This window comes from Chelonoidis abingdonii, chromosome 5 (genome assembly GCF_003597395.2).
Source record: "Chelonoidis abingdonii isolate Lonesome George chromosome 5, CheloAbing_2.0, whole genome shotgun sequence".
NCBI lineage: Eukaryota > Metazoa > Chordata > Testudines > Testudinidae > Chelonoidis > Chelonoidis abingdonii.
Window position 1 is genome coordinate 66,372,901 of NC_133773.1, and position 144,179 is coordinate 66,517,079.

Sequence of the window (144,179 nt, forward strand, 5' to 3'; positions counted from 1 at the left end):
GTTTTAAGGCCCTGTCAACACAATGTTTGAAATCATGATACAGCTGTGGCCTACAGGGTTCTAGTACAGTCTCCCTGAACACTATAGTTAGTGGCCTGTGTTGTATTGTACAACTATGTTATAGAATACTGCAGGGAGTTCAGAGGTAGATAGCTCATGGCATGGTTTGCAGAGATTTTTTTTCCTGTTTTTACTGCTTGGTGAAACCATGAGAGAACCCTGCTAGTCACTTTTGTGTAAAAACTTAGCTGTGGTAAGTTAATGTGGGCAGAGTCTTTAGTAAAGATCATAGAATAACAGAAGATTAAGGTTGGAAGAGACCTCAGGAGGTCATCTAGTCCAACCCCCTGCTCAATGCAGGGCCAACCCCAGCTAAATCATCCCAGCCAGGTCTTTGTCAAGCTGGACCTTAAAAACCTCTAAGGTTGGAGATGCCACCACTTCCCTAGGTAACCCATTTCAGTGCTTCACCACCCTCCTGGTGAAATAGTTGTGAGGGGTTGGATCACAGAAACCCCCTGGGAGCCGCCATCTGATGTGCCAAGACTCCTTCTGCTCCTGTTTTCCCTGCCAACTCAAGACTCCAGCACCCTGTCTTGCTGAGCCAGACACTCCCATCTGCTCCAACAAAGACCCAGGGTCTGAATAACTTGCCCCAAAGCTGCAGGTTTACCTGAAAGCAGTTAACAGAAGTGTTCCTATCTTTAGTACTTAAATGCCCAGCTTCCAATGGAGTCTACCCAAATAAATCCGTTTTACCCTATATAAAGCTTATACAGGGTAAACTCATAAATTCTTTGCCCTCTATAACACTGATAGAGAGAGATGCACAGTTGTTTGCTCCCGTAGGTATTTATATATACTCTGAGTTAATTAATGAGTTATCGTAAGCATAATTCCTAATTCTGAACCTTAGAGTCCAAAATGCGGGTGCCTGCATGAAACCTCCAAGCTTAATTACCAGCTTGGATCTGATAGCGCTGCCACCAGCCAAAAATTTCCAGTGTTTGGCTCACTCTGGTCTCCCCAAAACCTTCCCTGGGGGGACCCAAGACTCAGAGCCCGAGTCTTACACAAGGGAAATAACCCCCTCCCCGTTGTCTTCTCTTTACTTCCTCCCAGGCCTTCCCCCGTGGTTTATCCTGGAAGATTATCTATACTTAAACTCCTTGAATTACAAAACAAGGAGGGCAATTTACCCTTCCCTCCTCCTTCTTTTTCCCCTCCCAGTCTTTCCTGAGAAGACCGTAATCCTGGCACAGGTATTTCTATCCCTAGAGCCTCACTTAGAAAGAAATCCAACAGGTTTAAAAAGAAAGCTTTATATAAAAAGAAAGAAAAGACATAAAATGCTCTCGTATCAAGATACAATATACAGGGTCAATTGCTTAAAAGAAAAACGAATAAACAGCCTTATCAAAAGAAATACAATTAAACATTCCAGCAACTACACACATGTAAATACAAAACAATAAAAGCCTATTGTTTTCTACTTTGTACTCACAACTTGAAACTGAAGATTAGAAGCTTGAGATAGAAAGATCTCTCATAGCCGAGAGACAGACAAAAGACACAGACCCAAACATTCCCTCCCTGAGCTTTTAAAAATCTGGTTTCCTGATTGGTCCTCTGGTCAGGTGTTTGGTTCCCTTTATTAACCCTTTACAGGTGAAAGAAACATTAACCCTTAGCTATCTGTTTATGACATGAGTAAAAAATGATTTTATTAAATACAGAAAGTAGGATTTAAGTGGTTCCAAGTAGTAACAGCCAGAACAATGTACGTCACCAAGCAAAATAAAATAAAATGTGCAAATCTACGTCTAATCGAACTGAATACAGTTCCAGAATGCTCCCTTTTACAGACTAATCTCCTTTTAGCCTGAGTCCAGCAATCACTCACACCCCCTGCACGCTGTCTTTTGTTCAAGTTTCTTTCCAGTATCCTGTGGGGTGGAGAGGCTCCCTCTTTAGCCAGCTGAAGACAAAACAGAGGGGGTCTGCCAAGGGTTTAAATAGACTTTCTCTTTTGAGTTAACACCCCTCCTTCCCCCTGTGTAGAATCCAGTCACAAAATGGAGATTCAGAATCACAGGGGCAACTCACATGCCCATACATGACTCGGGACTTGCAGATAGCAACCATTACCCACATGTTACTTTGAACATTCTCAGGCAGACTTCTTATGTGGATTGGAGTCTTCCAAGCTCTTTTATCTGTTAAGTGCTTCCTGACTGAGCACTTAACTTGCACATTCCTTTCCCAAGAAGTGGCCAAATGTTCTAACTAAGGCTACTTAGAAATCAAGCAAGTATACAGCCAATGTTCATAACTTTAAACACAAAAATGGTACCTGCATACAACTAGGATGAATATAACCAGTAGATCATAACCTTTACATAGATGTCTTACCTGGCATATACAGCAAAATCCTATTCCAGTTATATCAGACATACATTTTAAGCCCCTCCCAAAGCCTTATGGGGTATACTGTCACAATAGTTTTTCTTAATATCCACCCTAGACCTCCTCCCATGCAACTTGAGGCCATTTCTCCTTGTTCTGTCACCTGCCACCATGAAGAAGAGCTGAGCTCCATCCTCTTTGGAGCCCCTTTAGGTAGTTGAAGGCTGCTATCAAATCCTCCCTCACTCTTCTCTTCTGCAGACTAAATAAACCCAGTTCCCTCAGCCTCTCCTCATAAGTCATGTGCCCCAGCCCCCTAACCATTTTCATTGCCCTCTACTGGACTTCCTCCAATTTGTCCACATCCTTTCTGTAATGGGGGCCCCAAAACTGGATGCTGTATTCCAGATGTGGCCTCACCAGTGCTGAATAGAGGGGAATAATCACTTCCCTTGATCTGCCGGCAATGCTCCTACAGCCCAGTATGCCGTTAGCCTTCTTGGCAACAAGGGTATGCTGCTGACTCATATCCAGTGTCTTGTCCACTGTAATCCCAGGTCCTTTTCTGCAGAACTACTGCTTAGCCAGTTGGTCCCCAGCCTATAGCGGTGCATGGGATTCTTCCATCCTAAGTGTAGGACTCTGCACTTGTCCTTGTTGAACCTCATCAGATTTTTTTGGCCCAATCCTCCAATTTGTCTAGGTCACTCTGGACCCTATCCCTACCTTCCAGCATATCTACCTCTCCTCCCATCTGCGAACTTGCTGAGGGTGCAATCCATCCCATCCTCCAGATCATTAATGAAGATGATGAAGAAAACCAGCCCCAGGACGGACCCCTGAGGCACTCTGCTTGATACTTGCTGCCAAGTAGACATTGAGCTGTTGATCACTTCCTGTTGAGCCTGACTATCTAGCCAGATTCCTATCCACCTACTAGTTCATTCATCCAATCCATACTACTTTAACTTTCTGGCAAGAATACTGTGGGAGACCATATCAAAAGTGTTACTAAAGTCAAGGTACAACAGGTCTACTGCTTTTCCCATATCCACAGAGCCAGTTATCTCATCATAGAAGTCAATCTGGTTGGTCAGGCATGACTTGCCCTTGGTGAATCCATGTTTACTGTTCCTGATCACCTTCCAAGTGCTTCAAAATTGATTCCTTGAGGACCTGCTCCATGATTTTCCCTGGGACAGAGGTGAGGCTGTAGTTCTCCAGATTCTCCTTCTTCCCTTTTTTAACGATGGGCACTATATTTGCCTTTTTCCAATCGTCCAGGACCTTCCCCGATCATCATGAGTTGTTTTCAAAGATAACGGTCAATGGCTCTGCAATCACATCGGCCAACTTCCTCAACAGCTTTGGATGCATTAGATCTGGAATGGACTTGTGCATGTTCAGCTTTTCTAAAAAGTCCTCAACCTGTTCTTTCACCACTGAGGGCTGCTCACCTCCTCTCCATACTGTGCTGCCCAGTGCAGCAGTCTGGGAGCTGACCTTGTCTGTGAAGACCAAAGCAAAATAAACAAAGAGTACTTCAGCTTTTTCCACATCATCTGTCACTAGGTTGCCTCCCCTATTCAGTAAGGGTCCCACAATTTATCTGACCTCCTTGTTGCTAACTTACCTGTAGAAACCCTTCTTGTTACCCTTCACATCCCTTGCTAGCTGCAACTCCAATTGTGTTTTGGCCTTCCTGATTACATCCCTGCATGCTCAAGCAATATATACTCCTCTCTAGTCATCTGTCCAAGTTTTCACTTCTTGTAAGCTTCATTTTTGTGATTAAGCTCACCGAGGATTTCACTGTTAAGCCAAGCTGGTCACCTGCCATATCTGCTATTGTTTCTGCACATTAGGATGGTTTGTTCCTGTGACCTCAATAAGGCTTCTTTAAAATACAGCCAGCTCTCCTGGACTCCTTTCCCCTTCATATTAGCTTCCGAGGCGATCTTGTCCATCAGTTCCTGAGGAATTTAAAGTCTGCTTTTCTTAAGTCTAGGGTCTGTATTCTGCTGCTCTCCTTTCTTCCTTTTGTCATGACCCTGAACTCGACCATCTCATGGTCACTGCTGCCAAGGTTGCCACCCACTTCTACTTCCCCTACCAATTCTTTCCTGTTTGTGAGCAGCAGGTCAAGAGGAGCATGGCCCCAGTTGTTTCCTCCAGCACTTGCATCAGGAAGTTGCCCCCAACAGTCTCCAAAAACTTCCTGGATTGTCTGTCCATTGCTCTCCAAGCAGATGTCACAGTGATTGAAGTTCCCCATGAGAACCAGGGCCTATGATCTGGAAACTTCTGTTAGTTGTCTGAAGAAAGCCTCATCTACTGCATCTTCCTGGTCTTTATCTGTTTATCCATTTGTGTCCTAAAATGAGGAAAATGCACTGTAATCTATCGGTTTCAGAGTAGCAGCTGTCTTAGTCTGTATGAACAGACACACTACTGAGCAGACTTTGCAGAGTCTCCCATCATGTGGCTTCACTCATTGTGTGTTTTATGGCATGTCCATTGTTCTAGTGTTAGGGTAACTGCACCTGTATTCCCCATGGTCCAGTCCAGGAGTGCCCAGGCAGGTCTCTGTCATCACCTGTCTTGGGGTGGGACCCTTGTCCCACTTCCTTTTGCTGGGGTTAAAGGGCTGCACAGCCTCCTGCCATACACTATGAGCAAGCCAGTCCATCTAATAACCAGAGTCTGTATTTTACTTTCTCTCTGAGGACAGTAACAGTGTTTTTTATCAGTGATGATCCATTCTCCTGAAGTAAGCATGTTTATTCTTAGTACAAAAGCACTTCCCAAGAAACAAAGAAATCACACATTTTCCATGTGGGGAAATCTGATAGGCCAACATGTACCAAGAGTAGGTCATGCTGGACTAACCTGATTTCTTTGAGAATAACTCGGTTTTTTTTTAGATAAGGGAAGTGCAGTAGATTTAATATACTGGGACTTTGGTAAAGCATTTGACATGGTACCTCATGGGAAATTATTATTAGTGAAATTAGGGAATATGGGGAGATCATATTGTAAAGTGGATAAGGAACTGGCTAAAGGTGGAAAAGCAATGGGTTGTGCTGAAAGGTAAATTATTGGACTGGAGAGAGATTACTAGTGGAGCTCTTCAAGCATCTGTCCTGGGACCAGTCTTAGGAGTGTGCTAATGAAATTTGCTGATGATATGAAGTTGAGAGGCATCATCAACACAGAGAAGGATCCGAATATTATATAGGAAGCTCTAGATGACCTCAAATCCTGGAGTGATAGAAAAGGGATGAAGTTCAATAGTATAAAGTGCAAGATCATGCACAAAAGATCTAATAATAAGAAATTCTGTTACAAACTGAGGGCTCATCAGTTGGAAACAACAGAGGAGGAGAGAGCCCTAAATGTGTGGATTGATCAGAGAAATACTATGATCCCCCACTGTGATGTGATGTGGCTGTGAAAAAAAGGCAAATACAATCCTAGGATGAGGCATTTCCAGTAGGGAAATGGAAGTATTAATGCCACTGTACAAAGCACCGAAGAGTCTTCTAGGAGCACCAAACCCTGCTGTGACCATTCCCTGCTCACCAGAGCTGTGTTCCTCTGACCACTTCAGCACAGTGCCATCTTTTAAAGAAAAAGACTACTGGAAATCACAGCCCTGACATTTCATCTAGTTATTGCATCAAAAATAGTCTCTCTCTTTCTCCCTAAGTGCTACAGAGGTAGGTACACAAGAAAATAGAAAATAGACTTCACTTGCTACTGCCAGGGAAAACTTTTCACTAGTGAAAGGCACTTAAAATATATCAGTTTTGGTTTTTGCTTCATTTTGTAATTAAAGGAATACAAAATGCAATATACTCTTTGCCTGCATATTTATATAGAAGGCCACAGGCAACATTTTACAATGCTAAGACTACTCCTGAGCCCATGCTGCAAAAGTCTGTTGATGTTTGATTGGGGATGGGGCAGAAAACAACTCCAGGGTCTTCTGATTTCCATAGAAATTAACTTTTGTTGCTGATTTACAAATCTGCTTGCAAGATGCATACAACCTTGAAATTATGTATTCAGAGCCACTTCCTGATAAAGTTATGTTGGGACTCGAATAGCTAGCTTTTATACTGCAGGCTGGCAAAATAGATCAGTATCTAAGCACTTGCATTCACTCAGATGAATAAAACTAATTTAACTTTAACAAGACAAAACTGCCTAAACTGCAGACATTACTGACAGATGAAAAGGGTTTAAACTGGCTTCTATCCCACCTTCCTCCAGATCAGTTTTCATTCACATCCAATAGTTTGCCTGTAACATCTTGAACAAAAACAAGCATTGAATGATATTGAAGTTTTGCAGAGTATGATGTAGCTGAACACAGGCTTCAGTTATAGAAATTAGATACAGCAGTAAATTGAGTTGCACCTGCTTTACTCCGGGACTGAATTTGGCCAACTCTGACTTTGCTACAGAGCTGGTACATTACTCTACAATAAATTGTAAACTATATGCAGGGCTAACTTTTTAAACTTTACAATTATGTTAAGATAGGGTAAACTCCATGGGCCATCCCAGACTGTAGCAAGTGCCCGTTGTAGCTGAATGGTGCATATTTTGACTAAAATTGCTATCTGTTCAAATATATTTTACCTCCATCGGCACAGCATGATATAGCTGAGATGAGAAATGCAGTGCGTCTAGCAAATAAAACTGATGCGAGAGTCACTAAAACAAAAATCACAATCAGTGTAATCAATTCAGATCTAAAAAACCTTCTGCTCTTAAATAAAATTGTAAGAAATATGAATTTAATCTTTAATTATAAGAATATATGAAAAAGCTGGAGGAACTCACTTCCAAATTCATATATATGTGTATATTCCTTAAGGGCCAGATTTTACCACTTGAGTAAATACCTTCCCCCAGGACTAGCCCCATTGATTTTCATGGGACAACTTGCAAAGTTAGTTACTACTCAAACTCTAGCTGTATATAGCCCCGAGTGTCTTTTGTTTCAAAAAATATTTTAAACTTACTGGACCCAGAAATTGGGGAGATTGTAGTTCAAAGATTCACCTCTTTAACCAAATGCATGATATACTGTATAACCCATGCAAACTTTATCCAAACAAAAATAGGTTTGCAAGCTGATTCTTATTTACAAGATCTGCAAGTAAATAAATCCATTCCAAAATTATGTGATCTCAGTTTTGAATACTCCTCTGATAAGCAGTCCATTTCTGCAAACACCTGTTATCATAATTTGGATGATCTGAGCAACAAGAAGGATCATGGCAAGAAAAATGAGACTGAAAACAATTTAAAAAATCTTTGTGTTTGATTTTTCTCTGAGCACAGACTGAGAAGATACCTATGTTAGCTCAGAGGATTCTGGTGGGAATTACAGGAAACCGTTAGGCGATTTTAAGCTATATTTCCTGCAATTTATTATGCAGTAACATTTCATGTAATAGGAACAGAAAAGCAGACTTTTGTCTTTGGGATTTTTACAGTTTTCCTTGGGAAGTTTTGCAAAAGTCACTGCCAGCCTGCGTAAGGGAAGAGCCAAATCCCACTCCCACTGAAGTTTATGGGAGTTTTGCCATCATTTTAATGAAAGCAATATTCTTCTCCACCAACAAATCACATTATTAGAAAATTTAAATATCTCTGACAGAAATTAACATACCTTGGGATTATAATCCTTACAAAATCTTTATTACACATAAGCAATGTATAAAATTTACCACATACATTCAACAGCATATTTTGATCACACAACAAAACAAAGAGGCCAAAGATATGTTGTAGGTATGGTTTAAATTGGATGAAAGTCTACATGGAACTGGCTAGATCCAAAGATGTTCATTGCCAGACTTTCTGTCTTTTGAGATTTTTTCGGAGATGTAAGTTTTTGTAAAGGAAGTGGAATATTGGTTTTGGGTGTGAATAGCTTCTCTGAAACACAGAGGCAGCCTTAAGATCTTTGTTTGTGAATGTATTACTTCTTGAGAATTCATATCTTTCCCAGGAAATGTCTGACTGGTTTAGGTCTTGTTTCCTCTCCTTGTTCATTCACAAAAGGGCAGAAAACAAGGGTTTTAAAGATTTTTCTTTTAAGAAATTAATTTTTCTACCAAACCATTTAAAAAAAAATCTTTCTGCAGGTTTTATTGGTTAACTGCTGTGTAAAGGCTTAAATTGTTGTGTAATTCACCTCATTGCAAGGCCCCTCTATTCCTCTTAAATGGTTTACCCACAATTCTGGGTACCATTTCTGAATCCTCCCACTAAGATATGGAGCAGCTATGGAGAGGGTTACTGCAATCCTGAGGCTGCAGAAGCCTCCAGGGCTATAATATGTCATGGAGGAAGGACAGAGTGATCCAAATAGCAGATTTTTTCCTCCCAATAGGAAGGAATGTTGCAGATTTTTGGGGCCCAGTTTCACAGCAAGCTGCCCTGACATTGAGGAAGTAAGTCAGCCACTAGAGAATGCCCTGAAATCAGTTATTGCTGCAGCTCTTGCGATACCGTCTTCGAATGTAAGGAGCCATGTCTGGGGAAAAGGAGGCATGGTCAGCATGTCTCTAGTTTGAGGCAATTTTTGGCTGTTGGCAGGGTCGGCTCCAGGCACCATTTTAGCAAGCAGGTGCTTGGGGCGGCCACTCTGGAGAGGGGCAGCACGTCCAGGTATTCGGTGGCAATTTGGCGGAGGGTCCCTTGCTCCCACTCGGAGTGAAGGACTTCCCACTGAATTGCTGCAGATGGCAATCGTGGCTTTTTTTTTTTTTTTTGCACTGCTTGGGACGGCAAAATCCCTGGAGCCAGCCCTGGTTACTGGAATAGTTCCTTCGAGATGATAACAACAGTGTAGTTTAGAGCAGCCTGGAGGCCCTCTCCTCAGCTGCATCTACTACTCGGGGCACAGCTGAGAATCTGTGAAATAACTGATCTGCTTGAACATACTGGGTCAAATCCTGACTGCACTGGCAAAACTCCACTTGACATCAGTGGGGCCAGGATATCATGCACTGTGGATACAGTACTTTGTTAGTTGTGTATCTGAATAAGATGTCCTGGAAAAGCACAGCTAAAGACTGCATGTAAAATGTAAGCATATTTAACACTTGTGTGAAAGACTTTCATAAGAATATAGCAAAGCTAGTGGACAGCATTTCAAAAATCAAAGTGAATGCAATTTGGGCTCATTTTATTTGTTTGTTCAATGCTTAGATATGAAATGCAGTTTGAGAACAAATTGATATTGTGTCATTTTTGCTTAATAAAACTAAATTCAAACAAATGGCTCTCCAGCTGAGTCCAGCCTGGCATGTTGATTAATCCAATTCCAAAAGAAATTAGTGATCCAAATTTGTTTGAGAAAATTGTTATCCAGACCATGAAGCCTCTTCAGACTCTTGTTCAGCTGAACACTAACACAGGCAGTGTTTCTTTAAAGGAACCCATCAGAGCACTGAAGTGTAAATTAGTTTATTTTCCAGGCCCTCTGGAGGAATATATATCCACTTTTGGCATTGATTCAGCCCTGAAACATAATTTGATCATACTTGTAAATGACATTCTGACAAAAAAACATATTAACTCAGACAGGGCCACATCAACTTGGGTATTAAGAGAGCTGTACTGGAGAAGTTTAACAAACTACAATCTGTCCTAGGGGATTCAGACATTGACACACAAAGTCAAGTGCCTTTTGCTAATCCTGGCAGTGTAAAGAACACCACAGCCACACCTATGTTGAAGTCTGATTCCAGATATCCAAACATCTACGAGCAATTAGTCATTCTCCTACTTCACAGCTGATATCCTGTCGGCCACAGCCTGCTCTAATTCATAGACTCTAGGACTGGAAGGGACCTCAAGAGGTCATTGAGTCCAGTCCCCTCCCCTCATGGGACTGGACTCATCAGAGGAAGAGGGTAAAAGACACACCTGGCAATATCTAAGGAAATACATGCCAGACTGTGTTTTCCTTTGTAGGTTAGGATTGTATCTGAGTAACTAAAAGGTAAGGATTTCAATAAAAATACATTTACTAATGATTTGGAGGAGGAAGTGGACCGAAAATTGGTGAATCTTGCCAATAACCAAAATAATTTTGAGTCACCAAAAACTATGGAGGAATGAATAGCAGGTTAACATATATAAACATGGGAAAATGGACACAATTAAATGTTTCCGTTTACCTTTTTACTTGTGTATAAGGTGTTACTGGTTCTAGTGAATACCCTGTTATATGCAGAGGGAATACTCGCTCAAACTGATACTGTACCAAGATGCAAAAAGATGCAGTGCACGTTGACAAAAATAATTGAAACTTGCCTCTGGCCTGAAGGTATTTTAACTTTAAGGATTCTAAGGGGGGTGGGGAAATGTAGAGGTAAACATGGATTCAATCCTGGAGTTCAGTAATGAGGTCTTCACAGAGTGAAGGAGCAATTAAAGGAAATACAGTTCTTGGAAGTAGTAAAAATAATATAGAACTATGGAAAATGTTATTCTATGAGACAATGGCACATGCTTAGTAGACCCGTGCCCAATACTGACTGGATTGTCTCACCTATAAAATGATCAAGGGGAAATGGGAAAGGCCCTACAGAAGATTGAACAGTCATTAGATGTGAGGCATACGAGGAGAGAGTGCAGAGACTAGGATTCTTTAGCCTGAACAAGAGAAGTTAGTTTAGAGAGGACAAGAGTAAGGTATTGGAAGTTAAGAACATACTGAAAAATGATCAATCCCTACTGGTGAGAACATAGAAGGAGTAGCTAAATGCAGAAGCTGCAAATTTATTTAACATAAACAGTAACTGGAGTGAACAGTGCCCTGCAACTAACCGATGGGGCCATCCCAGTGCCAGTTTTCATCTGGAAACAATGGTCTCAATGTGGAAAAAAGGAGGTGGGACTCAACTGTCCCTCCATCTCCTTACATCCAGTTAAAGGACTTAGCCTAGATCTGCAAGTCCCAATCTCCATCACAGGCCATAGCAGGAGAATTGAGATGAATGGAGCTTCAAGTTGCACCAGGCATGGACTTGCCATGCCATGCCATTTTTTGTTTGTTTTTCACAGTTGTTACAATGCAAAGATTTATTTTTTATCCTGCTCTTCTGGTGACATCTCAAATGATGCCATGTTCTCAGGTGCTCTACATGTCAGCAAGGATAGAATCAAGGTTCATCTATATCAGATACATCCTTTTTAAAAATCTTTTTCTCCCCTTCTCCTTTTCAGAAATAATCATTATAGCTGGTTGAATAGCATCTGTTGTTAAATACATTATTCATTATTATACATTATAAATACAAATACAAATTAATTACCATTATTCATCGGATAATTTATTCAGTGAATATTTTTGTTGTATTTGTGCAGGCTTATAGCTGGTCTCTAATGCTGCTTGCTGATTTATTCCATCAAAGATGGCACTGAAAGTCAGATTGTCACCCCTATTGACATTGTGTAGTATAGTACCTTACTCTTTCACATTCATAGAAATCAAAGAATGTGAACTGTGACTAAGGGAGGCAGAAGAGGGCACTGAATAATTTACTCAATTATTATTTTTTGCTGCTAGTACACCAGCTCTACCAACAATTGGCCTTGAGGTTGCTACTGGCTTCAAAAGTACATACAAATCTTACTTATTACACAGTGCAGTTACATCCAGTGGGGATTTAATCTTTCAGGGTATGGAGTAACCTGAACTGCCATAGTGGGCTAGAAAGGCAGCAGTCAGATTGAGATGAGAAGGCAGCAGGTGGGCTGTGTCCTACACTGACCTTCTGTATGTCGCTGGACAAGTCACTTCACCTTGCTGTGCTTCTAATTCCCCCTCTGTAAAATAGGGCTAGTTACACTTGCCTTTCTTAGTTAAAGGCATTTGAGATCCTCTGATGAACGATGCTTTATGATAGGATGTACATTTTCTGATGACTACTTCTTTCAGCTTGACACCATTTTCTATCAAACTTAATTAATTTCCAAAATGCTCAAAAGATTAAAATAACAAATTTTAGTCACAGTTATGCAGATTTTGTGCCTCTCTAACTCCTCTGGAGTTGACCAAAATAAGTCTGAGTAGAATATTTTACATTAGGAAAAGTGAGTAAGCATGGAGGTTGACCCTTTCCACACCTCATAGATGGTTAAATGTCTTTTCTTAAATTTTCCAAAGCTTTGTGTTGAGGACAAGAATGGAAAATTTCAGACCAATAATTTTTTTTTTAAATAGAGCAAATGACAACAAAATGGATGAAGGGAAGGAATTATAATGGAAAAGATTTTGCAAGCTTGATTATTCAGACTACTACATAATAACATATGTATGTTTCTGAGGTATCAGATTTTCGCCACATAGACACATACCCTAACTATAGAATACCTTAAGACACAAAATGGCTGCTGGGACTTTTAGTCTTTTTCTGTGTATTTTGAAAGTCACTGCTACACTTCAGGTGTTTCAGAGGCTGAGAATAGTGATCAATTTTTAAAATGAAAAATGAGATGCATTGATATTAAATGCTATTACTGATGATATGAAGCTAATGAATTGTGACCTATGTTATTACAGTGAAATATTTACAATGGTTGGAAATCTCAGTTAGATTACAGGTGTTTTACCTGATGGATTCTATGGAAAAATGAAATCAGGATGGGTATGAGGAAATCTTAATTTGTGGGAGTACTGCTAAAGATACTCTGGAGGGCAGTCATAAATCAGCTGAGTTTATGGTCAGACTTCTAGGGAATACTCTGCCGATAGCTTAGCAGAACTGTCATTGTGAGATGTCTGTGCTTTTACAGATCAATTCTGCAGAGCTGAAGGAGATTTACAGGAAATGATTTCCCAGCTAAATAGGGACCAACAGAGAGTTTATAATAAGAAATGTAGTAGTGTCATGCATGATCTGCAACATGACAATAGCAATTGTTCTTGTTATGATTACAATCTGTTCATGCAGCATGTGAATGGCCCAGTAGGAATAGGGGGAAGGGTTTTCTGAATTTTGATTCTCTGAGATTTGAGCATGTTGTTCAATTTCTTTCTTTTCTTCCTGCCCTGACCGACATACAAGTCCCTAACACAGAATATGTTCATGTTAATGCTGCTAGTTGAATATGGGAAGACAAAAAGTTCTATGCAGCCAAAGCAGTTGTTAATGTGAGGTGTGACCTTAATATGACCTGGTGTGACCTGGTAGTTACAGGTGATGTCATTATAATAATTCACCTACAGTACATTTTCAGAAGATTTTCAGCAGAACTGGGCAAATGGTTCACAAAACTTACAGGGAGGAGGGAAAGATGAATGAAAATAGTGAATTAAGACTTTCCGAGTCAGATAATATGAAGAAATATTTGGATTTGGATTGATGGGGTAACCTGAAGAGAGAGTTCATCTCAGTTTAGACTTCTCTGTCTCCCATTCCCAGCTTTTGGCAAACAGAGGCTGGGGACACCATCCTGCCCATCCTGGCTAGTTGCCATTGATCGACCTATCCTCCATGAATTGATCTAGTTCTTTTTTGAACCTTCGTCTTCTCGCAGGTGGCTAGTATTCAGATAGCTTCTTCCTCACAGGTGTCCTGCAGCTTCTGCTCTCCTCCAGGTCCCAAACTCACTAGAAGTTCAGCCTATTGGCTGTTGGCCTTATATACTGTGTGCTCACTCAGGGTCAGCTCATTAACATAATTTATTAGCCTGGCTCAGAAAATCAGGTTCCAGATATTAGCATATGCCAATTTTAGGAGTGCTTAGTCCCACCCGGTCATTTGTACCTCCATGTTCCTGGTAGCTCCTCCCACTCACATACATCTCTATGTGACTGCCAACTGTCAATCAAAGTTAGGGCTTTTTTGTTGAGTCATTACCTACAGAAAATGGAATTTCCTACTATGTGACAGGAAATGGAATTTCCTACTACATCTCAGAGATGAAATCTTCTACTACCCTCTTCCTATAGCCACCATTTTGGTCAGCCATACTGGATTTTCTAAACTTCAACTATCATTAATTTCTACTTAATTAAAGCCTTTATCTTAAAACTAATTACTATTTTATGCAGCCCAAAGGGTCCTGATACTGTTACCACTCTATTTCAATTGGGGGAAGTGAATTTTATGTCAATTTTAAATCCCTGCTGAGGTTTTTCTGAAAGCCTTCATTTAAAGTGCTATAAGGTATTTCAGAGGATGAGTCAAAGATTCTGATGAAACTCATCCATAGTCTGAATGGAAGAGTCCAGGGGTGGGACCTCCAGTCATTAGGAAAACGTAGGTGTTAGCAATGGAAGATTTGATCATTAGAAACATTGATTGCTGAGTCTGAGATGACTGAGAGAACCGGATGATGACTTGCCTGCCTGGTGCTAAAGTTGAAGATCTCTTGAGGCATCTCGATAGACTTATGTGTAGTGCTGAGGAGGAGCCGGTGTAGGTACCAATGACATAGGGAAGGGTGGGAGAGATGTCCTGGAGGCCAAATTTAGGCTGCTAGGAAAGACACTGAAAACCAGTTCCATGCACAGGGCCAGGTAGGCAGGCAGACCTTCAGAGTCTCAATGTGTGAATGAGATGATGGTGTAGGGAGGAGGGGTTTAGATTTATTAGGAACTGGGGAAACTTTTGGGATGGGGGACCCTATACAGGAAAGATGGCTCCGCCTAAAGCAAACTGGATCCAGACTGCTGGCACTTAACATTAAAAAGTTATAGAGCAGTTTTTAAGCTAAGAGATGGGGGAAAGCCAATTACTGCAGAGGAGCACGTGGATTGGACAGAGACTTCTCTTAGAGGAGACTCTATTGATAGAGATTCTCTAGGTTTTAGTCAGGAGGAGAAGATAGAAGAGGATAAAGTATGGGCCAGATCAGACGAGAAATATTCACATAAAAAAGAATCTGACACATCAGAAAAGGGAAGACAAATAAACAGTGACAAGTTTTTAAAGTTCTTGCACACAAATGCTAGAAGTCTAAATAATAAAACAGGTGAACTAGAGTGCCTCGTGTTAAAGGAGGATACTGATAAAATAGATGTCACAGAAACCTGATGGAGTGAGGACAATCAGTGGGACACAATCATTCCAGGGTACAAAATATATCGGAAGGACAGAACAGATTGTGCGGGGGGTGGTGGTGGTGGTGGTGGTGGGAGAGGGGAGTGGCACTATATGTGAAAGAAAATGTAGAATCAAATGAATTAAAAATCTTATCTTCATGTTCCATAGAATCTCTATGGATAGTAATTCTATGCTCTAATAAGAATATAACAGTAGGGATCTATTATCGACCATCTGACCAGGACAGCGATAGTGACTATGAAATGCTAAGGTAGATTAGAGAGGCTATCAAAATAAAGAACTCAATAATAGTGGGGGATTTCAATTATCCCCATATTGATTGGGTACATGTGCCCTCAGGACAAAATGCAGAAACAAAATTTCTTGATACTTTAAATGACTGCTTCTTGGAGCAGCAGGTACAGGAACCCAGAAGGGGCAGGGGCAGCTCCAGGCACCAGCACTCCAAGCATGTGCCTGGGGTGGCAAGCCACGAGGGGTGGCCTGCTGGTCCCACGGTTTCAGCGGGAATTCAGCGGTCGGTACACCGAAGGCGCAGAACCGTGGAACCTCCCTCAGGAATGCTGCCGAATCTGCATTACCAGTGGACCTCCTGCTGGCGCGCTGCTGAAAGCCGCCTGACTGCCATGCTTAGGGCGGCAAAATACATAGAGCCACTCCTGACAAGGGGAGAGGAAATTCTCTGTTTAGTCCTGAGTGGAGCGTAGGATCTGGTCCAAGAGGTAACTATAACAAGACTGCTTGGAAATAGTGACCATAATATAATAACTTTTTTAACATTCCTGTGGTGGGAAGAACACCTCAGCAGCCCAACACTATAGCATTTAATTTCAGAAAGAGGAACTATGCAAAAATGAGAAGGTTAGTTAAACAGAAATTGAAAGATACTGTGACTAGAGTGAAAGTCCTGCAAGCTGCATGGACACTTTTCAAAGACACCATAATAAAGGCCCAACTTAAATGTATACCTCAAATTAAAAAACACAGTAAAAGACCTGAAAAAAGAGCCACCATGGCTTAACAACCATGTAAAAGAAGCAGTGAGAGATAAAAAGGCACCTTTTAAAAAGTCTAACGTCAGTACCGGGCAAATTAGTTGAAACAATAGTAAAGAATAAAATTGTCAGACACATAGAAGAACCTAAATTTTGAGATAAAAGTCAACATGGTTTCTGTAAAGGGAAATCATGTCTTACTAATCTATTAAAGTTCTCTGTTGGGGTCAACAATCATGTGGACAAGGGGGATCCAGTGGACATGGTGTACTTAGATTTCCAGAAAGCCTTTGACAAGATCCCTCACCAAAGGCTCTTACGTAAATGAAGTTGTTTTGGGATAAGAGGGAAGATCCTTTCATGGGCTGAGAATTGGTTAAAAGACAGGGAACAAAGGGTAGGAATAAATGGTAAATTTTCAGAATGGAGAGGGGTAAACTATTGGTGTTCCCCCAGGGCTGCCCGGGGAGTAGGGGGCAAGTGGGGCAATTTGACCAGGCCCTGCAGGGGCCGCCATGAGAATATAGTATTCTATAGTATTACAACTTTTTTTTATGGAAGCGGTCCCCGAAATTGCTTTGCCCAAGGCCACCTGAATCCAATGAGCAGCCCTGTGTTCCCCAAGGGTCAGTCTTAGGACCAATCCTATTCAACTTATTCATAAATGATCTGGAGAAAGGGGTAAACAGTGAGGTGGCAAAGTTTGCAGATGATACTAAACTGCTCAAGATAGTTAAGACCAAAGCAGACTGTGAAGAACTTCAAAAAGATCTCACAAAACTAAGTGATTGGGCAACAAAATGGCAAATGAAATTTAATGTGGATAAATGTAAAGTAATGCACATTGAAGTAATGCACATTGCAAAAAATTAACACCAACTATACCTATACAATAATGTTTGGGGCATAATTTAGCTAACAGCTATCAGGAAAGAGCTCTGCAGTCATCATGGATAGTGCTCTGGAAGATTGTCCACGCAGTATGCAGCAGCGTCATAAAAAGCAAACAGGATGGTTAGGATAATCATTAAAAGGGGATAGAAGAATAAGATGGAGAAATATATTAATTAGGCCTATCATAAAATTATGGTTACACCCACATCTTCAATACTGCGGACAGATGCCGGTCTTCTTCATATCAGAAAAGATATATCATGGGACATTAGAAAAGGTTCAGAGAAAGGGCCAGACGAACCTAAACTTTGTATTTAGGGGTTTGGCAGACTGTGCCCCCTTATGATGGTGAAAGATTAATAGAGGCTCAAGGACTTTTCAGCTTTGTGAAAAGAGGAGTACTAAGGGACGGAAATATGATAGAGCGTAGATCAAGATTCAGGGAGTGATTGTGCCGATGAAAGGTAGAATAAAAGGCAAAAGTTATTATTTTATTCCCATAATGCATAGAAATATTTACTTGTTCCCATAATATAAGAACTAGGGGCCACCAAATGAAATTAATGTGCAGCAGATTTAAAACAAATACAAGGAAGTTCTTCACACAGCTCACAGTCAACCTGTGGAACTCCTTGCCTCAGGAGGTTATGAAGGCTAGGACCATAACTGGGTTTAAAAGAGAACTAGATAAATTCATGGAAGTTAAGTTCATTAATGGCTATTAGCCAGGATGGGTAAGGAATGGTGTCCCTAGCCTCTGTTTGTCAGAGGGTGGAGATGGATGGCAGGAGAGAGATTGCTTGATCATTACCTGTTAGGTTCACTCCCTCTGGGGCACCTGGCATTGACCACTGTTGGTAGACAGGATACTAGGGTGGACGGACCTTTCGTCTGACCCAGTACGGCCGTTCTTATGAATGGTGAAGGTGCATGTGCAAGACACATGCAGAAACTTTATATATTTTGATCTTACAGATGTCCACAAGGTCAAAGTGTCACTTTCAACATGAAAAACACATCAGTTATGGATTCCTTTGTACGTTCCACAAGTGCAGAATACAAATTCAAAAGAGCTTGTCAGTATAAGTCATTCCTATGGAGTCTTCCTCTTCAAGTGAGTTTCTCATGTTGGAATGCATTTTTCACAAACATAAATTCTGCAGTCAGCCTAATCCTCCTGTTGATGCTGCTGGGCAATGGTAAAAGCTAGATCCCTGGGCATTACTCCCTTCCAGTATATAAAGTTTAGCATGTTGACATGTAATCAGTTAAGCATTGACACTCCAAGTAGACTGACATTGGAGCACAAAGCATTCCACCACCAATCGGTTTACACACTCTGGACTGGAAAATTTATGACCTGATTCAACAAAACACTTAATATGTACTCAGCTTTAAACATGTGCCAAAGTCTCATTGACCTCAATGGGATTCAAGCATGTGTTTAAGTGTGTTGCTGAATCAGGGCCCTAGAGAAGAATAGACAGGAAATATAGAGCTTTCTTTGGCCTTGTACACAGCTCTTTCTGACCACCACTTCTGAAGACAGATGACCAATATGTCATTGTCAAGCAGCACACACCTTGAATTTTAAATGATATTACAAATATAGGGCCTAATTCTTCTCTTATTTATACTCACAACCTGAAAGCCTCTGACTTATTTTAAAAATCAGATATGGAGTGATGGAATTGTAATTCTTCATTGGATTTTCTATTGTTCTCCACAAAGGAGAAAAATAACATGTTCAGTGATTGTTAATCATTGGTGTGTTTGTTGTAACTTATAAGTGATATACTGTAAATTATATTGTTGTTATATGAAATATAGTCTGTAATTTAGATTAACTAAAAATGTGAGTTCTACATATTTAAAATATTTCCATTGGGTACACCTTTTGGGGAAAAGAATTTCCCAGAAATCTACATAAAAGAAGACCCATCTGAAATTAATCTGGTATTCAAGCTATTACAGAGAGACTGTAAATGAGTCGGTGGAACAGGAAGAAGGGACTGTGCCTGGGGCATGATCTGTTTAAAGCTTGGGAAAGGGAAATAGGGAATCAGAGATGTGTTGGAAGGAAAGTCAAGGAGAAGGAAAATGGAAGGACAGGTTTAAGAGACAGGAGTATGGTCTATTTATTTTGTAGGGAAAAAAAGTCTGAAAGATGTGGGATAAATTAGGAAGTAAAACTTCCAAAGATTTTTATATATTTGGATAAGCTCTTATGCCTTTTGAAATTTAAGTGACCCAAATATCTGAGTCTTTTGAGGCTTACTTACCAGTAGTATTTGAAGTAGTTGAAAGCATGTTGGTATGGGTGAATAACGAGGGACACTTCTGTAGCTTAAAAATATACCAAGAAACTACCTAATTAGTAGGTATATTCTTAGGTTTCCATCTATCAGCTCAAGAGTAATGATTCGGCCAGATGACATCTTCACTTTACTTTCTGTTTTTTACCTTCACCACTTGGTTCAGTTTTTAACCTTTTTGTTCTATGTCATTCTTCACCATGTCTATCAAACATTCTCAATGTTCTTCCATGTCTAGTTCCTTTGCATTCTGGTATGTATCACCATTTTCTGTGTTCCTTCTTGACATGTGTCCAAGCCACAGCAATCAAATTTCTTGACTCCTGTGTAACAGACTTATTTCTTGTCCTAGCTAATTTCTTAACACTTCACTTTTTTATTTTCTGCAGTCTTGAAAATCTATTATTCCCCTCAGCCCATTCATTTCTGTGGTCAATATCTTTCATTCATTGGCTTTCCTCATCCTCCAACAATCGAATCTGTTCAGCAGTATTGGCTTGACAATTGTCTCATATACACTGACTTACATTTTTATTAGCAGAGATATAGGATATATTAATCTTCTAAATGGTATAGAGAAAAAAGTGAAATGGATCACTCAATGTAGAACAAATAAAGAAAAGCAAGTTCACTGACTCTAATTGAGCAGTATCAATAGTCAATGGCACTATTTGCGCAGAAAGATACTATGAACAGTAATACTATGAAGGAAATTAATTCTATACGCAAGGAGATGGATTTAGTTAATAGTCTTTTCCAGTCCATTATCAATGATCTATAATCTATATGAAATGAGTTATTGTGTTTGATATGGTTATTTTACAGTAAAAAAAACAAAAAACACCCTCCTGTAATCTCTTAGCATCCTATTCATGACCCAGGATCCCATTATGCTAGAGGCTGTACATGCCCAGTACAAAAAATAAAACAGCCCCTGCCCCGAAGAGCTGACCTAAGACCAGGTGATTGATTGTTTCCTTGTACTACTCCATCAGACAATATTAGTCAGCATGCTAGGCAGTGGTCTTGATACACCAATGGCCCAACTGTTGTCATGTTTTTCTGTAGTCAGCTTGGAAAAGGGGAATTTTGAAGGAAGATAATGAGGTAGCTTTGTGATCGTTATGAGGAGAGAGAGTGTGAGGGTCAGAGAAAATAGGAAAAAACACAAAGAAGCTTGTATGAAAATTTAGCAAGTGGGTGATGGAGGCTGTACTCATGGGCATATTGGTGGTGATGGTGGCGAGGTCAACATCTTGATAGTGGATGAGAGATGATAGGTTGTGAAGGGCTTTGAAAGTGAAGACAAGTAGCCTCGTTTGATGCAACAGAGAAAGGGGACCAGGAGAAGGGATGAAAAAAGAAAGGTGATATGGTCAAAGCATCAGGCTAGAAAAATATCTTTTCAGCTACAGTCTGAATGGATATGAATTGAGCAAGTTTGCATTTGTTAGGGCTGGAGAAAAAGATGCTGCAGTAACTGAGATATGAGATGAGAGCCTGGATAAGATTTTTAGCTGTAGTGGGTAGGAAAGGCCATATATATTAGAGATATCATGGAGAAAGAATTTATAAGATTTAGGCATAGCCCTGCATGTGAGGACCTAGACAGAAGTCTGAGGTGAATATGACACTCAGTTATATGGTCTGAATGAGAAGCAGGATGGTGTTGTTGTCCACAGTAATCGAGCAAGGAGGTAGCAGGAAGGAGATAGAGCTCTATTTTATTCATGCTGATCTTGAGCTGATAGTTAAACATCCACAATAAGATGTCAGAGACACAGGCTGAGATTTTAGTTTAAGTAGAAGGAGACAGGTATGGAGATAGATCTGAGAATCATTAGCATAGAGATGGAAGCTGATTTTGTGAGAAGGGAGGAGATTACTCATAAATAAGGGGTAGAAGGAGACAAGAAGGGAACAGGGACAGATCCCTGTGAAGACCCCACAGAAAGTTAAAGGGAGGAGCAGGAGGATCCTCTGAAGGACATGATAGAATCAGGGGAGATCAGAGTTACAGAAGCCAAGAGAGGACAAGTGTTCAAGGAGAAGAGCATGGTTGAGGTTCCTGAAGGCACAGGTTAAAGTTGAGGAGGAAGGAGTATTGGTTCTGAGATTGAGCTAAGAAGAGGTCATTAGAGCCTTTGAGAAGTATTTCCATAGAATTCAAGGGGAGGAGGCTGGATTGGAGAGGGTATAGGATGGAACTGGAGGAGAGGAACTCCAGACAGAGATTATGAACAGTGCCTTTAATGAGCTTAAAGATAAAAGGAAGAAGAAAGATGGGGTGGCACTTGGGTAGAAAGTGGAGTCAGGGGTGTATTTTTGTTTTTTGATATGGAGGAGACTAAAGTATGCTTGTATTAAGAGGGGAGAGAGCTAGAGGAGAGTAGGGAGTTAAGAAGAAGGGAGAGAATGACAATGAGTGTGAAGGAGATCAGGAGAGGAGACGGAATAGGGTCATTGAGGCAAGTGGAAGGATTTGAGTAGGAGAACAGATGAGAAACTTTTTTGTGACAGGGAAAGGGGTAAGGAAGGTGAACTGAGGGGAAGTGAAAGGTAACAGTATTTTGTCAATTTTCTCTTGGAAGAAGTTAGCAAGATTCTGTACAGAAAGACTAGTGAAGGCAGGAGGAGAGGGTTTGAGGAGTATGCCTTTCCATCACTTTTTACAGTTGGATCAGGGATGCTGGAACAATTTTTATAGTGAGGGTGCTGACCATGGAAACCATGTAATAACAAACACCAAATACTACTTCAAGTCAGGGGGTGCAACAGCACCCCCAGCATTTCTAGTTCCAGCATCACTAGTTGGATTGCAGGTGTGAGGCTCAATTGAGTTGGAGAAGTTTAACTAGGAAGATGGCAGAACTGAAGGAGAAGAAAATTAAATTGTAGTGGAGGAAGTCATCCTGGTCATGGGATTTCTGCCAGACGTGCTCTGCAGCATGAGAACAGAAACAGAGGAAGCAAATGTTGGGGATGTACTGGGATGGGAATTGGCAGGGTGGATCTTGTGATGGGACAGAGGGGCAAAAGAGTCAAGGGTCAAAGACAGTGACACATGAAGAAAGTCAACAATTGTCTTTCCTAATATGAACACAATGCATACTTCACTTCAATAAATTCTGCAATTTTCAATGTGTATTTCTGATGCAATTTAAGTGTTAAATAAACTTGGTCAAATAAACATTCAGTTCCTTTCTAATGAATTATAATTTTTTTTATTATTTTAAAATGCATATTAAATGCAGTTATTGTTTCCAGACAATGTGCATCTTGAATTATTTTTGTATCTGTGCTGAAAACAATAAAAAGAAGATCTCTGTGTAGCTCAATAGCTTGTCTCTCACCAACACCAGTTGGTCCAATAAAAGATAATACCGTGCCCAGTTTATCTTTCAGAAGGCAATTAATCATAGAATCAATCATAGAACTGGAAGGGATTTTGAGAGGTCACCGACCCCTGCACTCAGGGTAGGACTAAGTATTATCTAGACCAGGGGTTGGCAACCTCTGGCTTGCGGCTCGCCAGGGTAAGCACCCTGGTGGGCTGGGCCAGTTTGTTTACCTGCCGCGTTCGGCTGATCACGGCTCCCAGTGGCCACGGTTCGCTGTCCCAGGCCAATGGGGGCAGTGGGAAGTGGCGTAGACGAGAGATGTCTGGCCGTGGCTTCTCGCCAACCCCATTGGCCTGGGACAGTGAACTGTGGCCAGTGGGAGCCGTGGTCGGCTGAACTTTCCAAAACGGCAGGTAAACAAATTGGCCCAGCCAGCCAGGGTGCTTACTCTGGTGAGCTGCGTGCCAGAGGTTGCCGACCCCTGATCTAGACAATTCCTGAGAGGTGTTTGTCCAACCTGCTCTTAAAAATCCTCAATGATGGAGATTCCACAACCTCCCTAGGCAATTTATTCTAGTGCTGCTTAACCACTCTGAGAGTTAGGAAGTTTTTCCCAATGTCCAACCTAAACTGACCTTGCTGCAATTTAAGCCCATTGCTTCTTGTCCAATTCTCAGAGGTTAAGAACAATATTTTTTCTCCTTCCTCCTTGTAACGACCTTTTATGTACTTGAAAACTATTATCAAGTCCCCTCTCACTCTTCTCTTCTCCAGACTAAACAAACCCATTTTTTTCAATCTTTCCTCATAGGTCACGTTTTCTAGACCATTAATCATTTTTGTTGCTCTTCTCTGGACTTCCTCCAGTTTGTCCACATCTTTCCTGAAATGTGGTGCCCAGAACTGGACACAATACATCAGCTGAGGCCTAATCAGTGTGGAGTAGAGCGGAAGAATTACTTCTCGTGTCTTGCTTGCAACACTCCTGCTAATACATTCCAGAATGATGTTTGCTTTTTTGCAACAGCATTACACTATTGACTCAACACTTGGTATTTGTTTGCATCAACTGCCAAACCCATACTTTAATGATTTGAAATAATTATCCAAGGTAATGGTCTGCACATGTATCTTGGGGCCCAATTCTTCAAATCCTTACTCATTCTAAAGTTCTTATTCATGCAAGTAGTTGTGGTGATTCCTTTGGAACTTCTCAACTGAGTAAGGTAGGATCACGTCCCTTCACAATACTGTGTAGGCTCAGAATAAAAATGTCATTGAAATATACTGGTTTACAAAGTCAGATGAACAAATAAAATTTTATACAGAAATACTAGAGTGATACTGAGATAGCAACTAGCTTTGTCTGAAGATTGAGTTTAGAAAATTGGAAGGTTGGGTATAGAATAGGTATTAGCTTAGACATTAGTAACATTTATGCTGCTTTAATGAAATACCTTTCTCATTTTATCTTTTTTCTCTTCTAAGTTTCTGAAGGCAGCCAAAAAATGGGACAAGCTTTGAGGATGTCTTGTAATGGTTGTAGAAATTAATATGGAAGTGTTCTGAACAGCAACTTGAGCTTCTGCTTGTTTAAGCAGACTTCCTAATATCCCTGTAAGGTCCAGTTTTCAACAAATTTTTAAATTGACCTCTATTTGCATGCATGCAACTTTGCACACTGTCACTTGCTCGCAAACAACAGAAGTAGCATTAGTAGAACCCATTTGTGCTCATATGAAAATGTATTTTGAGTGAAAATTTTATTATTTGCATGAATCAGTGATAATGGGGAAAATAAAATAATAATTGTACATCCCAAAGATTGCAAAGTGCATGTTTTACCTAGACTAGTGGTACTTATCCTAGCATTCCCAGGGATTTATGTGGCCTTAAGCAAGTCACTTCACCTCTGTAAGCATCAGTTCCCCATCTATAAAATTGAAATAATTCTCCCTAAGGACGGTTGAGAAGCAAGTCAGTAAAGTATGTAAGGTGAGTAGATACTATTGTGATGAGAACCACAAGGACTCAGACAGAAATGGTAACCCTAAAATCAGCTAGGTTTCATCCCTGTCTTCCAGAGAGAAGAAAAGGACAGTTGGGGCCATATAGTTCCTCTTCCATTAAGAACTGATTTTCCACCGTGAGTTTTAGTGAACACCAAAATCTTTGGTGATGTCAGCAGAGCTCCTGGAATAAAGTTCATTTCTTAATTTGCACAATATAGTATAGGTCCTACCTAAACAGGTTTTTTTTTTCAGTAACAAATTGTCACTATGAAGAATCAATTTTAGGATCTACAGGACATTTCCTACTAGGCTGTCAAAATTTGAATTTAATTTCAAACAGGGGGATCAAAAGACTTGTGTTGCTTTAAATGTATTACTAAAATCTTCTGACTTCACTTCTGTCTTGGTTTAGTTTAAAGAAAACTTAAGATGTTATTTTTCCCCCTACTTCTTCACTTGACTTTTATTTAAAGAAGAGGAAGTATTTTTATTATCCAAAGGCAACAATTTTAAAGATGCTATGAGTCACAACCCTGCATGTTTCCCTGCTTAGAGTCTGCAGATATAGTCTGTAGACTGGTAGCTGGCTTATCTCTTATTCAAAGATAAGCACCAGGATAAGAATCACCTTAATCAGATAAAGTACAAGGGCTATTTCTTTAGGAAAATTGCTTTCTTCTTCGTCATAGTCACTTTAATCACAAGACACCCTGTTTTCCCATAACGATTGATATTGAGCATCATATAGTATTCTGGCAAGGAACCGAGATAACATTTAATTGACCATCTGGTAAATGTAGATAGCATTTGTTATAACACTTCTTTCAATAATTGTCCCATCAAAGCAACCATGTTGAAAATACTCATGCCTTATATCCAAGCTTTCATATACTATGTGGCATTTTAGATGTTAAATTATTCACACAGATCCCAGGGTATCCTACGTAGCTGTAGTAAAATATACAGCAAAGTGGGAATTATGCAGCAAAACAGAATAATTTAAGAACCTTAAATTTCACTTAAATAGTATTAAAAATGCACCACAAAGAGTAAATATAGATAATCCATATGTATTTATTTTGTAGTAAAGGAGTCACATTCTGGTTGAACTCTAGTGGAAGTGGAATCTTTTGGGCCTACATGGTGAGCCAGGGATCAGGAACTTGAGAAGCAGAAGAGGCTAAAATGTCTTGGGAAAGAAAGGTAGACAGTGACTGATTCTCATTGAATGAATCCCATTGAATTTCTTTCATATGGGGTTGCCATAAAGGCAAAATGACAGGAGGACAAGTTGAGAAAATAGAAGATGGCAGGAAAGTGGGGAATGATGCAGTGTAAACAGATTTATTCTGTATCTTTGGAAAAAGGAAACTATATTGCAATATTTGAATTATAAACAGAGTCCCAATTACAAGAGAGTATACATTTAGGAAGATCTTGTACATCTGTCACATATTTTTCTGATAGTTTAAACAAATTATTGTTGGTCACTAAACATTTGTGTGTGTGGGGTGTGTGTGAACAAGCATATACTAAACAGAGAGAATGAATTTCACATTGTGTTTTTATTAGTCCATTGCACCATTTTTAAAATGTGTCATTTTGAGATTTTTAATTATATGTTCTCATGTATTGATATAAGCAGCAAGAACAGCAACAGCAGTATTAGCAAGAGAAGCAAAAGTTGCGTCATGGTTCCCCAAAGAGGTAACTTCCCATTACTAAATTAAAGGTTAAAGATAGGGGGAAACAATTGCACAACCCTACGTACGTCACTGTGAATACACATGACAAATGGCAGTGCACATTTCACTTTTGTCCCTCTCTCAGACTAGACTAACTTCTATAAAGTCTTGATTCATTTCTCCAATAATCCACTTAGACTGCTATCCTGTGGCTGACAGTAATAACCAGTACCACATGCTTTAGGGGAAGGTGAGCCTCATAATGGACAACTATTAAATAATTTTTCCATACGTCTAATAATTTTTGTCCCTCTTCTTTGGCTGCCTCCTATTTCTGCTATATCTTTTTTGAGCTGGGGGGACCAGAACTGAAAAAATTCAATGGGAAGGACATACACTCAATTTACATAATAGCATTGTTATATTTTTCAGCTTTCTTTTGTATCCCACGCTTATTACAATCTAACATCTTGTTTGCTTTTTTGACGGCACCTGCATGGAGCAGAGGTTTTAATTGAGCTGTCGTCAATGATAGCCAGGTCTTTTCTTAAATAGCTACAGTTATTTAGGAATCCAGCAAAGTATTCAAATTATTCCTTCCTTAACAAGCATTTATGACTAAGGAATTTCAATGTTCAATGAAATTCAAAGGAGATGCTAACAAAACTTCCCAAGTAAGGTATTTAACTCTCAAAACTTAAAATAATTTGGCAAAGATGCTTTTACAAAAACGTATTTTCTCCCTTTAAATCTCGATGTGTTAATTCAGAATTCCTAGGGTCTAAAACATTGGGAAGGGCACAAGTATAATGTGCAGGCTCCTGAAATGCTGTACAAGTTCCCTTCTGTCTTATAGTTCTGCTAGCAAGTGGTAGTGCACTTGAATTATGATCTACAGTGACTATGCTATTTCAGACCAGACACATTCTAGCTATCTTGAGTGATTTCATATGCATGAAAGGGAAGTTGGTAGAACTATATGAAAGACTCTCTGACATACAATATATCAAGTACAGTATTTGGTGAATGTTGAAAGGGTCCTGCAAACTTTGACAAAAGGCACTGATTAATGAATATTGTCATATGGTCTATAGGAAATCACTTAATTGACAATGAAGAGACAATAGTTAAGTTTAGATGTATTTTCTCTGGTTGTCTTTACCATCCAGTCATAGGCTCAGTAACAAACATTGGTGGATATCACACATCATTGAAGAGCACCATCAGGCAAAGCCATAGCATTTCCAGTGCTTGTTGGCTTGACAGTAATAAAAAAAACATGTGTGCGCTTCAGTGGCCAAAGAAACCACTTGTTCATATTGCTGTAGCATTTCTTTGTCTTATGGCTCCTTGCTGGGTTTATTACAATCTCTTATGAAGTCATAGACTCATGGGTCAGAAGGGACCATTATGTTCATCTAGTCTGACCTCCTGCACAATGCAGGCCCTACAATCTTACCCATCCACCTCTATAACAAACCCCTAATCTATATAATAATTGGAGATATACCTATCTCCTAGAACTGGAAAGGACCTTGAGTCCAGTCCCCTGCCTTCAGTAGCAGGACCAACTACTGATTCTTGCCCCAGCCCCTAAGTGGTTCCCCTCAAGAATTGAACTCACAACCCTGGGTTTAGCAGGCCAATGCTCAAACCACTGAGCTATTCCTCCCCTCTTCATGACTCTATGAAACAGTCCTTTATTACAGTGAGTAGTCCCAATGAAGTCAATAGAACTTCTTAGAGTATTAAACTCTGTGGGCAGTAGTGTTTGGGGGATTGGGTCCTGAGACTGCAAGATTTTCAGGGCAGGGACTTTTGTTTGTTAAGTGCAATGCACATTTATGGTGCTAAAAATACAGATAAATACACTTATCTGAGTGTTTACTATTTAAGGGCAAGATTGTTGCTTCCCCTCTGTACTCCCAGGACACTGCAGGGGAAAAAGCAACCTCCATGAAGTCTGTACCTTCTGCACAGGTAGGTGGGCAGGGAAGGAGTGGGGAAATCTAACCCTGAGTGTTTTGTAAATTAACTCTGCAAACTACAGCATGAAATAGTAAAACATATAATGATGCTATCTCAATATCTGTGTGTGTTTTTCTGTAGCCCTTTCTTGAAGCACTGGTAGAAATAAACAAGACAGGTTTTGATTTGTAGATGTGATAGAATTTGTAAATAATTCAAATGCTCAGGAGGTGGCACTGTTGTTTGTACAGCATGTAAAATTACTACCGTATATACTCATTCATAAGCTGAATATTTTTGGTAAAAAAGCGATGAATCAAAGAGCGGGGGCTGGTTTATAAATGGGTCTACACCAAAATGTGATGATTTTAAACTCTGTGGCAGGGGTCGGCAATCTATGGCATGCATGCCGATTTACTGTGGCATGCTGCTGCCAGCCCTGCTCATCCTGCTGCTGGCCTGGATGGATGGAACCCCAGGCCAGCAGTGGGCTGAGTGGGGCTGGCAGCCAAGACCCGGGATGAGCGGGTCCAGAGGCCGACCAGCTGCAGGTTGAGCAGCTCAGCCCGCTGCCAACCGGAGTCCCGGCTGCTAGCCCCGCTCAGCCTGCTGCCAGCCTGGATGGATGGAACTCCATACCGGCAGCGGGCTGAGCCGCTCAGCCTGCTGACAGCCTGGGGTCCCAGCTGCTGGTCCGCTCAGCCTGCTGCCAGTCTGGGGTTCCATCCGCCAGCCCCTGTAAATGTAAAATGTATTACTGGTGCATGAAAACCTTAAATTACCGGGAATAAATGAAGACTTGGCACACAACTTCTGACAGGTTGCTGATCCCTGCTCTATGGAATCATTGAATTGAATATCTAATACATTGTTGTTTTGTTTACCTGGAGTGTCTGCAGGCATGGAGTCCCTCAGCTTTCTGTGGCCATAATTCGCCATTCCCAACCCATGGGAGCTGTGAGAAGAGGTGCGTACAGATGCTCCAAGTAAACAAAATGTCCCAACCTACCAGTGGCTTACCCTGACAGGCCGGGAGCCAAAGTTTTCCAACCCTTGAAATACAGGTCGGCTTATGAAAGAGTCATACAGTTTTTGCTATTTTACCTATCCATTTTGGGAGGTTGGCTTATAAACAAATGGGCTAATGAACGAGTATATGTGGTATATTATCTTTCTTTAGTTTGCAACCATGTTGCTGGATGAAGTGGTACTATTTTCTTTTGCAGCTAAAATTAAGGTTAGCATGTAAAAATGTCCATTTTAATTATGACTAAATGGTTATAGTAAAGAAAAATAAAAAAATCCTGGATTATAGTACATAAACAATTTTCAGATTTATTGCAAATTACCTCCATCCTTAAGAGATACCTTAAACTATGAGTACTACATCTTCCCTCCCCTGAGATAATTCATTTTGGAGCAGTCATTCTATTCTACTGTATATAGGTTTCTTACCAGATCCATCAATGTACACTCCAAGCACCATACAAAAAAGAATAAAAAATCAGGATGAATCATCACTGGTGGTATTCTTACTCCGTCTTCCCCATCACTCCCCACATTGGTGCTAGCTTTGGATTACAACACTACTGTGCGATTGTTCATCAGTTACAAAACCTGAGTCCATCCTGCTATCCTATTTGATTTCCACTATTCAAAATGCTTTCCCTTTAAAATAAAACAGAAATTGGATATAACTAGATTAAACTTGATGACTCATGATATCTTCAGCTTGATTTGAAAACTTTTAAAAAGTGACTTTATTTTGTTTGCAGTAGTAGCCGTATTGATCCCAGGATCTGAGGTGAGATGGGTGGGTAATTATTGGATCAACTTCTGCTGATGAAAGAGACAAGCTTTCAAGCTCCACAGGGCTTTTCTTCAGGCCTGGAAAAGGTAATCAGAGTGTAATTTCTGTTATTTAAAAAAAAAAAAGGTGTGATCCAGTGCTGCACCTCTAAGATGCACAGAACTCACAGCCCAGGGGAGTTGGGGCTAAGCTATCTTTAAGCCAACTTTGCGACCTTCTGATCCTGGGCTGCTTTGGGGTGGAAGCAGCCCCTAAACACTTCTTAAAGGTTATCTAAGTTACGGCGGTCTCCCCACCGGCCAGTGGGTAGAAGTGCTTCCCAGAATCTTCACAACCCTACTCCAGTACACCTCTCCCACTCCCAGTCCATCCCTTACACCAGGACTTATGAGGGGGCTGTCCCGCTCCATGCCTGCACCAGGCGAATATTCCCCCAGTTCTACAACTGGGTCTTCTTGAGCCTCTTCACACTATTCCCGCCCTTTTATTTGGGGAGAAGGTGATAGAGGACGGGGAGAATCATCCTGGGAATTTAAAACATTTTCTCTTGATCTCTACACTCTCTTTCAGCTACTGGCCAGACATGACCTGCAGTTGCTGTACATACAAGCATTTTGGAATATGTCTGCACTGGAGCTGAAAGGTATAATTTTGAGGTTGAGTAGATATACTCACTCTAGCTCTAATCAAACTATTCACTAAATTTAGAAATGATGTGGGCAGCAGGAGGGACTAGCCGCCCTGAGTACGATCCTGTCTGAAGTTCTAGGTATGCACTGGGGGTGGCTACCCTGTCCAGCTGCTTGGGCTCCGACAGCAGCACTTCTATTTTTAGTGTGCTAGCTTGATCAAAGGTACCATGGGTAAATATACTCGAGATGGAATTTACACCTTCCAGAGCAGACATAATATTACTGAAGTCAGGATTAGAACCCGAAACCTCATACTTTGTAAGCAGTATCTTATCCAGGTGAACTAAAAATAAGTTTGCCTTATACTGTGCCACTAGATGCTGTGTTAACTAAAGTGGATTGAACATTTTCTGTTAAATACTTTTCAGTGGAAAATGGCTTTTTGCTGAAACAAAAATTTCCCTGGGAATGTTAGTTTTCAATTATTTTTTCAAGTTTTTATTAAAACAAACAACCCCCTTTCATCCCATCCCTCTGCTTACATATCTCAAAATCTGTGTTTTTCAGCAACCTAAAACTGGATAAAATTGAACATTTTGTGGGTTTAGTTTTTTGTTTCACAAAACTCTAAAACATTTTGATAGATAGGAAAGCAAAACTATGCTTTCATCTACATTTTATGTGGTGGCCAAAAAAAAAAAAAAGTTTCCCAACTAACTCTAGTGGAAACTTTTCATTTGGGAGTTACTCTTTGTATCTTTCCAATATATCGGATATTCATTATTTAAAGACTAAGAAATCAACTGACATTGAATGTTTCTTTCATAGAGTCCTTTTTGGAGAAAAAAGCAAGAACTCAAAAACTGTTTCAACTTTTCAAGTCATCTCTGTGACAGCTGTACTTTCAGAGTTCAGAAATCAATAACAAAGTTAGATGAGATTAGTATATTATAATTTAAAAAAAAACCATTCAAGGAGCCAAAACTAATTAGTGCAAACTTTAAAAAACAAACAAACAAATTATTAACAAAGGGTCTGGATTTAGAATAAATCTCTCTGCTCTTCCCCAGAAGCAAAATAGAAAATTTCATTCACTTTACTGTGTTAGGATTATCAGGAGTACATTGCAGTGCTGGTTGATGGTGCAGCAGCAATAACTCTCAGTGCAAAGGTCAGCAATTATTGCCAGCATCCAACTATGAAAAGCTCAGCAGACAGAACTGCCTACTTCACTAGTTATTTCCTTTGCACATGATTTGTTAGTTCAGTGCTGTAAAGCAATTTTACTTTTGCTCACAAAAAGTTTGTGTGTTATATCCAATGTAATGGGAATCCCAGCCATAATAACAAACTCATCATCACATCCCAAAACAAAACAGTGATCAGAATCAAGTGGAAAAGTAAGCCTTACTTCCTGACAGGCACAAAACGTGTATAGATTCCTGGGCACACAAATGGTCTGACTACTATCTGTTGTTGTTTTTTTTAAAAAAGGTCAGAAATTCTAAATTCTTCAGGAACTAAATATGCATTTTCATCAAATCTCTAGTGCCTTGACAAATTCTGTTGTTTTAAATATGTTTACAAAGTTATGCCTCAATCAAGTGATTGATTTCAATAGTACACTTGTATACTTAAAATTAATCACACGTGTTTTTTCAGGTTTAAGGTCTTAGACCAACTCTTCACCCTTAGTAATTACTGTCTGTTGTATAATCCGAATATAAGGTAAAATTTCCTTTTCAAATCTGCTTGATAGATTACAGTTTGCTACTTAATTTGTTTTGCCTAAATGTCTACCATCTGCACTTTATTTAGCCTTCAGAAAATATTTAAGACTATTTTAAAAAGTGTATTTTGTGAGGTTTGCTCATGGAAGCGAGGGATTCATGACACTAGGTAGCACCCTAGTAAGCTACTCCACATATCTTTCCCTATAGATCTTTGTTCTACCCCACAATACTCCTTGTAACTCCAGTCTTGGGCCTCACTGAGCAGGGAAGCTAATGTACAGTAATTTCACTTCGCACTTTATATAGACCTTTTCATTCAAGAATGTCAAAGCTTTAAAGAGATTAGGTTTACAACACCCCTGTGAGGCAGAGTAGTATCATCCCTCATTTATTGTTGGGGAAACTGAAGCACTGAGACACCAAATTACTTGCTGAAGGTCAAACAGGAAGTTCATATTAGAACTAAGATTACAATCTCGACTACCCGACTCAAGTGTTATCCCGAAGAGAGCATGCTTCTCGATCTGTGACTGGCAACAAGGGTTGTCATTCATGTAAAATCTTGTGGTAGATTTGTGATGTGACAAAATGATTCACAGGTCCCTTATAGATAATGTCAAGACTATTATCATCCCCAAAAGACTATTTTAAAATAATGACAAACGTTTGGTTTAACCAACAGAAGCCAGGAGATTCAAAGTTTAAATCCATTGAGTGGGATTTTCAAAAGTTCCTAAGTGATTTAGGAGCTCAAGTCCCATTAAAAAAGAAATTAGTACTGGCGCAAAGGGACTTGAGCTCTTAAAATTACTTTCACACTTTTTGAAAATCTCACCTGCTGTAACTTGGTAGCTGAAATGTTCATCTATAAAAGGGGACCTTAAATCAGTGGTTGATCTTACACACTATAGATGTAGTTAATCAGAAAATACTTGCAGTTTTTTGTATGTGGGAAAATCTTGGCTCTGTGGTGGGTTAATTAATTTCACAGATGGGCAAGCTGGCTGACTAGAAGCTGCCATTTTGCTTTCCAGATTCACAGATATAGATTGGTTTAATCTAGAGGAGGAAGATAGCTCATGTTAATAAGCTCTTTGCTTGAAGTAGCTAGACATTCACTGTGACATATAGTCATGCACCAAATACTGTAGCTCAAAGCGAAAGTAACTTCTCTGTGTGATCACAGATACAGCTCAATAGCCTTTCCTCTAATCTAAAGGAACCACATTTTTAAAATCTGGCAATTTTATAAATGTTTAAATCTAGCACCAAAAGTGACCAAAATTATCATAATTTGATAGCTGTTCAGCAGCATTGGTTAAACAAGATGGTTCTTTGTTCCAGTTCTTAATGGAGCTATCTTCATACTATTATAGCAATCTGGTTTGTAGTCTCAGCAGAGGCGCTTCATGGATGCGGAATGTGAACTCCTATCTTATCCCTAGAGGTGATTTTTAGATCAGGATTCAGACACATTAGTGGGGAAGTTTGCATTTTCCTTGTATTTGCTTTATGGGAAAAAATAGTTGCCCATCTGGCACCTTTCACCAGCACTAATTTTCACTTTTAACAACACCTTACTCTCCCAAAACATGCACCACTTTGAAATCTTTGGCCTTAGTGTGTTACAAAAGAGATGTAATCTTTTCTATTCATTTGTGTACAATAACAATGTCTTTTAAAGTTTTGAGCTTTTGGAGTTCGTTATAGTTAAAACTGGACAAATAATGTGTTTTGAATTATGAAATGAATTTGCTTCAAACTGGTTTGTTTCTCTGACATTTCAATGATCAAAAATGTTCCCAGAACCAAAATTCAAGGCTGCACATGACAGTATTAGAGGAACTGGAATTTTAGAAATTCAGAAACTCAAATATTCATGCTGGAAATGCTCATAGGCTCATCTAAGTCAGAGAAGAGGAAAAACATCCTGTGATTTATCTGACCAATCACAACTAAAAATAGCTTGAATTTTGAATATATTAAACAATAGAAATACAACACTGAAAAAATTATTTAATAAATCTGAGTAATGAATTTAAAGGAATTGTGATCTGCTTGCTGTTATGCCACGGGCACAAAGATGCTAAAATCAATACCTTGGAATAAACTATTCCTTATGAATTATTTGCTTAGCTCCAGTTACAACATATAGTGGTGCCCAGAGCTTCCAGAATTTAAATTCCTCACAAAGTAGCCTGCCATTTTGAGCTAGCATTCCTCTGAATTGGTCCAGAAGCATGTGTTTGTTAGACCAATGCAGTTATCTGCAGATCCCAGAGAATCATTGCTTTGAAGGTATGATATCCCTGTTTTCTAGTTCTTGCCATATATTTTGAAGGCTTCAGAGGAGCTCCACAGAAGGGTTTGTGAAACGCCTGAAGCAGCATTTCTTTAATTTACTGTGGGATTCTAATGGAACATTTGACAGCCTCAGAATTTTTGCAACTCTGAGAGCTCCTTGCTTCCTGTTTCAGTTGGAGCTCTTTCAATATGTCTACTACCTTTGTGGCAATTAGGAACTACAATTGGAAAGGATTCAACAAACTGCAGATTGTGACTGGGTTCTGTGCCAAACAAGCCAAGTTCTGTTGAAGCTTTGACAGCTGTGCCTTGTCACTGAGGAAATCCTCCAAAGAAAATGACAGATTATCTCAATAATATGTTACTGTCAAATGTCTAGTTTTATTTTTACCTCAGTTTAAACAGGATGGACATTATTTCCTCAATTCCACCAAACAACTGCCTTGAAGAAGTTTATTTTTCTTTACAAAGCTATTATGATGCCTGATTTTGCATTTCTTTTTTTTAGACAAAAAACTCCCATTGAAGCAAATAGGAGATTTGTCTGAGTAAGAAATGCAAGATCAGGCCCATTTTGAAGAGAAGTTTTACAGGAGTATGCTTCAATGAGTACCAGTCACATTTCAATGTCAGCTTTAGTTCACTTTCACTCCAATGCTGTATGGGAGCTATATGTTTTGATAACTGTCTGAGACAGTAGGTTCTTGGAGCTAGCACCTTGGTCAAGTTAAGTAGCATTCACCTCTGTAAAATGTCCCAGGTCGTTTTTGCTTAACCAAGTAGTGTCATGAGCTATAGGCCAAGGTTAGCTGGAGTGATTTTTCAAGAGCCTTAGAAATTAGGTCAATATGGATAATCAAATTTAATTTATGTTATCTCCCTGATGCCCTGCAGGGTCCTGGAGGAGATATTGCTCACCACAGGCACCACCCAGTGGTCAGGAAGGGCTTGGCGGGTCCTCTTCTCTCCAGGAGCTCCTGTTGACAGCCACTCTGGTCCTGCAGAGATTCAGCCCTTCTATAATTCAGACCTCTGGCCAGATCATGTGTTTCAAGTCTGCCTCTCTACAGTCATAAAAAGAGTCCAACAACGGGGTAACCCTCTGGGTTAATTGTGGGTTTTTCCAGGATCAAGGTCTCAGGGTCTTACTCTTCAGGGCCTTCTCTCTCCCCCTGTATCAGGGGTCTGCTTCTGCCTTGGGTACCACTTAGGGATTGGGAGGGGAACCCAGGCCAACCCTCTCCCCTGGGTCCAGGGTCCAGTGTAAGAAGTTACATTCTGCCCCACCAAAGTACTATATTGCTGCCTCCTTGGATCACTTCCTACCAATCCCATCTTTCCCAATAGATAAAGTAAAGATATCAAAAACAGGAAATCAAAGGTAAAGTCTCATACCTCCTACAAATCCCATTTCTTTTCTCTTTGGGTTTGGCCACACTGCTGGAAGGCATCAGGCACTCAGACTTTAGGTCAGCTCATCTTCACTGGCTGCTGCCTCACTGACTCTGCTGCCCTTGTGAGCTCCTCCTCCAAGCCATGTATTGTTTGCAGGTGGGCTGTCTGGGCCCAGAGCAGCTGCCTAACCTGTCCCTTACTAGTGTGAGGTTTGTATACTCTGTCATAAAGTGACATACATTTAGCAACATCCTTAATAGCAGATCTTGGGTGATTCCTAGCAGAAAGTTTGCTGTAATTGTAACGAGCATTAACATGCATTGATAGCTAGGTAATGCTAAAACTGAGATGCATCATCACTGTAAAATTGTCATGTTGTCTGTGTATTAGCATTACTCCTTGTGATCTAAGCAATTAGTCTATTTTTTGGGTCTTGTGGGTTGTTTTGATTGGAAGAACATAAGAACGGCTGTACCGGGTCAGACCAAAGGTCCATCTAGCCCACTATCTGTCTACCGACAGTGGCCAATGCCAGGTGCCCCAGAGGCAGTGAACCTGACAGGCAATGATCAAGTGATCTCTCTCCTGCCATCCATCTCCATCCTCTGACAAACAGAGACTAAGGACACCATTCCTTACCCATCCTGGCTAATAGCCATTTATGGACTTAGCCACCATGAATTTATCCAGTTCCCGTTTAAACATTGTTATAGTCCCTGCCTTCACAACCTCCTCAGGTAAGGAGTTCCACAAGTTGACTGTGTGCTGTGTGAAGAAGGAGAAATTGATGATGGAGCTGGGTATTTCTGTTGCAACCCTATTTACGGACAAAGAATGTACACAAAGGCCTGTTCCCCTGAACATAGTAGGAATCAAGTAGCAGGAGACAGTTTCTTTGCTTACAGTTCCAAGCCTTTTTTCAGCCAGCACTTTACCGAAAATCTGTCTCTTAGCTTTTGTCAGGGTCACACTGGGGTTTCTTTGATGCCTTGGCTTCCTTGCTGCCTTCACTGGTGTTTTTGCTGCTTCTCTCCCACATACACAGACATGCAACTGACAACTGCAGCTGAAGTCAAGGGAAAATGTAAAAACCTACAATCAAATCAGTCCCCTCCCCCTGTGTTTGTTATGAGACTCTTGGGAGACCCTTTGGACTGCATGGACCAACCACTGCCCAAGCTTGCATGTGGTCTAGTCCTTTGGTGGTGGTTTTTCATTGTTTCAGCTATCCCTAAACATAGGAGCATTTCATTGCTCCCTCATTTAGCCAGAGTGGAAGGCAGTTGTCATATCCAGCAGCTTTAATGAGGTAGCATGGTTGCCCAATTCCCAGCTTAACAGTAATAAAGACATTTAGCTCTTCTATAGCTTTGTTTTTTTTATTTTTTATGTAATAAATATGCAAAAAAAAACCTAACCCAAACCTAAACAAACATAAAAACTGTTATAAGAACATTGAGGTTGTAAAAAATATTAAGGTTATAGAAGTTAGGCACAGAAAATGCCAGAATTAAGGTTGTTCATACAACCTTAATTCAGTCCCCTTGTATGTATGGATTATAATAGTCTTAATTACATGATCACATACAGTTTTTTGCCAAAGGACTCCTGTCACATTTAGTCTATGCAATGGGTGTTACTCCCTAAATGGGTAGCTATTCAATATGCCTTTTTATCCTCCTCATTAAATGTGTGGCCCCATTCAATATTTACTACATATCATCCAGACCTTGCACTGAGTTCAGCATTTTTAATTTCCTCATGGGCTTTTCTATGGGTTTTCATGCTAGTATATTACTGCTTTACAAACATTAATTAATTGGTCTTCCAACAGCCTGCGGAGATGAGGTGAAGATATTCTCCCATTTTACACATGGCAACTGAGGCATGAGATTAAGGCCAAAATTGCCAAAAGAGTCAGCTCATCTTGGTGCTCAATTGAGATGCTGCAGGGCCTACGTTTTCAAAATACTCAGCATTGTATACCACTTTATATGTTCTGACACATCCATCATCATTACCATCAATCAAATAGATTCTGTAGGTTCAAATTAGGTCTTCCCCTGCTACAATAACCACTGTCCTCAAATTATTTCTGTTACACTGTCTTGTATCCCCACTGTTCTAATGTGGTTGTGCAGTTGTAACTAATTGCTTTCAGTGGGGTTGCATAGGTGTTACTGTAAGGGGGCAGAAGTTGGCCCTGCAGTTTGAATGTAGGCCTTGGTAGCAAAGCACTTAAGCACACAACTTTAAGCACGTGCGTAAGTTCATCCTAATGTAGCAAAGCGCTCCTGCTCCTTGAACTACTAAAAATAAATAAATAAAAAAGTAGGTCAAATACAAACAGTTTTCCATTTGGTATTTAAAAAAGGAAATTATATTTTAAAATATGAGAAACTTTTAAATTGTCTGTTGTACATGAACAGGAATTCACAAATGTCACCAATAACTCATCATAAGGAATGAGTCCATCGTGATCACAGTAGGACCAACTGGACCGAGGACTGGGTATATCAATCAGGTATCTTAACCATGTTTTAAATTATTATATGAATAATAACTGTTCAGCTGACAGACAGAAAACTGGTATAGTCAATGGAAGTTTCCTGTACAATACACTTGCATTAAAGCTTAAAATAACTCTGAGTACATCTCTTAGAAAACACTATTGCGATGAAAGATTTATTAAGACTGAAGGAAGTGAATGCATATGTCTCATAAATTGATGCACCAGAACTGGAGCTGTTGCATTAATAAAAGTGAGATTATCATAGAGATAAATCATACAGCCATACATTTCAAAGTAGATATTCGGAACAAATGCATATTGTCTAATATTTCTTTGTCTCCCACTCTCAGCCTCGTGATATTACATTATATTTTGAAATTTGAAACATTGGTAGATTTTGATATTGGCTCATACAAGAAGCAGTTTTCAAAGGTAGAAACTGTGAAATTATTTTAATTGCCATTGTTAGAAAACTATCATGATTCTCTTGAAGATATCAGTGGAAAAAATACAACTAACATAAATATTTGTCACTAAAACTGATATGTGAAGTATTATGTCTGAGCCCTGTTTGACAAAGACAACATTCTCTGTCATTTTCACATGAAAACTTTATTATTAAAAATATGATTTTCTTCATAGTTAAAGTGGTCATTATATGGTTAATTTTTCAATTCATTTCTCAGTGGTCTCTCTTTTTAAATTTTTTAAGGGTTGACTTTTCCATAAAGCTTGTGATAAAGCATGGCCAGAGGGCAACAGGAGAGTGTTAGCAGGGAGCCTTATTCCCTGCAAGGGGAGGAAGGTTTGCTATAGATTAACTAGAGCACCTGTAGCCAATTAGAGCACCTGTAGCCAATTAGAGCACCTGAAACCAATTAGAGCACCTGAAGTCAGTCATGTGATAAAAACCCCTGCTTCAGTCAGACAGTGTAGGAGTTGGAGCAGGAAGGTTTGGTTGGAGCAGATAAAAGGAAAGTTTGAGGAGTGCTGCGGTGGGCTGATGAAGACAAAAGAAAACCCTAAGGAGTGGCGCACCTGGCTGTGTAGAGAGAGGCAAGAAGCCCCTTCACAACTGAAGGAAAGAGAGGGAAGTATCAAGTGGTTCACCACAAACCTCAGGGCCCCTGGGTTGGGACCTGGAGAAGAGGGCGGGCCCAGGTCCCTCCCTCTCCACTCCCCTCCTCAAGGACACTAGTGGGGTAATTAAAATACTAGTTCAGAGGCAAGCAATGGCATCCTGAACCTTCCCCAAAGAAGAGAAAGCGCGAGACCCAGCATAACAGGACCGGCAATTTGCCACAAGCTGAATTAATAGTTTGTTAGAGATGCCCAAAATGCCACCTTAAAATATTGCGGAGTGTATAAACTAAGCCCTATAAATTATAGAATTATCTGACAGCAGTATGACAGAAACATGCACAGGGTGATTGTAGACAACCATGGTGGTATTTAGGGAGAGAACATTAGTATCTGGATGGTTAAGGCTGCAGTCAGGTCCTGCTATAAATCCTCTGTGCTTTAAAAAGTCGCAGATTTAATTTTAAAAGCCACCCCATAAAATTCTATAGTAGGGACGCAATTTTGTATTCAATTCTGTACATTCTTAGAAAAAAATCCATAGAACCCTATTATATTTCTACACAACCCTACTGGTCTCATCACTACTAAATTCTATAGGGCTTTTCTGTCAAGGCTAAACTTCTCTCTCAAAAGCGTCCCCCTTCTGCAGGGACATGGAGCTGTGGAGTGCCTGTCAGGGAGTCTATGGGAGGGGTCGGGTAAGTGGTGCATAGTTGGCTGGGCCATCTGCCATGTGGAGTGAGTAAGATTCATGCTTAGAGAATCTAGTACATGGATCTCAGGAGGACAATTTTGGCCAAAGTTATTGGTTTACTTAGTGGAATGCAAATGAAAAGAATCTGAGGCTACCGAATACTGTGATTTGCTTCTCTATTTTTAAAATAAAGCCAAACTGATTTATATGAAATTAAAAAACAAAAGAACCCAGCACATTTAAGCTGAGATATGTTAAGCTGTAAATGAAAATGACACGTCTTTCAGAAACAGGTTTATGATGGAATTTGTCACTGGACCCACAAAAAAAAGTGCTCTTGGATGCTGCTTTAATTTAGGAAGTCACTAGTTTCTTTCATTTTTTTGTTCTTTTCTTGTCATGTAAGTGGTACCTAGTGAAAAATTAAGACATCATTAATGGGAACATATTTAGCTAAATGTAATTCAGTTGAAATACACTGTTTTATTGAACCCCAAACCATTTGTGGAGCTGTGTTGATTTTCAACCAAGTGTTCGATGGGAAGGTTTCTGAGGTCCAGGTCTCTCTGTTCACATCTGACCAGAGAGATACACCCAAACTGAAAACCTGACTTTTCAACCTAACAGTGCTTGTTTTGACACACTTCTATTTTATAAAAATATTAAAAGGTTTAGTTTTCATTTCAGTGTAGAACGAAAACAAATGCTGAAACCTTGAAAATTGTTCCAAAATGGAATTATCCTCCAGCCAGCTATAGATATCACTTTAAAATGTGACAGGATTATGCATTCTGACATTCTTATTGACCCAGTATATAATAAGTGGGTCATTGTTTTCTTCTCCTCCCAGCTGAGAAATCAGCAACAGTTGGTAAGGGGGGACTGATTCAGCTTAACTCTTCTGCTAGTCTAATATTTATCTGTGGGGTAGCTGCTTTATTGTTTTCTTTTCTCTTTTACATGAGAAACCCATCCACCCAGGGTATGTTATTCTGTGTATGAACTGAAGTAACTACCTGGTCTTGACTTTTCTTTCCTCTCTAGCATTTCCAAGGATACCAAATGCAAATAGCAAGTTGTAACAAATTTTGTTACTGATAGAGACAGCTCAAGACTAGGTCAATAGAAAATCCCTTTGAATTTCAGGGTGAATATAGGTATGTTAGCATTAAAATGCTTTGACCAGAACCAGCTTCTATGATTTTTTTTTCCAAGTCCAATCTAAAATTTGAAAGAGCCTCCATTCAATGTTCAGTTGATTGTTCTTGCAAGCTTTCAGACCAAGATGTTAGAAATCTTACGAGTTAAACTCACAAGATTCTAGCACCATTAGGACTAGGGTTCTAACTTAGCCTCAAACCCAAAATGTAAAGTCTAACTTAAATGAAATCTTGATCGCAACATTATCTTTTCAGCCCATCACTGGGTATTGCATATTAAACTGACTGTACTACTAATGAATTAACATTGTAGTATTTTTTGTCAATCATCAATTTATTCTCTTTCACTCTTTCTTTACTAGTACCGAGAGAAATAAATAATACATATCATAATTTGTTTAACATTTAGTAACATTCCAAAATTATTTGTACTATATTGGATCTGTGCTATGTCTGATAACTGGTGGCCAGACACTGGTGCAGACATAACCAATTAGCAGTCTTCCATCTGGTGACCATCTTTGCTGTTTATGCATCCTGCATTGTATTACAGCTGAGACACAAATGGGTCCCTCCTGGGTTGTGGAAGGGAATGGCTTTATCAGATAAGGCCAAAAAGGAGTCTTCCATTTGCTATGAAAGCAGAAGCTCTGTGAAGATTGTCTCAGCTGGAGGATGCGCTTTAATTTGAACATTGTTGAACTGATTAGAGATTTTCACTCAAAACTCTCGCTCTTTGTTAATTTCTTAACTAAAGTCCTGTGCCTTCGGCTATCCTACAGTTTCACTGCAGTGAGGATGCCTGTGATGGGCCTTTCCAATGTTACAGATAATTTGGAAAAAATAGTGAACAGCAATATTTGGTTTTCCATCACGGAATATTCTTGTTGTGGTTTCCTGATAGGTTCATTGAATTTACTACAGGCAAGAAGCGACGCAGCAGAAGGCCTTTGATGATTTGACAGGAGATCCTGACAAACACAAAAAAATCCTTATATTCCCTTTTAATGTTTACATTATGTGTATATTTTACAATCTGTTTATTTTTAGCATTTTAATATGAGGGAATAAGATAGGTTAATATGAGATACTTTTCTCTCATCGTTATAATGGCAGCAGTTGATGTACATAAAAATGTTGATGTACATAAAAATGTGGATGTACAAAAACCAGCTGAAGAGTTTGAGACTGGCTTAAAGGTTGCAATGTTTTATATCCATAATGACCTGAAAATCAAACAAAAGAAATCAGTAAAGAGACAACATATTAAAGATTTCCCCCACACTATACTTTTCGTTATACATTGACATGTGATAGCAGAGCTCTAGGATTCTGACCAGAGCAGATATGCTGTCAGAATAATATGTTTGAAATTCCCATTAGCCACTTTATCTTACTCCCTGAATCAGAAACATGTAACGTTTCGTGCGCTACAAAAATATGTATGTTAAATTGAGGTTTTGACATGTTTAGTTTTTCTTGCATTGCATATGGTTTCTATTTTGTTATCTTTTATAATTAAGGTAAGATTTTGTCATGGTTATTTTTAGTAAAAATCACAGACAGGTTAGGAGCAATAAATAAAAATTCATGGGAGCTGTGACATTTCTGTGATGTCTGCCAAAATAATGATGAGGGAGAGAGGCTGGGTGGGGGTGGAGGGGGAGGATAGCCCAGCCCCACTGCCACAGCTGGGCACAGCCCTGTCTCCAGCATCCACCATGGGGGGATTGGGAGGGGTGCACAGCCCCAGTGAAGCTGCAGGGTGGAAGCACACAGCCCTGGCTGAAGCTGCAGTGGTCAGGTGGACCCACAGCCCTGGCTGAAGTCACAGGTCAGGGGCACACAGTTCCAATTCTAGCCCCAGCTGAAGCCGTGGGGAGGGAAGGTGCACAGCTCCTGCTGCAGCTGCAAGGGGGGTGCAGAATCCCGGCTTCGGCCAAACTCATGGGTCTCGGATGCACAACCCCGACTCCGCCCCAACACTGACAGCTGAAGCTGAAGTCATGGAGGTCCAGTAAAGTCACAGAATCTGTGACTTCTGTGACCTCCATGACTAAATCATATTCTTACTTATAATATATATAGAATAAGTATGAATAGAATCTTACGCTATCTGCATAAATGTGTAACATTCCCATTGTTCAGTGAAGCTGGGATTTTCAAAGGAGCCTATGCAAGTTATGGGCCCAGTTTCAATGGAAGTTGGCCACCCTACTCCCTTAGGCTCCTCTGAAATTCCCAGTTTGGTTTTGATACCTTTTCTCACTAAAGTATTTTACTCAACAAATAGACAGGGTCAAGTCAATGGAACTCCTCGAGGCATAAAACGGTGCTGAGCATAAGGATGTTGAAGTCTGATTCTGCATAAGGTGAACAGAGTGAGAAATAGTTAAAATGCTCAACCCACCTTTCATTCTCTACTCAAACAAGTAAATGTAAATCTAGATTTCAGGAAAGATTTGGATTTCTATGAATTATGTCACAGTATCCAGATCATTTTTATTAATATATTTCTGTATTTTGGCAATGAAGTAAGATGAGTTAAGATTTGCTTGTAAAATAGATCTGGATAGAATGATGATAAAACTGCCATTGTGCAAATAACACAATGATGATGACATAATATACCTTAAAAATGATGTATTGTTTTCACAAATCAAAAGACAGGCAATAGTTTATCTGCAGATTTTAGTACCTTCCACCAGGGTTTAAATTATCCTGTTTTACAGAATGCAAGTGATGGTGATACCATTGATGACACCTTAGGGAAAGAACACCTAGAGAAAATTAAATTATGAGAACTCCAAGCTGTCTACATTTTGTAATGTTGATATAGTGGAAAATATTCTAAACACAACACAGTAATGAGCTGGCATAAACATTAGTAGTATGTATAAATAAATGTCAGGAGTAAGCTTGCTTGTAAATTTACCTTAAGAACTAGGTTAGGATTGATGACCCTAAGGCCTATAAATACAGAATATCTGACAAAGGCCCAGCAAAGAAGAAATTTATCAGAACACAAGCAGTAGAAGAGCACACACAAAATTCAATGCAGGTCTTTGTTGAATAATTTTTTCTGCTGAGTAGAGATAAGACTGATTGGTGCAACCAACGTATCTGTTCCCTCTGGCAACAGGGGGATGATGGCAGTTGTAGGAAGGGGAGTTTCTGAGGAAAATGAGAAAAGATGAGTAAAGAAACTCGGGGGAAGGTAAAGAGCAGATGCTGCATAAGGTAAATCAGTAACTGCTGTTACTATATCACATCACCTATGATTAACTCATTGACTTGACTACCATAATCAGAGACTGAAGATGTCTTTATTCAAGCAAGAGTTTCATTTTTTAACCTAATAGGATACATCAGGAAGCTAGAGGTTACAGTTACGTGCTGGTTTCGGAGTTGCTGCAACCCATAAAATAACTCCTGAACATGAATTTCCCTTCTCTTTACTTCTACCTGAGAAGCTTCAGTGTGGTGACATTTATGAAATGATTATGCAGTATAAAACAATAAGGAATCCTTTTAGCCATTAAATGAGAGATTGGTGCACTGTGATTTTCTGATTGAGCGATGACAAGGAATGTTAGGAAGACAGATTTGAAAACAACCTGGTAAACAGAAAGATATCTATTATTACTAGTCATTGTTCCATTACACCAAATGTTTATCTATAAACTCAAGTTTTCTATTATTTTAAACGTTTTGATAAATTTAACCAAATATATTTTCCTGTTATAGTTATTGTATTAAGCAGAGAATAAGATATGCTTTTAAATTGCAGTTTTGTCAGTAAACCAAGATGAGCATAAAAATGCATGTTTTTAATCCATAATTTCATTTTCAAAGATATTAAAGAGGTCTGTAAAATAAATGCTCAGGCCTCTTCTGCAATGTGACATATTTTAGGTGAGGTTAGAAACAAAAAGATCATATAGTGAGGCCAGTTATTCTCTGTAAGGTGAATTAGCATATGGAGATCTGGTATTTCTGAAAGATGACTGGTTTTGAGGCTGTGGAATCAAAATTTTGTTTGACCATCTTTATATTTATTTATTGGAGGTGTTTTTTCCACTATTATATTACTCTATTAGGTTTGCAGTCAACCTCTTGGAGAAAATTATAACGCTGTATTTGTTTGAAATTGCACATGCTGGGTAAAATTATGCTCCAGTTTAAATCCAGAGTAATCTCATTTCCATCACTGGTAGTCTATGGAGCACTGGTGGGTCACATGGTGCTGGCTTGCCAACTTATTTCTACCTGCTAAATTGCATTAATAGGCAACTTAAATATAAATAATTTCCTAAAAGTTTTCCATCTTAGCAATTGATGTAGTTGCCACAGACTGTCATGTGATTTCCATGGATGAGGAAGTTGGTCTGCAGAATTGAGAATGAGAGGGGAGATGGTTCATGAAACATCCTATTAAGGATGTAGTCAATGGAAAAGCTAGGATGATAAAGTGTAGATAGTCCATGCGAGCCAGTGAGTTATATGGGAAGTTTCAACCTCACCAGGTGAGCAATATTGTCCTGGGATGACCTGGGTTTTGTGAACTACAATAAAAGATGGCTCATAAAAGGAAGATTAAAACCAATAATAACAAAGATTATTAAAAGCATCATTCAAACTTAAAAGGGATTTTTGCAAAAATCATGTTTTTCAATTGAAATATTGGAGTATTAGTGTACTCCAGGTATCTTTTAATTTGCTCTAAAGAAATAAAATGTACTTCTGTAACCTAAGAAATGTATTTGGCCTATAGCCACTGGTAGACTGACTGAATAAAAATGCAAATCCTGTGGTACCCTGCATACTGTCCTAATTTCACTGCTGGATATTGCCAAGAAGAGACCAAACTTATTTGAAAGAATCTCTAATAGATATCTGGATTTCTGTGAATGTGTGTATCTAATTCTGTTACTATAATTACTTGCTATGTCTGATTTTTAATATTATTATTGTGCTTTCTTGTATATGGGCCAGGTTCTATTGTCTTTCCAGGGCTGAGAAAGGTGCAAGGGGCCTTTGGGCAAGGTGAACTGCTTTGTTTTGTGTAATTTCATGAGTTTTTGTGTGTTTTGAGTAATAAACTATGCCCTGAGGAAAGGGCCTGAAGCAGACTCTGTCATGGTACTGATTCCTTCCTGGGCTGGTGAGGGAGCTCACCAGCTTACATGTGTTGCAGAACACATGCAGGTGCCACAGCCCAAAAGATAGAAATGGACCTAAGACTGCAATTGAAAAGTCTGGGAGAGCAAAAGTAACAACTACCATTGCAATAACAGCAACAGTAGTTCCAGCAGACACAACAGCAAAGCCAGCAACAATTTCTGCTCCGGAATGGTGTGATGTGGGATATACCCCACATAGGCAGTGAAAGGCTTAACAGGGGCCTGAGTGAACTAGGCCACTGGATGGGACTGGAGGAGTGTTAGGCATAACTGGTGGTCAAACACAGCTGGGGGATGTGCTGGGCCTTCATAAAGGAAGGAGCACAGTATTGGAAAGAGTGCTGGTGAGGAGACCCAGGTGAGATGTAGCTGGGACTTCTGGTTGTTGACCCCCTAAGGTTCACATTTACCAGCTTTTCTCTGCTACAAGGAGGGCTAGAAATAAGTTTAAAAATGCAAGTTGAGAATCTCATGTAATTACATAATTCCAGAAGCTGGGGCTTTAAGAAAACATCAAATATCGTGAGATTCACAATAATACAATGAGAACTGGCTACACTGAGTATGTATGGGAGTCATAACACCTCCCGCTCTTGGTGTGTGGGGGTGGATGGGGGGGACTTTGGGAAAGCATTCAGAGTGGGGAAAAGAGGAATTTACAAATTATAGCAGAACCAGGCTTGGAGATGGGCTCTGTGATTCCTGATCTTGGAGACCTGGGCTGGTAAGGGTATATCTCAAAAGGCCTCTCTCAAAGAGAGTGAGTGAGTTCCCTTGACATAACCAGGAACATTAGGGCTTGTCCTGCCAGGGGGTCTTATGGGAGATGTAACATTGATAACATTAATGGAGCTTTGTTCATTGCCCCTCTCTCCTCCCCTGGTGTTTGGGCTTCTCATTCCACTTCCTTTAGAAGATGCTGGAATTTGAGATTATTGGCCCCATCAGATTGTCAGCAAATAATATTTTGAATATCATACACCAAAACATAAAACTGAAGTATAAGTACAAACTGAAGTTAAATTAGGCACTTGTTAGACTAATATCGGCACCAAAGGGATAGTATTATTGATGTTTTAATGATTTTTATATAGCATATGTGTTCATCGGACAATATATGCTCACCTACCAATAACATTTCTTAAAGGGATGCTGTCAAGTTAAAAACAAACACTGAATTCACTTTTTTTGTTGTTTTTCTTTATCTATTGTTGCCACAGATACACCTAAGATTCTTGCAACTGAAAGAAAAAAATCCAATTTGTTCTAGTTTAACTGTGCTATTGATGGCACAAAATAGTTTCATAGCCAGTGAATCTTTCATATAGCAACAGAAGAGAGAAACTTTTTTTAAAAATGTGATTATAAAATCAGAAAAATTCGCAGGGGCAGGCATACAACCTAAAACTATTTCTTTAAACTAATTTTAAAAAAAGATTATTTCAAGTTGGCAGTGTCCCTTTAAATGGGTTGCTGAGAGTATGTTGGCTGATGAATGCATACCCTGTAGTGTGTTACTGAGCATAGAAAATGGTTTATTGAACAAAATAAACAATTCTTGCAGTCTCTGTCTGACAATTCTATGTTTATCTGCAGTCTCATAGTTGACAGATATGTCCATACCCTTTGCGTGTGAGGGCTGCTTGTGCTAGTACAGTAACTTTCTTTGTGTTTCATCTAATTTAACCCCTACGTACCTATCCCACAAAGCATCCTCTGGAAATTGTCTGAAGTAGGAATATTCAGCCATCTTTGTTAGTTCTGCTGAAAGCTGTACTACTAACTCACTGTATTTTTGTATCTAATGAAATTTGAGCAACTAAAAGTGACTATTGGTATAGATGTTCTTTACTAATGTACATATTTTTATAATTTTTTGTTGATTGGAATATTCTGAAATACTTATTTTTCAATCAGACTGTTTTCCCTCCTCAGAGTCTTTCACTATGTTTTCTTGTCATTTGGGTGAAAAAAAAATGGATTCACTTTTCCCAAATCCAGTTCTTTGGTATAAGCTGTTAGCATAAAAGATATCATTTTCACTTCCTGGTATCACAAGTATCAAATTCATATCTCACTGGCTTTTTTTCCCTTTACTTTTCTGCTGCACGGTATAAAATCAGCCATAATGTGCTTTTGGATTATTCCTTTTCAAAGAACTGGAACTCAGGCAATTCCTGATGGTAAACAGACACTAGTTGTGCACATTTACTTCTGTACAGTTAGCTTGCTGATTTTCCAAGTGAACAGGAAGCAGTCTCAGCACTACAAATTCTCAGCCTTCCTTGAAGTTTTAATCCTTTTTAAAAAATGTATCATCATCATGATAGCATGATGTGCTCTATTGCTATTCCATCCCTGTCATCAATTTTTGTGGTTTTGCCTTATCCAAAAGGCAGAGGGAGGCAGAGTGGAGACAGTTCAATAGTTATAGCTTTGTTCAGTATGGCCAATGTATTTTTAAAATGTAGAAAAGTCTTGTTTTTCAGTAGAGTATCTATCGTAGGACAGTACACCGCATTGTTAGAGATTCTTTCCAGCATCCTTAGTCAGTACTAAATTACTTGAAAATAACAGGAGTTGAATTTATGTCTTCTCCATGGTAGAATAAGATTAAAAAGCAATTTGGAATTTGAACAAAATAGATAATAGACTGATCAAACACAAATGAGTGTTATAAAGTTACAATTTCTGAATAAGTTTTGTTAATACTTGTACGGAAAATTCATGTTAATAATGATAAAAAGTTAAACATAATTAACAATTGATGCTCAATCTTGCAAAGTGCTGAGCAGCTACTGAAAGCACTGAGTACATTCAGCTTCTCCCAGATTCACAGAAGATATTCAGTATCTCCAGGAGTCACTCAGCACCTTGAAAGTTCATGCCCTTATAATGTTTGTTTTTTAATCTGTAGATCTCAAATGCTTACCAAAAGGGGGAAATTCTATTATCTCAATTTTACAGAAGAGCATTCATGACGATTACATTTTCCTGTTCGGGCATGTAACCTCTGCTGAGAGGCTTCTGAAAAGGTCACTGACAAAAAACTAAAACCAAATGCATATTTTGAAGAGGAGCCTCATGTGGAATTTGAGACCAAGTGATATGTTTTCTGTCTTATCTTTGGAGTGGCTGTGTAATAATTTCTTTGGTAAGTATTAAATCTAATAAGAGAAAAGTGCCAGTAGGCTACTAGTCAGCTGTTCTATTTATTTTCTCAAATTATATTAGGATAAGAAAAGGCTTCCTTCTACAAGAAACCGGGAAAGAGATACTATGTTTTCTGCATTGTGTGCTTTTCTTCTTTTGAGATATTCAGTGTTCTTAATTTACATTCCACAGCCTCCCACCTCCCAAAGCACCTTTTTGTGTCAGGGTACAAGTCTGCTTCTCTAATAAAACTATTAATTTATAACTTATGAACTGCTAAAGCCTGGATCAATATAATTTTTCTGAACCCACATCTCAATAGACTTGTTAAAATAAGCAACCTGATTTTTTTAAAAAAATCTTTATATTTAAATTCAGTAGTAAGATGCCTCAGTCTAGTGCTATATTTTGAGGATTTGAAGGCTCCTGTGAAGGACTTAAATGGACTCAAGCATGCCTAAGGCAACATTTATGGCTTTCAATCAAACAATTCAGCATGGAGAATGAGATCATTTTCATTTACACTAGTCTGTAGGAGAAAAAATAATCATTTGAGTGCCACACAATTCTGGCATCCCACAGTCAGATCATTTAGAGCCAGGTTAGGCCACACTGATTTCACTGGGGTTACTCACAGAGACAGGTAGTCCCCTACTCACAAGAGTAATGGTGGCAGAGGCAGGCCTTCTATGGAGAAGAGTATGATAATGAATGACTTGATGTTCTCATTGCATCATTCACTGTATGGAGAATAACGTCTAAAAATGTTTATAAAGATATTGATTCTCCTGTTTGAGCTGCAGGCTCTTAAATATGTATTGAGTTGATTCTCAATACATTTAGTAATTTTGTTTTGCAGACTTAAAGGCACAGTCCACATCTTGTGCAGAGTACTTTATCTACACACTTCACTTCTTAAAATCTCCAAAACTTTCTAGAGATTAAATTTAACTGGTTTGTGTCTTTTTTAAACAGGATCCGTTTCCACTTAGCTGGGTAGTTCTTCCTTCTCCTGTGTGTTACTTGAATGCAGCTCAAGATTTGTAAGTTAAATGGGAGATCTCTGTGACAGGGCTCTTTCATTTATGTGCCATTAAGTGACTAGATGTGCAGGTCTAAATGAGATCAGAGAGAGGTGCCTAAATATTCAAGGAAAATCCAGTGCGTATCTTTCCTATATCTAATTATTTCTGATCATGATCTATTGTTTTAATGCATTTTAATATTTTCCCTAAAAGAATATATAATTTAATTAGAAGCTATCATTTATATGATGAAAATGTTTTAAAATGAAATGTGTTTTTTTTTCTTTTCTCTGCTTGTTTCTGATGGTCACTGAAAGAAATTCTACCTTTACTATTAGAATGTTGGCAAGGAGCATTTGAAACCAGTAGCCTGGCAAGGACAAAGGCCTCATATGTGAATCCCAGATTGTGCCCCAGCTGTTAGAGCTTTCCTGAATTCTAGAATAGCTCCCACATCTCTTTTAGTATTAGTTGATGCCAATAATGTAGCTGGAGAAATGTTGACTAATGCAAATTTATGGATCAGTCAACAGGACAAGTAGCAGCCCAGAGACTCAGTGATGTGTGCAAACTGTGCTATTTCATGGCCTATAAATTGCAAGCAGGTATCTAGATTGAAGTCATCTTGTGTGTTTACTTGGAAACACTAAGGGCGCAGTGAGAGACTGTCACAGAAATGAAAGGGGTTTCCAGTGACATAGAAAGTGTGGAAGGTGGCATCTGGGGTTTTTATGATCAATCCTTCACAGTTATTGGAGTTATATGCCCACCAACCAAACCAAATACTGTTTTTCCTGGCTTGGGGTTTCCGAGTGTGTGCTGTCTTCTGTTTGTCTATCCTTTAGAATGAAAGCTCATTGCAGTAGGGGTGGTGTCTATTGTGCATTGTACAGCACTGAGAACATTGTTGGTGCTAAAGAAATGAATCCACTTTATAAATTCTGAGACAAAAAACTGTGCTAAGATGGAGTTGAAGTTGAGAGTAAATATCATTAAGTTAGGGTAAAATATAGTACAGATATTTTGAAATTGTCTAATGAATGAGCATCATGAATTGAGGGAATTGAGAATTAAGATTAAATTCAAAAGCCATCCAAACATGTTAGGGTATGGAAATGAACAGTGAGAGAACCTCAGACAACCTTAGGTCTGCCATACAGTGATACCATGCAATAACCACGATTTTGATTCATGCATTTTAGCATTTGTATTCACAGATTAGATTACATTGACTATTAAAGGCACATTGGATTTTGTCCCCCCACACTTTTCATGTGGAATTTTCTTTCTTTCTTTTTTTTTAAATTAAGAATTTTTTATAGAAACATAAAACAAGAAATCCAAGGAGAATGCTACTACATAATATTTCTGATTATCTGTAGATAAGAAATATCTCTGGAATATTTTTAATATTGTTATTGTCAGATGAACTGGAATGCAAAGCAGCCAGAATGTACTGCCCAGTCACGCTGGATTTGTTCTTTCTTTGCATCATTGGAACATACAAAGTAGTCAGAGATATACTCTAGTTTCCCCTTCCCTTTTGTATTCCTTCCTACATTCCCCTGCACACATATACACCCCTAGTTTCCACCTCTCAGTTGAGTCGATCTGGTGCAAATAATAGTTTTTGAAAATAAATATTTGTTTAATTATATTTTTTGCCATTCTTCCTAACTGAAAGATTATCTGCCAATAGAAACTGAAGCATAAAATTTTCTCAGTATGAGAAACTCATGAATTGCCTTCTTACAAAATTCCATCATCTCTTATTATTCTCAATGGGAGTCAGTCAAACTGCTCTCAGGAAAGAAGATAGCACACTATGGCCTGGTCTACACTAAGCGTTTAAACCGATTTTAGCAGCATTAAACCGATTTAACGCTGTACCTGTCCACACTACGAGGCTCTTTATATTGATATAAAGGGCTCTTTAAATCGGTTTCTGTACTCCTCCCCAACGAGAGGAGTAGCGCTAAAATCGGTATTACCATATCGGATTACGTTTAGTGTGGCCGCAAATGCACTGGATCTCAACCCAGATTCCAAGAGGCGGGGAGAATTGCATGAACAGCTGTGGAGATAGCTACGGAATAGCCTACCCACAGTGCAACGCTCTGGAAATCGATGCTAGCCTCGACCATGGAACGCACACCACCCGAATTAATGTGCTTACTGTGGCCGTGTGCTCTCGACTTTATACAATCTGTTTTACAAGACTGGTTATATGTAAAATCGGAACAATCCGTAATGTAGGCCGTACCCTATGTTTCCAGGATTCAGAGAGGAGGAAAATGAAAGGACTAGCCTATTTTTGCCAAGTGCAGCTTGTGGCCTCAGCCTCTCTGAGTAAAAATAGTGGCAGCCATCTTGAAACAGGCAATTTTTTTGTGGGATCTCTGAAGTAGAATATTATTAATCAAACTGCTGTTGAAAGAAGAAACTTTTGGCTTGTGTTGGATGGAGTTTTCTCTGAAAATCTCTGGCTGTCTTTTTACCTGTCTTATCTGATAATGTCCAGAGTTAATGAATGAAACTAATTTTCTATGAATGCATGTAGTTAGCCAATGTTTGTCAAATAAAATTTTGCCATGATATCCAGAAGGTACCAAACGTATTTTGTGTTCCCCTAATTTGTGCTCCCCTATTTTGTGCTCCCCGACGGTGGCAAGTGGGAAGTTCTGATCTGGAACTGAACATTCCTGAAGTTCCAATGGTGGTAGGTTCTGGCTTCTTTTTAAGGTGTTTCTATGTTAGACTTTCTAGAATAAACATACTGTGTGTTATATATGAAACAAGTAACTTTGTCAAAATCTTTATATGAACAGTTGTTTTTTTCTTAAAGGAAAAAAGTACAAAGCCTTGTCCAAAGAATCTTTGATACTGATGCTTTATAGATTGTGCTGATGAGACTACTTCTGAAATTGAGGCATTAGAAAGTGTGGCAAATTGTCGGTACTGTTCTCTGGGTCTCGCACTTTCTTCTTCTCTGGGGTAGGTTCAGGCAATATTGCTTGCCTCTGAACCAGTTCTTAATCACTCCCCTAGTGTCCTTGGAGGAGGGAGTGGAGAGGGAGGGACCTGGCCGCGCCTCTACTCCAGGTCCCAACCCAGAGGCCCTGGGTTGTGGTGAACCACTTGACTAGCGGTTCTTCCCCTGGGTTACTTCCCTCTCATACCTGTCAGCTTGTGAAGGGCTTCTCGCCTTCTTCTATACAAGCTGGTGCCCTTACCTAGGGTTTCTGTTGGGCTTCCCAATCCACCACAGCACTCCTCCAAACCTTCTATTTCTCTCTGGACAAACTCTTCTCTTCTGCAATCTGCACTCTGCTCCAATCCAACCTTTCTCCTTCAACTACCACCCCTGTCTGACTGAAGCAGGGGTTTCTATCCCATGACTGGAGTCAGGTGCTCTAACTGGAGTCAGGTGAGTCAGTGCTTCTAACTGGAGTCAGGTGCTGAAAGTCAGGTGCTCTGTGCTATAAATTGGCAGTCAGGGTGCTCTATTGGCCAAAGCTGTTTAGTTAATCTTAAAGCAAACCTTCTCCCTGCAGGGAATAAGGCCGCGCCTGCTAACACTCTATGCGCCCCTCTGCATGCTGTATCACAAAAGAACCAAACAGCTTCTATGGGCATTTTCTCTGTGCATCTTATTTATATAGGCTTTGGATGAATTGAGCTTTTAAAAATTAATGCTTCAATTCTGTTTCTCTCTCCCAGCTGTACTTTTAAAGGGCTGGCATAACTAAGGTCAAGATTACCCGGAAAAAGAGCTATACGGCTAGCCTGTGAGATTATGATGTAATGAGATAAGAACTGCGAGAATGAGCAGTACAGAAGTTATTTAAATGGGTTTTGATACACTTATACTCACATATTACATCTAGGTACAATCATCATTTTGTTTTAAAGACAGATTTCTGGATTATGTATATCACAATATGTATCTATTATTTTCATATTTAGATATGCTTCTGCTGTGAAATTAGGTGTAGTTCGTGGCTTCCTTTTTTGTTAATTTTTGCAAAGCAATCTATCCTATCAAACATTACATTAACAAACATATCCCTGACATTTTATTTACCACTCGTAGACCTATAGGCCAATATCTCAGGCGTAGAATAATACAAATGTGAGATCCTGCATATTCAAAATTAATGCCTTTATTAGCGCAGTGTTCCATCTAAGTTTTTTGCATGGTACTATAGTGTCAATTGATAAATTCTTTGGCAACTAAGTCCATACACTTAAAATTTTAGTACACTCAGACTTCCTTTTTGCTTGCAAACAAGCAAAACGAAACATGGTAACAGTCAAGTATGATGCTATTTATAAGGAATGAAAAATATATGAATGTGAGAATGTTTAGAGAGATATATACGTATGTCTTTAATTCCAAAGCAATATGAGATGAAATACTGTGGAATATATCCTATGAATTTAACACAAAAGCAATGAGATTATGCTATGCCAATATATACCAAATACAAGAAGAGGAAGCCAACTCATGAGTATTTACGACCTATCTGTGATCTCTTTAATTATATAGTCAAAGAACTGGCACCCATGTTTGATGAAAGCCAGCCCATGCCATTTTCACAGTGGAGTTTACTGTATATATTGACGAGCAAAATAAAAAGAATCATATCTGAGAGAATCATAATGAGCCACTGAGCCATTGGCACCCAGTAGGGAACTGCCATCCTCCAGTAAACATACAATGACTTAGATCAATTATACACATTATATTAACTTGTAATTCCAGCTAGATAGAAGTTCTCTCCGTCTATCCAGTACACTAGAAAGTGACACACACATATGTTATACTCTTACGAGACTCTCCATTGTATATCATGCTGTACAATGACATGTCATAGCAGATATTTAAAATTTTTCTGAGCTACTATAAAAACAGCAAATGATTCAAGGATTAAGGAATTTATTTCTCAGGGAGGTCAATAAAGGTTTTAATTATTATTGCTATTTTTTTCCATATTAAAAAAATAGAATGACAAGTCTTTACAGAGCATTGTGGTATGAAGAGTTTTTCAATTTTTGATATGATATGACCGTTATGTAGTGGGCAGCAGCACCACTATAGTTAAGGTTGTGCCATGACTTCTGTTTAAAGCCTGAGTATTTAATTCTTAAATAGACTTCCGTAGTCCAATGCCTTTGAAATTTGGTGTGCCTCAGCCAGGTGCGGTTAGGATTAGGAATCCATTTTCAGGTCATTGAGCTTGGGGTTGTGGAGATATATAGCCCTGAAAAAAAAACATTTTCAAAAAATTTCTAGCTGGGTTTTTGTGCAGAGCTAGAGATCTACTACTGATGTGATGTGGGTCAAAATGGTCTCAGTCTGCTGAGTTTTACGAAAGGTAGTGCGTTGCATCCACTAAATCTTTAGGGAACTCAAACTGATGATGGTTTTAAGAGTATGTAATTTTTTATAATGCACATGTGCAATACAGAAAATTGGCTAGAGGGTTTCCATTCCTGCCTTTCTATGTGCTTAAAGCTACACTCTTATAAGTGTTCCAAAATCCAAATGGTTAATTGGATTGCTTTGAAACTTGGTGTGCCTCATAGAGTGGTTAGCCATATGACCCAAATTTGGATCATAGAGGGTTTTCCAATTAAAATAATTTTCCTCTGCTGCTTATTTCATTAAATTTAGAGTATTAATGACTGGATGAATAATTTGTAATAATTGGAGATATACCTGTCTCCTAGAAATGGAAGTGATCTTGAAAGGTCATTGAGTCCAGCCCACTGCCTTCACTAGCAGGACCAAATACTGATTTTTTGCCCCAGATCCCTAAGTGGCCTCCTTAAGGATTGAACTCACAACCTGGGTTTAGCAGGCTAATGTTCAAACCACTGAGATATCCTTTCCCAATGAATCCCAGATCTCATTGAGATTGATTACTGTGAATTAATGGATTAAGACTAAATTAATCACAAATTTCCACCTAAGAAAAAGGAATTTTGGACTGAGGCTGGATGTTTTTTACATTTGTAAGTCATGGCTGGCAATAATAGTTTTGGGGGAATGTAATCTAAGCATTTGGGGGAGAAAAAATTAGACATGTGAATACTTCCAGGGAGACTTAAACTTAGAATTTTCTGTGCTTTGTGGATGCACTGGTGCCAAATATAGAGGCAAAATAAACCTCTCTATCTCCTACTTGAGCTTCCGCTGTTCATGCATCCAGAGATCACATAGCCTTTTTTGGCACAGTGTCACACTGGGAGCTCAGATCAGGTGATTTTTCACCATGACTCCAAATCTTTTTCAGCCACAATTTTCCAGGATAGAGTCTCCCATCCTGTTAAAATGGCCTAGGTTCTTTGTTCCGCATATATACATTTAATTTAGCCATATTAAAATACATATTGTTTGTTTGCACACAGATTTACCAAGTGATTTCAGATTGCCTGTGTCAGTGACCTATCCCTTCATTGCATAGCATTCCCTCAATTTTTGTGTATCTGCAAATTATTGTCAGTAATATTTGCAGATAACAAAAAGAAGGTTTGGCAGAGTAAAGGTATGTATATTAACTGGGTATATGGGGCCTTGTCGAAGAGGGCGGAGTTAAGATTGCATAGGCAACCGTAACTGCTTTCCTGGTTTTGAGACATTTGAGTTTGCTCAACTCAATGTTTTGCAAGGGATGACATACCACCAACCTTCTCTCTGAGTTAATGTTTTTTGTCATTGAATTTATTTATATGTGTCCGTGGGCAGATGTGATTGGGTGCTCACCTCACGCTAGCCCTGAAGGGCTAAGGGGATGTGGATAGGGCCAATTAGCCTATTGGGTTGCAGCTGGTTGAGAGTCTGGCTTGACTGAAAATGACTAATAGCAGCTAAAGCCCGCTGGGGGAGAAGCTGGCTAAGATATAAGCCAGGAAGTTTGCAGCAGAAAAGGGGTGCAGTGTGAAAGCCAGTAGTTGCTCTCGTACCTTGCAGAAGGAGAAGGAGGAAACTCAGGGAAAGAGAGAAGCTCTGGGATCCTGGCTCTGACGGAAGGCTTTACCCGGAATGGTGGAGGGGAAAGCCTGTGGGAGGCAGACTAGGAAGCATCAGGGAAGGAGCAGTGAGGTTAGAGATTGTGCAGATTTTGGTTGCTGATTGTTGGATCCATGGGCTGGAATCCAAATAGTGGTAGGCCTGGTTCTCTTACCAGTCACTGGGAAGTGGCACAGGATTTGTAGGAGAGTCCAACCAGACAGCTGGTCCAGAGGAATTTTGGTAACCCTGGAAGGGGACTATATAGTGACTTAGTTGAGGGCTGAGTCCTGAAGAGAGAGAGCACTCCATGATACAGGAAGATAGGCAGACTATGGGGTGACAAATGGTAAGGTGGAACAAACCAGAGGAGGGCTTGCTTCCACAAGTAGCCATGAGGGAGCAGCCCAGTGGTGAGCAGAGACAATCCAAGACAGCAAGTATTTAGTTTTCGTGTTTTAGTTCTCCTATCAGTACAATGAGGATAATAGTACTTCCCTACCTCACAGAGGTGTTGCAAGGGTAAATGCATTAAAGTTTGTGAAGTATTAAGGTAATGGAGGCCATATAAGTTACCATCTAAGATAGACACATCTAAAAAAGTGCATAGTAATACATACTCTGTTAAGTTAGGAAAGTATTGCAGATAAATGTTTGTAAAGTGTTTGAAGATGTACAACAGTATATAAAGGTGACTTCTATTACATTATTCTTTTGTATGGGTAAGAGAGAATGAATTAGGATTTTTTCCCATAATGTGAAACATGAAATAATAAAGGTTCTCGGCACTGTGATTTTGGTCTGTGATTAAAGAAGTGCCGAACAGTTCAGCAGTTCTAGGTGAGAATGTCTCGCACTACTGTTCAGCTCATTTCTATGTGAAATATTCTGGAACTGAGTGTGGAAGCAGCATTAGGTAGTCAGAACCACACTATAGAATAAAATCAGTTGTTTGAAGTTAATTACTTGGAAGTGCTTTCAAAGCAAAACTGCTAAAGAAGGTAATTTTCCACTGACCCATTAAAATATAGAGTTCTATATTCATTAAAGTATAAGTGATTGATGCTCCATTCATTTTCAAATGACATAAAGAAACATGAAACAATTGTAATTGCAGACGATACATAATTCTCAAGACAGTTAAGTTCAAAGCAGACTGCAAAGAGTTACAAAGGGAACTCACTAAACTGGGTGACAGGGCAAGAAAATGGCAGATGAAATTCTATGTTGTTAAATGCAAAAGTAATGCACATTAGAAAACATAACCCAACTACACATACAAAATGAGGGTTTTAAATTAGCTGTTACCACTCAAAGAAGTGATCTTGGAATCAGCGTGGCTAGTTGTATAAGTAGATGGTAAGGGTTAAATTTCTTTACCTGTAAAGGGGGACCCAAACACTGACCAGAGGACCAATCAGAGAACTGGATTTTTTAAAAGTCAGGGCGGGAATTGGGGACTCTGAGTCTTTTGTTTCTCCGGCTATGGAGTGAAACAGCTCTTCTTCTAACTCAATCTTTTTCTAACTTTCGTCTACCAAAGTGTGAGTACAAAGGTAGCAAGGCAACAGGCTGTTATATGCTTTGTTTGTATTTACCATGTGTGTTGTTTTGCTGGACTGGTTTAAATTGGCTATTTTTAAATCAGGCTGTTTATTCCTATTTTTTATAAGCCATATCCCTGTATTGATCTCTTATGCAGTGTTTAGTTTATATGTATGTTTTTCTTTTTATATAAAGTTTTCTTTTAAGACTTGCTTGAGGTCTTTTCTCTAGTTACAGCTACGGAAGAAGGGAGGGGGATCTCTTGTGTTAGCTGACTAGGTTTGAATGCATAGCCCAGGGGAGGTAAATTATCCTCGCTGGTTGTATCAAGGAGCATAATACCGGCATCATCCGGCTAACCCAGGGAAAGGGAGGGAAGCTGGGGGATAAGATAGGGAGACCCAGGGGCTCTGGGTCTTGGGGGTCTCTCCAGGGAAAGTCTGGGGACCCAGAGCGAGGCAGGCGCTGTATTCCTGTCTGGTGGGCAGCGAGATAAGATCCAAGTGGTAGAAAGCTTGGGGAGTCCATATAGAAGCACCAGATTTTGGACGCCAAGGTCAGAATTTGGACAGATGTTACCACACTAGTTCTCTGAAAACATCTACTTTGCTGCAGTGGCAGCCAAAAAAGCTACACAGAAGGTTGGAATCCTTAGGAAAGGATAAATATAAGACAGAAAAATAATACCACTATATAAATCCATGGTATGCCCTACCTTGAATACTGGGTCAGTTCTAGTGTAATGCAGTGGTGTGTAGACCAAGTTTCACCAGAGGAAATCATTTTATTTGTGGTTGCAATCAGATGTCAAATTTAGTCTCTACAAGTGAAACTGTAAACTCGGTGAATTACCCAGCTGCTCTGCCTGATTCCATAGTGGTGGTGATCATTTCATTGTTGTGTCGACAAATACTCTCTGTTCCAAAAATTAAGGAGCACTGATTGAAACATGGTGTCGGTCCTCAGAATACTGCAAGGTCCCACTCTAATTGGCCACAGCTGTTCTAGTTAATCTAAAGCAAACCTTCCTCCCTTGGCAGGGAATAAGGCCCCCTGCTAACACTCTTATGCTGCCCTCTGGCCATGCTGTATCACAAAAGGAACCACAGCTTCTATGGGATTTTCTCTGTGCATTTATTTATATAGTGCTTTGGATGATGAGCTTTTAAAAATTAATCTTCAATTCTGTTTCTCCCAGCTGTACTTTTCAAGGGGCTGCAAACTAAGGGTCAGAATTACCCAGGAAAAAGAGCTATACGGTAGGATGATAAAAACATCTAGGAGCCAGTTTGGGTTTTGATCACTTACTACAACACTTTTTATTATTTTGTTTTTCTTGGTATAATTTTGGCATTTCACATTTCATTTCAATTTTTTCAACTTGTTTGCTCCTTGGATTTAATGTAGGTTTGTGCAATATATAGGTGTGTTGTTAAGTCTTTTGGTATATAATTGGACTAAGCCAAAACCAAAATTTAATTATGCTGCTTTGGAATACAGCACAAACTGAAAGTCAAATCATATAAGTTTGGACATTGATCTCAGTTAAACTATTACAAGCTGGAGTCTGTGGAGTTATTTACATTGATCTAAATCTCGAGTGAGGCCAGTATCTGGTCCTCTTTAGTCCCCGCCCTTGAGAGTCACACTACTTGTTTTCTGTACTGAACAGCTGGCCCTGATTTTGTTCTTAACAACATATATTTTCATTATAAACTGCTAGATATTTGTATTACTCTTTCTGAGCAGTTTACATATTCCATTGTATATCATGCTGTACAATGACATGGTCTAGCAGATATTTAAAATTTTTCTGAGCTACTATAAAATAACAGCAAATGATTCAAGGATTAAGGAATTTATTTCTCAGGGAGGTCAATAAAGGTTTTAATTATTATTGCTATTTTTTTCCATATTAAAAAAAATAGAATGACAAGTCTTTACAGAGCATCTTGTGGTATGAAGAGTTTTTCAATTTTTGATATGATATGACCGTTATTGTAGTGGGGCAGCAGCACCACTATAGTTAAGGTTGTGCCATGACTTCTGTTTAAAGTCTGAGTATTTTAATTCCTCTAAAATAGACTTCCGTAGTCCAATGCCTTTGAAATTTGGTGTGCCTCAGCCAGGTGCTGGTTAGGATTAGGAATCCAATTTTCAGGTCATTTGAGCTTGGGGTTGTGGAGATATAAGCCCTGAAAAAAAAACATTTTCAAAAAATTTCTAGCTGGGTTTTTTGTGCAGAGCTAGAGATCTAACTACTGATGTGATGTGGGTCAAAATGGTCTCAGTCTGCTGAGTTTTACGAAAGGTAGTGCGTTGCATCCACTAAATCTTTAGGGAACTCAAACTGATGATGGTTTTAAGAGTATGTAATTTTTTTATAATGCACATGTGCCAATACAGAAAATTGGCTAGAGGGTTTCCATTCCTGCCTTTCTATGTGCTTAAAGCTACACTCTTATAAGTGTTCCAAAATCCAAATGGTTAATTGGATTGCTTTGAAACTTGGTGTGCCTCATAGAGTGGTTAGCCATATGACCCCAAATTTGGATCATAGAGGGTTTTCCAAGTTAAAATAATTTTCCTCTGCTGCCTTATTTCATTAAATTTAGAGGTATTAATGACTGGATGAATAAATTTGTAATAATTGGAGATATACCTGTCTCCTAGAAATGGAAGTGATCTTGAAAGGTCATTGAGTCCAGCCCACTGCCTTCACTAGCAGGACCAAATACTGATTTTTTGCCCCAGATCCCTAAGTGGCCTCCTTAAGGATTGAACTCACAACCCTGGGTTTAGCAGGCTAATGTTCAAACCACTGAGATATCCTTTCCCCAATGAATCCCAGATCTCATTGAGATTGATTACTGTGAATTATGGGAATTAAGACTAAATTAATCACAAATTTCCACCTAAGAAAAAGGAATTTTGGACTGAGGCTGGATGTTTTTACAATTTGTAAGTCATGGCTGGCAATAATAGTTTTGGGGGAATGTAATCTAAGCATTTGTGGGGAGAAAAAATTAGACATGTGAATACTTCCAGGGAGACTTAAACTTAGAATTTTCTGTGCTTTGTGGATGCACTGGTGCCAAATATAGAGGCAAAATAACCTCTCTATTCCTACTTGAGCTTCCGCTGTTCATGCATCCAGAGATCACATTAGCCTTTTTTGGCCACAGTGTCACACTGGGAGCTCATAGTCAGGTGATTTTTCACCATGACCTCCAAATCTTTTTCAGCCACAATTTTCCAGGATAGAGTCTCCCATCCTGTTAAAATGGCCTAGGTTCTTTGTTCCTGCATATATACATTTATATTTAGCCATATTAAAATACATATTGTTTGTTTGCACACAGATTTACCAAGTGATTCAGATTGCTCTGTGTCAGTGACCTATCCCCTTCATTGCATAGCATTCCCTCAATTTTTGTGTTATCTGCAAATTATTGTCAGTAATATTTGCAGATAATACAAAAAGAAGGTTTGGCAGAGTAAAGGTATGTATATTAACTGGGTATATTGGGGCCTTGCTGAAAGAGGGCGGAGTTAAGATTGCATAGGCAACCGTAACTGCTTTTCCTGGTTTTGAGACATTTGAGTTTTGCTCAACTCAATGTTTTGCAAGGGGATGACATACCACCAACCTTCTCTCTGAGTTAATGTTTTTTGTCATTGAATTTATTTATATGTGTCCGTGGGCAAGTGTGATTGGGTGCTCACCTCACGCTAGCCCTGAAGGGGCTAAGGGGATGTGGATAGGGCCAATTAGCCTATTGGGTTGCAGCTGGTTGAGAGTCTGGCTTGACTGAAAATGACTAATAGCAGCTAAAGCCCAGCTGGGGGAGAAGCTGGCTAAGATATAAAGCCAGGAAGTTTGCAGCAGAAAAGGGGTGCAGTGTGAAAGCCAGTAGTTGCTCTCTGACCTTGCAGAAGGAGAAGGAGGAAACTCAGGGAAAGAGAGAAGCTCTGGGATCCTGGCTCTGACGGAAGGCTTTACCCGGAATGGTGGAGGGGAAAGCCTGTGGGAGGCAGACTAGGAAGCAGCTCAGGGAAGGAGCAGTGAGGTTAGAGATTGTGCAGATTTTGGTTGCTGATTGTTGGATCCATGGGCTGGAATCCAAAGTAGTGGGTAGGCCTGGGTTCTCTTACCAGTCACTGGGAAGTGGCACAGGATTGTAGGAGATGCCAACCAGACAGCTGGTCCAGAGGAATTTTGGTAACCCTGGAAGGGGACTATATAGTGACTTAGTTGGAGGGCTGAGTCCTGAAGAGAGAGAGCACTCCATGATACAGAGAGATAGGCAGACTATGGGGTGAGCAAATGGTGTAAGGTGGCAACAGACCAGAGGAGTGCTTGCTTCCACAAGGTAGCCATGAGGGAGCAGCCCAGTGGTGAGCAGAGAATCCCAAGACAGCAAGTAATTTAGTTTCTGTGTTTTAGTTCTCTATCAGTACAATGAGGATAATAGTACTTCCCTACCTCACAGAGGTGTTGCAAGGGTAAATGCATTAAAGATTGTGAAGTATTAAGGTAATGGAGGCCATATAAGTTACCATCTAAGATAGACACATCTAAAAAGTGCATAGTAATACATACTCTGTTAAGTTAGGAAAGTATTGCAGATAAATGTTTTGTAAAGTGTTTGAAGATGTACAACAGTATATAAAGGTGACTTTCTATTACATTATTCTTTTTGTATGGGTAAGAGAGAATGAATTAGGATTTTTTCCCATAATGTGAAACATGAAATAAATAAAGGTTTCTGGCACTGTGATTTTGGTCTGTGATTAAAGAAGTGCCGAACAGTTCAGCAGTTCTAGGTGAGCATGTCTCGCACTACTGTTCAGCTCATTTCTATGTGAAATATTCTGGAAACTGAGTGTGGAAGCAGCATTAGGTAGTCAGAACCACACTAATAGAATAAAATCAGTTGTTTGAAGTTAATTACTTGGGAAGTGCTTTCCAAAGCAAAACTGCTAAAGAAGGTAATTTTTTCCACTGACCCATTAAAATATGAGAGTTCTATATTCATTAAAGTATAAGTGATTGATGCTCCATTTCATTTTCAAATGACATAAAGAACATGAAACAATTGTAATTGCAGACGATACATAATTCCTCAAGACAGTTAAGTTCAAAGCAGACTGCAAAGAGTTACAAAGGGAACTCACTAAACTGGGTGACAGGGCAAGAAAATGGCAGATGAAATTCTATGTTGTTAAATGCAAAGTAATGCACATTAGAAAACATAATCCCAACTACACATACAAAATGATGGGGTTTAAATTAGCTGTTACCACTCAAGAAAGTGATCTTGGAATCAGCGTGGCTAGTTGTCATAAGTAGATAGGTAAGGGTTAAATTTTCTTTACCTGTAAAGGGGGACCCAAACACCTGACCAGAGGACCAATCAGAGAACTGGAATTTTAAAAGTCAGGGCGGAATTGGGGACTCTGAGTCTTTTGTTTCCCCGGCTATGGAGTGAAACAGCTTCTTTCTAACTCAATCTTTTTCTAACTTTCGTCTACCAAAGTGTGAGTACAAAGGTAGCGCAACAGGCTGTTATATGCTTTGTTTGTATTTACATGTGTGTTGTTTTGCGGGACTGGTTTAAATTGGCTATCTTTTAAATCAGGCTGTTTTTCCTATTTTTTATAAGCCATATCCCTGTATTGATCTCTTAATGCAGTGTTTAGTTTAATATGTATGTTTTTCTTTTTATATAAAGTTTTCTTTTAAGACTTGCTTGAGGCTTTTTCTCTAGTTACAGCTACGGAAGAAGGGAGGGGGAATCTCTTGTTTAGCTGATAGGTTTGAATGCAATAGCCCAGGGGGAGGTAAATTATCCTCGCTGGCTTGTATTCAAGGAGCATAATATGGCATCACTCCGGCTAACCCAGGGAAAGGGAGGGAAGCTGGGGGATGAGATAGGGAGACCCAGGGGCTCTGGGTCTTGGGGGGTCTCTCCAGGGAAAGTCTGGGGGGACCAGAGCGAGGCAGGCGCTGTATTCCTGTCTGGTGGCAGCGAGATAAGATCCAAGCTGGTAGAAAGCTTGGGGGAGTCCATAGTAAGCACCCAGATTTTGGACGCCAAGGTCCAGATTTGGGACAGATGTTTACCACACTAGTTCTCTGAAAACATCTACTTTGCTGCAGTGGCAGCCAAAAAAGCTAACAGAAGGTTTGGAATCCTTAGGAAAGGGATAAATAATAAGACAGAAAATATAATACCACTATATAAATCCATGGTATGCCCATACCTTGAATACTGGGTGCAGTTCTAGTGTAATGCAGTGGTGTGTAGACCAGTTTTCACCAGAGGAAATCATTTTTATTTGTGGTTGCAATCAGATGTCAAATTTAGTCTCTACAAGTGAAACTGTAAACTCGGTGAATTACCCAGCTGCTCTGCCTGATTCCATAGTGGTGGTGATCATTTCATTGTTGTGTCGACAAATACTCTCTGTTCCAAAATTAAGGAGCACTGAATTGAAACATGGTGTCGGTTCCTCAGAATACTGCAAGGTCCAGAACCTCCTCGGCTTTTCTCATTCCTGATACTGAACTCAGATATCTCAGTCTAAGAACATATGTTTTGGCTTCTGAAGTAAGGCTGTCATATGATTTTATAGGAGTATTTCTTCCCACTTGCAATGTTGTGGAAATCACCACAGGGACCAAAATTGCTGCAGTGGTCAGCAAGAAAAGCTATATCCCTGTCATAAGTCTCTAAATCAAGTCTGAAATAAATGTCATACAGCAAATCAGAAAATGAATTTTATTTTAAATCAAAACAGAGATCAGCAGAGAGAGCCTGGGATTTGGGGATGATTAAGTATAAAATTCAGTTAGTTTTACCTCTCAATAAAATGCAAGGCAAACATTTCTATAACTAACCTATAGATCTTTACAGCATTCAGCATAATAAAATAGCTGATCGGATCAAGTATTGATGTCATGGATCACAAACAGTTTTTGCATAGACATGAGTCCATAGATCCTGCTTCAGTTTTTCTTTTTTTGTTTAAACTGTGGTTTAGCTTAATTTCCCCCCCTCAAATTCGAAGTGACAGCGTGGGCTGCCAGAAACAGTAAATGAAAAATATAAAGGGCTGTATTCCTTTCTCACTGTTCCTCTTTATGTTTGCTAGTGTTAATGGGAGTTTTACCTGTGCAGATCAGAGTACCCCCAGAAGTCCAGGAGTATTCCAGATATTTATTTCCTGTCATGTAAAATTGCATTCATGCAAGAAATTGACAGTCAGAAGCAAATTTATTGTATAGAATATGTAAATCCAAACTCCTAATGGATGCAATTAGAAAAATAAATAGAGTATCTAATCTATATCTATGTATATGCTGACAGTTTTAGTCCTCTCAGAGATATCTGGAATGCCTAAATGCTTCTTTCACATCCTTCCTGTATCCTTTCTCCCAATGACACCTCCCCTGATGGATCATTAGGCCAGGTATTAATCAGTCTTTCCTTTCATTCTTCCTGACTCTTCAGTGCTTTGATTTGTGCCTTCCTCCTCCTCTTATTTGTGCTGTATCTTATTGTTCACATTGCTTCTCCAAATATAAAAACATACTGGGCTGCATGTAACATTACTGTCCCTCGACCAGTTGCATAAATAACACTTGCAAGCATTAAAACTGTAGCTTTTTCCCCCCTGTTACATTAAGGTAACAATTGCCATGAAGGGCTTTAATTAGCTTTTCAGTCACTTGCACTGTGCTCGGACGCTGTGGTGATGACTGCCAGCAGAAAACCACAAAATAGATTGATAGAGGCTAAAATGGGTCATGCAGAAGCATGAATCTCCAAAGGCATTCTGGTCAAATCTAGGTGAGTATATGCTGGAATGGGACCATTGTCACATGTTTCTGGGGTGCAGGATGTATGTGCTACTTTCTGTGCTGTGAAGGTCCTACTCTTTCTTTCTAATCTGTCCCATGTGGGAGTCTAGCAGTTCATGTGGTCCTTGTTCAGACTAGTGGGTTTGTGGCTGGCCCCTGCACAGACACAAAGCAGTGAGGAGACAAAATGAAGTTCCCTGCACCCCTTCTCACCAGCCTTGGGCATAGAATACTAGATTGAAAAACCAGGAGGCTTGCCCCATGAATGGAGGAAAAAGGGAAGGTCATAGTGCATGGTTATGAAGGGGTATCAGAGTGAATGGGAATATTTTGACAGGTAGGGAGATGGGAGACACAAGTGCAGTCCTCCCTTTTATACTATGATTTTATATTCTCTTTCTGCATTTCTACACTTCCTCCTCTGTTTCCATCCTTCAGTCTCTTGCACCTATTTTTCCTCTTGTGATGAGTTCCTGTGATGGGAACTTGTAATTTTATCAGGTTCTTCATCATTCTTTGCCACCCTAGGCATACTGAAGGGAAAGATCTTGGCATCAGCATCACCTGGAATTTTGGAAGTAAAATCTTTCCAGTTTTGGCATCTTCTTGTGAATCAGAGCAGGGAATATTGCTTTGATATGACATTATCTCCACTAAGCTTTGCCTGATGTAAGAGTACCACTGAAGCAGTGATCTGACTCTGCAACAAACCTGCTAAAACCAGAATGCTCCCTGAGAGCACGGTGCATGAACTGGCAGCTTTGTTAAAACTAGCTTTAATTCATCATTAGTCTTCCTATAAATCTCTTGGGGGGTATTCACCTTTCTGTGGCCTATTACTAATGCACCAACACTGACCAATTATGTAAGAATCTAAAACACAGAGATATAAATAAGCGAAATTGGTTTGTTGAAAGATTTCTCTGATATACGTGAGGATGTATGGTCCCTATCACACAATAGCTAGTGCCATCTCTAATAAGAGTGAATAATGCTGTCAGAGGTATTCAGAGCTATTCTCCAGAAAGAATTTGTTCAACAGACCAAAAAAAAAAGACAGAGAGAGATGAGGGCCATCCAATACAACTAATATGGTAAATCTGGAGAAAAGTAAACCAAAACATTGATATTTATTCAGGCATTATTTTGAAAAGTACTGTTATTAAAGCTGAAATAGACTGATGGGTCAGGTATGCAATCCCTATATGAAAGCAGCTGCCACTGAAGTTAATAGGAATTGCTGATATGCATATGTAGAATCATATGGGTAAGAGGAAATATTAGTAGGGCTAAACATGAGTAGCTTGGATAAGACATGACTGAGAGCAGGAAAGTACATGATAGTGCCTTTCAGAGGTTGAAGGGATAAACCTGCAAGGTGCCAATGCTGCCAATACTTATACACAAGTTGCAGCCTAAGAAGAAGGAAGAATTATTTCAGGTGGTACAAAAAGGTAAAATTTGGAGATAAGCTGTAGTTTGGATTTTAGAAATTCTGATAATTTGGCAATTCCTATGTTCATAAGCTTTTGTGAAATAAAAAAAGAAATTGAGATGTATTACATGTATTATTATATCAGTTAGACATAAGCCTGTTTCTCCTTTCATTCACACTTGTATAGATTGAGTAACTCCATTGACATCAATGGAATTGCACAAGTACAGCACAGGTGAGGGATCAGAATCAAGCCCAGATAGTTTGCATATATTTGAAATAAAGACTTACTGAAAATGCAGTAAGGTGACATATGCATGGGAGAAAAAGGCAAAAGGAAAATTATAAAGTGCTGCAAAATTTGACCTCAAATGAAATTCTGTCCCTTTTCAAAAACTAATAAAAGTAGGAATAATAGAATGAAATTAAGAGAGGGAGAATTTAGTCTGAACCTCAGGAGGAAAAACTGACAGTGAGATATTTTAAGCTATGGAATAAGAAGTGCTCTGTGTAGTTCAAAAGTTTGTCTCTTTCATCAACAGAAGTTAGTTCAATGAAAGGTATTAACTCACCCACCTTGCCTCTCTAATTTCCTGGAAGCAACATGGCTAAAACTACAATGCAAACATGATTTCTCAAAGGAAGTCATGAAAGCTCCATCTCTTGAGATTTTATTCTGGACTGGACTAGGCATTAGAAAATGTACGATAAGGAATATGGCTGCATTGATGAGGGGATGGCACTGATAAGGTGTGTTCTGTAGATAGTTTCAATTATTCTATAAACAACCATCTACACCTCAGCTGTCAAAATGTGTTCTCATTACTAGGAGTTAGATTGTTCTGTACAGAAAGCAGGTAAATTTCATTTCTGGTTTCACCTTTAACTCCCTTCTCCCTTCTCTCTCTCTTTTTTTTGGCTGGTATTACTGCCATCATTTTTTAAACGGTAATTCTGATATTTTCTTTTCTCAGCCTCACTGACTCAATCCTCAGTTGCTAGCCATCAGCACCTGTGTTTTGTGCAGTGAACCGAATGACCTTTTCTACCTAGTTGGGACAAATCTATTTTTCCTGAGCTGAGACGGGCACTTTCTTTATCAAGAATGAAAGTGTCAATTTAAAACTAAGTGGAGAAAACTCTGAACTCTGGCATGCTTGTTCCTGGAGGCAGTCTTAATTTATGTGCTACCAAGTTGCACAGATTTATAACACTCTTTTATTCAGTACAAAAATGAGTAGTTACCATAGTTACTGCAAAATCACAAGAAACAACGCAACCTTAGTTACAAAGAGCATTATGTTTAAATTAAACATTTGCCAGTGAATAAAGAACATCCCCCTCCCCCCCCATAGAACGTTATAATCAATAGAGTGATGTGACATGCCAGTTCACTCAGGGACCAGTTCTTGTAATACAGCATGGTAAATTTAAAAGAACAGTAAACCATACGAGGGGAAGTCATGCAGTCATTTAGCTTCTTTGGACCTATTTCAGCCACACATAAGGTGCTGAATTGGTTATACAAAGAAATACACTGTAGTAAATAATGCATTTGCCTTTTAACTCATTTCCCAACAAACTCCCCTTTTTCTTTTTTTCTTATTTTTAATGTAATTAAAATAGAGGTCAATATTTTTAAACTTGTTTTGGGTACCTAAGATCTGGCATCTAAATCCATATTCACCAAAAAGTAGTAGTCTGTTTTTTCAGAAATCCTGAGCATTGAAATCAATGAAACCTGCAAGTGCACAGTTCCTTTGGTAACCTAAGTGTTTCCGTTCTGTGGCTGGGTATGCCCGAGGGCACTGCATGCCATGTGAGATATGGATTTAAGTAGTTGGGACTGTAAGGGACTATAAACCCCCCCATCCTTTAGGACGAAGCTTTGTAATCCTCCATATAGAGCCTGATCTTTCCACTGCCTATAAGAATTGCTGTCACTGTCATGGATGCGGCATCAGGGTTCTGATTGAAAATAGTATGCAAACAGTACCTTGGTGCTGGTCCCTGCCATTGATATGGGCATCTGTAATCCTAACATAATATTGTAACAAGAATGCTTTTAGCTTTATTAGTTTATAGGTCCATATATTCAGGCCCTAAACTTTAGCTAAACTTAATATAAGACAAATAATTGTTAATAAAAGCCATGGTTTTAGTTCTCAAATAGACTTGCTTAGCAACATATCAGGCACTGGGTGTGGAGAAACTAAATATAAGGAAATGGGGTATGAAACACTGACAAAAGAGGAACTAGGAGGAGGACAAGGGGTCCCCTCGAGTGCCAGCTTTGCCTTATGCAGTATATATAATATAATAGACAATGCTTGCTTAAGGGAAACTCCAAGGAGGGGCTATCAAAATAACCAGCTCAATCACTGCCAGAACACATGCAATATGTTCAACTAGCTTGCTGATATGCAATATTTTAATGACTTTTGCAATATGTATTTGCAATCAAGGGGTCATAAGACAGTCAATATAATTGCAAAAGAAACAATAACTGGAAATATCCCAAACTGAACTTACAGTAAATAACCTGCTGATTTGCAAAATTGTATTACCAAAAATGGCAAATAACTTGTGTAGTCTTTATGACTTTTGCGGTTTTAACCTTTATAAGCTTGGTAAAATTTGTAAGGGACGGAGCGGCTTATCTCTTGCATGAGATTACGCTGTCTCTCCCTGTGTGCATACTTGTAATCTTGTTATAACAATAAAGGTGCCTCAGGCCGTCTGATCCAAAATCAACTGGGTGGTGGTCTTTTCCACAACAGGACCAAGCAGAGAGACTGCCATAGTGCTTGCAAGGTTGGGGATGGAGGGCAGAGGGGGACCGTGGTGGTGGAGCTCAAGGAATGAATTGGCAAGATTATTTTGGAAGGTTAATAGGAGAGGAGACAGTAGTAGATCCATTGCACAGTGACAGGGAAGAGGCAGGAGGCTTTGTTGAATAAAAATGTTCAACCTAAACAAAGAACAATTTAAGGGTCACCTAACTGCAGTGATGGCTTTAGTGTGTGTTCATAGGTTCAATTTCAGCAAGAGAAATCATGAAACCAGGGGTGCCAAACCTGAGTGCACAGTGATCCTTACTAAAATTTGGCCTGACCGCCCCTCTGTCCTGATGGCCAAGCCTGAGTGGTGCTGCGACCCTGTGCACCAGGTGACAACTTCTGGAGTGGGGATCTGGGCCTAGCCCTGTGGGACTCCTATGTGGTGAATGTGAGGCAGGTTCACACTCTAGTGCCTCCCCTCCCCTCTCCCCCCGGGCTTCCCCTCTGCACTGGGTGAGAATTAGGGTTGTAGTACCAGGGCCAAGGATACTAATGCAGGTGGTCAGTGCATCCCCTGACTACTGACTAGTTCTCCCATTGAATCAGGAGTCTGCCTCTACCCAGACTAACTGATTCCCTTCTGGGGGCTCAAACCCACCTGTGAAACATGCATTAGGGAGTGGAAAGACTGAGAGTTTAAATAGCTAATATTTTTTCCTCCCTTTGAAATGACTTTCTTTGTGTTCATTGTAATAGAAATCAGCTCTTCGCATACAATCCAGCTACATCTATGCTCCTGATGGGGTCATAAGAGGTCAGTCTTCTTTTGAAATACACCATTGTAAAACAGAGGCCATGACAGTTCTTTAGAAAAGAAATACTGAAGATAATCAATATAGCAAAGAAAAAAAGGGGTAGGTAGCACCCTTTTCCGGATCAAAATAAAAGCACCAAGGAACAATGATGGTGGTTAAGATATTTGTATGTATTTATTTTGGAATAATAGAAAACAGTCTATTAGTGAAAAAATAAAGTGCACTCTGAGTAGAACTGTCTGATTAACATTCTGTAAAACTAGAAAAAATATCTAAACCAGAAGCTCTTATGTTAAAATTAATTTTGTATTTTCAAAACTATAAGTTAAAACTTAATATCAATTTGGAGGGGAGGAGTTTGCAGTAAATCATAAACATAAACTCTACAGTAAAACATAAGCTCGGGAGAAAAAGAGTAACCTGGCAGCATTATTATTTCTTGTTTCTATGCAGAGATATTCCTTTAACAGGAAAAGAAAAGGCTACCTGGCAAAATACTCATAGAAGAGGAAAAGAATTCAAGTAAAAATCAGAGGAACATTATAAAGACATGAGATTCTCTGGAAGTTTCTTTAAAGTCTAATTATTCATATTTATTCTCTAAACCCCTCTATTTTTAAAGCAATTGATGCAATTAATATTTCCCTTATTGTGATAAAAATTATGTGCACAAAAAGCTGCACTTTTTTAAACTAAATATGCATATGTCAAAAACCACGTGAATTTTTATATAGATCAATGCCAACTATTATTAAAAGTTGGCAGAGGTGAGAGCAGAACTCAAGACTTTCCTTCATCCCTCAGTCTATATTAAGTCAATTAGACCATGTGATCCTTTCAGGATGTTGGGGGAAAGTAGACAAGAGCAGCAGCTCCTCTTCTTCAAAAGCTTGTTCAGAAGGTTCAACAGAAGGGGACTTTGCATCCTTCACTACAAAAAAATATTAAGGCTTTTGAAATTTTGCTAAAAACTTAAATTACTGTGGTGGAGAAATCAAGTTAAACAATTAGCAAGATGTGTAGCCTAATTATGAGTATCACCAAATTAATCCAGCCTTGACTGAGCCCCTTTTGGTCAAAGAGGATGCTATTGTTTTAGAATTGGACAGATAGCTGATTGCTTATGGGTTAATTACTCATTATTATGTATTTCTATTATGGTAGTTCCTATAAATCTCAATAAAGAAGGTAGAAGCAGCAAAGAGTCCTGTGGCACCTTATAGACTAACAGATGTATTGTAGCATGAGCTTTTGTTGGTGAATACCCACTTTGTTGGATGCATAAATGAATAAAGAAGGTAAGCACTGTACAAGTAATGAAGAAGACATACCCTGCCCTAAGTAGTTTATGATTATTTCTGCTCATGCTATCACAATCTCAGCATTGTGGTTTTGACACCTTGTGTCGTCTACAGTAGAAGGCATGAAGATGTATAGATATCATTCATTTCTAATTGTTCATTTTAAAAATTTTTATATTTAGCTATTTAACTCATCTCATAGTGAAGACTTGTGTATCTTCATTATCACGCAATTTGTTTAGGTCTCTGAAATTAGATTTATAGGCATCTTTTGGCAGAAAGATACTCCAGACTGTGGCGTCTGCATGATAGTTTTATTTATCACATGTTCATTTTGGATTTGCTCCTTTAAAAAGAAGGAAAAATAGCTCTCTTTAACATCTAGATTTTCTTTGTACATGGTAGAAACACAAATACCATCTGGTATTCCATATCTGAAAAACCGAAAGACTAATGAAACTAAGCAACTCTACAAACAATTCCATAAAGGTTACTGGAGATTCTAATGTCACAGAGACCTCTTCAATCCTCTCTTTTCACCAAGGGTGGAATCCTGGCTCTACTGAAGTCCATGGTAAACTTCCCTGTTTCCTGAATCCCACTGCCCTATTACATGCTACTGTGAGGTTGCCAGCTCATCACTATCTAGACTTCAGCACCTCTTGCCAGCCACACACCTTTATGATATCACTGCCCCATCTGCTAATCATCACAATTATAGAAGTAGTAGTCTGTGATGGCATGGATAGAAACAATCCCTTCTTGCTAGTCCTTTTGGGGGGAAAAGGGGAAAGCGAACTGCCTCCTCCTTCTCATTACTATCACTGTCTCAGATTCTCACAAAGCTCCTGTCATGGTATCTAGGTGCTGCGATCCTCAAAGAGGATTTTCAGAATGCAGCCAGGGATAGCCTGTTTCACGTTGAGGCCCTTTGCATTTATTCCCCCAAATAACATGAGTCAGTGAATGGGGAAGAACTGGCTACTTTATACATCATGTTAGGGTAGTTGGGTTTGAGGGGCAGGAAGCCCAGAAAGGTACATCAAGTAATTTCTCTACATCATTCCAAATGTCATATGTTCAAAAAGAGGAAGAACTTAACAATATTTACTTAAAATACTTACCTTGAAGTCACTGATAATACTCATCTGCTTGAAATTAAACACGTGTGCATAAATCTTGGCAAAGTTGAGGCTGCATGTTTTTTGGGGTGGGCACTGTCTTTATTTTCTTATACTTGTCTACAGGGTCTAGCACAATAGCGTCATGATCCCGGATTGTTCCTTCTAGCTGCTATTGCAGTACAAATATAGTAATAAAATAATAGTAATAATGCAGTAGGAAAGGACTCCATGCAATTAAGAGCAGTCTTATAGGTGTACTTGGATTCACCAACCTCATAACGTGGGTCATAAGTTATATAAGGAAAAGACAGTGCGGTGTGGTTTAGCGGTGTGACTTATTCATGAATGGAGGACTCTGTCCCACTCTAGCTCTATTGGCTGCAGAATTGGGCAACAGAGATCCATATAAGGCTTGCATATTTAAATTCAATTGAGCCTGAACACATGTTGCCTTAGGCATGCTTGGATCAGTTTAAATCTCTTACAGGAGCCTTCAAATCCTCATAATAGAAGAACTCCAGCCGATGATATTTTCCTTAAGCTGACCTCCTTATATTGGAGTTACATTAATGCAGTGAGACAAACAGAAATAATGCCATGCCACTTATTTGACCATTGATAAATAGGCATCACCACATGAATTTTGAATATGGACTATTCACGGTAAAATGTTCAGGACCAATCAATCCTGAAAAAAAAATACTTCTAGAAAAAGACTGTTGAATAAATGTGAAGAACTGATACTGTGAGCTGATATTCTGGAAGCAAAGGAACCTAAATGTGTCAAATAATTCATTGTGAATTATTTGCTCAACTATATAAATTTTATTAGTAAAAACGTTCAAGCCAAATATTTCACCCATCTTTACCTGCACCATCAGAAGAAAGGATTTGCAAAATGGCTAGATATCCTTCTGGTCACTACTTTGTAAAACAGTGTAAACACTAAAATTACATTGCAAACTAAAACTTAATATCCTGAAAGGCGCAGTATTAATCTTCTGCCGAGAGCATTCTCAGTTAAGATAATCTATTTGAAAAAGTAATTGCTATAAGAAGGCTACCTTAGTAGAGTCAGTTGGGGCTTGCAGATGCTACTGTAATACAATCATAATAATTCTAATCCCTTGACATTTTGCTGCCTTTTCCTTTATCTGGTTGCCACCCTTACCTGTACATGCAAATGAAGCAGCAGAGAATCCTGTGGCACCTTATAGACTAACAGACGTTTTGGAGCGTGAGCTTTCGTGGGTGAATACCCACTACCTGCGTCTGACGAAGTGGGTATTCACCCACGAAAGCTCACGCTCCAAAACGTCTGTTAGTCTATAAGGTGCCACAGGATTCTCTGCTGCTTTTACAGATCCAGACTAACACGGCTACCCCTCTGATGCAAATGAAGATTATTCTTTTCCCCTAGTAAAGTGTTTGTTCCTTCTTGTGACTGGTTTGTCCTTGCTTCCTCTTAACTATAGAAGTTGTTAATGTTCCAGAGAATATAGGTGCTATATACTCATGTATGGGGGCACTGTACATTTAAAACCTAGTGCAGCTCTATTGGCTAGCAACCTAAGGGCTGAGATCTAGCATTAATACAAGGAGCACAAAGAACCCTTTGGACCTAGGGTGGGCCTCAGAGTGAGTTAGAGGAACATGTGGATGCTACCCTCTAGTACTATGGGTGCTACAGAAGAAAGATACTGATAAAGAGCTGCATGAATGTGATATGCATGTAAAAAGACCAGTTAAGTTTCAATCTGTATATTTGCTGATCAACTGATCTTTGATGATAGTGAACTCAGGAAAGTTTTATAGTACAACGAGTACACTTAAAATTCCAGTTTTAGAGAGATTCCTGTTTCAGAGTGATTCCCTATACTTAAAGGGGGGATACTACAATATCTGGTAATCTCTCTCAAGCTGGCATTGGTTTTTCAAGTACTCCCACTGAATTTGGCTGAGCTGATAAAATGCTGCTATTCATTTATTCCTAAGACACTACTTACCACTGAAACTTCTACTTTCGATTGCTTAATCCTAAAGAAATTTCTTGCTGAAGGAAATCTAATATCTTATTGTGATTTTTTTCCTCGCTTTGTCAACCTCTCCATTTCCAGCTGTTATGCTGATTGGGGCATGCTGCTTTCTAAGAGTCATCAGATGTTCCCTGGCTTTCTCCATATAGGAGCAATCTGAATTAGTGACATACAAATAACTTTTATATGGGAACTACTATCCTGAAAAATATTCTATTATAAAATAGTCATTCTTGGCATGCAAATATGTACTGGATAATGTCAAGCATCACAACAGGGTTTTTAAAAATGTATTTTTTTTTTGTCTCAACACAAGTATATGTATATTTCTGCATATCATATATATTAGGCACTTTTTATAGTATTACATACATGACTTTTCCAAATATCTATTCCAGACTCTTTTGGTGTTATGTTAACTAATAGATTACTTTGATAACGCTCTTATCTTGGCTGCAGATTCTCTTATTTGTATAGAGAAGCCTAATAATTTACATGCCTTGGACCAGTTTGTCATTTTTAAGATATTTGACAAATAGTTCTTGAGTTGCACAAATTTTTGGAAGTTTTTTTCTTTTCTCATTTATAGCTTCTCCCAGACTAAGATACCTAACCAAGTCTTTCCCTTCAAAATCTGCTTAATCACTTCATCATCCAAAGAAGCCTATTTCCATGGTTTAACTTTATGAATAACCAAGTGCACAAATTCTTTTTCTGTACTTGGACCAACTGTAATTTATAGTATACAAATACAGCAAGTCACACTTCTGTGATGTCTGGCAGGACTGATATCACTGTGTGTCAGCACATTTCAATGAAAATTTGAGAGGATTTTAAAAGATCTTAATTTTGAAAATTTGGCTCTTTACGATTACTTGGATATTTCTGCATGACTATTGAATGTGTGCAAATATCTAACTTGAGCATGCGTGGGTCTAAGTTTGAAAATTTGGTCCTATGTAGCTGATAAATTGGAAGTTAGACTGTAACTCTAATTCACACAACAATTCACTGATGTGCTATGGTTGCATAGGTTACAAAGCTTCCAACTTGTCAAACACATCGTGTCCTACAAAGTTTTGCCAGCCATGTCTCATTGGTGACATTTTGTCATGGTGTTTATATAAGGGACATTAGATCCTCATTACTACATGTGGTTTTAAGAGACAGAAGCTATAAATGCTAACCCCAGTTACATATAACAATGGAAATTAAATGTTATGCTATCAGAGTCATGCAGTGAGATGTAACTTGGCCAGATGTCACCTATAAAATGTTGAGCGATGGTAAATCCTCAATAAAATGACGTGGACTCCTGTTTGGCTCATGTCTTATATGGGGTTTTATAAGGCAAAATAAATAGGCCTGATTTTTGTATGCCTTGGGACAACTTTGCAAGTCTAAAGCTGGCAGAGCAAAGCTGCCCTGAAGCTAACTTAGCTAGTCATCAGAGACTTTTCCTACCGTAGAGGTGGTATAAAGCCACTGTAGTAGCTTCTATGCCACCCCCCACTGCTCCTGGCTATTGGCATAGGGGATATGGCTGGGGAAAAAGCCAGGGAACCCCTTTATGGCAAGCTTATTGCCAGTTGCTGAAATGGCCCCTTTGAGCTGATGGCAGCTGGTGTACATTAGAGCAGCCTCTAGCCTGCTCTAATGTACACCAGAGCCTGGCCAGTGTAGAGTGACTCTGAGATCAGGGGAATGTAAAGGTGGCCTTTCAAGTCAACTTTTGCAGTTCTTCTCTTGATCTGTGCTGATTGCTCCTTGGCTGCAGGTCAGGTTCTGGCCCAGTAAGTCTAATCCAAGTGATTATTGATTTTACAGATAGATAAAACCAGGAAATCCACCAATATGGAAGTGTGGGTCCACACACTCTTCAAAGGTCTTGTGTTTGTGTTTGTTGTGTTTAGAATATAAGCAAGCTGGTCTCTCATTTCGGTGGCTCCGATTCCACTAACCAACCGACTATGGGCTTAATTATTTGCCGCCATACAATACTGAAAAAAATATTTTTATTTTATCTTATATTTAAACCTCTTATTCTGACAGCAAGTATTCTTATAGCAATGCATCCTTTTTAAAAACAAACAAGAAGTGAAGGCTTCATTGAACCCAAAACCTACACAAGTTTCCTGTATTGTGAGAGTCAGAGAGGCAGAAAAAATGCCAATGATATTTCAGAAGCCCATGGTTGAAAGCACCTACCAAATTTTGCACACGCGATTTAAACATTTGAATTTCTGTGGTGTGCAGGATTACAATATAATTCAGTCCATTAAGCATGATCATGATTGTATGACATGAAGGGTGCATGAAATTGTCTTCTCAAATGTGTAATATAAAATGATTCATTCTGAAGTGTAAGACATGCATGAGCAAGCCAGTATTCTGACTCCATTTGCTGAGCTATGCTTCTCCCAGATTCTTGCCTCTGGCTTTAGCTACTTTGCCTTGCTCCAATACCCAACTGTCTGGATATTTTTTTATTTTTATTTTTTTGCATAAGAGGAACCCCCAGCTGACCCCAAATCCACAGTGAAAAACTTACCTGAGATGAGATGGTGAGCTAAGAGGAGCACTCTATGCCATTCTTACAGCTTGTGCAGAGTATGCACCCCATATGCGCATGGAGCAGCACCTGCCTGACCCACAGCCTCTTCAGTACTTCTCCTAGAAGTGTGTGGCTCTGAACTGCCACCTTCCCAGAACTGTAACATATAAGCAACATTCTAGTCCTAAAAATAAACAAAACAAGGAAGAAATGAAATGGAGGAAGGAGAGGGCAAGGGGATACAAGAGTATGTGGCAAGTTGTCTTCGCTGTGCATCTCATAAAGGTCTGCGTGTTTTAATAGGTAGACCTATATTAGTGTGTGGATGTAATTAGGAGGATGACCCCCCGCAGACACCAGAGTGGGCAGCGCCAGAGAGGTCTGAGCCCCCCCCGCCCCCGAGGGTCAGGCAGGACAGGAAGTAGAAAAGTCTGGGCCCAGAGCTCACTCAGCGTACAGCTGCTGGAGAGGCCAGATGCCTCCGACCTAGCTCCTGGTTGGGAGACCCTGGCACCTGGCGGTGCAGCCGAAGACTGGCCCACCCAACCAACGCCTGGTGCTGACCAGAGTCCGGAGGAACTGTCAAGTCTGCCCCTCACCAGTTACCCAGAGGATCTGCCAAGCTTACTGCTTGCCGGGGATCTTCAGAACCCCATGGTGCTTGACCCCCCCATGACATTATTGACATGAACTGTGACCATACAGATCATCGTTGCAACCAAGGTCATATAGTTGCACCAAATCTTGTACAAAAGAGGTCAAGTAAGGTGTCTATGAAAAAGGTTGTAATTTGCTGGTTATGATTATGCTGTCTGTATATGTGTATCATTTTTGTATTTTAAGTCATGAATATTGGCTATATACTTGTATCTCAATGTATTTGATTCTAAGTAGCATCGGTGAAGCATTTGGTCAGCTCCTTGAGAAAGGACTATTCTGAATAAGTGCCAAATCAAGAAACAGTTAACCGACAATGGACCTTCGGAGACTCCAATCCACATCTAAGGAGCCTTCCGGGGAATGTTCAAGGTAGCATGTGAGCAACAGCTGCTGCCTGCAAACTGAGTCATGCATGAACATGTGACTTGACCATGTGACTCCAAACTCCATCTTGCTGCTGTGATTTTTCACAGTAAGAACAAAGGGGTCGTTTCACATGGCAGAGGATATAAAAGGCCCTGGAAACCCCTCCATTTTGTCTTCAATCTGCTTCAGACCTCTGGAGGAACTGTGCTTGAAGCTGAAGCTCTGAACAAAGGACTGAACAACCCATCCAAGGTGGGATGGTTGTACTCCAGAGACTTGATTGGTTTAAATCAGCAATAATCCCATCAAGTCTGAAACAAGCCTGAACTAAGAACTTTGCAATTGTTGTATATATTTGATTCCATTAAACAATTTTAACTCTTATCTATATTTCCTTCTTTTTATGAATAAACCTTTAGATTTTAGATTCTAAAGGATTGGGAACAGAATGATTTGTGGATAATGGGAGAACATTTTTTTTTTTCTGGGGTATTGGTTTTCATAATGATTCATCCTCATAATGAGTGGTGCTAGTGGTGATACTGGGAAATCAGAGTGTCTGAGGGAATTGCTTGTATGACTTCTGATTAGCCAGTGGGGTATCCTCATATGTCAGGTTTTCTAAACCTTTTCATTTTTTTAAATCTCTCCTCTGGACTGTCTCCAATTTGTCCACACCTTTTTTTAAAGTGTGGCACCCAAAACTGGACCTTTCACTTCAACTTAAGCAGAATACAGTGGAACAATTACCTCTTGAATTTTACATACGGTGGTACTATTAAAAACCCCAATGATATTAAGCCTTTTTGCAATTGCATCACAGTGTTAGCTCATATTTAATTTGTGATCCATTATAACCCCCAGATCCATTTCAGCCAATCATTCTCCATTCTGTAGCTGTACATTTGTTTTTTTTCTTCCTTTGCACTTGTCTTTATTGAATTTAATCCTGTTGATTTAAGAGCAATTGTCCAGTTTGTCAATGCCATTTTGAATTTCAATCCTGTACTCCAGATTCCTTCAAAATCCTTTCAGTTTGGTGTCATCTGCTAATTTTATAAGCATGCTCTCCACTTCATTATCCAACTAATTAATGAAAGTATTGACTAGTACCAGACCCAGATTCCTGTGCTATCACACTAGATTTGTCCTCCCAGTTTGACAGTAAATCATTGATAACTACTCCTTGAATATGTTTTTTTGATTTGGTATGCACCCACCTTTTAGTAATATCATCTAGACCAGTGCTTCTCAAAGTCAGGCCACTGCTTGTTCAGGGAAAGCCTCTGGCAGTCTGGGCCGGTTTGTTTACCTGCCGTGTCCAAAGGTTCGGCCGATCGCAGCTCCCACTGGCCACGGTTTGCCGTCCAGGCCAATGGGGGCTGCAGGAAGTGGTGCAGGCCAAGGGATGTTCTGGCCACCCTTCCCGCAGCCCCCATTGGCCTGGAGCGGTGAACCACGGACAGTGGGAGCTGCGATTGACTGAACCTGCGGATGTGGCAAGTAAACAAACCAACCCGGGCTGCCAGGGGCTTTCCCTGAACAAGCAGTGGATCGGCTTTGAGAACCACTGATCTAGACCACATTTCCCTAGTTTGCTTATGAGAATGTCATATGGCACTTTGTCAAAAGCCTTACTAAAATAAAGATATATCATCACTAAAGCTCCCCCTCTATCCACTAAGCCAGTAGGTTGGTTTGGCATGATTTGTTCTTGACAAATCCATGTTGGCTATTATGTATTACCCTATTATCCTCTAGAAACATATCCGTTTGCTCATGCTTTTGATAAATTCATAAAAGCACAATAGACTGGTTCCTTTGTCAAAAATTCAGTGTGGGGAAAAAACCCATTTAGAGGTAAATGTAAATACACTGAATAGCCTTTGGAACCATATTTTAATTACTTGATTAAAATCTGATTACCATTACATCAGTACAGTAATTTACACTGTACCCTGTTTTGTTATTGCTGTTTTTTATTGGCTTACATAAATATCTAATGTTGGGGTTGCTTTCAGGTATATTATTTATTTTGGGCCAGATTCTGAAATTCTTACTTCATGTTCGAGTATCATCTTGTTCCATGAATATTTCCATTTACTTCAATGGGACCACTTAAGAAATAAGGTGTTATTCACCGTCAGTGAGGATATCAGAGTCTGGCCCTCTTATAGTACGTAGAATGCTCTGCATGGTGTGTATATATACTGTAAAGAAGGATTTGTGCCTATAAAACACACACACATGATTCAGCAGGGGATTTTCAAGTAGAAAAGCACTGGAAACACTGTCTTTCATGTACTTACTTTATTATTAGCCACTATTCAGCAGACATCAGGTGGCCTGTGATGAACTCTGTTGAGTTTACAGTCTATCTGCCAGAAGCTAAACCAAAGCTTTCAAAACGTGCTATTTTATTTTTATGAAGTAGATCTCAAAGGAACTCATGTACTGTTCTGAACTCAACTCATGTAGTATCAGACATTACTAGAAAAAGATAAAAAAATCATTTAAATATACAGTATTTTTTTTTCTAATTCATTCATATGGTAATATTCTGTCAAGCTTCAATGTGTATCCGAGAGCTTTAGAGGTATTTTATCTGCTGATGCTTTATTCATTCACCTCAAAACATGCTTAAATAAGAGGAATCTAGTTCCAATTTGTGCTATTTCTGTAAGTGTATTTTTAAAATTCTAAATTTTTTTTATAACTTAATGTACCATGGTTGTTTAGTAAATATTTTATTAATTCTCTTTCTATGGTGGTTATGAAGTACATCAGTTAGATATAATATATGTCAGCTTACAGGGTATAACTATTAGATGTTAAATAATATGTATTCAGCTTTTAGTCACACATTTGGCATTTAACTGACCTCTCCAGACAGGAATAGCATATGTCTGACTGCATTTGAATTCTTTTTTTTTTAAATAAAAATTTTGTTCAGCCTTGCTTGAATTGATACATGTTAATTAGAGATGTATGGTAAGTAAAGTTTTCTTTGTAGGTCTTTTTGTTGATTAGTGGAACGTTTAAAATTCTTTCATTATTTTAAATGACTAGAAGAGAGCTTTTACGTGCCTTTCCAGTTGCAAACTAAGATTCCACTTCGGCAAGTTGCTCCAGCCAGGTAGCATCCTCTGTCCATGTCGAGCCTCATTGACTGCAGTGGGGTTCTGGACAGGCTCAGGGGTCTGTCTGCATACAGCAGATTCCAAAAGAGACTTTCTGGATGAATACTGCAGAGATAGTTTGGCATACTGTGTATCTGCTTCAGGGAGTCAATTACTGCCCAAAATATAGTTCCACAAATTTACCAGGTTAACAAGTCAGTCTGTAATCTTTCTGTTTTCCTTGTGGTAAATTTGTATCATCTGTACCAGAGGCGGCTCCAGGCACCAGCATGCCAAGCGTGTGCCTGGAGCGGCAAGCCATGGAGGCAAGGGTGGCAGCAGGTTGCCTTTGGCAGCATGCCTGAGGAGGGTCCACTGGTCCCGCGGCTTCGGTGGACCTCCCACAGGCGTGCCGCCGAATCCGCGGGACCGGGGACCTTTCACAGGCAAGCTGCCAAAGGCAGCCTGCCTGCCGTGCTTGGGGCGGCAAAATACCTAGAGCCGCCCCTGATCTGTAGAGTGGAGGTTATTATCTTGCTTACTTACATTTTCTCCTTTTTGAAGAATTGGGTGAAGATGATGACTCCTTGTTTATTATATCCACAATTGAAATCTTCCCATTGACCTCAATAGGCTTTGAGCCAGGCCTAAGTGATTAGCTCAAGGTCACATGGGAATTCTGTTCCAGAGGTGGGAATTTAACCCACGTCTCCTGAGTCCTAGTCTAGTTCCTAGATCCATAACTATTTGTCTTCCCACATTCTTTTATAGTCACACATTCTGCCCAAAGTATTATTCCAAATAAAGGTGTTAAATCTCTAATCACTAGCTATAAAAATACTGTAGGTAATTACCTTTAAGCCTCTTTTGCTCCAGAAGCCATTCTTTCTTTCCTCCAGTATCCCACTTTCTTTATTTGCCTGACTGCAGCACAAACCATTGAAATTGAGGCAATTGTGTGAAATGTACCACATTTGACGAATACAACATGTGTTGAAAAACAAAAATCTTGAACTTTACTGTTGCTGATTGAAGAAAACACATCATGAGAAGATGGGCATGACCTTGTTGAACTACTTTCTGTGTTTGTTGATCTTCTAGCAGTCTCAACTAGCATTTTCTCTGTCTTTTCCTGTTGGTTGGGAGGGACTGTGAAAGAATTTTAGGAAAGCATATTTAGAACTTAATGACATTGTTATATTTTGCAAAATCCATTTCGTTACCTGATCAGCCCTCAGATTAGTCAAACTGAAACATTAAAAATCTAATTTGCTCGTCTCCGCCAGTGCTGTTTATTCCCCCCCCCATTTTTTACACTACATTTATTTTGGACAATGAATAACTCTCCAGTCAATTTCACTTTGCTTCTAATAATCTTCTAGTCTGTGTCACTTTCTGGGTCTCAAGCTAGCCTAAGGCTGCAGTGTCTGGAGTGCCAACAATGCAGGAGAATGTTTACATGCAAAAAAAAAAATCATGAAAACACTTCTATCATGTTTTAGAAAAAAATAAATTTAGGGATAAAACTGGCCAGATGACGTGTCATCTTAATAGAGTAGCAAATTATCCAAACTGATTATACAGATAATTATACATCATCATTATAATTATGGTATTCCTGGACAAGTATCTTGAGGCTAGGGTAGTCTATGTTAGAATTATTTATTTATTGTTTTGTTATATACTAGTAATTTGCATGGTCATCCGGTGTGTATACTGCACCCCACTCAAGACCAAAATTGTAGCTTTCCAGAAGGAAACAGCTGGGGACAAATACTCAGTATAACTACCAACACTAGCTCCTAGTTTTTGACCTATTAGGCTGAGGTCCAGGACACCCACCCATGTCCAACTCTGATCATATTTGCCACTACAGCCCTAATACAGAGGGGCTTTGCTTTTCAAAAGAGTCATCTCATCTTATTCTTTATAGTTTGTAAGCTCTTTGGACTGGAACCAGGTCTTTTTGTGCCTAGCACAATGGGGTCTGATCCAGATTGAGGCCTTTGGGTGTTGTTGCAATACAAATAATACATAATAGTAATAACTTCTGCAGGCCTAAGGGAGAGCAATATACATCTGTCTGATTGTGCCTGCAAATTAGTTAGATATGTAAGTGCTATGACTCGCACCTGCCCATAATTAACCTGTAAAGACAGAAGCTGCTGCTTCATATCAGACCCAATGAGCCAAATTCATCTCTAATATACTCTAACACTATGACTATAATGGCATAGCATCAGGGATAAATTTGGCTTGGTATTATGAGATAAAAAACAATGATATTTTGGAATGAAACACCTGGATGAAGTATTATTGTTTTTAACTGTTATTTATTGTTTTATTATTGTGAGGCAACTTGCTTCTAAGTAATCATTGACTTGTCTACTATTCTCATGAATTGCACAGGTAAAACCAGGTACACTTAGAGGGGTGAATTACATGCTCACTATATTCTACTGTTGTGACATGAGGAAGTTTTGTCATGAAATCTAGGGTAAAATTTTCAAAAGCTCTAAAGTTCCACTTTTAAAAGTGAGTTGGGCATTTAAGAGCTTAAGTCCCATTGACTTTCAGTGAGATTAGGCTCCTAAGGGACAAATTTGTAATGGTATTTAGGTGTCTAAATTGCATTAAAATCACTGGGAGTTAGGTACCTTCATATTTGTAAAAAATCTAGCACCTAAGAGGATTTTCAAAATGTGCCTAAACATGTTAGAAGCCTATCTCCAATGCATGTCACTTTTGAAAAAGGGACTTTGGGATCCTAAGTTATTTAGACACTTCTGAAAATTCTACTTTGAGTAAAAAGAAATGGAGGGTATCTTGAGCCATTATTATCATTGGGAAAAATGGCAGCTACTGAATATATCCTTTTAGATCTGATAATTACATTATGTAGACTTAGCCCTGGTCTACACTACAAGTTTAGGTCAAATTTAGCAGCGTTAGATTGATTTAACCCTGCACCCATCAACCGATGAAGCCATTTTTGTCGACTTAAAGGGCTCTTAAAATTGATTTCTGTACTCCTCCCCAACGAGGGTATTAGCACTGAAACCAACATTGCTGGGTCGAATTTGGGTAGTGTGGACGCAATTTGATGGTATTGGCCTCCAGGAGCTATTTCAGAGTGCTCCATTGTGGCAGCTCTGGACAGCACTTTGAACTAAGATGCACTAGCCAGGGACACAGGAAAAGCCCTGGAAACTTCTGAATTTCATTTCTTGCTTCGCCAGCATGACAAACACAGCAGCACTCAGCAGCACAGGTGACCATGCAGTCGCCCCAGAATGTTTCTATGCTTCCCCTATCATCTCCGTCCCTGAGGTTATTACAGATCAGAAGGCGAAAAAAACGCATTTGCGATGACATGTTTTCCGAGCTCATGTAGTCCTCCCACACTGATAGGGCACAGCATAACGCATGGAGGCATTCCGTGGCAGAAGCCAGGAAAGAATTGCTGTGTTTGCTTAACGGCAAAAGTGTCATGCCTCACTAGTGATCCTGCCCGAGCCAGGTTGCTGTGTCACATGCACTCTGTGCTGTGTCAGCCTTGGGTGAGGGCATGACCGCTTTGTGAGCAGGAAGGCCATAGATTGCATTAGGTAGCTTCTATAGCTACAGAAAACATTCCTGTGCATTTGGCAAAATCTGTGGCAAAAAAAGAAGTCCTGTAGTGTAGTGGTTATCACATTCACCTAACACACAAAACATCCCAGGTTCGAAACAGGTCACTGTTCCTTTTTCTGACTCCCCTCCTGCATTTTTTGTCTTAGAATAGACCATGCTGTGACATTTTACTTTGAATTATATCAGTTATGAGTTAAATAATATGGATGCTCTCTCTAAGTTATAGTCCCGGGTTCCTTACTCATTCAGTTGCTCTGATAAATTAACATTTTTGTTAGGGGTGGGGGGAAATTTTCATGAAGCCCTTTATAGGGACTAAATGCTCTCTAGGACTCTGAAATAATCTTAATGTGGCCCATAGAGTGCAATCCTTTGTTCTGGATTTGTCATTCCACAAGTTGAACTGCTCCTTACTACTGTCCAGGCTTTATGAGCCATGGGAGCAAGGGGCAGGCTGGGGTAGGTGCAACTGCATGGTAATGCCGGCTGGGAGAGCAGCCTGAGGCAGAAGCCTCTTGCTCACATGATATTCCAGGCAGGACTGAATCTCCATGAGATGAAACTTAAAGAAGAGAATGACCTGGAGTCACTCCCATTTGGTGCTCTAAGAGGAGGATAGCCATGTCTGTCCAGGCACCCTGATCAACCTCATGGAGGTCTGCCAGCTGAGCGGGACCCCAGCTGGCAGAAGTTGGTGGACGGAACCTCAGATCAGCAGTGGGCTGAGCCAGGCTCTGTCCATCAGCCCCGCTCAGTTTGCTGCCTGCCTGGGGTTCTGATCATCCAGGCAGGCAGCAGGCTGAGCAGGTCTGACAGAAGGGACCCCCCCAAAAAAGACGCAAAATGATTGTCTGCCATTGCTTTCACAGAAGGAGAGAAGGAGGGGGCCCTGACGACATGTACCCAAAACCACCTGCAACAAAGTTTTTGCCCCATCAGGCTTTGAAAGCTTAACCCAGAATTCCAATGGGCAGCAGAGACTGCGGGAACTATGGGTTCACTACCCACAGTGCAATGCTCTGTAAGTCAATGCTAGCCATGGTAGTGAGGACACTTTTCACTGACTTAATGCGCTTAGTGTGGACATATGGAATAGATTGTATAAAATCGACCTAATTTCATAGTGTAGACATACCCTTAATCTTGCCACTAATGTAAGTTAAGTGCTACATTATATACCTTTCAAATGTCATTCTTACGCAGACAAATATCTCATAGATTTCCAATTGTATCTGCTACATTTTTGGAGAAATAGTTTCCACAGAAAACTGGAAACATGGAGTCCTCTACAGTATTCTTAGACACATTTTTTTGTGACTAGAGGCAAGAAAAATGTCAGCATGCAATCTATGCATGTTCATGGACTTGGTGCGTATAGGGAACATAGGGACACTGATAATATGCAATCAAAATTATATGTAAACAATAGCTTGGTTCACTTTTGTAAGTGAAATAGAGTGGTTTTTCCTATTGGTTTATTTTAAAACTACATATGTTGGGGATATGAAATGTATTTTATGTGTGAGGATGGGTTGAATTTTTCATTTCTATAAATTACACTATAAATCTAAGGAATACAGGTATCTGTATGAGAGAGAATAATACACTGTCTTGTTTGTGGGCATTATACAGATTTCATCTTGATTTTACTGCCTGCATTTGAAAATTATGCTGACTTTTAAAAACAGATAAAGTCTGATAAAGCCTATTCATTCAGGTTTATTTGATAATGTGTCTCTGTCTCCTTTTAGGGTTGGAATTCAAGGCCAAAATCATCATACTCCACTGGTCTGCAGTGTCTTCTGGCAAGCTACATGATGATTGTACGATGTGAAGATAAGATCTGCTTTTCCTGAAACTTTCATAATAGATATAATACTATGTAAGGGAAAATTCTAACTTGGCATAAAGGTTGATAATATAGGAAACTGATTGTTTTGTAAACTATTCTAGAAGTCATATATTCCAGGAGTCATTAATATGATTCTATATCATCTATAAAATCTCAACAAAATGGCAAGCCTATATCTTGTAATACACATGCAATGGGCTTTTTAAAATGCTTCCAGCAAGTAGTTGTGATTGTAATTCTGACAAATCTCTTGGGGAAAGGGAAAGAATATTTTTAAAAACTTTCTTATCACATTCTTCTTCTAAAGTTGTGCCATGAGAATCTTCTTTACACTAAATCAAAGAGGTGGGAGAAAAATCTTGATGGGATTATAAACTCCCATATAAGGTTGTAAAAACAATTCAAGTCAATATTATTCATCTTTCAATTTTGTTTGCTCTGTAAATGAAAATTTCAAAACATACTACAGCTTATATCATGATATATTATTTACATTTACAATTGCCTTTCACTCACTTTGCAAGATATAAACATTTGGGTACCAGTTAAATTCAGCCTTTTCTAGAGTGGAGAGTGATACCTGCACAACAAAGGCACTATGGGGTATTGAGAGAACATTGGGGCAAACCCTTTCTCTTAAGAAAAATGGTCTAGCATCTTTAAAGTTTATGTACAGCAGGCAAAATCTCAGCTGCAGAATATACTCTATGATACCCAATTTATTCTGAAAGGACGCATTGATCCAGCCTAATTCTCAACCTCTGGCTACAGCGAGTCTAGGTGCTTGTAATCCAATTCTAAGCCACTCCTCCGTTTTTCAGAGGATTAATCTTAAATGGCAAAGATGGAATATATAGAATTCAACACACAATCTAGGAGTCATTCTGTATTGATTGCCTGCAAATTTCTGTCCTTCAATTCAAACCTTGTCAGTTTATGGTCAATTTAAAAATATCCATGTCATGTGTCCTGATTCCTTGGGTATATCCATGCCATCCTGTTAACTAAAATATTCATCTTGTCATGCAAATAGTTAGAAACCACCTAAGATAAAATTGTTTTGTGACTGAAAGACGTTTTTAAGACTGGTCTGGCTTCATGGTCCACAATGCTACAATCCCCCTTTATGCATTGCACAGGGAACTGTGGAGTCTTCCTGCTTGACTTCTCTGCATGCCAGCCAGCCACCCATTGCAGTGAAACCACAGAGCAAACGAAACCAGAATTTTGCCCAGGTATTCTTTTGCATTTTTTAAGTAAGTAGTATTAGGTAGATTTACAAAGATGCTAGGTATGAGTTGTGTGAAATTGTGCTACGTAATTTTGATGTGGTCTTCACCCCACAGCAGCCCTGAAAGAGTAAGGAAGCTGAGAAAGGGCCAAATAGTGTAATAGGCCATGCATGAAGGGCTTAGGCTGGAGAAGCAGCCCCTAATTGGAAGATGAAACTCAGCTAAGCAGGTGTGTGTTAGGCTAGTGCAGAGCCAGGAAGCTGGTAAGAAATAGGCAGTGAGGAAGTCTGCAGCCACCTTCTGTGCATTAGAGAGGAATGGAGGGAACTCAGGGAAAGAGTGGGAGCCTGAGAGACTGGTCCTGACGGAAATCTATGCCTGAAGAGAGAAGGGTGGAGAAGTGAGCCTGTGGGAGGATAATAGGAAGCAGCTCAGGGAGTGAGTAGCCAGGTTGAGGACTGAACAGACCTTAGCTGCATGTTGTAGGGTCCCTGAGCTGGAATCCAGAGATGTGAGCAGGCCTGGGTTCCCCCATCAGCCACTGACAGAATGGCATTGACTGGACAGCAGGTCAAGTGAGACTCTGTATCCTGGAAGAGGACACCACATAGTGACCTGGTCAGAGGGCCGAGTCATGAAAAGGAAGTTGTAGCTCCTGAAGTGAGAGAGGGGCTGCAAAGTGAGATCGAGGACAACACGTGGAGAGTCTGTAAGGGGAGGCATTAGATCTGGAAAAGAGCTAATCTCCAGAACAGCTGGGAGGAGGCACCATCTGCGGTAAATGAGCACCTCAGGACACTAACATATGTGTGAAATTTTTTCAACTGCACCTGTGAGTTGGGTGGCCATATGTGTGCTCATAACTTCACACATGAGGTGGTGTGGATTATAGAAGAAGGGATGCCATGCTGCCTGGATGGAACTGGAAATCCGGGAGGTGAAAGCTGTTCCTGCTAGGCAGATCTTAGTAACTATACAAGTTCAGTTGTTTGCTTTATTTACTTGTAGGCAAATATATTGTCTGAGTATCCTCAAAGTCAGCAGATTGACATATTCAGAGGACAGGTTGGCCTGGTACAGAAGTAGACTTACTAAATAACAAGAGAAAAGCAGCTCCCTGGTCAAAACGTATAGCACATCATGGGAAGTTATACAAGCTTACTAGAATCCTGCCCTTTAAGTATATTTCTTAATAGACCAGCTGCCTAGTAACATTCACTCTCCATTGTAGGTGCTGCACCAAGCTCCTGGCTCAGGTAACTACTCTTAGCCAGGTTCCATGCTGTGCCATGTTTCCATTTGCAATGTGAGTGACTTTTTACATGATGACAATTGCAGTTCTGCAGGTCTGTTGCAGTGCAACATTTGGCTTTGTCTGCAGCCTTCCATTTGATGTTTGCATTGTCATCTTATGGGCAAAAACTAAACCAGACTCCCATGAAGCTCTCTCTTCTAGTAAACTATACTTCATCTGAGATGAACCCAAGATGTTTTACTGTGCTCATTATTTGGATTCTCCATCTAGTGTCTCCTGGCGGTCTGGTGGCTGTCCAGACAGTGGGGCTAAATCTTCAGGCACATTGGGAATTGACATACCCCTTTGTCTTGAGTGGATATGGGTCTTAAGGCCATAAGGGCCCTAACAGAAATATTAGTAATAATATTAGAGATAAAAATGCCTTCATTTGCATTGTCAGGAGCATTGGTGGTGTATTGCATTTTAAAATGACAGTTCGACATTTTATAGCTGTTCATTGCAGCCAGGCTGAATTGCAAATGCTTTGTAACTATGGGGAGATTTTGAAATAGTTGTTGATTCTGTCTAGAAGTCAGTCTGGTTTGTCTATAACACTGAATAAATTCATTATTTACTGTTAAAAACCATCCAGACTGAAGGTTATTCCTATCCAAGCAGATTAAATCTAAGGAAGTGAATGTTACCCTCACCATCTGGCTTTTAGAATATTGAAGAGGAAAAAAAAGTTAGCAATAAAATAAGTACCCTGGAGGCATAGCCCTGGAGCTATTTAATGGCTCAGGGGATGGGGAGGTATATAGTACAAGAGAGGAATTAAGGCCTGAAGGCTTACAATGTACTTGACAGTGCCTTTGTGACAGAAGCCTAGGGGCAAAGAGAAAGGGTAATCTGTCAAAAGGTCCAAATAGAAATTATGGCGTATTCCTACCATTTGTGCATGTGGGATTTCAAATTTTAATCCTTCAGTAAAGGTCTTTTTCCTAATACAGCCTTACAGAAACATCGTAGTTAAAACAGTATTTTCCTGATTTTACAAGTGGGTGTAAACACGCACACAAATAACATATAAACACGATTTGGTTTATTCTTTACTTTGCCCAAATTAACTAGGAGAGAATGGAATCTGCCACACACTTTTCCTTTGAAAATGAGGAATCTGTTACTTTTCATTGTAGCTGCTCTCATGTTTGTGTGATGAAACATGGGTTACAGCATCCAGGTTTAAATCTCTATCTCTGCTGACCTGCCTGTAGCCAATGATTGCGTTACTCAGTAGTTGGGAGAAATTGGGGCATGGCTGAGCTTAAGTTCATGTAAAATAGAGGTGGTGGTGGTTGGCTGAAAGAAGCAGAAGAGACAGTGGAAGCAATTTCTTCCCCCTTGAGTGAAGGTGTATGTGTCTGCCTTTTGTTCAGGTTTGCATCTAGTGAGACTCTTACATGATATTAGAAAAGTAGGTACCAGCTAAAACCGAGGCCAGGTCTACACTGTGACTTTAAATCGGTTTAATGGCCGATATACCGATTTAACGCTGTATCCGTTCACATGACGTCGTCATTAATATCGAGTTAAACGGCTCCTTAAATCGATTTCGGAACTCCTCCCAAACGAGAGGAGTAGCGCTAAATTCGATAGTGATAACTCGGATTAGGGTTCATGTGGACGGAAATCGACGTTATTGGCCTCCGGGCGGTATCCCAGAGTGCAGCACTGACCGCTCTGGACAGCAATCTGAACTCGGATGCAGCGGGCAGGTAAACAGGAAAAGCCCCGCGAACTTTTGAATTACATTTCCTGCTTGCCCAGCGTGGAGCTCTGATCAGCACGGCTGGCAATGCAGTTTGAAATCGAAAAAGAGCTCCAGCATAGACCGTACGGGAGATACTAGGTCTGATCGCTGTATGGGGAGACAAATCTGTTGTATCCAGCTCCGTTACAGAACACGAAATGCCAAAGCGTTTGAATAAAAAACTCCAGGATACACAGCGCTGCGTGACAAGCGTAACGGGAAGCCAGAGACTCAAATGGACGCTCATGAAGGGAGGGAGGGGGTACTGAGGACTCCAGCTATCCCACAGTCCACAGCAGTCTCTGAAAATTATTTGCATTCTTGGCTGAGCTCCCAATGTCTGTAGGTTCAAACACAGTGTCTGGCGTGGTTCAGGGAACAGCTCCTCAGTTTATTTCCCCCCACCACCACGTGAAAAAAAAAAAGGGAAAGATTGCTGTGCTATGGCGTTTGCTCAATGCACTCCGCGAAAAAGGCGCCAAAGGGTTGTCTGCTGCCTTCACAAAGGGAGGGGTGAGGCTGTACCCAGCACCACCCGGGGCAGTGTTTTCTGCCCCATCAGGCACTGTGCTCTCAACACGGAAGTGGGAACTATGGGATAGCTGAGGAACAGCTACCCACAGTGCACCGCTCCTGAAATCGATGGTAGCTTTGGACCATGGACGCAAACAATCGATTTCAGGATCCCACTGTGGACGCGCTAAACCGATTTTATTAGATCTGTTTTGTAATATCGGTTTAAGCTAATTTGAAATAATCGTGCAGTGTAGACGTACCCCGAGTCAGCTTTTTTTCCCCTCTGGGGATAGCTAGGAGACTGCTACCACTTTCTCTTAGACCTTGCAGCTATCAGCTGTGCCTCTGTCACCTCAAGACTAGACTATTCAATGTACTGTACATTAAATCAACATAAATCATCTGGAAACTGCAGCTGGTGCAGAATTTGGTCTGTTAAGTGTATTCTTTTCGTGTTCAAATTAAATCTGCGCTCTGTGATCTACACAAGTTTTCAGACTGATTTTATGATTTTTCTTTGATTATGGCAGGATGGAAAATTGGAATTTTTCCTATGGGAATTTTCATAGGAAAAATCCTGGTTCAAAATTGTCCAGTCAGCAAATTATGATTTTCTCTCAGGAAAATTTGAAAACGAAGGAAATATGGAAAAACCTACTTTTCCCCATTTTCTTACTGCTTTCTAACTTTTTGTCAAATGTTGCCGAGCAACTCTATTAAGTGGCCTTAATAGTATAGACCTGGGGTAAAACATGGGCTCATATTTGATGTAGAGAAATGGTCACTTCATACATCCTGTAATAAGCTCTTTTTAAACTCTCTCACTGCACTATCATCCTCTTTAAGATCCATTGGACTTTATGGAATTTAAAATCATGCTACTTGGATACATTTGAATATCAGCCTCCCAAATGTGAGTATGAATATCAAAAGGACCCAGATACCTGTCCTCCATCTTCTTGCCGTTTCTTTCATCCACCTTCACCAGTGGCAGTATTGCAACACACTTCCTGTTATATATTTTTTTGCAAGGCTTTAGACTACGGATATTTTGGGTGAGGGAATTTTGACAGGCCATGTCAGCACCTTTCAAGGATTTGGAGTGAATTAAATATAGATTTTCAACCATCTAGCTCACCAGGACTTGCAAGAATGAGGTTTAGTTTTTCTTGAGGAATAATCAAAAATTATGGGCATTAAAACCTTTTTCCAAAACCTTTTTGCCAAAATACACCTGGCTACTCTAATTGTTAAATCAAGTTGGTAGATTTCTTTATTTCACCAGAACATCTTTTAAATAAGCCCTCAAAAGATGCATTTGAAACTATTAATGTAAGTTGCAAGAAGATTTATGGACTAGCTTAAAATGTTCTTTCATGATAAGAAGCTATTAAGTATCTTCTTTAGAACTGAAGGGGAGTGATTATTTAGCCAGAAGTAATCTGTGTAAATGGCAAAGAGAAGTGCACCTGAATAATGGTGAAGGAGAAAGTAGGTCATGCTGTAAACTCCAGTCCCTTCTCCAACAGGAGTGTTCTGTGCCTCATTAAATGTGAGTGAATTTGGCTGTCTGCTGCTATTTCTAATTACAGTTGATGACTAACAACCTGCTATACGCTTATAAAACTTTGAAATAGAAAGACAGATGAAGGAAAACTGGTTATTGCTGAAGGAAAATGAAAACAGATGATAGAAGAAGAAAATAAACAAAAGAAACTGAAAGAGAAATGGAAAAACAAAATGCAGATACAATTACTAGAAGCAAATACTTTAGATAATTTGACTATAGTGTCCTATATCATCTGACAATTATATGAAAGTAAATTAATTAGGTTAGTAACCACATTCTATAATTTTTCATGGCATAGCTCTCTTGAAGGAACTCAGTCTAAGTTTGTTACTTATTTTGATATCTTGTAACATGTTGAATTATGAATCTGTGTTCTGAATTTGTGTTATAAATATGCAAAAGTTCACTCTATTTCTACTCAATGCCAAATATTCACAATGCAGGGTGAGCAGGATTTTGGATAAGAAATCAACGAGTAACAAGAAAAAAAATGAACCTTGGTCTATACTGTATTGGGAACTAGTACAGTTGAAATATCTACATACAGGCAGTTGATTCTCGTAGTTAATTTCAATAGGCCAAGTTCTGAAGTCCTTATTCGAGTAAAACTTGAAGACAATGGGCTGGATCCCAATATTGAAAGCGTTAATACAAATAGTATTTAACCATAGTTAGCTGAATGTCTTACTCCCCTGAAGTGAATGTGTGCCATTTTTGCAGTAACTCAAATCCCTCTGCTGCACAATAATCACGCTACAGGATAGCAAGTTGTGACACAATCAGGTGACAAAGATTGTTGGTGCAAGAGCAGAAGAAAGAAAGAATGAGAGGCCACGTCTACACTACGGGATAATATTGAATTAGCTAAAATCGGTTTTATAAAACTGATATTATAAATTCGATTTCATGCGGCCACACTAGGCACAGTAATTCAGCGTTGTGCATCCATGGTCCGAGGCTAACGTCGATTTCTGAAGCGTTGCATTGTGGGTAGCTCTTCCGTAGCTATACATAGTATCAAAAGCAGTCTACCCGCTTGAATTCTGGGTTGAATATTATTTGTCGTGGCTGGTTTGGTAAAATGTCGTCAGTGGTCTTCCTGCTCCGGGAAACATAGCTGACAATCCTTGTGCGCCGTTTTTTCCTGGATTGCCCTGGAGAAGCCATGATGGCAACATGGAGCCCGTTTTCTGATTTTTTTTTATTCAGCCAGGTATGTGTAAGGATGCCGGGAAGAAAGGGAATCAGCGTAAAGCAGCATTCACTTGCTTTTGCATGAATAGAAGGAGATGTTACCAATCGTCTGTACCGTCACTCCCGGAGAAAAGGCAATGAGAAATGAGGTTATTTCTCCTCTGTACTAGTGTGTATCATGAGTGCCCCAAATGGTGAAATCGGCCGGGGGCGAATGCAAAGGCAAAATTGGGAATGATCCGAGTAATCTCTTATAGTTGTCAAAATAGAGTCAGTCTGCTAGAATTGGGCGTGATAGAGGACAGTGTAACGAGGAAATAGCTGCGCCGTGTAGTAATTCCAGGGGTGCCTGCAAACACGTATGCTTTCTCTGCAACTCTGGGCTATACGTGAGTGTTGCCATTTGTGTATGAAAGTAAAAAGATAAAAAACTCGATTGCGATAAAATGAGGGGAGGCGCCTAAGGGCTATGAAGTCAGGCAGGACAATAATGGTGTGGGAGAGAATGGGGCAGCATGCCGCTGTAATGACGTCAAGGCAGGCAAGAAATTTTTTTTACGCAGGAAGGAGGGGGCGGATGAAGTCAGCCCATGTATGCTATGATAAAGATGGTTAACCATTCTGTACACTACTTGGAGAGTAAAATGGAGTCCATTCCATTTTTTACAACAGGCACCCAGCACAGCTACTGAGGAAGCATGGAGCACTCCGGCTATGGAGATGACGGATATAGTATATTGGGACCGTCTACACGGGGGGGGAGAGGCGGATACTGCTTTTCACTGCATGCACTGGTCTAACCAGCAGCATTCAGTAACATGGGTGAACTTGAAAGAAGTCAAGAAATGATTTTCTTTCCTTTTCTTCAAGTGTGGTGGTGGTTTGTTTTAGGGAAACTGAGGAGGCATTCATGAACCACGCCAGGATACTGTGTTTTGAACACAGAATGGGAGACATCAGCCAAGAATGCAAATACTTATTCAGAGGACTGCTGTGGACTGTGGGACTAGCTGGATTCTCAGATACACCCTCCACCCATAAGGTCATTTGAGTCTTGGCTTCCCGTCGAGAGAACTCACCCGACAGCGCTGTGTAAAGTTGAGATTTTATTTCAAACCTGGCATTTCTAGTCGTAAGGTAGCTCTTTGATAGAACAGAATTTGTCTCCCCATACAGCGACATCAGTATCTCCGAGGCCCATGCTGATTTTTTGGATTTGAGACTGCATCGCCACCCGTGCTGATCAGAGCTCCACGCTGGGCAAACAGGAAATGTAATTCAAAAGTTCGCGGGGCTTTTCCTGTTTATCTGGCCATTGCATCCGAGTTCAGATTGCTGTCCAGAGCAGTCAGTGGTGTACTGTGGGATACCACCCGAAGGCCAATAACGTCGATTTCCATCCATACTAACCATAATCCGATATGTTAATATTGAATTTAGCGCTACTCCTCTCATCAGGGAGGAGTACAGAAATCTATTTAAAGAGCCCTTTATATCGATATAAAGGGCATTGTAGTGTGGACGGGTACAGCGTTAAATCGATTTAACGCTCTTTAAATCAATTTAAACGCATAGTGTAGACCAGGCCAGAGTCAGGTGAGAGGAGATCACCAAGAGGTGGCATGTTCTGCCCCAGGCTGGGTTGTATAGCAATGGTCGCTGTGAAATTTTACATTTTAACTGAAAACCATTTTGTTTTGTCATTTTTTGTTCTGAGTTTGAGAAAAGGAAGGAATGAGAAAGTGTCATATGAATATCAGATGTGTTTATGCCTCAGATTCTTAGGGTTTCAGCTGTATTCAGGCCAATTCCAGAACAAAGAACAGAATTGCATCTATAAAGTCGACAATTATTGTCATGATTTGTGTTATTCACTGGGCCCCATCTGTGTGCTCAGCACTGTTCAGAATATACCAGTAAATGTCGTCCCTAAGACAATGTATATAAAATGCATAGCCTGACTCAGATTTTTAAATATGAAGTATATAGTTATTGAGCACATATTCATATCTGTGAGTGGAGGCACTGATGGCAATAGAAGTTTTACTTTATTGAGGACTAGAAGATTTGACCTTCCGACTTTTATTAAGAGGAAGAGATCCCCACAGCTATTGTGCCTGTTTATTTTCCTTTCCTGCCTACTGTGGCCCTGATATACCACAAAGTGTCAATTTTGTTTTCAACTCTAAAATGTCGAATTTTCTTGGAGTTTTGATTTTTAAATATTTTTAAATATTTTTAAATATTCTCCTGTGAGAACCACATCTCAATCACTACAGTGTTGTGTTTGTTTACTTTTGTAAAGTAACTAGCTTTTAAACAGAAGTGAAAACAGTGTTGCCAACTCTTATGATTTTGTCATGAGCCTCATGATAATTGTTTTCCTTAAAGCCCCAGCTCCTGGAGTCAAGTGGATATGTGATGATTTCAGCCTTCATTCTTAAAGAAAAATGAAGTTTCTAGCCCTTGTGGTTGTGGAGAAAGCTTCAAAATGTGATCCAAGTGCACCCTAAAGGCTCAAAAAGCAGAAGGTAAATAAAAAGAACATAAAATCTATTATTTTTACATAATCTCATGATTTTAAAGCCAACCTCATGATTTTTTGTGAACCTGATTCATGATTTTTGAATATTTGGGTTGACAATACTGTGAAAGTGACTTAAAAGCATCACTTTCCCTCCTGTTTAAAGTCAATTTCTAGTCCATTATTTGTAGTGGGGTAAAACCAATAGAGCCCCAGGCAGGTGTAGTATGAAGTCACGGGGCCTTGCCTTAGTAGGATGTTTCCAAAAGTGAAATGATCTATTCCAAGCTTGGTGAGCTGCAAAAAGAATGATAGAGAGTAATCTAAATTTTTTCTACAATTGTTTTAATTGTTGTATTCAACAAAGTAGTAACAAAGTAGGACTATACATTAAAATTTTAAATTTAACCAGTGTCCCTTCAGTAACTTGACACAAGATGTCAGAGCATGTTAGTATTAGAGCTGAGTGGGTCTAATATTTATTTAATTTTCTTTCTTTATGTAGGAATTAGATGCAACAAATGTAAGAAACTTTTCAACTTGGAATTTGGAATGTATGTACCTTCATGGACAACTCAAACAGCAACCGACCAGAGCGATGTATAGCCATTATTGCTTGTGAATTGAGTCAGTTTAACATCAATATTGCTGCTTTGTCTGAAACTAGAAGAGCTGATGAAGGGCAGGTGAGGGAGGAGAAAGGAGGATACACCTACAGGAAGGGAAAATCTATAGATGAACCCCTTTATATGGCTTTTCTATAAAGAACAAGCTCATAAGGTGCCTCTTAGAGGTACCAGTTGGCATCAATGAGTGGTTTATGACATTCCGATTGAGACTCACCAAAAATCAACAGGCAACTATTGTGAGCACCTATGGACCAACACTGGATGCCGATGAGAATGTAAAGGAAGATTTTTATTCTCAGTTGGAAACCATTTTTTTGGAGACCCTACAGAAGACAAGATCATCCTTTTGGGGGATTTCAATGCACATGTTGGGTGCAACTCAGACCTGTGGAAAGGAACAATCAGGAAAGAAGGAGTTCGCAAATTCAATTCAAATGGAATTCTGCTCCTGACCAAGTGTGCTGAACATGAAGTACTTATTACAAACACTCTTTTCTGACAAAAGGAAAAGTTCAAAACATCTTGGAGACATCCACGGTCAAAGCACTGGCATCTCCTCGACTGCATTATAGTTTGCGCCCAAGATTGTAGTGATGTACTTCTCACAAAAGCAATGACAAGTGCTGATGACTGTTGGACTGATCACCGCCTTATTCGATCTACAATGAAAATTAAGAACACTCTCAAAATGGAGACTGCAAAGAAAGCAGGTCAGGCACAAGTTGAAGGTTCAAGCTTTGAAGGATCCTATTAAGCATGTCCACTTCCAAGCAGTCTTAGAAGAAAAGCTCCCATCAGAGTTTCCAGAAGAAATAGAGGAACATTGGAGCCAGTTGAAAGCAGTAATCATCAATGCCTGTGAGGAAACCATAGGCTACCAAACCAGAAAACATCAGGACTGGCTTGATTCTGAAATTGAGCAACACATCAGTGAGAAGATAATGGCATTTCGTGCTTGGGAGAACAACAATAATTGTAATAGAAAGAGAAAAGCCCATGCCAAGGCGAGGGTGGAAGTCCAATGTAAAGCCAGATAACTTAAGAACAAATGCACTGAGAAAGCACAAGAACTCCAACATCCAGCAGACATCCACAATACATGTGGTTTCTTTAGTGCCACCAAGGTTGTTTATGGACCAATTTATTGTGGTATGAATCCTCTTTGCTCTAAGGATCGAACCACACTTCTGAAGTACACTGAAGCCATCAATTCTCACTGGAAAGAATATTTTGAAGATCTCCTTAACCTTAATTCTATGGTTACAGATGAAGTCCTTGAGCAAATCTCTCAATGACCATTTAGGAATGAGCTCAGAGCCCCTCCCAATTTGTATGAGGTACACAATGCCACCAGGCAGATGAAGAACAACAAGGCAGCAGGTCTAGATGGGTTCCCCACTGAAATCTTTAAAGATGATGGACCAGAGCTCATTCGGCTGCTTTACCAGCTTATCCTTAAAATCTGGATAAAGGATAAGATACCCAGTGAAATGAGGGATACCCTGATTGTCACCATCTTCAAGAAAGGGGATAAAGTGGATTGTGAAAATTATCATGGTATCTACCCCCTAGCCATTGCAGGCAAAGTTCTGGAGCAGATCTCTGCAACCTGCCTTCTGCTCGTGTCAGAAGAAATTTTACTGGAGTCACAGAGTGGTTTCTGACCATGTCGTGGAACTCTGGATATGATCTTCACAGCATGACAGCTGCAAGAAAAGTGTCAGGAGCAAAACCAACCACTGTACATGGCTTTTATTGATATAACTAAAGCCTTTGATTCAGTGAATTGCCGTGTCCTCTGGATTGTACTTTCCAAGATTGGAAGTCCTGATAAATACATCAATGTCCTAGAATTGCTTCATGCTAACATGGAAGTGACTGTTCTGAGCAGCACTGGCTCCCAGAGTGAACCTTTCAAAGTACAAACAGGAGTCAAACAGGGCTGTATCGTTGCTCCAACCATGTTTGTGGTTTTTATTGCCGTCATTCTTTACCTAGTTGCTGGGAAGTTTACAGCTGGTGTTGAAATCATTTACAGAATGGATGGAAAGCTGTTCAGGCTTAGCAGGCTGAAAGCCAAGAGTAAGATTTCCACATCTATTGTGGAAATTCAGTATGCTGATGACAATGCAAACTTTGCCCAGTCTGAGAAAGATCTTCAAACTATCTTGAATGTGTTTGCTGATGCTTACGCATGTCATGGTTTCACTTTTAATATTAAGAAGACTAAAGTGATCTATCAGCTAATTTCTAAGTTATCTGGAAAACAAACAAACAAAAACCTAGAGTTTTCAAGTGCCTAAGTAGCCCCTTGGAACTATGTTTAAAATTTCCTCCACCCAACAAAATCTGAAAATAGCACCAATAGCTCTTCTCTGCTTCTCCTTCTGTCTGAGGCAGCCTTTTCTTTTCTTTTCTTTTCTTTTCTTTTCTTTTCTTTTCTTTTCTTTTCTTTGATTCTCTGTAACAGCAGCCTCTGGAATCAGTGGATGCTGACCTCTGTCATGGGACAGGGGTATTATTAAACTTTTGTAACTTGACCTGTGTCATGGGACAGGGGGCCAGAAAATAAATAAAATTATGCAGGAGCAAGACTTGAAAATGTGAACTAATCAGTAATACGTGTATGTCAAGATGATTCTACCATTTAACAAAACATACAGCCTCTCTCTTGTCTTGAATGAGGAATGGTTTCTTGATGGTAATACCGGTGACAAAACAGCATGGGGGGGATCTCCGAGTCACAAGTGGGACCTTTGACATTGTAAAACCAACCCTGATATTGTCAAGCATACATTTCAAAATGCTATAGACTAGTTTTAGTATACAGATATAGTTTCCATCTGCTGTATTGAACAGTAAATGTCTATGGTGGGAGCTCCCTTTTTGGTAGGTTGTTTAAAATTCTTACAACCTTTGGAGAGTCCGGAATTGACCCAAAAATCACTCCGATTTATCCCAATTCCTTTATTAGTACAGGCAAACTCCAATTTCACTGGAGGAAAACAACAAGATGTCAGTGGTGATATGAAATTAATGCCTAATGATGCCTAAAAGGAACTCTTCCACCATCAGTTACTGTCTCATCTGTCCCTTCAGCCATGGTTCCTTTCCTCCTAACTAAGTCAATTCCTTTCCTTTGGGTAGTGGTCAGTTCTTACGTGCAGGGTCAGAGGCACCACACAAACATGGGTTGCCCCTTAGGCCAGTCCCAGACTTGAACTCAGGCTCTGTTTGGGCCTCCTGTATCTCTGCAGCAGCAGCAGCACATGTCCTCTCCTAGTAACGGTAGAGAGCTGGCAGCAGAAAATAGGGTTGAGATTTCCTGCTCACTCTTCGGGCTCTGGGAAGTGGAGAGGGTAGCATTTCCTCTTTGCCCATGCCCAGCCAGGCAGGGATGGGGTTCAGGGAAAGCTTTCACAGCATTGCTGTTCATCTGAGTAGTGGAGGCTTCACACATCAAATTGTTCAGCAGTTCAAAGAATGTACTTGGATGCTGACCTGAGGATTATTCCTTCTTAGCTGAACTTTTTGAATTCTTTCTCCTTTCCTTTCCTTTGTGATGCATGCTGCTTTCTTTCTTCTTCTCTCTCAAACAAATCTGTCTCTCTTCTCTGAAAGCCATTCTTTATAAGTTCTGACTTCATCATTTTCCTCTTAGTACAGTCCAGTCATTGTCGTCTTCTCCTTGTCTTTTCGTCCCGCAATGTTCTGTCCGCATCATGACCCCAACATCATTATTTCCATCGGGGTCAAGATGGAAGTCAGACAGACTTTCAGCAGTAGGGCTGCCTGGCTGTCAGGTCTGAATTATTTGCTTTAATACCATCGTGCATGATCTCTGGGTTCCCTGGCTAGTGGAAGCCCCACCATTTATTACATGCCTCCGAACTGGGGAAACTCAGGAACTCTCAAGACTTGAATAGTACAAGCCCAGAAAAGTCTAACAAATTAACTTAGAATGTAATGGTAAACCCAAGATGGACAAGTGAAGACTCTGAACCATTAAAATAGTTTTGGTTTAGTTTAGGTAGAAGGGCTGAGGATTTGGTCCAATGTTAGGCTATTACTATTGTTAACTTTTATTACAGTATCACACAGAAGCCCCAGATGAGATCAGAGCCCCATTGTGCTGGGCATTGTTTGCTCATACTGAACAGGACAGTCCCTGCTGTGAAGGACTAACCATTTAAATAGGCAAAACTGACAGAGTGGCAGAGGAAATGGAAGCCTGGAGAGATGAAGTGACTTACTCCAGGTCACAAAGAAGGTCAATAATAGAGCCAGGAAAAGAACCAAGGTACCCTGAGTCTCCATCTAATGCCCTATCTTCTGGACTACAATGCCTGTCCTTATGGTAACAGAGAATAGTATTTTATATCACTATTATAACTAATTATTACTTCTCGTGGAAAGCACCAACATTACTGTGTGCTGTGTTACGGTCCCGTGATATATCTCCCACTTTTTCTTGCACTAAATAGAACTGTCCCAATACAAGCTGGCCCGCTTTGTGCAAAATATTAGTTTGATTGTTGCCTCAGTATCTGAACTATGTGATTGGATGTGAGTGCTTCTCAATACTGTTTTTCACCCCAAAGCAGAATGAGTGTGATTTCCTATTCTCCCAGCACTGCAGTCTTAACTCATAAATGATATTGGGACACTTTTCACAACCTGATTATGTTTTCTCACACCTTCCCCATTTCTTTCAATAGATGTTTCAACTTCCTCTAATTTTTGTTTGTACTACTGGTTCTTGAACTTTCTCATGCTTAGAACTTAAGAATTAGGTTTGACCTCTAATGACTCATTGCAGATCAAGGCATGCTGCAGATAAAAGTGATAAAAGATCATATAGAGTGCTTTTTACAAGGAGATTTGGGGCAAAAAAATGTTCCTTTTCACTTATCTGGAAAAGGCCATCCTCATCTCATCTCAACTACCAAAATATAGTTTAGTTTATTTAGGAAAATTCTTAAGTATGGTTGTCAAGTTTAGAATTTTTTTTCCAACTGGAAAAGTAAAAGAGGGAAGCTTTAGAATTTTTCCAAAGAAATCTTATGAACATGATATTAACAATTAGGCTCTCAGGCTTAGAAAAGAAAATATTTCTGCTTTAAAAAGAACTTGTTCATGAGATGGAAGAGACTTCTTCCGAACAGTGGAATTTGCTAATTAGTGATAAGAGGCAGAGATATACCTCAAGAAAATGGGTGACACTGTGAAGCTTTGTACAGGTATAACTATTTTGGTAACCCCCCTCCCCAAATCTAACCAAAATAGCTTACATCGGTACAATTCTGTGTGTCCACCAGGCCTGAAGGTGCTACAGAGCCACTGTAGCCTCTCTTTGTGTGGGATTCACAAGTCATACTTAGGTATTTATTTTCCACTTTAGGTGCCAGAGTCCAAAATTAGATCCTACAAACCCCTGCTTAGCTGCTGCCTTAAATTCCTTAGGTGACTAAATTTCCACTGGTAAAGTTCCTTGCATGCCTAAATTTCTGGTGGTGAGCATGGACAAAGCTGCCTCATTCTGACACCAACAAGCAGCTTGGCACTTGAGCAAGCCCCAGTAGGATTCACCACTAGCTGTTCTCTTGTCTGCAGAACCCAAAGTATACATATGCTCAGAGGCCATCTTAGAGCACATCTTCTGGATTGGGCCACATGCACAACACAGTTGGAACGGTGGTTCTGGGATCTCTCCTTATATTCACAGGGAATATAGGAGACCGAGGTTCAAATCTCCAGTCTGCCTGATGCAGAGCAGGGACTTGAACTCAGGTCTCCCACATGAGTGCCCTAACCACTGGGCTATGAGCGTTGGTTTCTCTTAATCTCTCTTGTTGAAGCTGTTCCACTTTGTATAAAATACTTAAATAGTCATTGTAGTTGAATTTGGTCTCTCACATGGTAGGTGAGTGTCCTAACCACTGCACTATAGCGTCAATCTTTTGTTCTTTCTGGTAGAAAGAGAGCAATCCCTGGTATGGATATCCATTATCAGTGAAAGCCTGGTTCCACTGAAGTCTCTGAGTTTTTGCCATTGACTTCAGTGGCGTCAGGATTTCACCTACATCTCCAGGATAAACTGAGGGACGCTCATTTTATTGTCCTGTTATGTTTCTTAACTCTTCCTTATACTGTGTTCCTTCGTAGCTGATTTCCAAATATCATTGAACTTTTTCATTTAATCATTCACAAAGCAGTATTTTTTCCATTTCCAGTATGGACATTATATTCTTTAGCCATATTTTGAGCCTTTAGTGGTCCATTTTCACAGCACCATTGTTCATTTAGCCATGGGAGTTAGATTCATTGTACAGTCATTTAAGGAAATTACCTTAGATTATACTAGTGAGGATTCAAGAATTCATGTCTCTGGTACTGTATAGTTATTATAAACTCAGTAATACCTCTGATGCATAACTTCATCTCAAATTCAAGACTTCAGTAAAGCACCTCTGTGTTCTCAATTCTCCCAGCAAATACCCCATCCATTTGGTGTGAATTTTTCAGTTTTATCTGCTGTTAGGTACAGCTGAAATTGGATTTTGTATTGAATCTCTTATGAGATTACAAGAAGTAGCACATTATTGTATATCAGTGAGATTTTTGTTACATGGCATCATTAATTGGATATCCAATATTAGTTGGATTAGAGTGGTTGCTTGGTAACATACTCAGTAATTCTTTGTACTTTTTTCCAGATATATTTTTAAACACATTTCCATCAAACAAGGATATTCTTATTGGGAAGAATTTTCTTTTACTAGCACTCAGATTAGTTTTCCCCTTCTATATAACATAGTTCTTTATGTGTAGATACGTAAAATACTATTTCAGGAATGAAACGTTTCCTCTTGAAAAATTCAAAAGTAGTGAAAGAAGACGTGGGGGAGATTCCCAAACCTGAGCCATTCTTTTTATGTGCTAAATCTGAGGAACTGTCCCAGATTCGGATGTCATTAGAGATGGTTTTGGAACAAATTGATAAATTAAACAGTAATAAGTCACCAGGACAAGATGGTATTCACCCAAGAGTTCTGAAGGAACTCAAATATGAAACTGCAGAACTACTAATTGTAGTTTGTAATGTATCATTTAAATCAACTTTTGTTCGAAACGACTGGAAGGTAGCTAATGTGATGCCAATTTTTAAAAGGTGCTCCAGAGGTGATCCTGGCAATTAAAGGCCAGTAAGCCTGACTTCGATACCAGGCAAACTAGTTGAAACTATAATAAAGAACAAAATTGTCAGACACGTAAATGAATATAATTTTTTGGGGAAGACTCAACATGTTTTTTGTAAAGGGAAATCATGCCTCACCAATCTACTAGAATTATTTGAGGGGGTCAACAAGGATGTGGTCAAGGGGGATCCAGTGGATATAGTATACTTAGATTTTCAGAAATCCTTTGACAGAGTCCTGCACCAAAGGCTTTTAAGCAAAGTAAGCTGTTATGGGATAAGAGGGAAGGTCCTCTCATGGATTGGTAGCTGGTTAAAAGATAGGAAACAAAGTGTAGGAATAAATGGTCAGTTTTCAGAATAGAGAGAGGTAAATAGTGGTGTACCCTAGGGGTCTGCACTGGGACCAATATTATTCAACATATTCATAAATGATCTGGAAAAAGGAGTAAACAATGAGATGGCAAGATTTGAAGATTATACAAAACTATTCAAGATATTTAAGTTAAGCAGATTGCAAAGAGCACAAAAAGATCTCACAAAACTGGGTGACTGGGCAACAAAATGGCAGATTAAATTCAATGTTGATAAATGCAAGGGAATACACACGGAAAACATAAAATGATGGGGTCTAAATTAGCTGTTTTCACTCAAGAAAGAGATCTTGGAGTCATGGATAGTTCTCTGAAAATATCCACTTAATGTGCAGTGGCAGTCAAAAAAGGAAACACAATGTTGGGAATCATTAAGAAAGTGATAAGTAAGACAGAAAATATCATATTGCCTCTATATAAATCCATAGTATGACCACATCTTGAATATGCATGCAGATGTGTTCACCTCATCTCAAAAAAGAAGTATTGGAATCAGAAAAGCTTCAGAAAAGGGCAACAAAAATGATTAGGGGTATGGAATGGCTGCTATATGAGTTGAGATGAATAAGCCTGGGATTTTTCAGCTTGGAAAAGAGACAACTAAGGAGAGATATGATAGAAATCTATAAAATCATTACTTATGTGGAGAAAGTACATAAGGAAGTGTTATTTACTCCTTCTCATAACATAAGAACTAGGGGTCACCAAATGAAATTAATAGGCAACAGGTTTAAAACAAACAAAAGGAAGCATTTTTTCACAGAACGCATAGTCAACCTGTGGAACTCCTTGCCAGAGGATGTTGTGAAGGCCAAGACTATAGCAGCGTTCAAAAAAAAAACTAGCAAAGTTCATGGAGGATAGGTCCATCAATGGCTATTAGCCAGGATGGGCAGGCATGGTGTCCCTAGCATCTGTTTGTCAGAAGCTGGGAATGGGCAATAGGGAATGGATCACTTGATGATTACCTGTTGTGTTCATTCCCTCTGGGACACCTGCCATTGGCCACTGTTGGAAGACAAGATACTGGGCTAGATGGACCTTTAGTCTGACCCAGTATGGCCGTTCTTATGTAAGAATTAGATAAACTGAGAAAAGAATAATAAATCATTCATTTTTAGTGTGTGGACCAAATTTTTATTAGTTGCACTATAAAACTGATATCCTACAGAGGGGTAGTTTATTTTTGAGATATATTTGAGATTATTTTATCTTTAATACCAGCTCTGAACTGGACAGATCTCCAAATCCTCAGAGTACTTTTTAACTTAATCATGTCTGCACTTTATAGAATAATTTCTGAAGCTATGAGGCTACACCATGAAGAAAACAGAAGTCTTTCCATTGACTTTAAAGGGAGTTCTTTTGGGGGACACATTTTTGGACTAAATGCACCTAAATGCCCCTCCTCTATTTACCCTGAGGCAATGGATTTGGGTTTTTCCATCTAATAAACTAAGGCATGAGGCTGGGTAGCTTGATAAAGCAACTAAAAGTTAGGGAATCTCAACTCAACAAGTTTTTAAAGCATATTCCTGAGTTTATCTTCCCAAACACACAGAAAATAAATAATGTAGCATTTTAAAAATGGAAATAATTGTGGATAGCATAAAAATAAGTTATATAGTCTGGGGATGGTTAGCTAATTTTAATTGTGTTAATATGGCCTAGCATTGTGAAGAACATCTGCCTTGGTGCTTAAACTTTTTACAAGGATACAGAGAAAGTTTTGTGTGAAGAGATAAGATATGTTAGGAATTTCCAAGTATTTGTGTCCCAAAAGGCTACATCAAAATGGAAAACAGAAATTTTGTCGTTTAGTTGTTTGGAGAATGCTAATAGCATAGCTTCAGATTTGCTGTAATTAATTTTATAACCATAGAATTATCCAGATCTGTCTGGAGAATTAATTAATGCACGGAATAAAGGAGCTGGGAGATAAGAGAAATAATATATCATTGGTATATACAGCAATTTTTTTGTGCTGTTAATGATCTCATCACTCTTGATTGTCAGTTAGTCTGTTATACCCGCTGCTAGAGGTTCAATAACCATTGCAAAAAGCAAGAGAACAAACTTGCCATATCTCTAATATAAAAGGGCAGTCAATGAATGTACCTTGTTTATGGTCTAGTGTCTATTGTTTTTCAGCTTCTGATCCTACAGCCTGAGCAAAACTCCCATTGACTTCTATGGTACAGAATCAGGAGGTCCTTTGTTCTCTGTATTTTAGGCACCAAAGCTAAACTTTGCCATATCTGAAAATAAAAAGCTGAGCTTTAAAAAGTATATTGGATAATAAGATCCAAACGTCTCTGCTGGTATGCAAGGTTTTGAGAGCTATATCTGTAGCTGTATCCTACTGGGATGAAGACAATTAATGATTGAGAGAGACATCTGGTCAAGCTAATTAGTAGTGTAAGAGATGATGTGTTATGGTATTGTTCCTGGTCCCATTTGGTCTGGATACTTTTATCTGGAGGGAGCCGCTTAGAGTCTGAGTAATGGTAGCATGAGCTGATTCTACTAGGGTCAAGAGCCAGTTTAAATTCTGGTGAAATTCAAGTTGAAGTCAGTTGTGTTACTCAGGTTGGCTCATAATATGTAATTCCAGCTGGGATTTTCCAAGTTCTAAGGGAATCAGGCACCTAAATCTTATAGAATATCAGTGGAAAATCCCAACCTAAATTGTCTGTAAATAGTCCTCAAAAGTTAATTGAGTGGGTAGGAATCCACAGAATATAACTGTGAATAAAATTTTAAGAATGCAGTCCTAATATATGAAAGATGAATGTGCAGCTTTTCTCTATTTAAGTACAATAATTAGTTCCATCATGCGTCTTAATTTCATAAGCTAAAAGCTAAAATTTTATTGATTATATTATTATACAGTGTAGCTGTGCTGGCCCCAGGATACTAGAGAGACAAGGTGGGTGAGGTAATATCTTTTATTGGACCAGCTTCTGTTGGTGAGAGAGAAAAGCTTTTGAGCTTACACAGAGCTCTTCCTGATTTTCTTGTAAACTAATACATTTAATTACGAATGTGTTAAATTTCAACAAGAGAAAAATAACTTTACCTCTGAATCAGTTAAACTAGTTGTATGGAAGGGTCAAAGCTTATTGTTGTCCAATAGAGCTATATCCTATATCCTAGTTAGCTAATTTTTATTGCTTTTCTGTTGTTTTGGCCTCCCAGAGCGGAAAATCTGGTTTCAATCGAGAATTATTTAATTACTTCCCATATTGTCAAGATGACATGTATAATGTTTAGAGCATATATACATTAAATGATTCTTCATTCTTTACTCATATATTAACACTTTCTCACACGAGTATTTCCATGGACTTGAATGAGGCCACTCACATGAGTAACTGCTATTTAATATGAGTCAGTGTTGAAGAATTGGATGCTAAATAACTCCTCAAACTCAGTACGATTTAATTATAAATGTCAATGGAAAACTAATTGGATCATGGGATAAGTTACATATGAAACATCACCATAGTCAAATACAGTAATGCTATGTAGCATTTATCACAATTACTTTCATTTTCAGTCTGAGAAATATCAGTTTAAAGAAAAAGCAAGTCTGGAGTATGAAGAATGTCTGTGGGAATAAAATCTAAAATCAGTTCCAAGGGTACATAATCGCTTCCAAATATCAATTAATTTGAATGTCAGTATCAGTTAATTTAAGTGTTTCTTTCTCTATGTTAAAAGGAGTACTGAGACAATGCAGGACAGATAATGATTTATACTGGGTTGACTTCAGTGAAGTTATTCTTGATTTACTCTAGTGTAAGTGAGTTCAGAATCAGGCCTTACATCTTGAGTAGGAAGGGGCAGTTAAAGACCCAGTCATCATGATTTTTAGAAACCTAGTTAATTTTTTTTGAAGATTTGTGATTTGAAGCACAGTATTTATACTGAAAACAGTTACAAGATTCTTATTAATAGAGCTTTATATTAGAACAAAGCACCATTCTTTTAGTCTCTTACCATGGTAAAACCTTTAATTTTTAATAAGAATTAATGGATCCCCTCCTTTTTTTTCCTCCAGAAGAAAAGGATGAATGCACAAGCTTGCATACTTTTTTCATTAGCTTAGGAGAAATACTAGTAGCATTAAGGAAAAGGGGGAAAATGCAGCAATCAATCAATGTAACAATCCAATAATAAATACAAATGAAGTAAAGCACCTAGCCACTAGAGATGTGCAGGAAATAGTTTTCCAAGGTGTGAAACTTTTTGAGATTTCATTTTTTCCCCTGTTTCCTATTGGGAGGAAACCAAGATATTTTGAAAATTTCTGTGAAAAATGAGAGAGCCAGCCAGCACCCCTGCCAATAGACTCACATATAGGTCATTTACCTGGGATGTGAGATATCTTTGGTATTGACCAGAAAAGCCATCCTGGACCCGAGAAACCTCCAATGTTTAGCCACTCTCACTGTTAAAAATGTATGCATAATTTCTTATTTAAATTTGTCTGCCTTTAACTTTCAATCATCTGTTCTTGTTATGCCCTTCGGTGCCCAGTATTTTCTTCCCATGAAGATACTTATACATTGTAATGAAGTCACCTTTCAGTCTTCCTTTTGATAAGGTAAATAAACTGAGCCCTTCAAATTTCTCACTATAAGGCATTTTCTCTAGCCTTTGAATAATCTTTGTGGATCTTTCTGCATTATTTCCAGTCATTCAACATCCTTTTAAAAATATGAACACCAGAACTGTACATAATTGTGGAGAACATGGGGATATCTGTTTGATGGGCTGTCAACCCTGGGGTGAGTTTGGGAGTTGCGGGAACCGTTGTGCCCTTTTAACCTCCCAGCTGGGCTGGCCTTTCCTACATTTCTCTGTTGATGACTCACAGCCTCTTCAGGCCCTATGTTCACCCAGCATGACAGCAGGTGGTGCCACACACTCAAGTTGGTGAGCCTTATTCAAAGACAGGCAGGAGACAACAGCCAATTTCCCAGATTCTCCACCCTGCACCTTTGATGAAGTATATACCCAGAATTGTACTATCTTGCACCGCCAGGGACCTGTACAATGTAAGCTCATAAAGTTGCCCTCCCTTTGATGTGGGAAGATATGCACAATATGCTTGTGTTAACCAAGCTGAGATTTCCCCCCAGATACTTCACTCAAAGGTACACTGGTTTAGATAATGCAAAAACAAGTTTATTAACTACAAAAAGATAGCTTTTAAGTGATTATAAGTGACAGCAAACAGATCAAAGCAGATTACCTAATAAATAAACAAAACTGAAAACTAAGCCTAAAATATTAGAAAAGACTGGATATGAATTAGCAATTTCTCACCCTGAGTGATGATACAAGTAAGCTTGCAAATTCTCAAGACACAAGCTGTATTTGCTTTGCAGCTTGAGTTTCCCACCCCCATTCCAAGTCCTTTTATTTCAGAGCTTCTCTCAGGTGTTGAGTTGTGGGGAAGTGAAGAACAACAGATGAGGTCACTCCCTGCCTTATATAGCTTTTCCATATGGTGGGAATGCTTGGTTTCCAACTTAGTTGCCAGACCACTTTGTGGAAAAATACAGCTACCCAAACTGGAGTTCAGAGTCATGGGGTCTGGTCACATGCCCTTGAAGAGTCACAGCAGTCATTACTTACAGGCTAGTCAAAATGTTTACAGGAAGGCTTAGCTATTCCACAGACTATTATCTTTGTTGATGAGCCATTAGCTACTGTCTGGCTTTTTCCTTGTTGTACCTGAAAGGCTATCTGTGGGTGTTTTCCAGAGTAAGTGCATTTGAAATACATATCCATAGTCAATATTTATAACTTCAGATACAAAAATGATACATGCATATAGGATAATCATGTTCAGCAAATCATAACTTTTCCAATTACACCTTACATGACCCATCTTGTACAAAATGCATCATAATTATGCCATAATCATATCATATATAATAATATTACTATGATGAATATGGGGTGTAGTGTCACAATCTGTATTATTTTTTATGACTATTATCTGTGCCTCAGTTTACCTTATTGATATTGTTCTGTCTTACTACCTAAAGAGGATGTTAAGAACAGCAAGCAGGAAATACAAGAACGGTCAAAGACATCTGTGCATAAACAGTTTCATGGCATTTAAGTTAACAATAACTGGGCCACTACAAGGGAAGATGTTGCTTCCAGGCAAAGTTACGCACCTGGTTTGCAAAGACTGAGGGCCTGAGATCAAAAGGGCACTCACAGGTTTAAAAACTTTTTCTTTTTTTTCTTTTTTTAAAGAGAGGAAAGGGTGTTCAGTTGTCAGGTGCTGTTCGTGGAAGGTGGTCAGGCATAAACAGGGCCTGATGGGATGGGTCTGTGGTAGCTAGGTTTGCCCAAACTTTGAGAGAAATATAAGCTGTAGCTAAGACTCAGGTGTTTAGATCTTTTGTGGCTTTAACCTTTCCGCTGCTTGTTATATACTCTTGGGTGAACAGAGAATATGTTTAGAAGGAGTTGTTTTGAGTCACTTTAATCAGCTGCTGATCATAGGCTTCTGGAGAGAAGTTTCTTGTAGATGCCAAATTCAATGTTAATTGAAAATGGGGGCTGCCACCCTGGCATCCAGTCAAAGATTGGTAGAACTGCAGGATTCCACCTGAGGGATGGCCCCATTAGGAACTGCAAAGAGATCCAAGGTACAGTTTCCCTGTAATCATGATAGAATGATTGGTGAAACAGAGAATTTGGTAGCCTGGTGATCCAGTCTAAATGAGGGTGAAGTCCAGGTAGAGATCTGTCACTTGGAGAGAGTATCCATGGAAGATTGGAGGAGAAATCACAGGTGGAACTTGCCCCTGAACTGTGACAGCATTATACTATTAGTCTCATCAATGCTGGCTATGTAGATAAAATCACCTCCCTACTCCTGCTCATTTATCCTTGTTTATGGACCCAAGGATTGCATTAGCTTTTTTCACCACAGCATCACAGTGGGAGCTCATGTTGAGTTGCTTATCTGCCCTGACCTCTAAATCCTTTTTAGAGTCACTGCTTTCCAGGATACAATTTTGTAGAGATGGTCTGAGTTCCTTGTTCCTAGATGTATAACTTGGTATTTGGTTTTATTAAAATATGTTTTGTTTCAGTGGGCCCAGATTACCAAGTGATCCAGATTGCTCTTTTTGACTGTCCTGTCCTCCTCACTGTTTACCACTCTGCCAATCCTTGTGACATTTGCAAATTTTATCTGCAGTTTTATATTTTCTTCCAGATGATTGATGAAAATATTGGATAATGTTGGGCCTAACTCTTTGATGAGGATTCCTTATTGACATGACCTTAAGATCTGTCACTAAGCCAGCTCTTAATCCATTTGGTATGTATTTTATTGATATTGTTTAGTGCCAATTTTTAAAATCAGAATGTTGTGTGGTTCTAAGTCAAATGCTTTACAAAAGTCTAAGTATATTATATCGGTGCAGTTACCTTTCTCAACCAAAGTTATGATTTCGTCAAAGAATGAAATTCATTTATTTTGCTGTGTCTGAGCACACAAAAATATTGGCGTTTTCATGGAGCTATGGGAATTTACAGCAGCTGATGATCTGCCTCCTGGTGTTGTTTCAGTGCATCTACTCATTTATCTAAATCTGGTTCTTTTTCTGCCTTGTAATTAGATCAGGGGCCCTAGACACCAGGGGCAGATCCTCAGCTGGTGGAAATTCTCATAGCTCCATAGATGCACCATGCTTTCCAGATTTTAGTATTCAGACACAGCCAGCAAGAACTGAATTCTCAGTGGTAAAAGGCTGCTTTCGTGGTATGTCCTCAGATTCATTCTAAATAAAGCTAGTCAATTTTTTTTGTTCAAAACTCTTTTTTATTGAAAAATAATATGGTGCTATGAGAATTCACACCATCTGAGAATCTTCCCACTGTGTTCTAATCACAGACTTTATCCTTATTTTTCTCCTGGGTAAATTTCAGGTAATTATATATGACCATCTTTATTAAATCTGTTTAAGAATCTTAAGTAAGTGTTGCGTTAAGTGCAAAGCGCAATAATATTATTGATTCTGAGACACTGACAAAATGCAAATGATGGTGAATGTGGCAAAGATGAGCTGATACATGTATCACCTGACTTAGCCAATCAGTTTTTCTGTGTAAGCCTTTCTCTCTCTAAATTAATAAAATCAAATGTCACCTCTGCTTCCCAAGCAATTTAGTCTCTCAAAATATTGGTTCTTAGTTTCCAAAATATTGCTTTATTTTATTTTTTGCTTTGATTTTTTTCCCAAGACATATCTGCCAGAATGGCCTATCCATTTCTTCCATTCAGTCAGCTTCTGTTCATTCAACTCATAAATCTTTTGAAAGAGTGACATCTTGGCCTTCACTGCTCATGAATGGTTGGAGAACAAAACTTTGTCTAGAATACAAAGCTGCACTAAAATAATTTAAGGGAAAGAAAGAATGCAGACTGACTTTGGAACTTTTGTCTGCTACTTTTCTGGCACAGAATGGGAAACACTCAATAATTTGAGAGACTAAATCATATGGGAAGGATAGATGATGCTTGATTTTTTTAAATGGTAATATATAAAGAATAGTTGTTTATCAAGATACCTTAGGAAGAGGAAGCTCAACAGATTAATTGGCTGGGTATATAATCAACATGACACTATAGGCAGGCTGTCTCTGGGAGAAAGCCAAACTGTGCAATAATGAAAACACAGTATTCCTGTTACCTGCCATGGTTTGTTATGACCAATTACTGTTATATAAATGGCACAAGGGTCCAGTTCATGCCCCCATTGATTTCAGTGGGAGAAGATACAGGCCAAAAATAGTCAGAGAGAGCATGTTTGAACTCCTAAGATATGAATTCTTGCTGTAAAAAATAAGATTGTTTTTCCTTTATGCCTTATATCCTTTGTTGAGAGATACTAGGAAAAACTCCATGAGAGATAATTTAGAATAGGGCTGGTAAAAAAAAAAAAAATGCTCCCTGTCCTTTTTTTCTTTTCTTTTTTTCGGTGGGTGTGAGGGAAATTGGATGTTTGAAATTTCCCATGGAAAAAAAATCAGTTTTCTAAAACCATTTTCAGGACAATTTTTTGGCTTTCTGTAATATTTTTGAGTTATCAGAAATTGAAAGCCAATTTTTTTTATTGAAACTATAAACATTTTCCAAAAAGAAATAATTTTCAGTTTGTTTTTTCCCTTGGAAAACCAGAATATTTTGACCAAAATAAATGCTTCTATATATTTACACTAAGACACTTCAGCCTGGTCTAGAGTTTTCAGCTCATTCTCTTGAGTTTGCATTTATATTAATGAAAAGCTATGACCAAAAACTATTGGGCCTAATGTATTCCTAGTATAACTCCACTTAATCAAGTTCTGTTGAAGTCAATGAAGTTAAAGGGATTATTTTAGCCCATTGTATTTAGATTGCAATGTTGATCCTTTAATAACTGTAATCTAAATAAGAGGAATCTCTCACTATTAACATACTACCTTTCTAGTTCTAATCTTGAAATCCTTAGTCCTGGGTGCTTGACTACATTTTGCCATTTTATCCTCTTCCATGTTGTCAGTACCATTTTTTGACTAGCTTTATGTAATATTACTGTGTAGCTAATTTTGAAATTACTAAATTATTGTGGATTAGATAGTTTTACTTTGTGTTCTGCTTTGGGAATAGAAATTCTAATGATAAAATAATTATAATTATATATGATAAAATTCAAAAGGTTATTTGGGTCAAAATGTTATCCTTCAGCAAATGGAAATCCAATCCTAGTGAAACTAAGGGCAGGTCCACACTTCTGCTTAAACTGATATAACTTACATTATTCAGGGGTGTGAAATAGTCACCCCCATGAATGATGCAAGTTACAGTGACCTAAGCACTGTTCACACCAGCACTATGCTGGCAGGAAATGCTCTCCGTTGACAAAGCTTCTGCCTCTCACAGAGATGGAGTAATTATGCCGATAGGAGAGAGCTCTTCCATTGGCACAGAGCATCTTCACCAGATGTAGCGCTTCTAGTGTAGACTAACCTTTAATTTAAAGAAGTGTAAACTATGGCAGGCATAGAAGTGGAATAAAAATGGTTAGAAGCAAGGAGAGAGACTAAACTAATAAGGAGTGATTTGGACTGTTTAGACAAGAAACAAATAAAAGGGGACATGATAGTCATATAAAATAATGATACAGAGAAGATAGATTTGGCACTTCCCTTTGTCCTTTCTCATATTAAAAGAACAAATTCAATGAAATTGAAAGGCAATCAATGTAAAACTCCGAGAGAGATTTTTCCCCACAACACATAATTAACCCGTGGAATTTACTGCCACAGAATATAATTGAAGCCATGAGCTCAGTGGGGTTCAAAAAGGATTAGATATTTATAGTAATAATGAGGACATCTATAGTTACATTAGATAGATAATTAGAAAGCATATAATCCCTCTTGTTTCAGTGAAATAAACAAAATCCTAAATGATGGGGGTAGAAAGAAGTTTTCAGTATTAACAGGATATTCCATAATTATCCATTATAGCATCTTTTTCAGCTTCATTTGAAGCACATAGTACTGTCCACTGTCAGAGATAAGATTAACTAGAACTATTGATCTGCTCAGTCTGGCAAATGCTATGCTGATAGTCATATTATATAGAAACTTTTTCACAAAAGGGGTTCCACAAAAATTTTCATAGTTATCCAGCAGGTAAATTTGAAAACACTCTAGAAAACATATTGTATCTTTGAAAAGAAATATAAGAGTAATTACTCTAGTATGTTGGGTGATTTACCTATAATGATTCTGGAAAGGTCCCTTAGATATTGGAAGAAAATCAGCCTTATGCATTAGATCATGTTTCTACAAATGTAATTAAATCTTGTCCTGGCTTTGTTCATGTATCAGGAAACTAATTGCATTTAGTCAAACACTTGCTTCAAGACTTGACAAGATTAAATTAATTTCCCCAGCACTGAACTGTAAGAGGGCAACATACAGTAAATTGCTCAACCTTTCAGACTATTGGCTTGAAAAGTAGATTTACACCAGAAGTATTTGTATATTCTGTAAAAGGAACCATTAGACCAAGTACCTTGAAGGTACACAGACTATTAGCTGTACATCTCTTGGTTAGAACAATACTGAAGTTAACATACTGTATTGTGGAGTTCCTGGAAGTGAATTAGGGAGAGTTGGTAGAAATGGTTTAACCCCCTTATTACAGAATTCTAAAAAGAGATGGTGTAGCAGAGTGGATCTCTGCTCCGGCCCTGAAGGGGTTAAAAACAGCCCAGGAAAGGGGCTGGGGCTGGAGCAAGCAGCCTTTTGAGCTGGGCTGATTGGGGAAGTGGCTGCAGCTGGGGCCACGCCCCAAACTGAGCCACAGGCCCTTATAAAAGGGCAGAGAAGCCAGGAGCCCAAAAGTGTCTCTCTCTGCGTTCAGAGGGAGAAGGGCCTGGCTGCTGCAAGGGACCAGACAGGTACCTAGGGTAAAGTAGTGCTGGGGAAAGGCAGAGGGAGCCAGGGAGCTCCTGCCTGGAGAGCCCAGGCTGTGCCTAGTAGGTGGCTAGAGTACTGGTGTTGCAGGGTGCACCCATGGGGTAGGCCAAGCAGCAGGACCCAAACCCCTTTTGCCAATGATGAAGAGGCTAATACTGCAGTTCTGCCCCAGGAGTGGGATAGCTATTGACTTGGCAGTTAGCCAAGACCCTGAGGCAAGTGGGGATAAGGGGGGGTTCCCTGTGGCAGGGGAAACCCCTAAGGAACAAGGGTTTATGCAGGGGGCAGCACCACATTGAAAAAGGTCGCACCGGGTCAGGGAGGGACACGGCCAGAAGGCATCCCACTGGCCTGCAGAGGCGCTCCGAGCTGTGTATTTTGCGGTCTAATTCCCGAATGCAACCAGCAGGAGCGCCGCGGGGTGAGTCGCTGGTTACAGGATGGCATGTTACATTAATGATACTTTTTATGTTTTCAGAGATAAGAGAGTAAGTTGAGGCATTAGAATTGGGTCGGGAGTGTCATAAACGATGGTTTAAGGAGTTAATTGCCTCTTACGCGTATAAAGGTTAAAAAGTCCCTACCTAGCTAACACCTGACCAGAGGAACCAATGGCGGGAACAAGTGTTGCAAAGGAAGGAGAGAAGTTTTTCTTTGTTAGCAGTTTCAGTCGCCGGAGTGGAAAAAAGATCAAGGAACAGCTTCTTACCAGAAGTGAGTAAGTTTTTTTTAGAAAGGAATAAATAGGTTTAGTTTAGTTCTTGTGGGCTGTCTTATGCAAATTGAAGGCTTAGAATCAAATGGTTATTTGAGTATTTTAATTTTGTGATAACTAAATTGTGCCCGGGAACCATCCTCTGTGGTTTGAATCTGTTGTCTGTGAGAGTAGCTGTATGCTAATCTCTCCAGAGGGTTTTCTTTTACCTTTCTTTTCTTTAATTAAAAGTCTTTTTTCTTAATACCTGATTGATTTTTCCTTGTTTTTTAGATCCAAAGGGATTGGATCTGGACTCACCAGGGATTGGTAGGGGGAAAGGAGAGGGGATGGTTAGTTTCTCTTTGTTTTAAGATCCAAGGGGTTTGGATCTGTGTTCACCAGGGAATTAGTGAAGTCCCTCAAGACTACCCAGGGAAAAAGGGGGTCCTTAGAGGTGGTGGCAGTGATACCAGATCTGAGCTAGTAATTAAGCTTAGAAATGTCCATGCAGGTCCCCACATCTGTACCCTAAAGTGCAGAGTGGGGAAGGAACCTTGACAGAAGAGATGGTGCAGCTGCCAGAAAGAAGGTCTACTTTGGAAAGGAAAGAATGAGAAGGCTTAAAGTAGACTGATTGTGAGGAAGCAGGGCTGAGCAGCAGGAGAAATGGTTCAAAAGGCTATCATTTGTACACAAGAATACAACTGGAGAAGGAATGGGGAGACCAAGGTGAGATGAGTGGAGTCAACATTTGGAGGTGGGAGCACTAGGTAAAGAAGCTAGTGACTGGCATTTAGATAGAAGCAGTCTGGTGGTGGGGTGAGAGGGTCAAGTGGATAAATAGTATAGGGGTGAGTGCAACAGGAAAGAGGCTGCCCCATTTCTAGAAGAAGAGAGGCCGCTAAGTGCAGGACATGAAACTCACCAGTTGGAGGTGGGATCATGAATGGAATACGTGACAGTCAGATATATTGACCTATTGATACAATGGATTTAAAAAGTCTGAAGTCAATGTTAAGGCTTTTTGTTAGACAGAAAATTTGTTGAAATTGTGGTATATATTGCTTGTGGGTATCTGTTGGAGATGGAAGTGACAGCCTCATGGAGAACTGGAATGTGTTATCAACTGTGTTGTGGGCAATGTGAAAGTGGAAAGAAATGCATATGTCTTTCCCCTTCTTTGCTTATTACCATGCTTTTAAGGTTTGGGGTGGATGGGGTGTATCCTACCACAATCTTAAGTATCTCAAAATGTAGATTTGTTTGCTAATTCAATGTGATTTAGGAAGCTCTTTGAGAAGTGTGTTAATATTGTACATCCAGTCATTCATCCTTCCACTCACCAACTGAATCAAAGCAGATATTTCTGCACATGAGCTGGTAACAGAGAAATTCTTTCTATTTTAAATTGTGACAAAAAATTTGCAAAATGCGGATAAGAACACTTGTTTAACTTACAAAGGTGATATTAGTTATCTTTTGCCTTTATATTGAAGATGAGATGCTCTTTTGATGTGATAAGTATTACTACGATTATCTTTCTACAATTATTTCAGGTTTCAGTCAGGAGTAGAAGCAGAAGTACCAATATACTGGTGCTGGTGTTGTACTTCCAAACTGGCTGACAGTAGGCAGTACTGAAGATCTTGAAGGAAAGCCTGAACTTCCAAGATTCCCAGCCTGATTTCTAGAAAAAGTTTAGCAATTTAAATGGACATATTGAACAACAGGATAGATGTGTCAGCATTTATATTCAAGTATCAGAGGGGTAGCCGTGTTAGTCTGGATCTGTAAAAGCAGCAAAGAATCCTGTGGCACCTTGCATCTGCATCTGACAAAGTGGGTATTCACCCACGAAAGCTCATGCTCCAAAACGTCTGTTAGTCTATAAGGTGCCACAGGATTCTTTGCAGCATTTATATTATTCTTTATTTGTATTATTGTAGTACTAAGAGCCCCCAGACAAGATCAGGTCCCCCTTGTGTATATATGTAGTAAGAGACTGTCCTTGCCTCAAGAGCTTACAGTCTAAATAAACAAGACAGGCATGGCATAAGAAAGGAAGTATTAGTACTCACATTTTACAGATAGTCCCTCTGCATCTCATTTCTTTAAGAGACTTGTCCAAGGTCACACAAGATGTTTAAAGCAGAACCAAGAATGGATCCCATAATGCTAGAGTTCTCATACAGGGCTTTAATCACAAGTCTGTCTCTCTTTGCCTGATAGTTCCATTATCAATTCTAGTTATCCATGGTTTACAACTTGGTAAAAAAAAAAAAACAATCAAAAACTAGTTCCAAAAGAACATAGCATATGAGGATGTATCTCCAAAGATCATTTTATTTATAAACACTACTTTATTTTGATTTCTCAGATCATAAATAACAATTTGTAGTGCATACAATGTGTGCGTTAAACCCAGTAGACTGATTAGCACTACAGACCACAGTCATTTTGATGGAGCTATTACAGTGAGTTCAAAAACATGTGCACTTAGAATGATTTGCATAGTAATTTATAAACAACTGCTCAAGAATCTTCATTGTCTTTTAGGTCAAAAATTCATGTTTAAAAACTGCCAAAAGACAGATTTACGGTGAATGATAGAACATAACAGCTGGGAAGGAGCCATTAAAGTCTATTGGGTAATTACTATGAGTTCTCAAGATTAGCATGCAAATTGAAGATGTACTTACTCAAGGAACCACAATCTCTCCAAAGGAGTTGTTTTGGGTTATCAGGTAAATTAATTAGAACTGGGCTGCACATACATGGTGCAGTATTTTGCTATATCATTTCATCCCCCTCTCAGTTAGCTATGTGAGGATGTTAACATTTTTTTACAGAGCAAGAATCTTGTAAGTTTTGTGTGTTTTTTTTTTTCCGCTTTACCATACAACTACCAGACCAGTTGAAGTTTGGGTGGAAAATGGCAGCAGGGAAGGGAGACAAGAAATAGTAAGTGAATTGGAGAAATAGGGAGGAATTAGTGGATTAAGAATAGGAAGGGCATGGGACAAATAAATTGGGGGAGAGAATGAGAATGAGAAGGAGGAAGTAGAAAACACAGAAAATGGCATGGGAGATATATGGGGAGGTAAGAGAAGAGGAGAATCAAAGAAATATAACAGGGAAGATTAGTATAATAGATGCACAGAGGATATGTTTGCCTTTCTCAGGGGTTAGAGTTCAATCAGCTAAATCAGCCCACCTGCAAATTAAAGAGGACCAAAAGTGAAATAGCCATCTTAGCTGTGGAAGTTCATGGGTCATAAACTAACACTGTGGCTAAGATATAGGCTGAAACACACAGACTTCTTATAAAAAACTTCCATTGGAAGTGTTCAGAAAAAATGCATTTGAAAGGGTTAACATCCACTACAGACCGTTCCAGCCCAGTAGTGGTTGCTGAAGTGAGGAATTTGGGCAATTAATGCCGTTGATTCATCTGATGGTACGTTTTCATCACTTTTTGTTTGAAGGGCAGAAGTTCCTTCAAATCCTAAGGAATTGCTATTATTTATTGAGCATATGGGTGATAAAACAAAATCCCTGTCTACACCAGAAAAACTTTTTGAACATGTTCCCATTGTTAACAACACTGGTTCAGCAGATAGCAAAATTAGGAATCCTAACATAATTGGGGTTGTGCCTGCTGACACTGTGGTCGGCATCAATGACAATTAGATTTGCTCCAGCAATGTTAGATGACTTGGTTCTGAAAAACCTATCCATGCTAACTGATGCTTAGAATGAATACTTTTTTTGAGCTGCATGATGTAGGCAGACTAAAGGCAAGACAATATTATCAGCATATAGGGTGGTTTTCATTGATGCCTGTACCTAACATTGATTGACAAATATAGAATATGGTGACAACACGAATGTTTTTACCCCATCCACTAGAAAATCAATGATGTGCTAAAACAGTACAGAAAAAAATCTGACTTTATAATGAGACGCAACTGCACTCTAAAGCTCAGAGGGCTGTAAACCATGCTCTGCTGTTTTTATTTGATATTTCTGTTCAAGATTATATTCCTGTACATTGTTTGTACAAACTGTAAGTAAAAGCATAATAATAATAATTATCCCATGTGTGTATTCACTCACTTTCAACAAGGACTGCCGGAATCATAACTTTCTTGGTTACATGGAACTCATGACAGAATTTTACTCAATGAGAACTGTTTCTGTAAAACTGTTCTTGACTGCTCCAAGGAATTTTATAGAAAAATTCCAACCAGTTTTCAATCTATGGTGCAACATGAATGTAACTAAGGCTCCTGTGGACAGATCTATGTTTACCACCATGTCAGTCAAGCTTGCTCTCCAGTGGGTATAACTAACAAGCTGTTAAAAATGCTGTAGGCCATCAGTGTGATGTGCACACAATGGGCCTTACCAGTGCTAACACTGATCAATATTCATCCAGTGTTAAAGCTGCTGGAATTTTTTTTGGTAAATTCCATAGTGTAAACACAGCTATCCAGTGCTATTGCATGAGCAGTTCAGTTAAGACCACAAGGAGGATGTGTTTGGGAAAATCTCTGGTCATGGGATTTGCAGAGCCAAGGTGCTGGTTCTATCAACAATAGCAATAGATCAATCCACTCTTGCTGGTGCATGTGTCACTGAGAACATCTCGTTCCAGAAAAAAGAAGACCAGACTCCAGTAGTACACTTACTGATATATTCAATTACTATATTAATTGGCATGGCACAGGTAAAGTAAAGCAGTGGCCTTTAAAAAGAATGCATCCAGCATCAGAGGTGTTAAACCACACTTCCAAAGAAGCCATACTACTACTTTACAGACATGATTTATTCACAAGAAGGTGAAAAATACATCCCACTCCGACGTGCAAACCCCAAAGCCTTAATCAGCTAAATATATTTCGTTAAAGTGTCCATCTTATAGTGAAACTGTGTTAGTTCAATATAGATAAATAATCCTTGACTCAACTCTTGATATGTATGTCAGGTTTTAATGTTCTGTAATAAACATTCCAGCATTTGTCTGCAACTAATATAGGTCATTACCAGTATCTTTTTACCAGCAGACATTCTGGGTTTCTTTATTCTGTGCAATGTGCCAGAGTATTTTTTCCCAGGCAGATTATCTTTCTTTTTAAAATATTACATTTGTATTCTGAATACAGCTGAATAAAAATTTCAGTCAAGTTTGCTTTGATATGTCAGAGGAAGCTAAATAATGAGGGAGTTGTAGAATAAATTTGTGCTTCTTGTGTAATGTAACTTCAGACGCTAGTCTCTCTCTGACTCGATACAATTTGGCTAGCCACTGTAATAATATGGTAATCTCCCTGACCTAAATGTCATTTCAGTTATGCATGTCAGTTCTAAGTCTTTGATGAACCTAGAGTGTATTAAAGCTTAATGTGTATTCTGCAGCTTTTATTCCTATCTTCTACTACTTTAATCTTTCAATTAAGTTTTGATGCGGAATAGCTAAATAAGAGACAGTATTTTTAAAAACTATTTCCTAATGACTAATGTATTTCCAAAAAGTAAGTATTCCAGTCTGTAAGGGTACGTCTATGCAGCAGTTAAACACCCGTGGCTAGCCTGGGTCTGCTGACTTGAGCTCCTGGGGCTCAGGCTGTGGAGTTGTAAAATTGCTTTGTAGATGTTTGGTCTCAGTTCTGGGAATCAGTGAAGGGGGAGGGTCCCAGACTCAGGGTTCCAGCCCGAGCCCAAATGTCTACGCAGCAATTTTTAGCCTCACAGCCTGAGTCCCACAAGCCCAAGTCAGCTGTCATGGGCCGGTTGCGACTGTGCTTTGGGTCTTTTATTTCATTTAGAACTTATTGTAACTGGATACACAGGCATCGCATAGGGGATGTTGTCATAAGTAGATAGGTAAGGGTTAATGTTTCTTTAACCTGAGAAGGGTGAACAAAGGGAACCAAACACCTGACCAGAGGACCAATCAGAAAACTGGATTTTTTAAAAAGTCAGGCACGGGAATTGGGGACTCTGGGTCTTTTGTTTCTCCCGGTTGTGGTGAGAGCATCTTTCCTTCTATCTCCAAGCTTCTTTCTAATCTTCTGTTACCAAGTGTGAGTACAAAGGAAAGCAATAGGTTGATATTGTAAGTTGTATTTACATGTGTGTAATTGCTGGACTGGTTTAAATTGGCTATTTTTTTAATCGATGTGTGTGTTCCTATTCTTATAAGCCATCATCCCTGTATGATCTTTTAATGTCAGTGTTAGATGCTTAATCTGTATTTTCATTTCTTTATATAAAAAATGTCTTCTATTTTGGAACTGGTGGACTTTTCTTTTTAGTCAGGAAGGGATAAAGTTCTGTTCCAGATAACTGCTTCTCCAGGACTGGCAGGGGTGAGGGGCAGCATTACTTCTGTTGAACTTCCTATTGGTCCAGGCGGGAACCAAGCACGGGAAAGTGAGAGAGAATCAATTCTAGTCTCTTGTGTTTAATGGTGTTTTTTTTTTCGTTGAGTTACGGCTACCGGAGCAAGGGTTTTCCTAAGGGAACTTTCTCTGTGTGATGAGCTTAACTAGGTATGAATGCATGCTCCGGGTCCTTTTAAAAACCCAAGGAAGGGGGGAAGCTGGGGGATGAGATAGGGAGACCCAGGGGCTCTGGGTCTTGGGGGGTCCCCCAGGGATAAGTTGGGGCGACTTGGAGGCTAATAGGAGCCAAAATCCTATTTGGTGGCAGCGATATCAGATCCAAGCTGGTAAAAGCTTGGGGAAGTTCATTGTAAGCACCCAGATTTTGGACACTAAGGTCCAGATTTGAGACAAACGTTTACCACAGATGTTGTGAAGGCCAGAAACATAACTGAGTTGAAAAAAGAATTAGATAAGTTCATGGAGAATAGGTCCATCAGTGGCTTTTAGCCAAGAGAGTCAGGGTTGCAACCCATGCTCTGTCCCTAAACCTCTGACTGCCAGAAACTGGAACTGGACAATATGGGGTGAATGATTTGATGGTTGCCTTGTTCTGGTCATTCCCTCTGAAGCATCTGGAACTGGCCACTGTCAGAAAACAGGATGTTGGGCTAGATGGACCATTGGTCTGACTCCATTTGCCCCATTTTATGTTCTTATGTTAAATAGCTCTGCATGTTGTCAGAGCATGAAATATTTACATTCAGTTTTGACTGGAACAGAGAGCAGGCTTGTCTCCTGGACACAACCTGCCAGCCAGATGCCTTGAGTGTGAGATCAAAATGAGTTGGCACTTAGGAAGGTCGTAAAGGTCTCTGAGGTAAAATATACCACTCTTTTTTATTTTGCAGTATATGTTATGCATTTAACTTTTCCATGTTCTCTTACTGAGCAAATCCATAGTGTAATATGAAATAAATATAATTTTCAAAAAGAACTGATGTTCATTCTGTATTTTCATGGTTCAAAGAGACACCTTGTGCTGAAAGTTGTGAAGGAAACAGTTACATTACAAAAGTAATTGAATTAGACTTTTAACAGCTGGTTAAATTGTGACTTGGACCATACATCCACACAAAGTGAATAAGCAGGAGTGGATTACTAGGACCTCGGGTTTGGGCATGCAGGAGTGAGTGAGCATCCTGTCCTCAGAACAGGTGAGCAGAAAACAAGCATGAATAGGCAGGGAATGGGTGCAGCCTTAGCTCTATTTACTGGCCAGTACAGTTGAACTGGTGCAGGAAACATTGTAATTTGCTGCTAGTATAGGTAACTGAGTAACTGTGACTCAGAAGTGTGTTGCTGAATCAAGCCACCAAGTAGTCTTACTTCTGAGGGGATGCAGTTTATGCACCATCCTTTGCTTTTAGCACCATGTGTAAAGTAAAAATCTAGCCTAAAATGATTTAAATCAATATTCTTGTTTCCTATAGGGAAGTCATGCTATGACATGGCAGCCAATCGCTTCATGTACATGCTGTTAGGAAGTAATATGTAACATTAGCTTATTGAAAAGGGAGTTTCTGAGAATTATTTTTCCACATTAATAATATCATTTTCCTGGTTATTTTTAGCAAATTTTGAATGTTGAAACATTGAATATCTTAAATCATTTTAAGTACTATTTATCTTGGCAATAAAAGCACATATCCATGTGGAAGAAACCACCCATTCTAACAGTAGGAATCAGCTTATCTCAAAACTCTATGCAGTGGAGTCAGAGGGAGATGTTGCTTTAGGAGAGGAAAATAGAATTATCTTGTTTGGTTTTAACACTATATCAATCTTAATATGTCCCACAATATTTGTAAAATTTTGTTTATGCTTCTACTTTCACCTGGCACTTTATAGAATACCATTACAGAATGGTATTTACTATAAGAAAATATTCTCAAGAAGCAAAGTCAGCTACAAAATAATAGTATTCCTTAGCTGAGTCCAGTGTAGAGAAGGAATGCATCAGTTTCTAGAGAGGTACTACTGGGAACGGGCATGCTCAGCATATGACTGATGCTTAACATCGAATGTTTAGGTTGATGTTTGCCAAGATCCTAGTGGGCCTTGAGGTAGCATTGGAAATAATGATATGACTGTTGTGTTTAAACAGATAATAAATCTGCCATTCTGTTGGGACTATTGCTGATGTACTGTATATGTCTTTTCCATGCAGTGGTGGTGGTTTCTGACCACTAGATGGGACTATGAAACCTCATGCAATATTAACAGATATTTGTCAGAGGTTAAAACTTTTTCTGAAACTTTCCAGAAATAGATATTCCCTCCACCAATATTTTTTCAAAAGATGAGTAAATCAGACTCTCTGTATAAAGGACTAGGGGCTGCTCTATGTATTTTGAGGTCCCAAGCATGGCAGTCAGGCGGCTTTCGGTGGCGCGCCTGTGGGAGGTCCGCTGGTAATGCGGATTCGGTGGCATGCCTGCAGGAGGTCCACTGGGCCTGCACCTTCGGTGTACCTGCCGCCAAATTACCACCGACACCGCGGGACCAGCGGACCTCCCGTAGGCATGCCGCCAAAGGCAGGCTGTGCTGGTGCCTGGAGCCGCCCCTGAAAGGAGAGAGCTATATTTTGGAACTAACAAGGAAAAAACAATAAACATCATACTATATAGCCTGACAGGGGAACTAGCATGAATATAATCCAATGTTATAGTTACAATAAATTAGATTATTCTATATCTAGAGTAGCATGCCAGTCATGATTACATATACTTGATAATGCAATCATATTTGTTGCTGCTTATTTTGTATGTACTGCATATACTCGATCATAAGCTGATTCGTTTATAAGCCGACACTCCCAAGACGGATAAGTAAAAATGGAAAATTTTTATGACTCATTCATAAGATGGTCAGCAAACTTTGGCTCCTGAGCCATCAGGATAAGCCGCTGCTGGGCTGAGATGGTTTGTTTACCTTGAGAGTCCACAGGCACAGAGGTAAAGCTAAGTGTCCTGATGCGCCAGCTGCTTACCCTGACAGACTGGGACAGCAACTGGTTTGGAAATGTTTTTTGGGGGGAGAAGCTGGTTGTCAGGGGAGTAACCCCTGTTACCACCCCCCACATGACCCAACCCCTAGCCCATGACCCCCACACTCTCCCCATCCCATCCCTTCCCATTCTGTCTGGGAAGGACCAGGGGAAGATGTCTCTGGCCTGGCTGGAGCTGCTCTGGCCTGGCCGCAGCCTGCTCTGGGGGGTGGGGCCAAGCGGCATGGCTGCAGCCTGCCAGCCCCGTGCTGCAGTTGCTTCAGAGGCTAGAGGGAGAGCAGCGTGGCCAGAAGCGGAGAGACTCTGGCCCTGCCTCTTCCCTTCTGGCTGTGCTGCCTCTGCTTGCTCCTTCTGTTGGAGGGAGGGACTCTGTCCCGTCTCTTCCTCTCTATACTTGTTCATAAGCTGACCCCCTTCTCTGGTGCTTCCCTTTTTTACTAAAAAAAATTTGGCTTATGAACAAGTATATACGGTATTTATCTAAACCATTAACAATTAAATCTGACTCTGTGTACACAGTCTGCTTCAAATTCTTAGGCTAACACCGAGATTCTATTATATTTTATTCAGATTTACATGCCACTAGAGAGATAAAAAATGAGCGAAGAGTTGTCCCTTTTCCTACTAATTCATTAAATCATTCTTTCGTTTCCCTGTTGTGATTAGATTCACAGTGATCCGGAGGTCGAAGTAGCAGTGAAGTACTTGTCTCTTTGATGAACTCAGCAGGTTTTGTTTAATTGTTCAACAATGGTTAACAGATGCAAAGCTGAAATTGGTTGGCTATTGTGATACTAACACTTATTCTTCCTTTAAAATAGCTTTGTTTCACTTTGCCTGTTCCTGATCCTGGGGTCATAATTGCACTATGGTTCTTTTCATCTAACAGCTAAGGAAGCTGATGGTAATCAGCACAGGAGAAAATATTTAAATCTCAATGCTGTTTTAATTTGGAGTGTGCAGGAAAGTTCTTGCTGATAGCAGGAAAGGTCTTGTTGATAGCATGATAAGATTATTGCTGAATTTATCTTTTCTCTTGGTTGTGCTGGACATTGCAACTTCCTTGACTGTTTAAAAACTAAACAAAAGGAACCACAGCAAAACTTGTTTGTTTTTGAATTGTCAGTATTGAAATCTGAAGCATGTTACAGCTTTAAGGCCAGTTGTCACTTGGTGGGATTATGATTTGGTGCACTCAGATTCGATTGGACAAAATTTCACTAGGATATAAGGGCCAGCTCAGTTCTGTTTCCAAGTTTTTGGGGTGGGTGAAAGGGGTAAGTTACGGCAGGAGAAAGGGAATCACAGCGAGCCTACGTGAAGTGGAGGTTGTGAATTCATTATTATTTATGATTTGTTTTACAGTCATGTTTATAGGCCCTGACCAAGAGTAGGACCTTGTTGTACTAGGTGCTGTCCATTCTATTATGATGAGTATGTTCCTGCTCAAGAGTTTATAATTTAAAACCAACACAACAAATGAAGGATGGTTACAAGAGAATATTACTATTATTATTTATTATTATTCTCATTTTAGAAATTGAGTCAGACATAATGGTGATGCGGAGCTGGGTCTCATTAGCATATTTAACACATCACAGCCTTCCTAATGTCCTCACATACTCAGTGAAAAGTGGTGACAAAAGGGACCCCATTAGTGCCTCACACAAGAGAGCCTTGAGCAGATGGGCAATTGTTCACCATCATTCTTGGGGTTCTGTCAGTAAGATCAGAACAGAGCCACCCACAAGCCATTTCTTCTGTGTTCCACGGACACCTCAGCAAAGCCTTGTGGTCCACGGTATCAAAAGTGGCTGAGAGTTCTTGTAGAATCAGCATGGTTACTTTATCCTTATTCATTGCCAGGAGGCGATATCAACTAATGCAATCAGTGTCTTTTTTCCCTCCATATTCAGGCCTGTGTGTGTGTGTGTCCACACACACACTCCTAGATTGTTCTGGGTCACAGATATCTGAGGCCTCAAGAAACTGACAGAGGTTGCAACCTTGTCAATCAACTTCTCCAAAAAGTGTAGATGAGATATGAATTATGAATTAGTAAAATCATCAGCTTCACATGTTGGTTTCCAAGCAGAGCCCACAGAATGGCTGTAACAGGTAGCATAAATGAGGTATAATCTAGTTGCAAATGCCCAGCAGAGAATTTCCATAGTATAGGGTATAGTGTTACATCCAGGCACCGCGTTTCTGTCACTCACTTTCCTGATATAGGAAGCATGTTGGAGACAGAAGGAGGTGAATGGGAGAGAGGCTGTTTTGCTGTGGCAATCCTTCACTGTCATGGAGCCCATTAGCAGCCCTGCATCAGCGACAAAAGTTAGAGCTACTTGGAAACAGCTCTAATTCATGTCTGGGCTGAGGCTGCCTCTGAGATGCAGGAAGCCAGAAGCATCTCAGTGATACCTGGAGAAATGTATCCCTTTCCTACAGCAATGCTACAGTTCTTAACTTGGCCTCAAACAATATCTAAGACACTTCATTTCTCTGTGTATAGCTGGCTTCTAATATGGGGCCTTCATCCCTTTCCTACACTTCCACCCCATTAGGGACATTACTAAGACTGCAGACCAGATGGTATTCTAATCACTAAGCTGGAGTAAACCTGCTGCTGCTCTGGGGCCTGTATGAGTGAAGGATTCCTATACCCCCTTTAACCATTGAGCTCCCCAGTACTTAGCCATTTTACTTAGGCTGGATGCCGGGTAGAAAATTTTATCCTAAAGGCAATCCTGCTTCACTCTTACAGTTCTTGGTATTATCAAAGGTATCTCTTTGTGTGTGTACACAAACTGCAAAGGTTTTGAGGTTGCATGAGGTTTTGGTGACATGTCTGCAGGTGGTAGTTCTTGAGTGGCTCCACCGCTTTATTTTGGAGAAATCTCAATAGTAGAGTGGGGGGCTCTCTCGTAGGGTACAACTATTCTCCCTGTACTCATTGCATTTTGAAACTGTTAAGAGGCTAAGTCAGGATGTATGGATTATAGTGCCTTCAGCATACTGATGACTAACAATAACAAATAATGGCTTTTTTTCGTTTGTTGGCACTTAAAAAAAAGAGGGTTTTCTGGATTGAATTGAAAACAATTGTTTTTTGAAAATTTTCAGCAAATCAAAAAATCAGAAAGCATTTTAATTTGGGTTGAGTAAAGTGTTCAGTTTGATTCTACTCAAAATATTTTAGCTGGATTTCAAGCATTTTAACTATAGGAAAGAGGAGGAGGTAGTGATGTCTCCCTCCTTATAGCTTTTAGCCCCATGGTTAGGGCACTCACTTAAGATGTGGGAGACATGGTTTCAATTTCTCTTCTTCTGGATGTGGAGAAGGGATTTGAACTAGCTGTTGTGAATGGCTATGGATTGCCGCTACGAATGGGAATGAATAGTTCTTGGTACAGGGAAAGACTAGGCGAATGATTCTATATAGTCTGGTGGTTTGGACTGTGCCTAGCATAGAGGAGAACCAAGTTCAAGTCCTGTTCTAATGACTGCTTATTTATTTATACAGAGTGGAACAGCTTCAACTAGAGAGATTAAGAAAGACCCTCACCGGAATATTCATAGCCCAGTGGTTAGGGCACCCTATTGCCACAGAGGACACCCACATTCAAATCCCTTCTAAACAGCAGGCAAAGTGGAAGATTTGAACTTGACTTTCATATCCCAGATGAATGCCTAATTACTAGGCTAACTGGTATAAGGTGAGCAGAAGCACTATCTCTTCCTCTGGCCATAATGTTGACATGAATGGTTTGTTTTGACACAACTGAAAAATCAAAGTGGTTCAGTAAGGTGAAAAGTATTCTGTGAGTTGGACACAGATAGTTTTGGATCAACCAAAACTGCATTTTTCTGCAAAAAATTCACCCAGCTCTATGGATGACATCCAGATCTATTGCTATTGAAACAGCTAGTGAAGTTCAACAATTTATTCAGTGTTTCAATGGGGTTGGGGCTTGGATCAGGGATAGTTCTCTGAGGCTCAATCCAAACAAGACTAAAATAATGTTAGAATGGTTGAGGAGTCAATCAGAAGTCATAGAGATTATATCAGTTTCCAGTTTGACAGGTGTACTCACTGCTTGTCACTTAGAGCTGGTCTTCTCCACAAAGTTTGTTTGACTTAACTACATCTCTCAGGGCTATGAAAATGTTCATGCCCTATGAAATGTAATTAAGCTAAACTAAAGTCCAGGGTAGACGCTGCTAGGTCGATGGAAGAAGTTTTCCATCAGCCTAGCTACTGCCTTTCAGAGAGGTGGATTTAGGACAACAATGGAAGAACCCCTTCCATCGGTATAGTAAGTATCTATGCTACAGTGGCACAGCTGCAGCTGTGCCGCTGTAGCATTTTTAGTGTAGACATACCCTTATGGCTTGTCTACATGGGAACACTCAATCTGAATTAACTTTTGAAGTGGATTAGCTAAATTGACATTAAACCCCTGTGTGGACACTAAATCATATTACATCTACTTTAATTCTGAATAAGGGCTTGTCTTTAATTACAGTGTTACTCTGATGCAGCTGTGCCCCTGTAGTCCTTTAGTGAAGATGCTACTATGCTGACAGGAGAGCTTCTTTTGTCAGGGTAGTTAATTCACCTTCCTGAGAGGCAGTAGCTATGTTGATGGGAGACATAGCACTGTCTACATGCTGGAGATGAGGGGTTAGGTTGGTATAATATATGTTGCTCTGGGTCTGGATTTTTCACACCACTGAGTGATGTATAGGTTTGTAGTGTAGATCTGGCTTTAGGATGATGCTTATTGGAAGAAGTTGAGAATCTGCATCAATCAAAGACCTTTGCATTGATATCTGATCTTCTACTGGCTGCAAGGGTCCTCAGTCCCCTTTAAGGGCAGTGGGAGTCTCAGGGAGGCATAGCTCAGTGGTTTGAGTATTGGTCTGCTAAACTTAGGGTTGTGAGCTCAATCCTTGAGGGGGCCTCTTAGGGATCTAGGGCAAAAATACTTGGTCCTGCTAGTGAAGGCAGGGGGCTGGACTTGATGACCTTTCAGGGTCCCTTCCAGTTCTGAGATAGGTATATCTCCATATTTTAATTTTTTTTAAACAGTGTTCTAAGGCATGGTCCATCTATAAACAAGTAGTTTGAGGGGTGGGTCCTGTCTTTTTGTTTATGCTCCTCATCTACTATGGATTAAAACAATGTGACAGTGATACATATGGCCTAAAATGAAACAGTTCAAGGCTATTTCATCAAGACTTTTCTGACATCATTATCAGTGAAGATGCCAATGGACTACAAAAATGCACAAACCAAGTAAAAGAAGTAATGGAGAAGACAGTTTTGAAGAAGAAATGTAAAGTCATGTTAATTGGGACTATAGGACAAAAATAAAAATTGAAGAGAAACTGAAGAAGGTGGACAATTTTACATATTTTGAAAGTACTGTCAGCCAAGATGATCCTAATTCTGAAGAAACAATAAGAAGAATCTGGAAGGCAAACACTGCATTTGGAAGACTCAAAAACATCTGGCAACTCAAAAACATTTCCCTCAAGACAAAATTGAATATGTACAAAGCAATTGTTATTGTCATCAAAACATATAGCAGTGAGACATGGCAACTTACTAAGAAAGATATGTGAATGCTAGATGCATTTCACCACAAATGTCTGAGAAGAATATTGGGAATAACATAGAGATAGGAAGACAAATGACGAAGTCAGAAAAATTCCTGGCAAGGCATCCTCTCACAAATCTACAGAAGAAGACATCAGTGGCTGTGTCATGTGCTGAGAATGGAAAAAGAATGCTTGCTTACCAAATACCACCCTTGAATGGAAGCCTGAAAACGCAAGAAGAAAGAGAGGAAGACTGTGAATGGGGGCCAAGTGCCTGACTCACATGACTACCTGTAAGTGACATTTAGTTAAGTTGAGCCTAGAGTTAGAAAAGTCCTGTGTGAAGGCTCTCCTAAGGTAAAGCCAGGATTATGGTGAGCTGGGGAAGCTTGCCTGCATTCATGCTGATCCCAAGAAGAAGGCCTGTGGAGTCCCTGTCCAATGCCAGAAGGAGTTTGAGCCTAGGGACTGGGCTAAGGAGAAACCTGGGGGAAAGTTTTCTCAGAGAAGCCAAGCATTCAGAGTGGAACTGGTAGAAGTTTCATGCACATAAGGAGCTGAGAGAGAGAGAGCCAGAGCCTGAGGACATGAAACAAAGGTAAATTTGAAGACTTGAGGACTTAAGGATTTGAGTTTGAAAGGGACAAAGGAACTCTGTTTTCTGAGGGCTTACTAAATTAGCCCCAAGTGGCGGAACATTAATTATGTTAAATCTCCTGGGGATGTGAGAGTTTATTTGAGAACCAGGAGGGGAACCAAGACAGAGTGTCTGCATTGCCACATCATGGGGCATGCTTTGGGACTTCAGCCTACAACAGGGCTAAAGATGATGAAAAGATGGACAGCTTCTTTGTATATCCTTTGGTAATCTGAACTTCTGATTACTGAGGAATGGCTCCATCTATTCTGCTGTGACCCAAAGCAATTTCATTTGTAATCAGCACTGAGGGAAGAACACAGGACATTTGTGAGCACAGGCATTATGTGCAGCACAGAAGCCACTTCTAGCAGGTTTGCTGTAGTTAAGAATTTTACTCTTCAATTTAGGAATAAGCTTCACCAACTTGGCCATTCACAGTGTAGCTTTTACAGCTCCTTGCACATCAAAATGGTGACTGAGATGTTCAAACAATGTATAAACAATAAATTCTCACTGTTAGCAAGGGTCACTTTTTTGAATCTTACTAATTTTTCAGTTAATATTGGAACTGTAGTATCCATCTGTATTGATCTTAATTCCTCATTAAAATGAGTTGTATTCAGTTATATTTTTGTCCGATTTTAATAAGTACAGATTTGACATTTGATGGAAAACTTTCTGAAAGTGGAGTCTTTGGTTAGTATTGAAGATAAATGACACACAGGAATGAATTTTTGGAATTCTTACAATGCAGCTTCTGAAATCAAGATTTTTCCTTTTTTTGTTTGATTATAACCTACTGAGCCTCCTGGGATAGACTTTGAACATAACCAGGTTTGCCCTTAATTTAGCCAAAACTCGTCAATTTTGCTTAAATTATATTCAAACATGAATGTTAACTACTAGAGGTGTATGCTCCTGATTATTCAAATTGTAATCACTATGGAATAAGGAATATGAGATTATTTTATAGTTGCTGCTGTACTGTATTGTACATCAGGGACATCCTACAAATTATCTGATTTAATACAGACTGATTCTGAAATGAGGAAAATACCCCAACCTATTCAACATGAAGTTTAAGGGAAATTATTTGTTTACTTGTTATCATGTCTCTCTTGTTCTACTGATTTTTGATTAAGGTTGTTTTTTTTTTTTTTGCTCCCTTGCTCAGAACACACCCTACATTCAGTCAATAAACAGAGGGCCAGATCCTCAGCTGGAATAAAATAGCTCTTTTGATGTCAATCAGAAGTCAATAGAACTATGCTGATTTACATAAACTGAGGGTCTAACCCAGAATCTGTGCAGTAAATCTGTGTGTCCAGTACACAGTGGTCATTTTCCAAATAGGACACAAATTGTGACATGTAGTGTTGCTGTAGTCGTGTCAGTCCGAGGATATTGGAGAGACAAGGTGGAAGAGATAATATCTTTTATTGGACCAATTTCTGTTGGTGAGGGAGACAGCTTTTGAGCTTACACAGAGCTCCTCTTCAAGGTTTGAGTCTGAAAGGGGCAAAGGAACTCTGATTGCTCTCTAAGGTCTTACTAAATTAGCCCCAAGTGGGAAAACATTATACTAAATCTCCTGGGGATGTATGAATTGATTTGAGAACCAAGACAGGATGCCTTCATTGACACATCATTGGATTTTGGAAGAAGAGCATTTGTCTCTCTCACCAACAGAAGTTGGCCCAAAAAAGATATTACTCACTCACCTTGTCTCTCTAATAATTTGTGATCATTTTTATTTCATGCTATTGGAGGGTCTAAAGTAAAAATATGCATGATTTTATTATTTATCCATGGAGAAACCCATATTGAGGACTGGAAAACAAGAATTCTGTTTTGTGAAAAAAATCAATTTTTCAAGATTTGTTTTTATTCCTCATCAGGAGACCAAGGACTTGAAACTAGATCTCCCATATCTCAGGTGCCCTAACCACCAGACTCTTCTGGGATGGGCTCTCTCTTGCCAGAAATTTTATCCCAGACCTAAGAGATATTTCTGACAAAAGTTATGTAGAAAGTGAAATTTTCTGTCAAAAAATTCCCAGTTGGCTCTACACAGAACCCGGTACTGAAGCTCTAGGACCATGTACACTACATATTGTCATGCTATAAATGGGGAGGGGGAGAGGGAGTTCTGTTAAGCATACATGATATGACCTATCACTAGTACTGTAAACTCACAGAGTAGTGATGAGCTTCTGACACACCCAAGTTTTGACATGCTGTTACTCTTTGGGCCAATGTTCTTTTTGATTTGGTTTTTGTTGGTAAGCTGATCTTGTTGCAGTTGATCTTTTTATCAGACTTTTTTTTTTTTTTTTAGACAGCCTGACCTTGTACAGACTTTAGTTCTAGATACTTTTACAACAGCTGAGTTCAAACAGTGCTGCTCAGTATTCCAGGAGCCCTCCTGTGAGAGACACTTTAATGCATGAGTCAGTCTACAACTTCACTTCCTTTTATGCTGCCTTATATGGGATGCCAATTTCAAGGAGGTTATTTTGGTTCAGATGTTACCTCTTGATGAAGTAAGTACATGCAACCAAAATAATTTCTCAGATGTTTTTTTCCTCTCGAGTTTCAGCTGTATAATCCCAGGGTAGGCCACTGTTCTATTGAGTTATCAGCTGGATATTAGGACTTGCCATTCCAGACATCACAATCAAAGTTGGTCAAAAAGTGTTTGCCGACCACAACTGTTCTGACAAAACTGCCTTGCTTGTAGGGAAGCCAGAGGATTTCAGCATGATCCTTCAAGGTTTCCATGATGCTGCCCACACAGTGGGGTTGAATGCCTCATGGCAGAAGACCAAGGTCCAGAATCTCAGACATGGGCCACCACAATCCCTGGTGCAGATGGAGTTGAACAGAATGGAGAGTATTAATGAATTTTATATACCTAGGCTCAAAGTAGAGTTCAAATGGTCACAGCAAACCAGATGTCCACTGATCAATGGGTCTTGCTGCCTCCTGCATGAAGCCTATGTCTTGCTTATGGATGCAAAAACATCTCTGTGTAGAAGCAAAGTTCATGATCTATCAAAATCTCTGTAATACCCTGTATTGTTATACAGGTCTGAAGTCTGGACCGTCTATGTGCTGTCAGTGCCAAATCCTGAGCATAAAGTGTTTTGACTTTGTGCAAAATGTCATAATCCCAGAGTGATCTGGCATTCCTCCAAGCACTCATTACATTCAACAGCATTGTTATGTTCTCTTTGGCTATGTTGCATGGAAGGACAAAAACACCCCAGCACACTGTGCTCTCAGAGTCTCCATCACAACACACAAAGAAGTGTCTTGACCTTACCTGGTGGTGTTCACAGTGCCACCATGGAGACTTGTGTATCTGCAGGATTGAGCCACACCTTCACTGTAAGATGCTTAATGCAATGTCATTAAGCATAGTCACTCTGGCTGGTGCAACAGTCTTTCATAGAATATGTGCATTTGATGATGATGATGTTGATGTAGGTCAACTGAAATGTTTGTTCATTTTCCCTACAACAGTTTTTCATCTTTAACAACTCATGCCATGTTCCTATTATTTAATAACTAGATGATAAAGCACTGTGTGCCTCCTTCTTCCTTCCCAGCACTCTGGTACAAATAGTCCAAATCTGCTGATCTGCAAAACATGCTACAAATCCAATTCTTGTGTGAGCATGGGAGGAGGAGCTCAGGCAGTTGGAGGTGGGATTTCTTTGTAGGGGGCTATGACCAGTAAAGAGTGCCTTGTAACTTTGGGTGCCTTAACACTGTGCTGTTCTGGCTCAGAGCCCTGATGCCAGTAGCCTGCCCACAAGCATAATATCTCACCATAGCTTCCACTAGCCTAGTTACTTCCTGGAGAGTGACACCAAGAGCCCTTCCAGTCCCGAGTCTCCCCAAATCTCTTGATTCTAGCAGTTAAGAATTTAGGCTCTCAGACTTTCCCACTCTGGTTCATCATCCCCACTGCTCGTTCTGGGTGGTTTAATTATGCTGAGGAGAGAGCTCTCTCCTGCCAACATAGAGCAGCTACACAGGAGATCTTGTAGTGGTGCAGCTGTGTCGATACAGCTGTCTACTGTAAGGACTCTAGTGTAGACGTGGCCTCACACTAAGTAGAGCTTTACTCTGAGTAGTCCTTTTGATGTCAGTAGGACTACTTGTGGAGTTAACAAGTAACAACTTAACATGAGTTATGGTGACAAAACTGGGTCCTATGTTAGACATAATAATACATAATAACATTAGTAGATCGTTGTTTGTATGTTAAATATAATGCTACATACTAGGTTCAGGATTGTCAAAAGCTTCATAAACATTAATTGATTAAGGCTAGATTATCCTTTGCCTGCTATGCTCCTATATATGCTAACCAGATCTTGACTAGGTGAGTGAGGAGTAGGTGGGACGTGGCTGGAGCCTCCCACTCTACAACATACTGACTAGTAAAACTGAGCTAACAAGGGAGGTGTCCTAATTTCCTGTTGATATAGACCTCTCCCCACAAAGCAAGAAGGGAAGCATTTAAGAAACTGAGCATCTTCAATGTGCAGTTCCCTCCCTGCAGTGCTCCTAGAGTGGTGCATCTACATGTTGCCCAATACACAATGCTTCTGGAAAAGCCACAATCTAGCGCTAAACCCACAATATTTGTCCTTGTGTTACGTGTGTTTTTTAACTGATCGACCATTCATATGTATTGCTGAATTTGATTTTTCAGTTGTAGTCTTGAGACTGTCTTTCACAACAAAGGATCTTCTGAGTAGTTTGAACAGATCTGAGATCTGAAAAAGAGACACAAGGAAAGGACAATCCATCCTTGGCCATATTTCTAGAATGACAATAAATTGCTGTGGGAAACACAATGGTAAAAACAGAGCCATGTTTAAAATGAACATGTGAAAGGAACGTCTCCTGTGAACGAAGAAGGAAGAACACAAGAGGGTAAGGGAAAGGGATAGAAATTTCAGTATAAGAGACAGTTTGCAGAACAGACTTGTTAAGTTTCCAGGACAGGGAAACAACAATGAAGTCAGGAGTGTCTTGTTAATTGGCATTTGCCAGAAAGAGTTCAGAATTTCTGGCTGTTTAATGGTTTGAAATTCATGAAAGCAGGATTTACACTGAAGCACATCTGAAAGGTACAATACCATCAAGTTAATCTGTGCTTGGAAATAGCTTCAAACCTTTATGTTCCCATAGAATGCCAGGGGCCAAATTCTGCTCTGTTACTTTGGTGTAAATCCATAAAAAGCACTTGAATTCAATGGATTTATGCCTGGAGCTAGTGAGAGCAAAATTTGGTCCTCTGGCCTGAGAACAAAGAAAATAAAGGTTAAAAATAAAAAAAGCAGTAATAAAAAACCTGATAGGTTAAAATGAAGAGAGACGTGAGATTGAAGTATTAACTCCATTGAAGTCAATGGCAAACTCCATTGACTTCATTGAGTAAAGATTTCACACCAAGTCTTTAGTCACTTCACAGGAGCAAAGAGTCCTTTTCTGATGGTCATTGACAGAGATAAATAAGAATTCCATGAAGAAAATATTTCTCCTTTTGAATACTTATCCTTGTTGTTCCCAAATCCATTTTTGACCTTGTCACATTATTCACTCTTTGGAGTTCAAGGACTCCATTAAGTATTAGATTTTATGTAGGCTACTCTTGTAAGTCATATCATCTTTGAATTTTTTATCACCACATTTCTGCCAATGTTATTTTAAAGTCAGGTCAGTTAACAAGACCATTTGTTACTAATGAACAGAAACTTTGCTATTTAATATTTTGACTGGTGTTAATTATGTCCTAAGATCATTGTTGTTTACTGTGTGTTGCTAATGTTTTTGTTTTCTTGTTGCTAGAACTAATTTTCTTTCTGGAAAACTGAGAAGAACATATCTGTTTAAAAGTAATTCTTACTAATAAAGGATGAGAGAAGAATACAGAAAATATTATATTAAACCAGACTGATTGTGAGGAAAATTAGCTGCTATGGATGCAACTGTGACATCACAGCATAAGCTATGTCATCGGTGAGGAAGAAAGGATAGAAGCAGACATGATCCCAAGAAAATTGAGCCCGATTTGTCTCTTTCAGCAGTGTAAACCAGGAGTAACTCTGTTGCAGGCCGTAGTCGATGAGGCAAAACTGGTGTGAAAGCAGAATTAGACTAGGATATCCTGTCTTAATATCCTGAGCAATAGAAATAAGTAAATAAATAGGATTATTACTTTTTTGAGCCGTGCAAGTCAACATCTTTGCTCAGTATTGGGAAATAAAATGGAAACCTTTGTAAACTTGTCCAGAGAGGGGGGAAATGATTGGATAGTATTTATTAACAAATTATTTATTAATGTTAAAACAACAGGGAAATTTATAACCAGAATTTACATTAAAAATTGCATCATACTTCCCCTGCACTTTCACTATTAGCTAAATTAGTTTGAGATTGGTTTCAGACTTTTAACATAAAATAATCAAGGGACTTTAGAAATACTATACAGCATCTGTAATATCATCCTTTAAGAAAACTCTGACGTTAAATTGAGAATATTAAATTTTGTATATAAGCCAAAGTTGTCCTTTTGAGGCGCAAATCTGTTTGCAGCTTTACTTAGCTGTGAAATTACTGTGACTATCTGTAGTTCTCTCCTGTCTTTGAGAGCAGACACATGAAAGTGGAGAGAAACTAGAACCAGTAGAGGAAACTAGCAATTGACAGAAACAGTGTGCAATAGTTGTCCTTACAGTATAAAACATAAGGCTCATCATACAGGTGCTGAGCACCTTCAGTTGTCAGAGTTCAGCGAGAATTGAGGGTTCTCAGTGTCTTGCAGAGGAACTCAACACTTTATAGATTTTGGGTACTTAATGGGATTTTTTCACACCTGTCTTATTAATTAAATTTAATTTAGTTTTCAAACGTATTAAATTTAAATGAATGTAAATGATGCAGATGACCAGAAGATGGCTCTTAGCTCAGCTAACACATCTGGGGTATATACATTTTTGAGATTCCTACATGGATTTGGAGTTCACAAAGGCACTTTATTCACTTCCACCAGTAATGTCAAAGTTTATTTTAATGCTTTGAATGCCAAGTTTAAAGGACATGATCATCCTTAGACTAGTTAATTCCATAATATAGGGCTTCCTTTAGCCCCAGTGTCATTTGAAATATAAATAAGTACTTCAAAAATAGACACTAAGAGTTGCATGTGTGCATTGATGGGGAGAATTTGGCCCATAATAAAAAACTAGTAATATGTTAAGTAGCGTATTTTTTTCTTAACTTGGCTTTTATTTTTTGCCTCCTTACTTCCTTAAAATTTAAAGGGCCAAATTTCCATCCCTCAATCCTGCAACCATTTAAGTTCATGTGAATGTTGTCATTGATTTCAGTGGTCATGCATCTTCAGTAACTGACCAGGTCAATCCATAAATTTTATCTAATGGCATGTGGAATTTACTTTTTTTTTTTTTTTTCCCCAGAATTATCTAGTTCTGAGCAGAAGCAGAGATCATAGGTTTGAAGGGACCATAAGGATAATCTAGCACAACCCTCAGCCAAGATGTGGGATTTGTTGTGTCTAAACTATCCAAGACAGATGAAGATTCCATGACCTCTTTGGGAAGTCTGTTCTATTGTCCTACTGTTCTTATAGTTAGGAAATTTTTCCTGAGATTTAAACTAAATCTGCTATGCTATAGTTTGAACCCATTGCTTCTTGTCCTGCCCTCTATGGCAAAAGAGAACACCTTTTCTCCATCTTTTTCATGACAGCCTTTCAAGTATTTGAAGACAGCTATTGCATCCACCTTTAATCTCTGCTTTTCCAAACTAAACATACCCAGTTCCTTCAGCCTTTGCTCATATGGCTTGCATTCCATCCTTTTGATTAGTTGTGTCATTCACCTCTGGATCCTTTCCAGTTTCTCTACATCCTTTCTATACATTGCTGACCAAAATTGGACAGTACTTCAGCTGAGGCCTAACCAGCACTGAGTAGAGTGGTACTGTCACTTCCCATGACTTGCATGCCCTGCCTCAGTTAATGCAACCTAAAATTGCATTTGCTTTTTTTTTTTTTGCAACAGTAACGCATTGATGACTCATGTAGAGGTTGTGATCCACCACAACTCTCAGATCCTTCTCGGCAATGCTGCTATCAAGCAAGTTTTCCCCATTCTGTATTTTGCATTTGTTTTTTCTTCCCTAAGTGTAGCACCTTACATTTGTCTTTGTTGAATTTCATTTTGTTGTCTATAGCCCAGTTCTCCAGTTTATCAAGATCCCTCTGAATTTTAGCTCTATCCTCCAAAGTATTGGCACCTCCCATCCCTTGCCTTGCGTCATCTGCAAACTTGATCAGTATGCTCTCTATACCTACATTTAGGTCACTAATAAAGATATGAAACAACACTGAACCCAGAACAGATCCTTGGGAAACCCCACATGAGACCTC